This window comes from Peromyscus eremicus, chromosome 1, assembly GCF_949786415.1.
Source record: "Peromyscus eremicus chromosome 1, PerEre_H2_v1, whole genome shotgun sequence".
In the NCBI taxonomy this organism is placed as follows: Eukaryota; Metazoa; Chordata; class Mammalia; order Rodentia; family Cricetidae; genus Peromyscus; species Peromyscus eremicus.
The window spans coordinates 186,916,712-187,055,318 of record NC_081416.1 but is presented as its reverse complement, the minus strand read 5'-3'; the positions used below and the strand labels follow the sequence as shown (position 1 = coordinate 187,055,318).

The window sequence follows — 138,607 nt, the reverse complement described above, 5'->3', positions numbered from 1 at the left end:
GCTTTGCCAGCAGCCTTCACATGACCTTACAGTTCTAGGAAAGGTACCCAGTTGGGAGAAATTCCTGGTAAGTTTAAGATTGCTCTCTCTCTCTACCTTGCAACCAAAGTGTTTGGTGTCTTCAGCAACACCATGTACTTTTGGTGGCCAAGCAAGAGCACTGGTGATAACCTTTTTTGTTTATGATGCCTCTGGGAATTCCCTGACTAGGAATTCCTCGGCAGATGACCAGTACCTGGTACAATGAGTTTACTAGCAGTGGTGTCTGGGAGCAGCATTATTCACCCATTTGGAAAACATCTGTTCAAAGTTTTAAGCTTGTATTTATTATTAACCTGTAAGACAGTGGAATTTCATGAGGCTTCTTCATACATCCTTCCTTTTGGTTAACCTTCCCACTCTTCCTCCTTCCTGACTCATCCCCAGTTAAACATTTAGCACATATTATCCAATGCCCCATTCATTTATAGCACAGTGTTACTACACTCATATGTACATGCTTAACTGTAACTTAAACATACCTCCTAATAGTGTTACTCCCTGTGGTTAAGTATTCAAACACATGAGTCTATGTGGACCATTCCTATTAAAATAACCATACCCTTCCACACTTCCTCCTTTCTGCCCCATCCCAAGTTAAGTACTTAACATACATTATCCAATTCCCTATTTATTTTATATTGTTGGGAACAGGCAAAAGTACCTTGTCCTAAGTACTGTCATTTTGACTTCAGGGTCCATTTTACCTGTAGGGTGAAACAAAGTTCACATTCCCAAACACAAGGGAATCTGGGACTTTCCAAAAGCTGACCAACCCTCTTCCTTAAGCCATAGAAATTGTCTCTTATACATCTTTGGTTCTCTAAAATATTGACGCTGTTCCTAACAACACAAAGAACATATCAATCTAATTAGTTGGACTGAAAAGCTTACATTCTATGTCCATTGGATGTAGCATGAATTCTAATTGGTCTTAATAAAAACCCAGAGTCAGACATATGGATAAATGCTGAAAGATCAGAGAAGTAAAGGAGCTAGCCAAAGTCACCTCTTACCTCCATGACTTCTCAGACTGAAAATGGGGCCAAGCTCCTGTCTCTGCCCGCCTTATATTCCTCTCTCCGCCCAACCATATCACTTCTTGTCTCCTGTCTATACAGACCTACAGACCTCCATGGTTAACTCATAATCTTCAGGCAAGCTTTATTTGTTAGGGCACAAGCAAAATATCACATTTCCCACCTTTTTGTCTAAAATTTTAAAAGTTATAACTAATATAAGAAAAACTATATACAATAAGTACAATAACTATGTACAATATATACAGGCAATAAATACATCAACAATATCTAGTCATTTAACATTTGGCAAATTCAGAGAAAATACTCCATTATCTATCCTATCTTGGTGAGTCCAAAGTGTTGTAACTAATTCACTTTCTATTCTAACTTGAATTACCCAAACTATCTTTTATTGTGTCTCAACCCTATACACCTCACACTTCTTTAGTGAGTTTCTTTTCTGAATTTGTTAAGAAGGAAAACTATAACTACAAAGTCTTCAAATCCATCAGAGACCTGAGAAGGAAATAATATTACCCAAGTAAGCAGGAAGTACAAACAAGTGACTTCCAAAAAAATGTGAGAAATGACAGAAACACCTCGCTGCCTGGACAGTCACCCAAGGTTCTTCTGTAATGTTGGGGCATCCATCCTTGGCCTACAGGCCTAGCATATCTGACAGACTTTTCTGTGAAGCAGGGTATTCTGAAGGGCTGTCCTACCTTGTCTAGGCTAAATTCAGCAGTCACTTTCTTTTGTGTCCTGCTTGTCCAATTTGGACAGCATAGTGTCAGCAGTTGAGGCAAGGGCACTTTTTTGCCCAATGGCTAACTTTTGCCACAAAGAAAGTAAACTCCATATGGAGTTTCTTAGATACTCATCATCTCTGAATTAGATTAGTGCTCTCAGGAGCAGACAGGTCTCATTATCATAAAAAAATAAAATAAAAGCCTATGTTATTAAGATATCTTAAAGCCATATCCTGTAGGTCTCTGAAGTGTTTAAAGATGACCTGTCTATCTAAAATATATCTTTTTTTTTCAGAAAATATAGGGTTCCCACCACCACCCCCTCCAGTTCCTCCTGTTCTAAAATATATCTTTGTTTGACCTTGAAAACATACCTAATATAATTACAAGTTTGATTGTACTGACTAATTACTAAGTTGTATTTCTTTATATCATAATTAGTTAGAAATAATAGCTTTCAAGGACTAGAAATTTCCATTACATTGCTAAATTAGTTGTATAGGTACAATACCTTAAACAAGAGTAAAAATGCATGTAGAGTATGTTCGAACAAAAATAATCTCAAATTTGTATCAATATACAAAGATCCATATTAATGTAAAATATTTAAAACAAGTAATTGGTTTTTAAAAGTAGATTCAATAATCTACCCTTTTATCCAATTTATAGCCCCCCTTTTTCTTTTCAGAGTAGATTCAATAATCTACACTTTATGTCATTTCTATATCTCCCTTTTTTCTTTTTTCTTTCTTTTTTTAAACAAGAACTCTGAATCTAACCTCCTTTGTTCACCTTTTTTTTTAACCATTACCAGTAATAACTTATAACTTGTAACCAACCACCCTAAACAATGACAAATATCTATAACCCATGGAAAGATGAAAAACCACTCACCCCACCTCTTGGGAATGTGTGTGTAGTGTTCTTAAAATTACTTCCTGTTATCTAGAGGGGATGGCATTTTTAGGGGATCCTGAAAAGAAAAATTTGGGTTAATTGTCAAGTCTTGGGAGAGCTAGCTGTATTATTTGTTGTCCAGTCTCTGCATAATGGGAAAGTGCAGGACTTATCTCAAATCCTAGCTAGAGTAGTCTGTGGGGCTGGATCATCTCAGCTAGCCCCCTCGAAATTGTTCTGAGCAGTTTGTAGTCCTTAGTGGCAGTATTATAGCTGGAAGTTTCTCCAGTCGAATCTCTCCCATCCACAGTTCCACAGCCATTTATGAAATAATCACTCAGAGGCTTAATATTAATTACAAACTGTATGACCTATGGCTCAGGTTTCTTGCTAGCTAGCTCTCACAACAGCCTATTCCTATTAATCTGTTTCACCACATGGCTTTGTGGCATTACCTGTTCTCTCACATCTTGCTTCTGGTGGCAGCTCAGTGTCTGCCATGACTCCACCTTTCTTCTCTCTATATCTCTCTTGGATTTCCCACCTAGCTCCATCCTGCTTTGCCATAGGCCAATGCAGCTTTATTTATTAACCAATAGGAGGAATACATATTCACAGCATACAGAAAGACATTCCACAGCACATTAACATAGTGCAGGTAGAGTCGTCATTGTGAGGCCCCATCCTTCTTTTGGAGACTTCAAGGGTCACTGTTAGGCATGGTCATGGTTCACTGCAGAAAACTTAAACATGTTATGTCACATGCAGCAGATCTCAAAGAGGTTAAAGAACAATAACTTGCTATGTACATCCAGAGTACGAAAATTTAATTTCCAGTTACTTGATAGAGACTTGAACATGAAATCATGTATAGGAAGCTAGATGAAATCTATTTCTAGAATTAGTACTATATATGACCATTATCAATTATATATATATATATCTTATAAATTTTAGATAATATTCATACCTTAAAAAAACTTTTAAAAGAGTCAAAATAAAATCAAAGATTTATGAGATTAGTAGCAATAGAATAGTCCCTAATTTTGGTTTTTCTTCTGTCCCATATCAGGTAGCTCTTCTGGCATGAGACAGAGATTTTGGATTTTACTTTAACAAGCATGCTTGGGTTTAGAGAAGGAGAAAGCCACACTCCTACTCCAAAGCCAGCTTTAAATTTTAATTGAACTGGGACTATAAAAAGACCATTTGCATTTTATATCTATAGAGAGTAGCAGAAACAAACATTTGAGAAGATTTATGAAATTTTATCTGTTTGGAGATGTGATATACCAATAGGACAATTTACTCTTTTTCCTGGGACATTTTCTCTGGGTGATTCATTCTTTTCTTCAGATGTCTCATTTGTCCAGTGGTTTTCAGATTCCTTAGCTGGTACCTTCATTCTCCTGGAAGACAAAAACAAAAGCCTTCCCAAACCCTAATTTTGGGGAGGTTCCTTCTCGGCAAGTTATATCTGATCAAATTAAAAGCATTTGTTAGATTTATAAGTTAGTTTAGATTGAACGGCCACACTGTTTGATGAACTATCCTCTCTTCTAATTAAGAGGTCTCTCTTGTTCAAATTGAACCTTTATCAATTTTGATGGTATCCACAGCTTATTTTCTCCTGTAGAAACAAAAGCAAAACCTTGTTCCCAATGTAACACATGTCCTGGTTTCCATTCTGAGATCAGCCCATCTTTAAAGTATACAGGCTGATTTAATTCTGTAGGGTTTTTTTTCTATTATCCAATGTCTTTCTGCAGCTGTTGTTCCATTCTCATTAGCATTTATAAAATTCAAAGTTAATAAAGCATTATGTAATCTATTTCTAAGGGTCTTTATTACCCCTTTCTGTTAATTTAACATATCCTTTAGAGTTCAATTTGATCTTTCTATAACTGCTTACTCTGTAGGATTGTGTGGTATACCTGTAATATGCTTTATATTGTACTAAGCCAAAAACTGTTTCATTTTACTAGAGACATGCTGGAGCATTGTCAGTCTTAATTTACACAAGTATACCCATGATGACCATAACTTCTAACATGTGTGATTACAGAATCAGCCTTTTCAGAACTCAAAGCAGTTGCCCATTGAAATTCTGAATATGTATCTATGGTATGGTATACATATTTTCATATTCCAAATTCTGCAAAATTAAACACATCCATCTGCCAGATTTCATTTCTTTAAGTACCCATTGGGTTACTTCCTGCAGGTAGTGGAGTTTTGGTTGTATAAAGAACAAGTAGGACATTTCCTTATAATTTCCTTGGCTTCTTGCCAAGTAATAGAAAAATAATTTTTCAAACCCTTGCTATTGACATGATTTTTTTAATGAAACTAAGGCATCTAGCACATTTCCTATCAATAGTTATCAATTTCATTATTACCTTGTGCTAGAGGGCCTGATAGGCCCATAAGGGACCGGATGTGTCTTATATATAAGTGATGATTTCTATTTCTGAATATTTCTTGTATTCATGTGAATAAATCACAAAGTTAATTCTGACTCATCAGGAATAAATTCAGCAGTTTCAATGTGTAAAATAACTCTGCATACTGAGAGTCAGTAACTATATTAAGACTTTCTATAAAATATATTAGTACCATTAGAATACCATATAATTCTGACTTTTGGACAGTATCATAAGGAATTTGAGCCACTTTACTTAAAGTTCCTGATTTATAACCTGTCTTTCCTGATTTGTTTACATCAGTATAAAACATAGATGCTCCAAATATTGGTGTTCCCCATAAAATATGAGGAAGGATCCAGTCAGTTTTCTTTATAAATTCAATACTCTTGCTTTTGGGTTATTTGTTGTTAATCTCACCCCCTGAAAAAAAATTACTGCAAGCTCTTTGCCAGTGTTCACTTTCTGCTCATAATTTGTCAATTTCATCATTAGTAAAAGGTACTACAATGTCTGCTGGGTCTATTCCTGCTAATTGAAGAAGTCTCAATTTTCCTTTTAGAATCAACTCAGGTATTTCCACAAAAGTTTTTAATTTTTTACTCTATTTATGTGGTAAAAAATATATATATATATCCATTCTAAGATAATATATTCCCTCTGCATTAATATTCCTGTAGGAGAATGCATTGAGAGTAAAATAACCTGAATGCAATCAAGCTCTGAATCCAAATGATCCACATGTGCATTCTATAATTTCTTTTCCACCAAAGCCAATTCTCTCTCAGCATGAGCTGATAATTCTCTTAGACTAGTTAAGTCCTTGTAACCTTTGAAGGTTTAAAACAAATTAATCAGTTCTTGATTTTTTTACTCCAGTAGTGGGCCATAGATGGGCAATGTCTCCCAGCAATCTTTGAAAGTCATTAAGAGTCCACAATTGATCTCTCCTAATTTGCATCTTTTAGGGTCTAATTTTTTTGTAGACATATTTTATATCCCAAGTAATTAATAGAATCTCCTCTTTGTATTTTTTCAGGAGCAATTTTTAATCTCCAACAAGGCAATTTTTTTTTTTACTTCTTCAAACATTCTTTCTAAGGTATCTACATTTGAAGCAACTAGTAAAGTGTCATCCACATAATTAGGTAAACTATAGATTGAGGAAATTGCTTATGTATCATTTCCAATGGCTGTCATACAAAGTACTGGCACAGGGTTGGGCTATTTAACATTCCCTGTGGGAAAACCTTCCATTGATATAACTTAACAGGCTGAGAATTGTAAATAGACACCGTGAAAGCAAATTTTTCCTCTGTATTTTTCTTATAAAGGTATAATGAAGAAACAATCTTTTTTTTAATTATTTTTATTTCGTAAGGAGATTTCAAGGTAGTGAAACTACTCTGTATGCTGATATAATGATGAATACATTTCATTACACACTTAGGCAAATGAAGAGTGAAAGCCACCAACAGTGAACACTCTTGTAAACTATGGAGTCTGATGATAATAATGTGTCAATTTGCTTCATCAATTATAACAATTGTGCCACTCAGGTAGGTTATTGATATGGGTGAGTCTATGCATGTCTAGTGGCAGAAGATGTATAGGAAACATCTGTACTTTCTTCTTAGGTTCACTGTGAACCTAAAAGGGCTCTAAAAAATAAAGTGTTAGAAAAAAATGTGCTCATTCTAAGAGATTACTTTCATCACAGCTGTAATCAGATAATGAAATCATGCAAGCAAACTTCCCATGGTTTATGTCAACAAAGATATATCATCCTTGAAACTCTGATTGCCAAACGGACTGCATTTTGATTATCAAAAAGGTATTCTTAAGTTAGCAGTATAAAAATAGACACAATCCCTGGATAAATGAAATATACATGGATAAATTTAAATTACAGAACAGAAAACTGTAACAGGATTGTCTTTAGTGGCCACACTGACCTGTCTATACACTGGACAGAGTGGGAAGCACTGTTAAGAAATCACTTTACATCTTCAGACTCTGTACTCTCTCAAAGCTGTGATTCATAAAATCAACTTTATTGAGAAGTTTTTTCTCCAATTGCAACACTCTAAACAATCAGATCTTTTAATACACTACCCTATGGTGCACTTTTCCCATTCTTTTCTACAGCTTTATGGCATTTTCTGGAAAGCAGGGACCTTGTGTGTGTGTGTGTGTGTGTGTGTGTGTGTGTGCGTGTGTGTGTGTGTGTTTTCTTCATAGCCTTGTGGCAAAGAACACATTAAGTATTCTATAAATACCTGAATAAATTAAGAGAGCAATTGGGTCCTAATAAGTGGTTACTAGAAATAGCATAATAAGACTTGTGACAAGGCAGCAATGGAAACAACTGGAGGACAATTTCTTTTGTCCTACAAAATGAAAAGAAACAATCTTTTAAATCAATAAATATAAGAGGCCATCTTTTAGGTAATAGAGAAGACAAAGGAATTCCAGACTGTGGAAAGCCCATTGGCTGAATCACCTTATTAACAGCTCTTAGATCTGTTACCATTCTCCATTTTCTAGATTTCTTTTTAATAATTAATACAGGAGAATTTCAAGGGCTGGTTGGTCCTTAAATATGCTGAGCATTTAACTGCTTCTGTACCAGGTGTTCTAAGGCCTTCAGTTTCTCTGATGTTAAAGGTCATTGCTAACCCATACAGGTTTGTGTGTCAGCCATTTTAAAGGTAGGGCTGTTGGTGCCTTTGAAAGAACAGCAGCTGTTGTACTCTGCTCTTGTACAATTTGAATGGTCAGTGACTATTCTTTATAATACTTTCTAATATTTTTCCCAGAAACATATCAATTTATGTGTTGTTTCTGAAATTGGAGAAATGTTAATTTGAGTGGTCCATCAGTGTGACAAATCACATCCTCATAAATTCATTGCTATGTTAGCCACATATGGCTTTAATTTTCCTCTCTGTCCTTCTGTCCCTATACATTTGACCCATCTCACACTCTGTTTTACCTGACATAACATTCCAATACTTGAAAGCTGAACATTTACCTCCTGAAGAGGTCAGGTTGGATGCCAAGATTCTACTGCAATTATTGTTACATCCACACCTGTGTCTACAAGACCGTCAATAACAATGTCATTTATTCATATTTTAAATTTTTGTCTTTGTTTGTTTATAGAAGTTTGCCAAAATATTTGCTTTACAGTTTCTCCTGAACTTTTTGTTTTCTCTTCTGTAGCTGTTCTATCATCCAGAGTGGTATGTTTTTTTTACAATAGACATTAGGTTCTTTAATTGCTCTGGGAAGGAGTTTTCTCCACAATGACAGAAAAGTACTGAACCAAATTTGACATGAGGTCCTGCAAGATGCCCCTCAAGGTATTTCTTGATGGCAAACAATTACCTTGACTGTCTCTTGTTGAACTACATTCATTAGTCCATTGTCTGCCTTTGCCACACCTTCTGAATACTCCAGAGGTTGGGGGCATTGTGTTAGGATTATTCTTGGAAAAAACATTGTTTCTAGGAATGCCCTATTTACAATCTTTTTTTTTTTTTTTTTTGGTTTTTTGCCACGGACTGGCCCACTGGGGGTATCACGACCATAGGAGAACCAGGGCTTGGGTAGTCAGGAAGGCAAGGATTTGGCGAATGACAGACAAACACACTCAGAAGTGGTTTGAATCTGCTGCAATTTTACTTCTACAAATCAGTAGTTTATATACAGAAAAGAAAACTATCAAGTCATACAAGGAACAACAAGAGCTTGGCAATAATTCAATTACATCATCTTTTAAAAAACAGCAAGCACACAATTATTAATCGGTGCTAGACATATCCCTTCACCCACAGAACTTTATGACCCAAAGAGCAGTCTGGGTTTTTTAAACTTAGTATAGTCCCTAGACTTGTGTAGACTTTTTGAGGTTGCAGCTGTGTCCTTTATCTTATCTCAGTAGTTTTCTAGTTTATTGTTCACTTCTACTTTTCTGGTTCTCATGACCCACTTAGCCAATTTGGATGCTGCAGACCCTCTCTAAGTCTTTCTTCGGTTCTCCACCACATATCTCTTTTAATATAAAACCTTTTTACCTGCTGGAATATGGACTCTTGTACTTTTTCACCTGTAAGGGGAAGGGATTCTGCTGTAGTTCTTAAGTTTGCCATGCTGAACTTCCTCAACAGAGGGGTCCACCATCTGCCTCCTATGAGACAACGTTTTCTACCATAAATTACTTTAGTTGGGATTCCTAAAGGATTCCTAGTGGGTGACTGTTCATTCCCTAGAAGTGCCTGAACTATTATACTTTCTTTATCTAGTGGCTTGGGGTCTTTAAAAAATAGCTCATTCTGCTATATTTAATTAAGATCCATGTCCATATTCCCCTCTCCTCCGTAGTTCACAACCCAAGCATTCATTTATTTTGGCTGTGCTTCATAGATTAATTAGAACATTATCAGAAAAGCAGTTATACAGAACCCATAGCCCAGGGAGCTCATGATCCGTGAAGCACATCTTCTTTGAGAGGGAAGCATAACGCAGGCACTCTGCCAGGGACCTCCAGGGAGCTTAGTCCCGTGGGACACGTATCTCCTGTCTGCTATTATTGACATAATTGTTCATGTCACACGGACGACACTGGAGTTGGTGTGGCAGTTTTTCAAGACATAGTTTCTCTGTGTAGCTTTGCACCTTTCCTGGATCTTGCTCTGTAGACCAGGCTGGCCTCAAACTCACAAAGATCTGCCTGGCTCTGCCTCCCAAATGCTGGGATTAAAGGCGTGCACCTCACCACCCGGCTTTACAGTCTCTTTTTAAATGACCTCATTTAATGCAATTGAAACACCTGACATTTTGATTTTTCTTCAAACCTCTAAAAATAATCTCTCCTATCCAAACATCTTCATGGTTATGAGATTTAATATTGACTCTGTATCTTGGATCAATTCTGGCATAGAGCCAGAGTGTGGTCATCATATAGGGATTGACTTTGTACATTAGCATAACCTCCCTCTCCAAGAAGTTGTTCTTGGAAGATTTCCATACCTCTAGACCTACTTCATTGTTCAATGGTCTTAGTCTCATCTTTCCATCAGGTCCTCCACTGTAATTGAGTATCAGGCTCCAAGGCTGCTGTAACCAAGTCTCTCCAGTCTTGAGGGATAGTTCTATTACAAGATGGCCAGGAGTTTAACACCTGCTTCAAAAAAGGTGAATGCATGCCATATGAGACTATCATTTCTTTGAATCTCCTCATGATAGACCCCAGACCCAGGGTACTACCTTCTCAAGTGGGCGCCCCAAGAACCCAGACTCTGGTCCAGTTGATGCAAACAGCAAGAGGTTTATTGAAGCGACTGTACAGTTGGGCTACTCCTGTCCTGAGAGCAAGAGTCGCATCCTACTGCAGCCACATAGGTACTTTTAAAGGACAAACCCACAAAAGCCACAAGATTACAATTCCCATACAATTTCGTTTCGATTGATTTATGTCTAGAGGCTAATTTCACAAGATCATGGCCTGATCACAGGGTGGGTACAGTCACATCCACATGCACATTCTTCTCAAAAACCTCAAGGGAGGTATCAGGGTGGGAGTGAGAGTTACACAAAGGTCACAGTGGTCTTTCCTGGAACACTTGCAGTTATCCTAGTCACAGTTGAGCGCATCTCTTAATAGAAATCTCTTTACATTGTTACATTGTGGCAGGGGTGGTTGGGTAATGGCTGAGTCAGTTTGCCCTTGGAACTAGCTTTTTAGTTCCTCATTTTCCTGGGGCTTGGGGGGGGGGTAAGCCTGAAGGGTTAGGGTCTTTCACTCAAATCTAACATTTCCACAGGAGTCCATTCAGCTCTTACACAGCCTTGGGGATATCTATCATTTGGCAATTCCTGTAAGATTACTGGATAAATTAAAGTTGGTTGTTTGAAAACCTTAGGCTGTTCCTCTCTAACCTTATAATCCTTATAATGCTGAGATTGGTTCTCTTTTAAATTTGTCTGTCTGGATCTGAATATCTCTATGATCTGCTTTAATAAGTTTTTCTAAAACTTTTATCTTAGCATTCATATTAACCAAATTTTTAGTGATAAAACAAAAATGATAAAACCAGTAATGTTTATACTAGACATTACATAAATCCCATCTAAATTAATCATCATCTTATTTAATTGTTTCATTTCAAACTCTCCAGTATATTATACCGAGACCTAACTCCCTCCATTGTAATAGTGTTTCCCATTTTTTAATGTGGGAAAAACTCTTTTTTAACTAATTCCCCCGTTTAAGAATTCCCAATTGTTTTTACCAAATCTGGAGACAATGATGGTGAAAATGTGAGGCTGACTACTTCTTCATAGAACATTAGAAGCCTGAGCAGGATTTCAAGCCAGCTACCTAGTTTGGCAGCAGCTTGAGGAGGGGGTCCAGAGAAAGCCTCCAACCCACTGGGAGAGGGAACACACTGTCTGAAAAATGCACACAATGGATCATCTTCAGGAAGAACAGTGAGGAGGAAGGTGCCTAAAAGCATAGATAGCTGGTTATGAGGGGCTAACTCCAACAGTGTTTGGAGCCCAAATACCTGTGGAGTTTGCTGTCCAGAGGCTGCAACAGAAAATTCCCAAACTCACTCAGGGAGCTTTGGAAGAGAAAGGAAAAGCTAGCAGGGAGGTAGTGACTGGTTGAGTGCAGCTCCGACTTGTACCAGTGGCTGCAAGCCACGGGCAAGCAGTTTTTCCATGAATTGATGCCCCAAAAGCTGGACGCCAGATATAGCATGAGTTCTAATTGTTCTTAATAATAAAAACCTGGAGTCAGATATACGGGTAAATGCTGAACGATCAGAAAAGTAATGGAGCTAGCCAAAGTCACCTCTTAACTCCACAACTTCTCCGACTGAAAACGGGGCTGAGCTCCTGTCTCCACCTACCTTATATTCCTCTCTCGGACCAGCCATATCACTTCTTGTCTCCTGTCTCTACAGACCTCCATACGTCTATGGTTAGCTAATGGCTAGCTCCACCCTCTCATCTTCAGCACAAGCAAAATATTACCACAGCTGACCGTGATGGAACACATAGGAAAAGCCACTAAATTCTACATCCTGATGGGTGTAAATTTAATTATAATTTGGCACAGATGTTGTGGTTTTGTGATTAAATACTTGATGAATGAACGTTCAGGGACACAGTCAGCTCCAGGGTCTGTACTGCTGTCCCTGACCAGTCAGCTTTTGCTGCTCAATTCAAAAATTGCTTTATGTGGACTCTTGTACCTGCTTATGTAGCTTCAGACTCTCAGAACCAACAACAATATGTGTTCTATTATATTCTAAAATTATTTTAGTTCCTACATCATAACTATAATTTTGCTACTATTATGAATCATAACATAATATCTAATATCTAATATGCCAGATGTCTGATATGAGATCCCAAAGGGGTCCTGATACAAGAGTTGATTGTCACTCTTGTGAAATATTTCATCCTGCAGAGAAGCTCCCAAAGCTCAGAAATACACAAATTAATAGCTTCGGGAAGTCACAGAAACTGGCAAGATTCGCTAGTACCCTCCTCCCTCAAGCATACATAATCAGTAAGGGCTGCTGACACTGTCAGACAAGCTGAGCTGCACAAAAGCAGCTCAGACCAGCCATGAAGCAGACACAGCCAAGCTGACTGGGACAGACAAGATAGACAAGCTACCTAGAGGAGGTAGTGGGTGACTTAAAAGACACTTCCAATCACTCTTGAGCTGCCTGCAAGCTGTGCAGGGATTTCTATGTTTTCAGCTTTATTAGCCATCACCCTCACAGGATGATGCAGCTGTCATTGAGTCTTTTGTGCTACTATAAGTAACACCTCACCACCACTCTTGTAACTCAGCCCAATAAAACTCACTAGTTGATTTGACTTTAGAGATGACTCAGTGGTTGAGAGCACTGTGTGCTCTTTCAGAAGACTCACTTTGAATTCCCAGCACCCTCACATGGGCACTCAATCTATAACCTCAACTCCAGGGCATCCAATGCTCTCCTCTGGCCACATTGAGCACCAGGGAAACACATGGAACACAGACATACATGGAGACAAAACAACTCTAATTAAGAAAACAAACAGAAGCTTCATTAGTTCACCAACTTAGACTTTGTTGGTTCCCAGCTTTGGTTTGTCACTGGCCCCTCAACTGTGATAAGTAGATGTTGTCATTGTCTCCATAGGAATAGTGTCACACATCAGTGCTTTGTGTCACACTGTAGTTTTCTTTCTTTCACTTATTCACTATTGGTGGCATATCTAGACTGATTTCAAAAGTTGATTTCTAGTTCTCCTGACAACAACAGTGTGTGACCTCCTTTCCCCACATGTATGCTAACATCAGTTATCATTTCTATTCCTGATGATTGACATTGTATCGAGGGCGTTATGGAAGTTTAATGGAGTCCTAGTCTGCATTTCCCTGATAGGTATATAACATTTTTTATTACTCTTGGTTTTAGTTTGGGTTTGTGGTTGTGTTCATTTCCTTTCTTTTTGTTTTTCTTTTTTTTTTACATTTTTAATTGGAATTGTTATATTATTAGAACATTTCTCCATTCACTTTCCTCCAGACAGATCCCCCCATATACCCTTGCTGCTAACTTTCAAATTCATGACATCTTTTTCATTAAATGTTATTGCATACATATATGTCATGTGTATACATACATATTTGTAAATAAACAACTCAACACATATGTTACTTGTATGCATGTTTTCAATGCTGACTATTTAGTACTGAATAATCAGTTGGTGTGATCTTCCCTGGGGGAGACTAGTTCTCCTGCTCCCACCATCCTCCAGTTGTCTGTAGTTCTCTGTGTGGGGTTGAGGCAGTGTGGGCTTTTCCCCATCTACTTTGGCATGCCCATTGTTCTTGTCTTTGTCCAGCTCACATTTGGGAGGTTGTGTTGGTGAGATTTTTATAGACAAAGCTTTGAGCATTGCTAGGTGGGATGGTTATTCTTGGTTGTCAACTTGACTACATCTGCAATGAATTACAATGCAGAAATGAAGGGCACACCAGTGAAATTATTTTTGCTTGTTTTGAAAGGACTGAATCCACTTCTAGTCTGGAACTTGGACATAGGAAGACAAGTGTCATTAATCCACATCTTGAGGCCGAAGGACACACACACCTTTGATCAGGATAGAGAGGCTGAGCCACACCTTCTGCAGGAAGACTATATAAGGACATAGAAATAGGAAACATTTTGCTCATTGCCTGTTTTTTTGGCTCATTTTCTTGCTAACACATCCATTCCTTCACCAGCATTGGAGTCTACTTCTTTGGGATTCTAACATATACTGAAAACCAGCCAAGACATCCAGCTTTGTGGATTAAGCAACTACAGGATTTTTAGACTTTCTGTTACAACCAGCCATTGTTGGATTAACTGGAAAGCAGCCTGTAAGTCATTCCAATAAATCCCCATTTATATATATATATATTCATTCTATAAGTTCTGTTACAGTAGAGAACCCTGACTAATACACTAGAAGACACACCTCACAGCCAACTCCTTGGTCCTTTGCCTCTTTTAATCTTTATACCCCCACTTCAAAAATGATGCTTGAACCTTAGTTACAGGAGTGTTTTACAGAGGTACCCTGTGGGCCTGGGTTCCACAACTCTGCATCTTCATTATTTCTGGATTTTTGCTGTGGTCTCTATTGAAAAGAGATATTACCTTGATGAGGAATGAAAACTAAGCTTACCTGTGGGTATAAGGAGAGATTGTGGTGCTTTAGTAAAGTGGTGGTTGTTTCTTATCCTCCAAGATCCAAGTCTTTGCCAGCACCTGTAGGTAGCTAGATTTCCAGTATCACTCATTATTTCTCTTTTGTTAAGAGGATCTTAAGTCTAATGAAACAAATGTTGGTTACCACCAAGGTGTGCTTGCCACTACTGCATTCTTAGGGTACTGTTCAAGATGACAGTTGATGTGGTTCATAGGCATCATAGATGGCTAGGACTGTTGGTTGGATCCCTCTTTTGGAAGCTTGCCTGGTGCTTCTGGTATCATGAAAGCAATTCCTCAGGGAGCAATTTAATTTATTTTGAGACAAGATCTCTGTATCTCCAGCTGTCTGAGACTCACTATGTAGAGCTTGCTGGCCTTGAACTCAGAGTTCCCCTTGCCCATGCCTCTTGAATGCTGGGCTAAAAGGCTTGCCTGACATTGGCCAACTATACATAATAACTTTTCATTATCAGTCTTTTTGTTTGTTTGTTTGTTCTTTGGAGACAGGATTTTGCTGTGTAGCCTTTGCTGACCTGGATCTCACTCTGTAGACCAGGCTGGCCTTGAACTCACAGAGATCTGCTTGCCTCTACCTCCTGAGTGCTGGAATTAAAGGTGTGTGCTGCTACCACCTGACCTGTTATCATGTCTTGACAATTAATTACCCAAGGTAACTGCACAGCCTACATGGAAGAAATGAGTGATCAAGTGGATCTCTTGTTAACTGACATTAAAGACATTGGTTATACTAAATTAGAACGCTAATTGAAATAGATGAATATAACATACCAGGTTAATATAACATACCAAATTTAAACAACATGAAATAAATAAGGTAAACAGAGCTACAAGTAGCAATAAAACTAAAGCAAGTGTAAAATGCCATCCTTAAAACAACCCCATGACCAGACTGACAGGATTCTGTCAGAACTCCAGAAAAAAGACTAACAGCAAAGCTGATACTTAAAATACTTCTTGACACAAAAAAAGGAAGACTTCCTGACTCAGTATTACCTGAGGTTATATCAGACAATGAGCTGAGCATGGTAGCACACACCACGTTCTAGAGGAAGAGGTAGGTGGATCTCAGTGAGTTTGAGGCCAGCCTGGTCTTCAAAGTGAGTTCCAGACAAGCCAGGGCTGTTACACAGAGAAACCCTGTCTTGAGGGAAAAAAAGCTAGGGAATATATATATATATATATATATATATATATATATATATGGAACCACCAGATAATAATACAACCAAAAAAGAAACTACAGATTGATGCATTCAAAAAATTTTTTGGCAAATGCCTTTAATTCCACCACTCCTGAGGAAGAGGCTGGCTGATCCCTGGAACTTCAAGGCCAGCCTGGTTTACTCTTTAAAAAAGCTGGGTCCAAGACTGCCTTGGTTACACAGAGAAACTCTATTGCAGAAAAAAATCTATTATTAGCTATTTCACACTCACACAGATACACACACACACACACACACAAACACAGAGTCTGTGTGTGTTTGTGCATGCAGCTCAAATACTGCCCACTCTCTCTCCTACCTCTCCACTATCATGGTCCACAATTCCAACAAATTTCTCTATTATGTTCTTCTCTATTCATTTTGCTTGGGACCCACTGAGACTGACCAGAGCCATGTGTGAAACAGTGGGTTTGGACCTATATGTTGGAGCCTGGTGGGCTCAGCAGTGGACTGCAGCTAAAGGCAGTGATTCTTCTCCTACAGTGCAACATTACCAACATTTGAGAGGTAAAGGGTGTGCCCTGTGAGCCTTTCCCTTTCCTAGTGTAATTGTGGTCTAGTGTGAGGTCCATGCAGGTCAGTACAGTTGATGTTGGTTACTGATTACAACAGCTGTGTGGAGTCTAGAGAATGGCATGTCTTAGCCTTCCTCCTCTTTCCCTTCTTATTCCCTCTCCTCCTCTTCCTTCGTGTTCCCAGACACATAGATGGGAGGTAACTGAGCTTTTTCGACCTGCGACCACATTCCTCCCTTATTTTCTGCATCTGGGACAGCAAGAGTCTCTGCATTTACCATTGCATTAAAAAAAAATTCTATATTTTATCTAAAAACCACCTTTAGCGTGAGTCACAGGCGACTAACTTGTTTCTGAGTTAGTAAAATGACGAGACCACCATCTAGTGGCGAAAGAAGTACAGCGCAAGACGAACTCTGCCCTGGGCTGTTAGTTATAGAGTGCCCACTGACTTCTGGAGAATCCTTTGTCTTTTCAAAACCCAAGTTCCTGAAATGTCTCTCCCCAAGTCACAGCTGCAGTATTTGGTTTGGACTTGTCATGTTTGTGTTAGCGATGGGACGCTGGCATCTGCATTTACCCTGTTATCCTTTGGTGTAAGTATGTAGACCAGGAGGCTGGTAGTCAAGTCGAGGTTAGGCTGCTGTCTTTTATCCGAAGGGTTCAGACTCACTGTGGGGGTCAGATACCGGGTGCAGCGTCCTCCTAGATGCAGTTCTGGTCCAGGCTGGCAGCGAGCATGTGGGGAGGCTGTGCAGAGCGGGTCCAGGGCAGCCTGACAGCTGGAGCTGTGTGGAAGGCAGCCTGAGACCGAGTGGGAGGGAAGGTTCAGTGGGGCGGGGATATTCACCCGGAAAGAGCAATTGGGAGGGTGTTGGATCTTAGGTGGGTGGAAGTGGGAGGATTTAGAGGAGTGACGAAAACGGAAGCTGTGAAACCTAGTGAGAGAGGACTAGGAAGTGGACAGAAGAGCCAAAGCCAGAAGTGGCAATTGCCGGCTCCCTGTGGTTGCTCCGGGTCCTGCACGGTGAGGAATCGTATGGTGCAGACCTGGGTGCGTAGGACACGGCGGGGTGTCACGGGGACCCGAAACCTCCCCGGAGCCGCAGTCTCCGCGGGGCGGCCTGGGAAAGTCACCAGTCAGCAGCGCAGTGGCGGGAACCGCAGCCCGGCGGCCCTGGAACCTCCCAGGTCAGAGGAGCTGCGGGGCTGGGACACGGGAGGGGAGGGACCGGGGTGCGAGCAGTTTCTCTGCTGTTTATAAGGAAGCCGGCTCCGAAATTCTGCTGTGGGTGTCTTTCCCTTGGCGATAAATTTCAGATAATGTTAACTGGAACAGTCCTGATGGTTTTTTCATTGATCTTCTGATTGCCAAAATATTCTCAGAAAAACAACCCACTAGAATATCTGAATTTATGTGTTGATATTTGTAAACACGGTTCTCTTTTTGTATGATGGAAAAGACAAATTTACATTCATCCACGCCAGCTATCGTGTTAAACCACTTCTCTGTTCAAGAGAATGGCACACAGAACTAGGGATTTGGCATTCTCAGAGCTTTTATGTATTTGTCATGAAATGAACGCCTGCAAATTAAATTGAATTCAAAATTATATTCTTGCGAGTTCCATAGATATGGTTGTAAACATTAACATTTAAAAGTAAACTTTTTGTCTGCCATTAAATTTTCATCTGACACGTATACACTTTGTGATGTAAATAGAGCATTTTGAAAAGTGTCTTTGACAGGCTTGGTGGCACACACCTTTAATCCCACCACTGGGGAGGCAGAGGCAGGTGGACCTCAGTGTGTTAGAGGCCAGCCTGGGCTACCTAACAAGTTCCAGGAGAGCCAGAGCTTCATGGTAAGATCCTGTCTCAAAAAAAGAAAGGAAAGAAAACAGCAATGTGTATGTATTTTTGTGCTGAGTTGTTAATGTGCAACTTAGAGCCTGGAAAAGCACAGTATACTTTCTTGCCGTATTAGGTCACAGTATTTTCACAGTTAGAAAAGTCGTTATAAACCACATGGTGATGGTGGCACACTCCTTTAATCCCAGCATTTGGGAGGCAGCGGCAGGTGGATCTGGGAGTTCCTTGGCAGCCTGGCCTACAGAGCGAGTTTAAGGAGAGCTGGATCTACACAGTGAAACTCTGTCTCAGGGAGAAAAAAAAGTACAAAGAAATGGAAAGGTATTATAGTATAGGATAATGTTAGAAAGCAACTTTTGAATAATTACAATAACTTATCTACATCAGAAAAAATGTCTAGAGGAATCTTTTCTCTCCTTGGTTAAAGAAAAGCACTCTCTCCATGGACACATGACCAAACTGTTATTTTTTGGTTCTTGTGTTTACTGTGTTTGAGTCCTGAATTCATTGTGTTACTGTCTCTGGATCAAAACTAACTTTGTAGTCCAGGCTGGACTCGAACTTACCCGGTTCCACCCACATCTGTCTCCCCAGTGTTCAAACTGCTGTGTTTCATTTTGTGGTCTGTGGACAGCCAGTGGTGTGACTGTGAACTTCTCCCAGGAGGAGGGGCAATGCCCTGACCCTGCCCTGAGGGCTTTGTACAGAGACTGGATGTTACAGAGTTAGAGCAGTCTGGTTTCTGTGGGTGAGAACAGTTTGCCTGCAGTCTCCCTTGCTCCTCCTCAGAGTTTCTTGGCAAATTACTCTGCAAGTGTCTGTCTGTTTGAGAGGTGTGAGGCTTCTATCATAGTGGGTCTGTTATAAATTCAGAGTGTCGGTAGTGTATGATATTCTCATCCCAATCATTCAGTTCCATGTCTGTCCCTGAGATTTGACTGAGCTGTAATTGGAAGTGGCATTCAAGTTACACTAACTGAAAATACTTTCTAAATATTTTCAGTATTCTGACCCTGCATGACAATTGAGGAATTACTTGTATAATCCTGTATTTTTTTTCTCTTTACTGAGCACAGTACTGTGTTAGAAATCCAGGTGCTTCCTGAACAATCTCTTTCCCATGTGCAGGGCTCACTGGTCACCCAGATCTGGTCACCTGTGCTGCAGAACAAAGTGGCCTGGAAGGAAAGAGGAGACAGGAGCTAAGGATCCAGGTATGGTGGAGAGATTGGTGAAGGAGTGGAAAGGGGATCAAGTGAATGTGGAAGTGGGACATGAAATTAGTTTTGCCACATTCTGTTTCACTAGAAATAATTCTGGAGATTTCCACTGAGAAAGAGCTCAGAAAGATATCCTGCTGTAGGTATGAAAACAGGTTCTACAGAAGCATTGATTCTAGAGGGCAAGTAAAATTGTATTTGAGTATGTTTGTGAGTGATGCTGTCCTTATTCACATCAGTGACCATGTTTTCATAACAATATTCATTGATTTTATTTTTTATGATTTTAGTGTATTTAAAATAATCAAAATTAATATCTCTACGTTTATTTATTGTTTTCATAATCTTGTAGCTTTTGAAATTCTAGCACATTCTGTACCTTTTACTGTTAATGTCTCCATTTCTGAAAATAATGCCAATATAGTTTATAAAAAATCAGGAACTATATTTACAGACTGTTAAACTCCTTCTTTGATGTCTTCCCATGGATATCTCCTGTTGTCTGTGGTCATGACAATTCCAAGCGGTTTCCATTGCTGTAATTGTAACACACTGTGAGGGCACCTCTAGGTTTGATCCTCTTCGTATTTTCCATCTCTTTGCTGTTCCTTGGTACTTTCAGGATTACTTTCTGTAAAACATGCAAATAGGATTGTGGTAAGAATTGCTTGGAGTCTTAGAGAAGACCATCTTCCTTCGAGGTTGTCTTCTTGTGTTTGATAAGAACATGAAGCAATGTGCCACTTTTCACATGTTTTGTATGTTCTTCTGTTTTCTGTCCGCTATGGATGTCTGTGTTCTGAGTTTTGTGACATGCACCCGTGTTGATCAAGGAATTTTCTAATAGACCATGTTATCCTTTGTTATTACTCTTTATTTTGTACTTTGATATTTTTGTTTTGATTTCTCTGTCACTATTCTAATTATGATCATCAGTCCTCTGTACTGCACTCCATAGTCACAGCATTTAAAAAAAATTCCTTCTTTCTCAGTATTTTGTATTTTTAGATGTGCAGTAATTCTTTTCATAGAAAACATATATTTTAATATCAGCTGTCAGTTTTCTTGAATTCTATGGTTTGTTTATATCTTTTACTTGTGGAATACTGTCTATTTACATTTCAAGAAATTACTGGAAAAATGCATTAATTATTGTTTAGGGACTTGAGTGTGAACACTGACTAGGCAGAGTTAAAATCTCTGTATATTAAATTGATATTATCTTATGATCTACACTGTAGAGTGTAGCAAGAATCCTAATTGGTCCTAATAAAAATAGAGTCAGATATCAGGGTGAAAGCTGAAAGATCAGAGAAGCAGAACAGCAGCCCCTAGAAAGACTTCTTCCCTCTGCTCAATCCTGAGCCTGAAAGGGGGTAGGAGCTTCTTTCTCCTCACGCCTTATATTCCTCTCTCCGCCCACCCATACAGCTTCCTGTCTCAACCTCGCTAGTGCTGGGATTAAAGGCTTGTGTGCCTCCCAAGTACTGGGCGCAAAGGTATGAGATCCCAAGTGCTGGGATTAAAGGTGTGTGCCACCACTGCCTGGCCTCTATGGCTAACTAGTGGCTTAGCTCTGCACTCTGATCTTCAGGCAAGCTTTATTTGTTAGATCACAAATAAAATATCACCACAGTAGAGCTTTTAAATATGTACATATTGGCCCTTAAAACTGCTGTTGCACACAGTCTGTTCGATCCATTTGCTTATTTATCGATTATATTATCATTTGCTTCCTTTGTATTTTTGATAGGTTCTGTATTATCCATTGTAGTATAAATAGATAGCTATATAGACTGTCTCTTCATACTTTTAATTATTACCATTTACCTGGATGTCTTTTACTTTACCCAGTACTATTTGTCTGGTTCTGCTCGTTTCAAGTGTTTCCCTTTGTATTACTCTGCAGGATTCACTGTTTCAGATCATACATGAAGATTGATGATTCATTATATGGTAGGAGAGATTTGAACCCAGGTTCATGTTTTTATATTGGTATACTTTTCCCAGTGCCACTATTTGAAGAGGGTATCTAGTCTGCAACACATGTTTGTGGTATTTTGGTGACGTTCACCTGGATATTGCTATTGGGCATGTTCTGGATCTGTTGCTGTATTGCATTGCTCTGATCTGGAATCACACTGGGATAGCTTGAGCATTGTAACATCTTCCTGGGGCTGCTCTGTACCCAGGGAATTTATGTCAATATAAATTCTAGGTTTCTCTGTACTATTTCTGTGAAGGTTATTGTGGGAAGTTTAAATGTCATGAGGTTTGAACTGATGATATAAACCATCTACCTCTAGGAGGCAACCATGGATAACAGCAATAGCCTAAAATGTTTTGAGAGTCTCTTGGACAGCTGTGACCAACAACTTCAAAACAGGCTTCTTACACTGGTGTTGGTCATTTTGTTAGAAAATCTGTGGCTCTTGTGGGGAGCATTATCAGGCCAGATGGGAAATTTTCATTTATACTCTAAATATATATGCATAGTCAGACTTATATGTATTGTAGGCATTTTTCCTAGATGGATAATATTTAAGGAATAGTTGGATTCCTTATGACTGTTTAGAAATCCTTACACTCCTTCTTCTGTGTTTATATCTGTCCCTTCTCCATAATTAAATCCCTCCCTGTATTTCCATTTCCCCCTTCAGATCTCTTGTTCTCTATTACTCCTGTCTCTATTACTCACCCACACTCCACAATACTCTCTTCTTACTTTTCTGGTTACTGCAGTTACTCCAGGTTGTAGACTCACATCTGAACATTTGGAGATAGGAACTTCCTATGACAGAGATAATGAATGCATTGTCTGTCTTTCTGTGTCTGGGTTACCTCACTCATATGATCTTTTCGAGGTCCATCCATTTAGCTGCAAAACTCGTGATTTCAATGTTCTTTGCAGGTGAATAATATTGCATAGTGTATATGAACCCCATTTTCATTATCCATCTGTCAGTTAGGGACATATAGGTCGTTTCCCTTTTGTAGCTATTGTGAGTAGAGCAGCAGTGAACATGGCTGAGCAAGTGTCTGTGAAGCGGGATGTTGAATTCATTCAGCATGTGCCAAGGAGTGGAACAGTGGGTCATGTGCTATATTAACTGGAGGATTTATTTATTGAGTTGAGGATTTTCTATATTGATTTTGAGAGTGGCTAGATATTTTCTGATGGAGTTCTTACTCCCTGTGTTTTTGCTTTTGATGTTACTGCTGGTTGGATTATTGGGAATATTCCTCTTCCTTCTCTGTGAGAATTATTGCTTTGCTGTCTTGCCTATGGATGATTACTTCCCAGTTTTCCTATATTTATCTATTCCTTACATGAAATTTATTATTTCCCATGTTCTCATGGATAATTCCTCTGATTTTCCTGTATTTGCCTTTGATATATTGTCTGCTGTCCTGCTTTGTTGAAATGAATTGTCTTGCTTCATAAATATCTTGAACTACACTTACGTCTTCATCAATTCTAATATAGATGTAACAATATGGTTGATAGTGATTTTTTTTTTTCTCCAAGCTTCAAATGTTGTTCCATACTCTTCTGGCTTTGGGATCATTAACCAGACACCTGGTGTATTCTGTTCCTTGGGTCTTTTCATATGGTTTGACATCGTTCTGTAAGCTTTCAGTATTAACTTTTGCTTTTTCTTTTTGACCCTTTATATGAAAGAGCAGCAAGCCATCTATTCATTGTTCCTGAAAGAAAAACTCAAAGAAGAGAAACAGAAAGAAATGGCTGATTCTCCAGTAAGCATGTCCCAGGTCAGTGGTCATATCCACTCTTTTTGTAGAAATGTTATATATTCAGACATTGCAAGCCTTTAATTTTCTGCTTCTCATAATTTTTTTAATGTTATTATGAAAAGTATTTAAACAACAAAAACAAAATCACACACTGAAATTAACCAGACCTAAAGACTATACAACTCAAGGTACTTTTTAAAAAATAATTTATTTAACTTTATGTGCATTGGTGTGAAGGTGTTATATCTCTTGAAACAGGAGTTACAGTTGTGAGTTGCCATGTGGGTGCTGGAAATTGAACCTGGGTCCTCTGGATGAGCAGCCAGTGCTCCTAACCCCTGAGCCATCTCTTCAGCCCTCTCAATGTACAGTAAGAGTAGTCATTGGGAACAGAAGCTCTGGAGCCTCACATGGGATTTTATATTTATATTTTAGCTATTAAATATATGTTTATGAACTTATCTGCTACAAAAAAGAAAAAAACTGTGACAGAATTAGAACTAGAAAAGCACTTAGCTTTATATCCTTTTTTATAACTGGTGTCCATTACCTGACAGTATGAAATGCTGTTATACTCATTGTTATTGTTATAGCCAAAATTCGTTGCCTATAAAGCCAGTCATGAATTCTACCTTCCATATCTACTCCTTTCTCTTTATGGAATGGCACTGTACCTAGAGTTTAAACATCCCAACTGAGCCTGTTAGAATAGTCATGTAAGGCCCAAGTACACACAGGATTGATTTGTGTCAGTGTTTTAGCATGATCTACAGGTACAGCATTTAAAGCACATTTTCTCATCATGAATTTTCCTTCTGAGACATGTCTGCTGTGATCCTCTGTAACATAAACATTGCATCCGTAACAGATAGATAACTGTGTCCAGACCGTAAATGTCTGTTGTTTTGTGTATATATTTGTAAGACTATTATGTCCATCTGTTTTCACAGAGTTGAAAAATCCATTATACAATATGACTATATTAGAAATCTTTTTTTTTTTTTTTTTTTTTTTTTTAGTAATTATCTTCACTCATCTACATCTCTCCGGGAAAGCACTCTGTCCTGTACCACATAATCAAACTGTACTTTTTTTGTTTTAGGGTCTGTTGACATTCAGGGATGTGACTGTGGACTTCCCCCAGGAGGAGTGGGAATGCCTGGACTCTGCTCAGAGGGCTTTGTATATTGATGTGATGTTGGAGAATTACAGCAACCTGATCTCTGTGGGTGAGAACATTTTGCTTGTAGAATTCCTAACTCAGGCTTTGTATGTACTGGCATTATAGATTGTAAACTCTCTGTTAAGCTGTCTTAGAAACAGCAGGAGACTCCAGAAAGTTTGTTAGTAGAAAAGAACTTTTTCATGGAATTTAATTTTTTGTTAACACTTTCTATGTTAGAGTTATCATACACCCCTCATTTTGGTTCCACAATGCACTCATAAACTTAGTATCCTATAATGTTTACACCCATATATTAGAGCTCCATGTCCACCGTTGTACCTGACATGGTTTTAATTGTGAAAAATACTCAAAATGTGCAAACTGAAAATTCTTCCTATATATGCTGAAGATTCGACAGGAAATAGCAATTGGGAAATCATTCCTCTACTTTGGGTTCTCTTCATGTACTGAGCTCAGTACTGTGTTAGATGTCTGTCTTCTTTCTAAAAATTCTAGCATGGGTCATGGGCTACCTTAGAGAACACATGGATTATTGTGTGCAAGGTTTGCCTGGTCATCTGTCCGGAGCAAATGAGATTGCCCTGGAATGTGGAGAGGAGAGAGTAAGCACAAGCAGGGTGGGCTAGTGAATGAGCAGGACAACAGTGACGGCTTCCAGTGAAAGAGAAAGCAAGAGCTGAGAATGTTCTTGTGATATTCGGTTCCACTTGAAAGGATTCTTGATCATTTAACTTAGTGTAGTGTCCTGGCCCCAGGAAGCATCCTGTCTGTTGTAACTGTTAGAACACGTTGTGTCTTATGTACCTGAATTATGATGACAATACTAGTACAAAATGCAAATTTATTTGACTATGCTGACATCAGATTGGAATAATTTTACAAATGTTAAGTCCAACATGAGTCCATGAAGAATGATTATTTTATAAACTGAGTCACCCACACAACACAATACTTTCTTTTTACTTTTCTGGTTACTGCAGTTACTCCAGGTTGTGGACTCACATCTGAACATTTGGAGATAGGAACTTCCTATGAGAGAGATAATGAATGCATTGTCTGTCTTTCTGTGTCTGGGTTATCTCACTCATATGATCTTTTCAAGGTCCATCCATTTAGCTGCAAAACTCATGATTTCTCACCCATGCCTTCCTTGTATACGTATCTTTATATTACATCCTTAATTTTTTTCCTAGTGGAAAACACACAGACACCTTTCTGGGAAATAATCTCAGGAGTCCATGTACAGAGTGGACTTGAGAATAACCCTGTGAGGAAAGTTAAGAAACACAGCAGTGTGTGGAGCTCAGACAGTGGAGGATAGAAATCAGCAATAGGTGCCCATGACAGCCCTGCCTCAAATGATCTAGAGCCTCTGGTGTCTGGCAGAATTCTGTCTTTGCGTCCATTACTTTCAAAGATCTAATGGGTTTTTCTGGAGAAAAATAAACGGTGATGTGTTTTTAAGTAAGACTTTAACCTTTAAAGGAATTAGGTCTTCTGTATAGTGCTCCTCATTACCTGTCACTTAGCATGTACAAATACTGTGAACCTGGGATTGGATTAAACTCCTCTTCATCAATGAGAAGAAATATTTAAACATAGAAACATGTATTCTCAATATAATCAGTCAGTGAGCTCCATCCCAAAGCTAATTGCTAATTTTTCAATTTCCTGATCCATCTTGTGCCATTAGACATTTTCAATAAGGATGAGATATCTGTCATATAACAGACCCTTGAAGGCTGTCAGGCTGTGTTTGTGAGAATATATTGAAATACAGTGAAAGAAAAATGTCTAGGTAGTTGCTGGTTGACTTATCTTAAGAGAGAACTTGCAACAAGTCCTATTAATCTGAACTGTACCCATTTTCAGAGAGCTATTGCAAATGTGATCCTGTCCATCAACATGTGAAGACTGAAAAGGAGTCTTGTCAGTGTTATGAGCTTGGCAAAATGGTTCATCAGTCCTCCAAATGTGCACTTTATAGAACAAGTGAAACTACAGAAAACTCTAATAACTACACATGCAGTAATCACAGGGATGCCTGTGTTGACTCATCAAACCCAGACAGATATGAAAGCATGCACACTGGAGAAGAACCTTGCAAATCTAAAGACTGTGAGAAATCCTTAAATTTCTGTTCAAACATTACTCAAGATCAGAGACTCTACACTGCAAAGAAAGAGCACAGGCAGGGAGAATATGATGACTATTTTGCCTCTGCGTATAGTCTTTTGCAACAACCAATTTACATTGGAGAGAAACCATACCAGTGTGGTAAATGCAGGAAATGTTTCAGTACCACCTCACGCCTAATTGTACATCAGAGAATTCATACTGGAAAGAAACCCTACAAGTGCAGCCTTTGTGGCAAATCCTATAACCAGTGTGCAAATCTTAGAATACATCAAAGACTTCATACTGGGGAGAAACCTTACAAATGCAAAGAATGTGGAAAGTCATTTCGACAGTCCTCAGCTCTTAAAAGCCATCAGAAAATCCATACTGGAGAGAAGCCTTACAAATGTAAGGACTGTGACAAATCCTTTGCCCACCATTCCAGTTTCAGGACACATCAGAAAATCCATACTGCTGAGGAACATTGTAGTTGCCAAGAATGTGGCAAGGTCTTTCATCAGCTTTCACACTTTAGAAGACATTATAGACTCCATAGTGGAGAGAAACCTTACAAATGCAATGAGTGTGACAGATCCTTTACGCACTACTCATCACTTAGATGGCATCAGAAAACTCATTCTCTAGAAATTTTTTACAAATGCAAAGAATGTGGTAAGTCCTTCCTTGAATTATCACATCTTAAAAGGCATTACAGGATCCACACTGGTGAGAAGCCTTACAAATGTGAGGTCTGTGACAAATCCTTTACTGTGAACTCAACTCTTAAAGCACATCAAAAAATTCATACTGGGGAGAAACCTTACAAATGTGTGAAATGTGACAAATCTTTTACCAAGTGCTCACATCTTAGAAGACATCAGAGTGTTCATACTGGAGAGAGACCTTATAAATGTAAGGAATGTGACAAGTCTTTTCCCGAGTGCTCAACTCTTAGAGAACATCAGAAAATTCATACTGGAGAGAAACCTTATAAATGTGGAGTATGTGACAAATCCTTCATCCAGCAATCAAATCTTAGAACACATCATAGAGTTCATACTGGAGAGAGACCTTACATATGTAAGGAATGTGGCAAATCTTTAACTACGAGCTCAACACTTAGAGCACATCAGAAAATTCATACTGGAGAGAAACTTTACAAATGTAGGGAATGTGACAAATCCTTTACCCATAACTCACATCTGAGAAGACATCAGAGAATTCATACTGGAGAGAGACCTTACAGTTGTAAGGAATGTGACAAATCTTTTACTACATGCACATATCTTAGAGCACATCAGAAAATTCATACTGGAGAGAAACTCTACAAATGCAAAGACTGTGACATGTCCTTTCTCCGGATTTCTAGTCTTAAAATACATCAGAAGATTCATACTGGAGAGAAACCTTACAAATGCAAAGATTGTGACAAATCCTTTAATCAGGTTTCAAATCTTAGAAGACATCAGAAACTTCATACTGGAGAGAGACCTTACAAATGTCTGCAGTGTGACAAATCCTTTACCCACAAGTCAAATCTTAGAACACATCAGAGAGTTCACACTGGAGAGAGACCTTACAGTTGTAAGGAATGTGACAAATCTTTTACAAGGTGCTCTTATCTCAGAGCACATCAGAAAATTCATACTGGAGAGAAACTTCACAAATGCAAAGACTGTGACATGTCCTATATCCACCTTTCAAATCTTAGAAGACATCAGAGAGTTCACACTGGAGAGAAAAATAACATTGTAAATAATATGACATAGCATTTTTTTTTGGTATTCTCTGCTTATAAATCCTAACAGTATACATAATGGAAGCATAAAGAAACTTGTGAAAGCCCTTAATGAAGTTTTAAATCTCAGAAAATATCACAGAATTTATACTAAATAAAAATCTGCAATAGTAGCTATGTGAATTTTTTTGTAAATGTGTATGGGTGCTTTGTTTGCAGGTGTTTCTGTGTACTAAATGTATGCCTGTTCCCTGTGGGGGCCAGAAGAGGGCATAAGAGTCTCTGAAGCTGGAATTCCAGACAGCTGTAAGCGCCTATGTGTGTGTGTTGTGAATTGAGCTCCAGTCCTCCAGAAGAGCAGTCCCATTTATCCAGCCACTGGGAAAGGTGTAATAAAATCATTTCTCTTTGCCAGGTGGTGGCTTTAATCCCAGCATTGGGGAGGCAGAGGCAGGTGCATACATGTGAGTTTGAGGCCATCCTAGTCTACATAGCTAGTTACAGGACAGCCAAGGCTACTACATAATGAAATCCCATCCTCAAAAACAAACAAACAAAACAACCTAAAAACAGTTTATCAGGGCTGGAGAGATGGCTCAGCAGTTAAGAGCACTGACTGCTCTCCCAGAGGTCCTGAGTTCAATTCCCAGCAACCACATGGTGGCTCACAACCATCTGTAATGAGATATGGCACCCTCTTCTGGCCTGCAGGCATACATGCAGACAGAACACTGTACATAATAAATAAATAAATCTTTAAAAAGAACAGTTTATCTTGTTCAGCATTCAAGAATTCATAATAATGCCAGGCTAGGTAGTGCATGCCTTTAATCCCAGCACTTAGTTAGTCTGGGGTCATCCTGGGCCACATAGTGAGTTCCAGGACTGCCAGGAGTGCATAGACCATGTCTCTAAATAAATAAATAAACAAACAAATAAATAAGGACAAAATGTAGTAACATAAAACAATGTGACAAAGACCTCTGATTGTACTGTTCATCACAAAATGTATGCTTCAGAGAAAGCATAGAAAGGTATACCATATATAATCTCCATGTCTTGCTGTTCATTGGAAATCACATGAACCAAATGCATTGAAATTGACAAATCCTTGACCTAATGCTGAAATTACCAATGTAAAGGCAAATTCAATATGAAACAAAAGACAAGAAAATGCTCTAATAGAGTCTCATCTTTTGTTTTCTTTGAAAATCTAGAGTCAAGCCTTAAAATATCAAGAAGGTGAGAAACGGTAAAGAGATAAACTGTACACATGACAACACAGGCATATCACAAAGAGAATCCACAAGGGCTTTGGGCTTGGTGGATCTCTGTGAGTTCAGCCTGGTCCGCAGTGCAAATTCTAAGACAGCCAGAGCTATACAGAGAAACCCCATTTAGAAAAAACAAATCTTAAAAAAAAAAATCCTTGAGGACATGCAGAAATTCATTTTGAACTACTGAAGAAATATGTATATTTATTCCACACTGTTAAAAAATTATATAGCTTCCATTAACTGCTAGTAGACCCTCATGAAGATAAAGGAGACTCATAGGACCCACCCTGAGCCATGAAGAAATGGTAATTGCCCCGATCTTACACAGTCGTCTGTTCTTAGTACTTTCTGAACAGTTATGAGTCTACCTACTTGAAGAGGAGTCTTCTTTCACCAAGGTTGAGAGTAGTACAAATTGATAATTATAAACATGAATATTTAGATGACTCTTGAACAACATGATCTTGAACAAAACATCAATAAGTTCTACCACTGGACCTATACTTCCCAAGCCTTGGTTTGTGACCATGGCATGAATTCCTCTCTATGGAGCAGGACTCAAAACCTATGAAGAGAGAAGTTGGTTATGCCCATAAGCAGTCATGCCAGTATTGCACAAGTGCACAAATCTTGCCCAGGAGGTTGCTATTGTAAGATGTAGGATCCAGGGGTAAGTAAGACCATTGATACCATTTCTCTGCCAGCAGCCTATGAGAGGTAACCAGGAAGGAGAGTTCCCTGGTAAGTTCAAGATTGCTCTCTATCTTGCAACCAAAGTGTTTGGTGTCTTCAGCAACACCATGTACTTAGGGTGTCTAACCAAGAGCACTGGCAATGACCTATTTTGTTTGGGGTGCATCTGGGACCTTCCTGACCAAGTAAGTCCTAGGTGGATAACCAGTTCCTGGTACAGAGAGTTCCATTTAATAGCCCTGTTGTCTGGGAGCAGCATTATTTACCCATGTGGAACACATCTGTTCAAAGTTTGAAAATTATGTTTACTATTAACCTCTAAGACAGTGGGATTTCATGAGGCTTCTTCATACATCCTTTTGGTCAACCCACCCATTCTTCCTCCTTTCTTCCTGCCCCATGCCCAGTTAAACATTTAGCACACATTAACATTTATAGCACATATGTTCTACCATCCTCTATTATTGTATTATTTACTTCGGTTGCAAAATGATAGGTTCCCATGTAGTTTTCTCATGGACATCTCGCTCAAGTTGACCTTTCAGCAGCCCCCACTCTTGCCACCACTCCACTAAATACGAACCATTCTGCCCCCATAATACCCACTCTCTAATTTCATATCACCTATATTCTACTATGCATCCTCTCTTTTTGCATCTCCCTACTAATCATGCATTTATAGCTTCCTGGATTCTACATGTAGTCTTACTAAAGTAAAACACTCACGTGTGCACACGTGTGCGCGCACACGCACACACATACATACACACAAAGTTTGAAGCTATGACCCACATTTGGAAGAGAACATGTCAGGTTTGACCTTTGGGGACTAAGTGGCAGCACTCATCATATTGTCTTGTTGCCTACATTTAAATCTAGATTTCACACTCTGATTTTTATTTACAGCTAAGTAATGGACATTTGTAGATGTCTATCACATTTTCATTTACCCATGATCAGTTGATGGACATCTGGGGTGATTGCATATCTAGATACTGTCAGTAAAGCAGCAATGAACATGATGGGCAAATGCTCACTGGTAAGATGGCAGTCCTTAGAGTTCATGCTCAGGAGTGGTTACAGTTTTTTCTGAGATTAAACACATCCATCTTGGAAAAAACTCCTTAAAACACTGGATATTAACAGAGAGGTAAAAGAACGGGATTCTCTATGGGATGTGATACAATCAGTAAAACAGGGAATCTCCCAAAGCTTAGAAATAGACAAAAGATTGAGGAAGTTGCACAAACCGGCAAGATTCACTAGGGAGGTCCTGACTCAAGCATATATAATCAGTAAGGACTGCTGACACTGTCAGACAAGCTGAGCTGCACAGAAGATGCTCAGACCAGCCATAGAGCAGACAGTCCAGCTGCCTGGACCAGACAAGACAAGCTGCCTGGAGGAAATAGTGAGTGGCTTGAAAGACACTTCCAACCTCCCTTGAGGTGCCTGCAACTCTGCAGTGATCCCAGGTTTCCAGCTTCATTAGCCATCACCTGCACAGGGTGATGCAGCTGTCATTGAGTCCTTTGTGCTTCTATAAATAACCCATCACTTTTGTAAGTTACCCCAATAAAACTCACTGGTCAACTTGACTTTAGAGAAGACACTGTAAGACGAATTGCTAAGTGGTCTTATTAATTAAAAAAAAAAAAAAACAACTGGAGCCAGATATTGGGGTGAAAAGCCGAGAGATCAGAGGAATAGGGAAAGCCACAGCCAACCTCACCTCATCGGCACCTCAGTCTCCAAAGAGACCTACTTCCTGTATACCCATGCCTATATGCCTTTCTGTTCTGCCATATTATTTCTTCTCTCTGCCCAGCTACATTACTTGCTCTTCCTGCCCAGCTCTGTCATTTCTTGTCTGTCTGTACATACCTACAGATCGTTATAGTTAACTAGTGTTGAAATTTTAGGCATGTGCCACCACACCTGGCTCTGTTCCTAGTGTGGCTTTGAACTTACAGAGATCCAGATAACTCTCTGTCTCCCAAATGCTAGGATTAAAGGTATGAGCTACCACTACCTGACCCTATGTTTACTATAGTGGCTGACTTTTTCCTCTGATCCTCAGATAAGCTTTATTTGTTAAAAGCACAAATAAAGTATCACCACAGAACACTGTGTGCTCTTTCAGAAGACTCACTTTGAATTCCCAGCACCCTTACATGGGGACTCAATCTGTAACCTCAACTCCAGGGCATCCAATGCCCTCTTCTGGGTCGGCTAGCACTAGGAACACACACGGCACACTGGCATACATGCAGACAAAACACGCCTAAAAGAAAAAAAAAACCCATAAACCTCATTGGTTCACCAAGTTAGACTTCGTTGGTTCCCAGCTTTGGTTTGTCATTGGTTCCTTATCTGCGATAAGTAGATGTTGTCATTGTTTCCACTGGAATAGTGTCACACATCAGTGCTTTGTGTCACAATATAGTTTTCTTTCTTTCATTTCTTCATTTATCAGTGGGGGACTTCTGGACTAATTTCAAATGTTCATTCCCTAATTCTCACTCCCACAGCAATGTATGACCTTTCCCCACATTTATGTCAACATTAGTTATCTATTCCTGATGATTGACATTTTATCTAGAGCATCATGCAATCTTAAAGGAGTCCTAGTCTGCATATCCCTGATAGATATATAACATTTTTTGTTTCTTTTTGTTTTAGTTTAGGTTTGTTATTGTTGTATGTTCATTTGTTTTCTTCATTTTTCTTTTTTTCACATTTTTAATTTGAATTTGTTATATTATTAGAACATTTCTCCATTCACTTTCCTTCAGACAGATCCTCCCATATACCTTCCCTGCTAACTTTCAAATTCATGGCATCTTTTTCATTAAGTGTGATTGCATACATATATGTCTATATGTATACATACATATTTGTAAATAACCTACTCAACACATATGTTACTTATGTGAATGTTTTCAAGGCTGACTATTTAGTACTGAATAACCAGTTAGTGTGCTCTTCCCTGGGGGAGACTAGTTCTCCTGCTCCCACCATCCCCCAGTTGTCTGTAGTTCTCTGTGTGGGGTTGAGGCAGTGTGGGCTTTTCCCCATCCACTTTGGGAATGCCCATTGTTCTTGTCTTTTTCCAGCTCACATTTGGGAGGTTGTGTTAGTGAGATTTTATAGACAAAGCTTCGAGCATTGCTAGGTGTGATGGTTATTCTTGGTTGCCAACTTGACTACATCTGGAATGAACTACAATGCAGAAATGGAGGGCACACCAGTGAGATTATTTTTGCTTGTTTTAAAGTGACTGAATCCACTTCTATTCTGGAACTTTGAGATAGGAAGACAAATGATGCCATCAATCCTCATCTTGAGGCTGAAGGACACACACCTTTGATCAGGATAGAGACGCTGCAAGATAACACCTTTAATTTGGACCACACCTTCTGCCAGAAGCCTATGTAAGAACATGGAAATAGGAATCATTTTGCTCATTGCCTGTTTGTTGGCTCATTTTCTTGCTAACACATCCATTCCTTTACTGCGTTACAGCCTACTTTTTTGGGGATTCCAGCATATACTGAAGACCAGCCAACATATTCAGCTTTGTGGACTAAGCGACTCCTGGATTTTTAGACTTTCTGTTTCAGCCAGCCATTGTTGGATTAGCTGGACAGCAGCCTGTAAGTCATTCCAATAAATCTCGATTATATATATTCATTCCATAAGTTCTGTTACACTAGAAAACCCTGACTAGTACACTAGGAGACACAATCTCACAACAAACTCCCTGGTCCTCTGCCTCTTTTAATCTTTATATCCACTCTTCAAAAATGATACTTGAGCCTTAGGTGCAGGAGGGTTTTACAGATGTATCCAGTGGGCCTGGTCTCCACAACTCTGCATTTTGATTAGTTGTGGATTTTTGTAGTGTTCTCTGTTGAAAAGAGAAGTTTCCTTGATGAGGGGTGAAGACTAACTTACCTGTGGGTGTAAGAGAAAATGTTCAGTTATTTGCTGGGGATTGTGATGGTCTAGTAAAGTGGTGCTTGTTTCTTGTCCTCTAAAATTTTTGTCTTCACCAGCACCTATAGGTAGCTAGATTTCTAGTACTACTCACAGTTTCTCTTTTGTTAAGAGGATCTGAAGTCCAGTGAAAGAGATGTTGGTTACCACCAAGGTATGCTTGCCACTACTACATTCTTAGGGCTACTGTTCCAGGATGGCAGTTGATGTGATGTGTAGACATCATAGCTGGCTAGGACTGTTTGTTGGCCCCCTCCTCTGGAAGCTTGCATGTTGCTTCTGGTACCATGAAAGCTGTTACTCAGGGAGCAATTTACATTGTTTTAAGACAATGTCTCTGTGTATCTCCAGCTGTCAGAGACTCACTGTGTAGAGCTTGCTGGCCTTGTACTCAGAGTTCCCCTTGCCCGTCCCTTCTGAGTGCTGAGTTAAAAGGCTTGCATGACCTTGCCCAACTATACATAACTTTTGTTATTATATTTTTTGTTATTTCCTGTGTACCCTTTGCTGACCTGGAACTCACTCTGTAGGCCAGGCTGAGCTTAAACTCAACAGAGATCTGCCTGCCTTTGCCTCCTGGGTGCTGGGATTAAAGGTGTGTGCCACTACCTTTATGTCTTGACAGTTACCCAAGATAACTGCACTGCCTACATGATAGAAATGAGTGATCAACTGGATCTCTTGTTAACTGACATTAAAGACTTCTGTTACACTAAATTGGAAACTAAGTGAAATGGATGAATATAACATACCAAATTTAAAGCAACATAAAATAGATATGTTTACAGAACATCAATAGCAATGTGACTAAAGCAGTTATAAAATGTCACCCTTCAAAGAACCCTATGACCAGACTGACAGAATCCTGTCAGAACTCCAGCCAGGCGGTGGTGGTGCACGCCTTTAATCCCAGCACTCGAGAGGCAGAGGCAGGCGGATCTCTGTGAGTTCCAGACTAGCCTGGTCTACAAAGCAAGTTCCAGGAAAGGTGCAAAGCTACACAGAGAAACCCTGTCTCAGGGGAAAAAAAAAGAGAGAAAAACTAGCAGCAAAGATATTTAAAATACTAATTGACACAAAAAAGGAAGACTTCATGGCTCTTAGGATTACCTGTTATTTTTATCTGGTAATGAGCTGAACATGGTAGCATATACCTTTAAAGCCAGCATTTCAGAGGCCAAGGTAGGTGGATCTCAGTGAGTTCAAGGCCAGCCTGGTCTACAAAGTGAGTAATATACAAGTCATGGCTATTAAACAGAAAAACCCTGTCTTGAAAAAACAATAAACAAACAAATAAGTAAACAAACCACCAGATAATGAACAGCCAAAAAGAAACTACAGACTGGTATATTCATTTAAAAAACTTCTGAGCTCCGGACGGTGGCACATGCCTTTAATCCCAGCACTCCTGAAGAAGAAGCTGGCTGATCTCTGGGACTTCAAGGCAAGCCCAATCTACTCTAAAAAATCGAGTTCCAGGATGGCCAGGGTCACACATAGAAACTCTGTACCAAAACAAACAAACAAAAAAAAAACAACAACAAAGTCTATTATTAGATATTTCACATTCACACACATCTATATGTATATACACACACTCTGTGTGTGTTTGTGTGCGTGCACCTCAAATACTGCCCACTCTAACCTCGTACCTCTACTATCGTGGTCCACAATCCCAACAAATCTTCACTATGTTCCTCTCTGTTCATTTTGCTTTGGGACCCACTGAGATTACCCAGAGCCATCTGTGAGACTGTGGGTTTGGAGCTATGTGTTGGAGCCTGGTGGGCTCAGCAGAGGACTGCAGCTAAAGGCAGTGATTCCTCTCCTACAATCGATCCATTGCCAACATTTGAGATTTAAAGTGTGTGCCCTGTGAGCCTTTCCCTTTCCTAGACTGATTGTGGTCTAGTGTGAGGTCCATGCAGGTCAGTACAGCTGCTGTTGGTTACTGATTACAACAGCTGTGTGGAGTCTAGAGAATGGCATGTCTTAGCCCTTCCTCCTCACTCCCTTCTTATTCCCTTTCCTCCACCTCCACCTCAATTTTCCCCAGAGCCACTGACTTTAGTGGGAGGGACAGGTGTTGGGGAGGGGAGGGTGTTGGACCTTAGGTGAGTGTAGGTGGAGGATAGAGAAGCCAAAGGAGAAGTTAGAGGAGTGACATAACAGGAAGCTTCCTTATTTACTGCATCTGGGACAGCAAGCGTCTCTGCATTCACCATTGCATTAAAAAATTGTATATTTTATCTGAAAAGCGCCTTTAGCATGAGAACTTGTTTCTGAGTTAGTAAAATGACAAGACCACCATCTAGTGGTGAGAGCGGTACAGCGCGGGATGAACTCAGCCCTGGGCTGATAGCGGTGGACTAACCACTGACTTCTGGAAACACCTAATTCTTTCCAAAATCCAGGTTCCTGATGTGTCTCTCACAAGTCACAACTGCAGTATTTGGTTTTGGCTTCTCATGTTTGTGTTAGCGATGGGACGCTGGCATCTGAATTTACCCTGTTATCGTTTCTCTAAGTTGTAGCCCAGGGGGCTGGTAGTTATCGAGGTTAGGTTGCTTGTTATTTATCTAGAAGTATCAGACTCACTGTGGGGGTCAGATACCGGGGTGCAGCGTCCTCCTAGATCCAGTTCTGGTCCAGGCTGGCAGCAAGCATGTGGGGAGGCTGTGCAGAGCGGGTCCAGGGCAGCCTGACAGCTGGAGCTGTGTGGAAGGCAGCCTGAGATCGATGGGCGGGGACGGTCCCTGATGGGGCGGGGACACCCGGAAACAGCTGATGGGAGGCTGTTGGAGTTTACGTCAGTGTAGATGAAGGGAGGGGAGTGGGAGGGGATAGAAGAGTGACGTAAACGGAAGCTGGGAAACCTCTAGATAAAGAGCTGAAGCCAAAAGTGTCAAGTGCCCATTCCCTGTTATTGCTCCGGGCCTGCACGGTGGGGAACCGCGTGGTGCAGACCTGGGTGCGGAGGACCCAGCGGGGTGTCGCGGGGACCCGAAACCTCCCCGGAGCCGCAGTCTCCGCGCGGGGCGGCCTGGGAAAGTCACCAGTCAGCAGCGCAGTGGCGGGAACCGCAGCCCGGCGGCCCTGGAACCTCCCAGGTCAGAGGAGCTGCGGGGCTGGGACACGGGAGGGGAGGGACCGGGGGAGCCAGCAGTTTCTCGGTTGTTCAGAATAAAGCTGGATCCGAAATTCTGCTGTGGATATCTTACCCTTCTCGTCCAGGAACTCACTCTGTAGACCAGGCTGGCCTAGAACTCAGATGCATCCAATTGTGCCTCCCCACCACCGCCCGACTGCCATAATATCCTGTAAGGGCACCCTAATAGAATATTTCAATTTATCTGTCGATATTTGCAAACATGATTCTCTTTGCTTCGGTGGAAAGGAAAAAGCTCTTGAAATCTACATTCATCCACGCTAAATCCTGTGTTATTGGTGGGTATGTGAGGACTTGGCATCCCTGGAAAAATCTTAGAAAAAGAAGTAAGGTTTTTTCAGAGCAAGGGCATCTTTGCAGTCGGGAGACAAGAAATAACAAACACAAAGTCACTCCAGGCAACAACGCTCACACAGATTTATTGGAGACACAGAACAGTGGTTGCCCCTGTAAGGAATGAGACATCAGAGGGCTGAGTGGAGGGTCGGCTTTTATAGTGTCTTTGTAGTGTGTGCTGTGACCTAGTGGAAAAGTACATTGGGGCCGGAAGTATTGCTTGGCGATGAAGGCTGAAACATTGGCCATTAACAGGGACTCAGGGTGGAATTTCCAAGACTCTTGAGTCTCTGGGCAGGCCAGGGACAGAGGATTTTCCACTGGCCGACTGTTACCCTGCAGAAATGCCTGCAGATTGAAGTGAATCAGGTGTGTGTGTGTGTGTGTGTGTGTGTGTGTGTGTGTGTGTTGCCAGTTCCCCTTGTATGGTTGTAAACATTAACATTTAAATCTAAACTTTTTACTCACCATTAATTTTCTGTCTGAGATATATGCACAGAGAAACCCATCTCAAAACAAAACAAAATAAAAAGACAAAAACAAAAAAGAAAAAACATTATAGAGTAGGATGTTATTAGAAAGTGTCTTTTGAATACTTATAACAACTCATCTACATCAGAAAAATGTCCACAATAGTCTTGTGTCTCCTCAGTTCAAGAAAAGCACTCCTGTCCATGGACACATGACCAAACTGTTATTTTTTTGGTTCTTGTGTTTGCTGTGTTTGAGACCTGAACTCACAGTGTTGCTCTGTCTGGCCCAAACTCATCCATGTAGACCAGGCTGGTCTGGAACTCACAGAGTTCCACCCACCTGTTTCTGCCAAGTGCTAGGATTTAAAAGTGTGCACCAACACAACCTTTCTTTTTTGTGATCTGTTGACAGCCAGTGGTGTGACTGTGGACTTCTCCCGGGAGGAGGGGCAATGCCTGACCCTTCCCTAGGGGCTTTGTGCAGAGACTGAATGTTGCAGAATTTCAGCATTTTGATTTCTGTGGTTGAGAATAGTTTTCTTATAGTCTCCCTTGCTCTTGCTCAGGGTTCCTGGGAAAACTGTTGTGTTGACCTGTGTAACATCTCACAGAGTAAAGTCCTCAGGGGAACAATTTCATGTTCATTTCAGAAAAATTTCATGAAATGTTCTCTTCTTGTGAGTCCTTTTCAGAAGTGTAGGGCTTCTATCATATCTGGCCCTGATAAATTCAGAACCTCACTAGTGTATGATATTCTCATCCCAATCATTCAGTTCCATTTCTGCCCCTGAGATTTGAATGAACTGTGATTAGAAGTGGCATTCAAGTTACACTAACTGAAAATGCCTTCTAAATATTTTCAGTATTCTGACCCTGCATGACAATTGGGAATCACTTGTAGATTCCTCTTCATCTACTGAGCACAATATTGTGTTAGAAATCCAGGTGCTCTCTGAAGAATCTCACTGATCACCCAGACCTGCTCACAGCAGAACAAAGAGGCCTGGAAGATGGAGAAAGAGGAGACAGTAGCTAAGGCTCTAGGTATTTGGAGGGATTGGTGAAGATTGATTCCAAGGGGTTCAAATGAATGTGGTAGTGGGACATGAAATAGCTTAGAAATATTTCTAGAGACTTCCACTGAGAAAAATGTCACAATTATCGTATTGCAGGTATGACAACAGGTTCTACAGAAGAATTCATACTAGGAGGCAAACACAATTGTATTTGACTAAGCACGTGAGTGATGCTGCCTTTTTTCCATGCACATCACTGATCATGTCTTCAAACCAATATTAATTTGCTTTCATTTCTATGATTTTAATATATTATAAATGATGAAAATTAATACCAACAGAGTTTTGATAAGAATCAGGAAGTACGTTTACAGACTGTTAAACTCCATCTGTACTGTCTTCCCATGGATATCTCCTGTTGTCTGTTGTCATGATAGTTCCAAGTCATTTCCATTGCTGTAACTGGTTTTTTTGTTTTGTATTGGTTTTTTGGGTTTTTTTTGTTTTTGTTTTTGTTTTTGTTTTTTGGTTTTTCGAGACAGGGTTTCTCTGTGTAGCTTTGCGCCTTTCCTGGAACTCACTCGAGGTCCAGGCTGGCCTCGAACTCACAGAGATCTGCCTGGCTCTGCCTCCCGAGTGCTGGGATTAAAGGCGTGCGCCACCACCGCCCGGCAGTTTTTTGGTTTTTTGAGACAGGGTTTCTCTGTAGCTTTGGAGCCTGCCCTGGAACTCGCTCTATGGACCCGGCTGGCCTCAAACTCACAGAGATCCCCTGCCTCTGCCTCCCAAGTGCTAAGATTAAAGTCATTGCCACCACCACCACCACCGCCACCTGGCTTCCATTGCTGTAATTGTAACACACTATGAGATCACCTCTAGGTTTGATCCTCTTAGTATTTTTCATCTCTTTGCTGTTCCTTGGTACTTTCAGGATTACTTTCTGGAAAATAAGAAAATAAGATTGTAATGGGAGTTGCTTGGAGTCTTAGAGAAGACCAGCTCCTTCTAGGTTGTCTTCTCCTGTTTGAAAAGAACTTGAGGTAATGTGACAGTCTTCACATGATTTATGTATTCTCCTGTTTTATATCTGCTTTGGATATATGCATTCCAGGTTTTGTGACATGCATCCCTGCTGATCAAAGAACTTTCTATTAATGGGTCATTTTGTCATTTGCAATACTCTTTATTCTGTATTTTGATACCTTTCTCTTGATTTTTCTGTCATTATTGTAATTATGATTATCAGTCTTCTTTACTGCTGTCCATAGTCATGGCATTGTTTTTTATTTTATTATTTTTTTTAAGTCCTGGGCTGGAGAGATGGCACAGAGGTCAAGTGCACTGACTGATCTTCCAGAGGTCCTGAGTTCAATTCCCAACAACCACATGGTGACTCACAACCATCTGTACTGAGATCTGGTGCCCTCTTCTGGCCTGCAATCATACATGCTGTATACATAATAAATAAATAAATCTTGAAAAAAAAATCCTTCTCAGTATCTTGTGTGTTTAGATATGAAATGAATTTTTGGTAAAAAAAAAAAAAATGCTTTAATTTCAGCTATCGTTTTTTCTTTTTTTTTTTTAATGCTTTAGTGTGTTTACATCTTTTACATCTTTATGGAACATTATCCATTTGAATTTCAAGAAATTAATGAAAGAAATGCATCAGTTATTGTTTAGGAACTTGAGTGTGGACACTGACTAGACAGAGTTGGAATCTCTGTACATTAAATTTATATTATGATCTACACGCTAGAGCTTTTTATTATGTACATATTGGCCCAGTCTGTTCAATACATGCTGTGGGATGGTCTGTATGGTCTGTATGTCAAGTGTGTTGCTGATTGGTCAATAAATAAATCACTGATTGGCCAGTGGCCAGGCAGGAAGTATAGGCGGGACAAGGAGGAGAATAAAGCTGGGAAGAGGAAGGCTGAGTCAGAGACACTGCCAGCTGCCACGATGACAAACAGCATGTGAAGATGCCAGTAAGCCACGAGCTACGTGGCAAGGTACAGATTAATAGAAATTGATTAATTTAAGCTGTAAGAACAGTTAGCAAGAAGCCTGGGACGGCCATACAGTTTGTAAGCAATATAAGTCTCTGTGTTTACTTGGTTGGGTCTGAGAAGCTGTGGGACTGGTGGGTGAGAGAGATTTGCCCTGACCGTGGGCCAGGCAGGAAAACTCTAGCTACAAATACATTTTCTTATTTATTGATTATATCATTATTTGCTCCCTTTGTAAGTTTTCTTTGATAGATTCTGGGTTTTCATCCATCGTACTATAAATAGGTAGCTAATAAATGTATCTGCTGTGTAGGCTCTCTCTTCATACATTTAATTATTACCATTTCCCTGGACATTTTTAACTTTACACAGTACTATTTATCAGTTCCTGCTCTTCTAACAAGTGTTGCCCCTTTGTGTTGCTCTGCAGGCTTCACTGTTTCAGATCATAGATGAATGTCTGTGATTCATTGTATGGTAGGAGAGTTTGAATCCAGGTTCATGTTTTTATATGCAGATGATACTTTTCCCAATGTCACTGTTTGAAGAGACTATAGATAGCTTCTGCAACACGTGTTTGTGGTATTTTGATGGCATTCACAGGGTCATTGCTATTGAGCACATTCTGGATCTGCTGCTGTAGTACATTGGGCTGTTTGTCTGTCTTCTCCTCTCCCATGATGCTGTTGGTTGTGTGGCCCTGCAGTGTCATCTGGAATCACACCAGGATGGTTCCAGCATTGTAACATTTCCCTAGGGCTGCTCTGTACCCAGGGAATTTGTGCATCAATACAATTTCTAGTTTCTCTTTACTATTTCTATGAGGTATGTTGTGGAATGTTCAAATATCATGCAGTTTGAACTGACTATATAAACCACTTTCAGAAATACTGCAAGTTTCACAATATTATGTCTTCTTCCACCTGTATAAATCATTTTTTCCATGTTCTAGTTATTTTCTTCTGTTTCTTCAGTGATTCAGTTTTCAATGTAGCGCTCTTTCATCTCTTTGGTTAGTTCATTCAAGGGAATTTTATTTTGTACTCTCTGTCTCTCTTATTTTTATTTACTATTCATTTTTCTAAAGATAGATTTGTATATTTTATGTATATGAGTGTTTGTTTCCTGAATGGCTATATATCATGTGCATCCTAAAGTTGGAGTTTGGGTTTGTAAAAGAACAACAGGAGCTTGTAACCCTTGAACCATCTCTCTATTCTGATATTAAGTTTATCATGTGCACAGAAATAATAGAAAATGTTAGATTCTATTGTTTATTTCTTTACACGTGATCCAAAATCTTGACTTTACAGAGGCATTTATTTTTCTTTAACTGCTGTTGTATATTCGTGTGTATCTGTAAACATAAAAATACAACCTACTCAGTCTGTATGTTTTCAGGGATGAACATTTGGTAATGGATAAACACATGCTGCATTCTTCTCTGGGAAAGATTATTTCACCAGATCTCAGAATCCTTTAGTGTTTAACTAGGGTTGAGGCCTAGTTTCTCCCTTCCATGTCAGCATGTCTCTTGGTGTTGTCCTTGTTCAGCTCATGTTTAGGCAGCCATGTTTGTATGATTTCATGTGTGTAGCTTCTCTGACATTTCTAGGAAACAATGTCACAGCAAACATCCTGTTCCTCTGGCTCTTCCACTATTCCCACCCCTCTTTCTCAGTTTTCCCTGAGCCTGAGGTGAAGGAGTTGTGTTCCTTATATGTTAGTTGAGACAGAGCATCACAACTTTACAAAATCTCCATGTATTGCTAAAAGAATTTTTCTTGATGAGGTGTGAGAACTACATTTATCTGTGTGAATAAGGAAAATACTCAGAATGCAGTTAGGGATTATGCTGACTTGGTAAAATAGTGATTATAGGTTCTCCTCCAAGATCCACGCCTTCACTAGCCCTAGGGAAACTAGTTAGGTTTCCAATACCAGGCATGATTTCCCTCTTGTTAAGAGGGTCTTAATGCAATAAGAAGCTGTTGGTTACCACCAAGGTCTGTGTGCCACTCTTGCACCCTTAGGGCTATCATGCAGTGCAGATCATTGCTGTGGTTCATGGGTGTCCTAGCTGGATAAGACTGTTGCCTGGCTCCCTCCTTTGGAAGCTTGAATGTTGCCTTCTAGTACCATGAAAACTAGTCACCAGGAAGGAGTCTTTAAGGTCATAACCATCTCTAGTCCTTTGGGATCTTTGAAGTTCATGACTTCAACAAGAGACTCACCTTCTACCTCTGTGAGGCAAACATGAGCAACATCAATAAGCTACAATGTTTTGGGAGTCTCTTGGACAGCTGTGACTATCAGCTTCAAGCAGGCTTCTGATGCCTGGAGTTCTGGTTACTGCAGTCACTCTGGGTTGTGAACTCACATCTGAAGATTTGAAGCTGGGAACTTTCTATGAGAGAGACCATGCAATGTCTGTCTTTCTGGGTCTAGGTTATCTCACTCAATATGATCTTTTCTAAGTCCATCCATTTAGCTGAAAAGCTCATGATTTTAATTTCTCTTTTTTGTTTTGTTTTGTTTTATTTTGTCTTGTTTTTTTCTTTTTTTTTCTTTTCTTTTCTTTTCTTTTTTTTTTTTTTTTTTTTTTTTTTTTTGGTTTTTCGAGACAGGGTTTCTCTGTGTAGCTTTGCGCCTTTTCCTGGAACTCACTTGGTAGCCCAGGCTGGCCTCGAACTCACAGAGATCCGCCTGGCTCTGCCTCCCGAGTGCTGGGATTAAAGGCGTGCGCCACCACCGCCCGGCTTTGTTTTTTTCAAGACAGGGTTTCTCTGCGTAGTTTTGGTGCCTGTCCTGGATCTCGCTCTGTAGACGAGGCTGGCCTCAAACTCACATAGATCTGCCTGGCTCTGACTCCTGAGTGCTGGGACTAAAGGCATGCGCCACCACCAACCAGCAATTTCAATTTTTTTTAACAGCTGAATCACATTCCATAGTGTATATCAACCACATTTTCATTATCCATTTGTCAGTAGAAGGACATTAAGGTTGTTTCCCTTTTGTAGCTATTGGGAATAGAGCAGCAATGAACAAGGGTGAGCAAATATCTGTGGAGTTCGATGTGGAGTCCTTTGAGGGTATACCAAGGAATGAAACAGCTGGATCATGTGCTAGACTTACTTAAGATGAGGATTTGTTTAGTTAATTGAGGGATTCTCTCTATGGATTTCCAGAGTGGCTAGATATTTTTGTTTGTTTTTGGTTTTCTAGACAGGGTTACTCTGTGTAGTCCTGACTATCCTGGAATAGCTCTGTAGACCAGGCTGGTCTTGAACTCAGAGATCTGCCTACCTCTGCCTCCCAAATGCTGGGATTAAAGACATGTGCTACTGGTGGCTAAATATTTTGATAGGGTTTTCATTCCTTACGTTTTGGTTTTTGATGTTGCTGGTTGGATTAATGGTTGGATTCATTCTTCCTTCTTTTTGAGAATTTGTAATTTGCTGTCTTGCCTATGGATGATTACTTTCCAGTTCTCCTGTATTTATCTATTCTTGACATGAAATTTATTATTTCCTAGCCTGGCAGTGGTGGTGCACACCTTTGATCCCAACACTCGGGAGGCAGAGGCAGGCGGATTTCTGTGAGTTTGAGGCCAGCCTGGTCTTCAGAGTGAGTTCCAGGACAGCCAGGACTGTTTCACAGAGAAACCCTGTCTCCAAAAAACAAACAAATAAAAAATTATTGTTTCCCATGTTCTCAAGGATGATTCCTCTGACTCTCCTGTGTATCTTCTGTTTCTAATTTATTATCTGCAGTGCTGCTTTAGTGAAATCAGTTGTGTTAACTCAGGACTGTCTTGAAATGCACTTATGTCTCCATCAATTAAAAAGACTATTTTCCTGGAGGCAACACTATGTTTAATAGTTTTCTCTCCAAGCTTCCTGTGTCAGTCCATGATTTCCTGGATTTGGGGTCATGGACTGGACACCTGGCTGTAATCTGTTGTTTGGGTCTTTTCATTGTTCTTTCACAGCTTTCAGTATTAATTTTTGCTTTTCCTTTTTGACTCCTTGTATGAAAGGGCAGCAAGCCATCATTCATTATTCCTGGAAGAGAAACTCAAAGAAGAGAAACGGAAAGAAAAGGTTGATTCTCCAGTAAACATGTCCCAGGTCAGTGGTCATGTCCACTATTGTTCTAGAAATGTTATATTTTGAGACATTGAAAGACTCTATTTTTTGTTTCTGATAATTTTTTTAACTTTATTATAAAAAACGTTGCAAAGAAACAACAAAAATTTCACATACTGAAATTAACCAGACGAAAAGATTATACAACTCAATGAACTTTGTGGTGTTTGTTTTGTTTTGTTTTGAAAACAGAGTTTTTCAGTGTATCTCTGGCTGTCCTATAAGTCACCTTGTAAACTAGGCTGGCCTTGAATTCAGCTCTGGAGTCTCACATTTAATTTTATGTTTTCACAATTGAATATATTTTGATGTAGTCATCCACCAACAAAACCAAAAAGCCTATGACAGTATTAGAAGAAAAGCAATACCCTTTATATCCTTTTTCATAACTGGTGTTCATTACCTGCATTCAGTCCTACCTCAAGCCCTGATAATTGTTAACCTTTCTTGTTCTCTTTTTTCCAGATTCTGCTATGCCCACATGTATGTTGTTTCCCATATATTTTAATAGCAAAGTTATTCATATGAGGGAAAATGTGATTTCTTCTCTCTGATACTGTATGACTGCACTTAATATTATATATTTTGAGTCATCTATTTTCCTGCAGATTTTTATTACACATTTCTCTTCAGCTGGATAATATTCTATTTTATATGTATAGCACTTTTTATTATCCATTCATCTGTTGATAGACAATTAGGTTCATTCCAATACTTTGCTATGTTGAATACGGCAGCTATAAACATGGGGTGTAAATATTCCTACAGTGGGGTATGTCCCTAGGAGCAACATTGCTGAGTCTTATAATAGTTCTATCTTCATTTTTTCAATAACCTCCAAACTGGTTCCCACAATGGCTGTATTAATTTACACTCTCACACACACACCAACAGTTAATGATGGTTCTTTTCTCTCCACATCATCTCTATCATTTATTGTCAGATTGGTTGATGACAGCCATGCTCTGCCTGGGGTGAGGCAGTATTTCAAAGTAGATTTAGTTTGTTTTTCCATGATGGCATTTTAGGGATCCTGAACACTCTTTGCAACATTTATTGGCCATTGTATTTCTCTCTTCACAAAGTTCTATTCAGATCATTTACCCATTTCTTGAATAGCAGTTTTATTTCCTTGGTAATTAATTTGTATAAATCTCAGTAAATGGTAGATATCAGCCCCTCCCCCCCATTTTGTTTTGTTTTGAGGGTACACATCCCATATTTACTTATGACCTGTAATTTTGAAAATATTTCCTCTGTGACACATGAACAACAACAAAAAATGTTGGGGCCTGGTGGTCATGCTTCACACCTTTAATGCCAGCACTTTGTAAGCAGAAGCAGGCAGATCTCTATGAATTCAAGGCTAGCCTCTTCTACAGAGCTAGTTCCAGGATATCCAAATTCTGTCTCAAGGGAAAAATAAAATTGAAGCCCAGTTGCTACAACGAATGTACTATATCCTTATATCTTGTTGAGTGAGGCCTCATGTAGTATATAGGCTCCATTTATGGAATCTGTGCAATGTCCTTGAATCGTGCTTATAAAAAATGCACTCTGAAATGCAAGGACTGGTTGCTGCAACATCTTAGAAATGTGTGTAATTAAGAGAGACAGGAGGATAGATATACAGGAAGATAACAGAATTGGATAGAGAATCCAGAAAGAAAAACAGTAAGTTATGTCCACTTAATAGATAGCAAAGTAGGCAAAAAATCTTGGTTCTTAATACTAAATAACACTTGGTTAAGCACACTAGAAAGTGTGGAACATGGCTAGCATATGTGTCTTGATCATGCCATGAAATTGGTGTTCTAGAGCGTAATATCAGCTTGTAGTCTACTTGTATTTCTCTTTGGTGTTTCCTATCACAGCATTGTTGATTCGTCCATGTGTTTGTTGACACCTGATATCTATTTGTCTCAGAAGAATTGCTGCTCACATCACTCCCTTGGTTAGGATGCTCAGTGGTAACTTCCCAAGCAGTAGATATCAGTGTGTTATCCATGGCCCAGGCCCATCTCACTGTCCCAAACAGGATCCCACTGTGCAGCCCTTTCTGACTGGGAAACTTTACGTAGCACTATGTTGAATGCATCATGAATGTCTTGGGGGCATTGTCTTATAGATGTGCATAAACCATCACATTTCATGCAGAATGAACATTCCTCATGATTGCCTTGCTCTAGTCAGTCCCTGTGAGAGTCGTGACTCTACTCCTATACCCTGAAGCTGCAGTGTTTTAAAGTGGAGATTTGAGGAATAGGCTCTGACAGCCAGGTTTGAATTTCTATCCCTGCCTCATGGCTCAGACAGAATATGTCACCACTTTCCATTTCCAGACAAATAAAGGAAGAATCATAAACACTACTGACCTAAAATCTGTTAGACAATACAGCATAAGTAGTAAAAAGGAACACATTGAGGACTACACATTCAGACACAGTAGCTCAGATTTTCTCCTGAGCCATCCTTCTGTGCTCTTTCATATTTGCAAAGCACTGAAAGGTGGCTATAATTCCCACACACTTTAATATATCCATTTACTCACAGGAAATTTCTGTCACTTCTGAATGGATCCACAGTTACTACACTTACATATACATGCTTACTTGCAACTTAAACATTATTTGGTATGTTTTTGGACTTCCATAAATTTTTACAACTCTTGGGGGGTGAAATATTATTGAAAACTTCTGACATTGTTATTTGTCTAATTCGCCTTATTCCTATATTTTAGTTAAATTTTAGATTATATCAATGTGGCTGATGCAGATTTTTCTATCTGCTTGGTAGTGGCCCAAATAGCCTCATAAAATTAATTACATGAACTATCTATCTCATATATTAATTTCGGCAGCATGCAGTGTTGTTATGCTCCTTGTTACTGAGGAAAAAAGTCCAAAACTTCTACCTATAATGTCAGTTATAATGTCTGCCTACCATACCTACCCATTTGCTATTTAATGGTGTGGCATTGTACCTAGAGTTTAAACATCCCAACTGAGCCTGTTAGAATAGTCATGTAAGACCCAAGTACATACAGGATTGATATGTGTCAGTGTTTTAGCATGATCTACAGGTACAGCATTTAAAACACATTTTGTCATCATGAATTTTCCCCCTAAGACATGTCTGCTGTGATCCTATGTGACATAAACACAGCATCCATAACAGATAGATAACCATGTCCAGACCTTAAATATATTTCTTGTTTCTTATATACTGCTTGTAAGACTATTGTTTCATCCTGTTTTCACAGAGTTAGAAAATCCATTACAGAATGTGACTATGTGAAAGATCATCCTTTTGAATAATTGTTTGCGCTCATTTACATCACTAATTTCCTTAAGTTTCCTTATATCTAGAAAAGTACTCTGTCTGGTACCACTTGGTCATCTGTACTTTTTTGTTTGTTTATTTTCTTTTGGGGACAGGGTTTCTCTGTGTAACAGCCCTAGCTGTCCTGCAATCCACTTTGTAGACCAGGCTGGCCTCCAACTCACAGAGATCTGCCTGCCTCTGCTTCTTGAATGCTGGGATTAAAAGCATGCACCACCACACCCAGTTAAACTGTTTTTTTAATTTCAGGGTCTGTTGACATTCAAGGATGTGACTGTGGACTTCTCCCAGGAGGAGTGGGAATGCCTGGACTCTGCTCAGAGGGCTTTGTACATTGATGTGATGTTGGAGAATTACAGCAACCTGGTCTCCGTGGGTGAGAACATTTTGCTTGTAGAATTCCTAACCCATCTTTTGTTTGTTCTGACTCTTTACACTATAAAATAAGCTCTGATTAGCTGTCTTGGAAACAACAGGAGACTAGGGAAAGCTTGTTAGTAGAAAAAAACTTTATGGTATCTGAAAACAAAAATAAACCCTTTGATTTCTTTTAAGTAAGTCTTTAATCTTAAAAGGAATTGGGTCTTCTGAACTGTACCCTTTCTTGCTGAATAAAAGCTAATTACTGATTCCACAATTAATTGTTTGATCAACCTTGAGGAATTTCATTCTGTTTCTCTGAGAATCCAAGTATCATGAATGAAAATTGTTGACTACTGAGAGCTCTGATTTAGTCGTTGCTCGTTGACCTAAGAGAGAACATAGAGAGACTGTCATTTATCAAATGTTTAATCTTGGGACAAGCCCTATTCATATGACTTGTACTCATTTTCAGAGAACGATTGCATATGTGATCCTGTCCACCAACATGTGAAGACTGAAAAGGAGTCTTGTTAGTGTAATGAGCTTGGCAAAGTGCTTCATGACCTCTCCAAATATGCAATTTATAGAACAAGTGAAACTACAGAAAACTCTAATAACTACAGATGCAGTAACCACAGGGGTGCCTCTATTGACTCATCAAACCCAGACAGACATGAAAGCATGCACACTGGAGATGAACCTTGCAAATCTAAAGACTGTGAAAAATCTTTAAATTTGTGTTCCAACATGACTCAAGATCAGAGACTCTATACTACAAAGAAAGAGCACAGGCAGGGAGAATATCATGACTATTTTACCTCTGTATACAGTCTGTTGCAAAAAACAATCTACCTTGGAGAGACACCACACCAGTGTGGGAAATTCCGGAAATGCTTCAGTACTGCCTTAAGCCTCAGTGTACCCCAGAGAATTTCTCCTGGAGAGAAGCCGCACAAGTGCAACATTTGCAACAAATCCTTTAACCAGTGTGCAAATCTCAAAACATGTCAAAGACTCCATACTGGAGAGAAGCAGTACACATGCAGTGAGTGTGGCAGATCCTTTACTCACTATTCATCGTTTAGGAGGCATCAGAAAATTCATTCTCTAGATATAGTGTATGAGTGTAAGAAATGCAGTAAGTCGTTCCATGAATTATCACATCTTAAAACACATCAGAGAATCCACACTGGTGAGAAGCCTTACAAATGTGAGGTCTGTGACAGATCCTTTACCCAGCGTTCAAGTCTGAAAACACATCAGAGACTTCACACTGGCGAGAAACCTTACAAATGCAAGGAGTGTGGAAAGTCATTTCCTCAGCTGTCAGCATTTCATAGCCATCAGAAAAGGCATACAGGAGAGAAGCCTTACAAATGTAAGGACTGTGACAAGTCCTTTGCCCACTATTGCAATTTCAGGAGACATCAGAAAATGCATACTGCTGAGGAACATTGTAGTTGTCAAGAATGTGGCAAAGTCTTTCATCAGCTTTCACACTTTAGAAGGCATTACAGACTCCATACTGGAGAGAAGCCCTACAAATGTGAGGTATGTGACAAATCCTTTACCCAGGACTCAACCCTTAGAAGACATCGGAAAATTCATAGTGGGGAGAAACCTTACAAATGTATAGAATGTGACAAATCCTTTACCCAGTACTCAACACTTAGAAGACATCAGAAAATTCATACTGGGGAGAAACCTTACAAATGTAAAGAATGTGACAAATTCTTTACTCGGGATACAAATCTTAAAAAGCATCAGGAAGTTCATACTGGAGAGAGACCTTACAGATGTAAGAAATGTGACAAATCTTTTACTAAGTGCTCAACTCTTAGAAACCATCAGAAAATTCATACTGAAGAGAAAAATGCTGTTTTAAATAATGTGACGTAGCATTTATCCAGTATTCCACTTACAAATCACAGCAGTATACATAATAGAAACATATAGCCAGGAGTGGTGGCATACAACTTTAATCCCAGCACTCAGGAAGCTGAGGCAGGAAGTTTTGAGTTTTGTGTTTGAGGCCAGCCTAGTCTTCAGAGCAAGCAAGTTTCAAGTAGCCAGAGCTACACCAAGAAACCCTGTCTCAAAAAACCATAAATAAAGAGTCATAAAGATAAACTTGTGAACCTCTTTAAGAAATATTTAAATCTTAGAGTATCACAAAGTTTATGTTGAAATAAAATTTTGCAAATGAAATAGTGTCTTTTTTATTCTTTCATTTCGTTTGTTTTTGTTTTTTTTCTTTTTATGTTTATGGTTGCTTTACCTGATTGTATTACTGTACATTACATGTATGCCTGTTGCTTTTAGATGTCAGAAGAGGGCATCACATTCCCTGTTGCTATAGCTACAAACAGTTGTGCACGTAAATGTGTCTTGGGAAATGAACCCTGGTCCTCTAGAAGAGAGAACAATGCTACTAACCAGTAAGCCAATGCTTCAACCCCTGGGAAATGCTATAATAAAAATATTTATCTTGTTCAACATCCAAAAATTCATAATAATGCCAGGTGTGGTGATGCATGCCTTCAATCCATGCACTTTGGAGGTAGAGGCCAGTGGAACTCTGTGAGTTCAAGATCAGCCTTATCTACAGACCAAATCCAGAATAGCCAGGGCTACACAAAGAATTCCCAAAAATCTTTTAGAACCAACCAAAACCTTGGGGGTTGGAGAGAGAGGAAAGGAAGGAAGGAAGGAAGGAAGGAAGGAAGGAAGGAAGGAAGGAAGGAAGGAAGGAAGGAAGGAAGGAATAGAAAAGAAAAAAGAAATCCCTGAAAGTATGTGTGAATTCATTTTGAACTACTGAGAAAAGTATGTGGAAGTATTTACTCCAAACTAAATAAAAATGGTACAGCTCCCATTAACTGCCAGTAGACCTTTAAGAAGGAAAGGACTCTTGGGACTCTCCCTCAGCCATGATGAAATGGCAATTACCCAATCTTACATGGCTGCTGTTGTCAGTACTGTACTACCCATTACCAACTACAAGAGGATGCTTCTTTCACCAAGGCTGAGAGTAGTATAAATTGATAATTATAAACACAAATATTTAGATGGCAGATAACAAGATCATTAACAAAACATCTATAGGTTCTGCCTTTGGATTTTTAATTCCCAAGCCATGTTTTTTGACCCTGTTACAGTACTAGGCATGAGTTCCCCTCTATGGAGCAGAGCTCAAATCCAATCAGGAGAGAGGTTGGTTGTGTCCATAAGCAGTAATGCCAGTGTTGCACCAGTGCACACATCCTGGCTTGTTGGTTGGTACTGTAGGATGCAGGGTCCAGGGATAGGTTAGACCATTGACATCTTTTCTTTGCAGGCCTGTGAAACCTGGCCGGCAGGACAGTCCCTGGTAAGTTCTAGATTGCTCTCTCTCTATCATACAACCAAAGTATTTGGTGTCTTCAGCTACACCCTGTACTTATGGTGGCCAAGCAAGAGCACTGGCAATGACCTGTTTTGTTTAGAATGCCTCTGGGGCCTCCCTGACCAGGAAGGCCTAGACAGATAACCAGTACCTGGTACAATGATTTCTGTTTAATACCCATGGTGTCTGGGAACAGCATTATTTACCCATGTATGACCCCTCTGTTCAAAGTTTTAAAAATTGTATTTCCTATTAACTTGTAAGACAGTGGGATTTCATAAGTTTCAGACGTCCTTCCTCTTGGTTGACCATCCCATTCTTCCTCCTTTCTTCCTGTTCCATGTCCAGTTAAACATTTAGTACACATTATCCAGTGCTCATTATTTTATACCACAAGTGTTCTACTATCCTCTATTATTATAATACAAAAATATCCACTTATATTATCTACTTGGGTTGTAAAATGGGTTCCCATGTAGTTTCTTCATGGACATCTCACTTGAGTTGACCTTTTAGCAGCCCCTCTCTTACCACTCCACTACACACTTGAACCATTCTGCCCCCTGAATACCCGCTCTCTCATTTCATATCACCTATATTCTACCTACCACCCTCTCTTCCTGCTTCCTGGCTTCTTGTGTAGTATACTACTTGAACACAAAACAAAAAGGAGTGGTTACTATGTATAAGCTTCCTCTGAGATTCAACTCTTTCATCTTGGAGGAAGGCCCTGAAAAGTCGGGATATTAAAAGAAAGGTAAAGGAATGGGATGCTCTAGTGAGAGGTAAAATACTTCATTCTGCAGAGAAAATCACGAAGCTTAGAAATAGACAACTTAATAGCTTCTGGAAGTTGCAGAACTTGGCAAGATTCACTAGTGCTCCCCTACCTCATAAGCATATATATAATCAGTAAGGACTGCTGACACTGTCAGACAAGCTGAGCTGTACAGAAGATGCTCAGAACAACCATGGAGCAGACACAGTCAAGCTGCCTGGACCCGACAAGACAGGACAATCTGACTGGAGGAGGTAGTGAGTGGCTTGAAAGACACTTCCGACCTCCCTTGAGCTGCCTGCAAGCTGTGCAGAGATCCCCAGGTTTCCAGCTTCATTAGTCATCACCCACAGAGTGTCATAATGCAGCTGTCATAAGTCCTTTATGTTTCTCTAAGTAACCCCTCACCCACACTCCTGCAAGTTACCCAAAAAAAAAACTCACGGTTCGCTGTGCTTAGGGATGACTCAGTGGTTAAGAGCACTGTCTGCTCTTTCAGAAGATTCACTTAGAATCCCAGCACTCTTACACAGGCACTCAATCTGTAACCTCAAATCCAGGGCATCCAGCATACTCTTCTGGCCTCTGTGGGCACCAGAAACACACATGGTGCACAGACATGCATGCAGACAAAACACCTCTATAAAGATAAAGGAGCCTCACTATTTATCACGTTGGACTCCATTGGTTTCCCAATTTTGGTTTGTCATTGGTTCCTTATCTGTGATAAGTAGATGTTCATCATTGTTTCCACAGGAGGAGTGTCACACATCTGTTCTGTAATTAGGGTCACAGCAGTTTTCTTACTTTCATTTTTTCTTTTTTTTTTCTTTTTTGAGATCATCTAGACTGATTTTAAAAGTTCATCTTCTACTTCTCAGTCCCAGACCAGTGTATGACCTCCTTTCCCCACATTTATGCCTATGTTAGTTATCATTTCTATTCCTGATTTGGCCATTCTAACTAAGGTGACATGGGAGCTTAAAGGAGCCCTACTCTGTATTTTCTGATAGATATAAAACCTTTTTCTTTAGTTTGGGTTTGTTGTTTGTTCCTTTGTTTTATCTTTGCTTTTGTTTTTACTGTTTCAGTTTTGAGATTATTATATAATTATATTACTTTATCTTTTGATTTCCTCCCACAAATCCTCCCATATACCCCTCTCTGATCTCTTTCAAATTCATGGCCTCTTTTTTCATTAATTGTTATTGCACACTGATATATACATGTAGATACATATATATTTCTCAATAACCTACTCTCCTCATACGATGTTACTTCCATGTATGTTTTCAATGCTTACCATTTGGTATTAGATAATCAGTTGGTTTGCCCTTCTCTGAGAGACACCATTTCTCCTGCTCCCAGCATTCCCCAGTTGCCTGTAGTTCCCTGTGTGTGGTTGAGGGCTTGTGGGCTTCCCCCATCCACTTTGGCATGTCCATTGTTGTTGTCCTTGATCAGTTCCCGTTGGGCAGTCATGTTGGAAAGATTTTATGGGTGTTGATTCTGGTCTTACTAGGAAACACAACTCCACAGCAAACTCCTTGATCTTCTGGCTCTTACAATCTTTCTACCCCCTCTTCAAAAATATTCCTTTAGCCTTAGTTACAGGAGTGTTTTGTAGATGTAATCCAATGAGTGGCGTCCACAACTCTGCATTTGATTAGTTGTGAGGTTTTTTTGTTTGTTTGTTTGTTTGTTTGTTTGTTTGTTTGTTTTTGTAGTGGCCTCTGTCTGTTGCAAAGAGAAGGTTCCTGATGAGGGGTGAAGACTATGCTTATTTGTGGTCACAGGGAAAAATATTTAGATTCTTGTTAGGGATTACGCTGGTTTAATAAAGTGGTGGTTGCAGGTTCTCCTCCAAGATTCACCACTTCACCAGCACCAGTCATCCAACTAGAGAGCTGTTTCTTACCACGAAGTTATGCTTGCCACTGCTGCACCCTTAGGGCAGTTGTGCCAGGATGATCATTGATGTGGTTCATAGGCATCATAGCTGGTTAGGACTGTTGTTTAGCTCCCTCCTCTGGGAGTTTATATGGTGCTTCTGGTGCCATGAAAGCTATTTCTCGGGAAGGACTTGACTTTATTTTAAGACAGGGTCTCTCTGTGTATTGCCAGCTGTCCTAGACTCAATATGCACACCAGGCTGCCACTGAATTCAGAGTTCCCCTTGCCCCTGCCTCCTGTGTGCTGGGGTTCAAAGGCTTGCATGACCTTGCCCAACTATATATAACTTGTTGTTATCCATTTCATAACTTTTTTATGAACATCATAACTTTTTGTTACCCATGTGATAACAATTACCAAGTTAACTGCACAGCCTACTTGAAATGAGTTAAAAAGTGGATCTTGGAGTTGGGGATTTAGCTCAGTGGTAGAGCATTTGCCTAGCAAGCACAAAGCCCTGGGTTCGGTCCTCAGCTCCGACAAAAAAAAAAAAAAAAGTGGATCTTATGTCTACTAACATTAAGACTTCTATTCTACTGAGTTGGAAACTAATGGAAACTATTTCTAATGGAAATAGATGAGTTTCCAGGTGCATACAACATACCTACCAAATGTCAACAACATGATATAAATAATGTAAACAGAAGTACAAGTAGCCATGAGACTGAAGCAGGAATAAAATGCCCCCTTAAGACAACCTCATGACCAGATTGACAGGATTCCATCAGAACTACAAAGAAGAACAGCAAAGCTACTTAAAATACTTCTTGACACATAAAGGAAGACTTCCTGATCTTAGTATTACCTGATATTAAACCAGGCACTGATACAACCAAAAAGAAATTACAGACTGAGCTGGTCATTTAAAAAAAAATATTATTAGTTCTGTGTGTGTGTGTCTCAAACACTGCCCACTCTCACCTCCTACCTCCCTACTATCCTGGTTCACAATTCCAACAAATCTCTGTTGTGTTCATCTCCATTCAGTTTGCTTTGGGCCCCACTGAGATTAACCAGGGCCATCTGTGAGACTGTGGGTTTACAGATATGTGTCAGAAACTGGTTGGCTCAGCAGAGGACTGCAGCTAAAGGCAGTGATTCTTCTACAATGCATCTATTGCCAACATTTGAGAGGTAAAGGGTGTGCCCTGTGAGCCTTTCCCTTTCCTAGACTGATTGTGGTCTAGTGTGAGGTCCATGCAGGTCAGTACAGCTGCTGTTGGTTACTGATTACAACAGCTGTGTGGAGTCTAGAGAAGGGCATGTCTTAGCCCTTCCTCCTCTTTCTCTTCTTATTTATTTTCCACCTCTTCATACTCAACACTCCCAGAGCCACAGATGGGACGGTGTAACTGACATTTTTAGGACTGGGACCACAAACCTTATTTTCTTCAACAAGAACAGCTAACAGTCTGTGCAATCAGCATTACATTTTTCCGCCAAAGAAATTTTTTCAGTTGTATCTCAAAGCACCTTTAGCGTGAGTTACAGAAGACAAACTTGTTTCTGAGTTAATAAAATGGCAAGGCTACTATCTAGTAGGGAGAGCAGTACAGCGCGGGATGTACTTAGCCCTGGGCTGTTAGCAATGGACTAATCACTGATTTCTTGAGACACCTAATTCTTTTCAAAATCCAAGTTCCTGAAAGGTCTCTCCCCAAGGCTCTATTGCAGTATTTGGTTTTGGCTTGTCATGTTTGTGTTGGCGATGGGACGCTGGCATCTGCATTTAGCGGGTTATATTTTCTGTAAATTGAAGCCCAGGAGTCATGTAGTCAAGTCGAGGTTCGGCGGCCTGTGTTTCATCTGAAGGGCTCGGAACTCACTGTAGGGGTCAGATATCGGGGTGCAGCGTCCTCCTAGATGCAGTCCTGGTCCAGGCTGGCAGCGAGCATGTGGGGAGGCTGTGCAGAGCGGGTCCAGGGCAGCCTGACAGCTGGAGCTGGGTGGAAGGCAGCCTGAGACCGAGTGGGAGGGACCGGGCTCACAGAGGCGGGGACACTCACCCGGAAATAGCGGTTGGAGGAGGTTATTGGCCGTTGATGAGGCAGTGGAGGGGTGTATAGAGGAGTAACATAACGGAAGCTGGGAAGGGGCGCTACTGAGGCAGGTTAATTGGGCGGAGGAGCCGAAGCCAGAAGTGCCAAGTGCCGGTTCCCTGTCGCTGCTCCAGGTCCTGCACGGTGGGAAACCGCGTGGTGCAGACCTGGGTGCGGAGGACACGGCGGGGTGTCGCGGGGACCCGAAACCTCCCCGGAGCCGCAGTCTCCGCGGGGCGGCCTGGGAAAGTCACCAGTCAGCAGCGCAGTAGCGGGAACCGCAGCCCGGCGGCCCTGGAACCTCCCAGGTCAGAGGAGCTGCGGGGCTGGGACACGGGAGGGGAGGGACCGGGGTGCGAGCAGTTTCTCTGCTGTTCATGAGGAAGCCGGCTCTGAAGTTCTGCTGTGGTTGTCTTTCCCTTGGTGTATGGAATAAGCCTGGTTTTGTTTTTTTTTTAATTGATCTTCTGATTACCAAAATAGTCTTGTAAGAATAATATAATCGAATTTTTGAATTTATCTTTTGAGATTTGCAAACACGATTCTCTTTGCTTTGCTGGAAAGGAAAAAGCTCTTGAAATCTACATTCATCCACGCTAAATCCCGTGTATTAGTCATGAAAAGAAGCAAGGTTTTTTTTTCAGAGCAAGGGCATCTTTGCAGTCGGGAGACAAGAAATAACAAACACAAAGTCACTCCAGGCAACAACGCTCACACAGATTTATTGGAGACACAGAACAGTGGTTGCCCCTGTAAGGAATGAGACATCAGAGGGCTGAGTGGAGGGTCGGCTTTTATAGTGTCTTTGTAGTGTGTGCTGTGACCTAGTGGAAAAGTACATTGGAGCCGGAAGTATTGCTTGGCGATGAAGGCTGAAACATTGGCCATTAACAGGGACTCAGGGTGGAATTTCCAAGACTCTTGAGTCTCTGGGCAGGCCAGGGACAGAGGATTTTCCACTGGCCGACTGTTACCCTGCAGAAATGCCTGCAGATTGAAGTGAATCAGGTGTGTGTGGTGTGTGTGTGTGTGTGTGTGTGTGTGGTGTGTGTGTGTGTGTGTTGCCAGTTCCCCTTGTATGGTTGTAAACTAAACTTTTTACTCACCATTAATTTTCTGTCTGAGATATATGCACAGAGAAACCTATCTCAAAACAAAACAAAATAAAAAGACAAAAACAAAAAAGAAAAAACATTATAGAGTAGGATGTTATTAGAAAGTGTCTTTTGAATACTTATAACAACTCATCTACATCAGAAAAATGTCTACAATAGTCTTTTGTCTCCTCAGTTCAAGAAAAGCACTCCTGTCCATGGACACATAACCAAACTGTTATTTTTGGTTCTTGTGTTTGCTGTGTTTGAGACCTGAACTCACAGTGTTGCTCTGTCTGGCCCAAACTCATCCATGTAGACCAGGCTGGTCTGGAACTCACAGAGTTCCACCCACCTGTTTCTGCCAAGTGCTAGGATTTAAAAGTGTGCACCAACACAACCTTTCTTTTTTGTGATCTGTTGACAGCCAGTGGTGTGACTGTGGACTTCTCCCAGGAGGAGGGGCAATGCCTGACCCTTCCCTAGGGGCTTTGTGCAGAGACTGAATGTTGCAGAATTTCAGCATTTTGATTTCTGTGGTTGAGAATAGTTTTCTTATAGTCTCCCTTGCTCTTGCTCAGGGTTCCTGGGAAAACTGTTGTGTTGACCTGTGTAACATCTCACAGAGTAAAGTCCTCAGGGGAACAATTTCATGTTCATTTCAGAAAAATTTCATGAAATGTTCTCTTCTTGTGAGTCCTTTTCAGAAGTGTAGGGCTTCTATCATATCTGGCCCTGATAAATTCAGAACCTCACTAGTGTATGATATTCTCATCCCAATCATTCAGTTCCATTTCTGCCCCTGAGATTTGAATGAACTGTGATTAGAAGTGGCATTCAAGTTACACTAACTGAAAATGCCTTCTAAATATTTTCAGTATTCTGACCCTGCATGACAATTGGGAATCACTTGTAGATTCCTCTTCATCTACTGAGCACAATATTGTGTTAGAAATCCAGGTGCTCTCTGAAGAATCTCACTGATCACCCAGACCTGCTCACAGCAGAACAAAGAGGCCTGGAAGATGGAGAAAGAGGAGACAGTAGCTAAGGCTCTAGGTATTTGGAGGGATTGGTGAAGATTGATTCCAAGGGGTTCAAATGAATGTGGTAGTGGGACATGAAATAGCTTAGAAATATTTCTAGAGACTTCCACTGAGAAAAATGTCACAATTATCGTATTGCAGGTATGACAACAGGTTCTACAGAAGAATTCATACTAGGAGGCAAATACAATTGTATTTGACTAAGCACGTGAGTGATGCTGCCTTTTTTCCATGCATATCACTGATCATGTCTTCAAACCAATATTAATTTGCTTTCATTTCTATGATTTTAATATATTATAAATGATGAAAATTAATACCTCTAGGTTTATTTATTATTTTAAGAAATTTTGTATTTTGATATTCTAGCACATTCTCTACCTTTTAGTGTTAATGTTTCCATTTCTGAAAATAATGCCAGCATAGATTTATAAGAAATCAGGAAGTGTATTTACAGACTGTTAAACTCGGTCTATACTGTCTCCCCGTGGAGATCTCCTGTTGTCTGTTGTCATGACAGTTCTAAGTGGTTTCCATTGCTGTAACTGTAACAGACGGTGAGATCACCTCAAAGTTGGATCCTCTTAGCATTTCCTGTCTCTTTGCTGTTCCTTTGTACTTTCACGACTGCTTTCCGTATAATATGCAAATAGAATTGTAATGGGAATTGCTTTGAGTTGTAAGAAAACCGACCTCTGTTGTTTGAATCTTAGATGGTGTTTTAATTCAAAAAAAAAAAGAAAGGAAAAAAAAAAACCCATAGCGAGATATCAGGGTGAAAGCTGAGAGATCAGAGAATCCGAGCAGCCAGCCACTACTTGTTGCCTCTATGAATTCCTCAGCCTAAGAGAGTTCCCGTTTCCTCACACCTTCTATACCTTTCTCTGCCCTGCCGTATTACTTCCTGGGATTAAAGGCATGTGTGCTTCCCAAACAAAGACATGAGATCTCAAGTGCTGAGATTAAAGGTGTGTGCCACCACTGCCTTGCTCTGTTTCTAATCTAGTGGCTGGCTCTGTCCTCTGAATCCCAGGCATGTTTATTACGGTACACAATATATCACCATAGACCTCCTTCTAGGTTGTCTTCTTGTGTTTGAAGAGAACTTGAGGCAGTGTGACAGTTTTCACATGTTTTCTGTCTCCTGTGGATGTCTGCATCCAGGTTTTGTGACATGCACCTCCTGTTGACAAAAGAACATTCTATCTAATGGGCCATCTCAACATTTGCTAATTATTTGTTCTGTATTTTGATGCTTTTGTCTTGATTTTTCTGTCACTATTATAGTTATGATCATCAGTCTTCTTTACTGCTGTCCATAGTCATGGCATTGTTTTAAAACACTCCTTCTTTCTCAGTATCTTGTGTTTATAGATATGAAATGAATTTTTGGTATAAAATATATGCTTTAATCTCAGCTGTTATTTTTCTTTCTTTTTTTGAATGCTGTAGTATGTTTACATCTATTGCTTATGGAACATTATTGAAAGACCCCCTGAAGGCAGTCTTCCCTCAGGAGAGACCCTCGCCCAAGGAACACACCGACACAGTCTCTCAAGAAGCTCAAGGGACTGGCGCGCCCAGGGGCTGGAGCAGAGGGTTTTTATAGGGTCGGGCATGGGTATAGAAGCAAGAAGCCCGGTTACAGGGTTTTGATTGGATGATGCAAATGAGGCCAGTTCTGATTGGATGATTCATATGAGGCCAGGTTCAAACCCAGGTCAGCTCGTGGTTTCTCCCCGAGCTCGCCCACGCCTAGCTTCTGTCTAGGGTACAGGGTGTTTTCCTGACCTTTTTCTGACCTTTTAGTTCCTCGCTCTGGGGCCAGGTGGCTAACTGAACTCCTCGGTACCTCTCAGGCTTTATTCAAAAGCAGCTGAGCTAAGCTATGTTAGGCGGGGAGGCTGGGGGTCTTTCAATTATCAGTTTGAATTTCAAGAAATTACTGAAAGAAATGCATTTGTTATTGTTTAGGAACAGGAGTGTGGACACTGACTAGGCAGAGCTGGAATCTCTGTACATTAAGTTTATATTATCTTATGATCTACACTCTAGAGCTTTTTATTATATTATTTATTATACATATTGGCCCAGTCTGTTCAATCCATTTCCTTCTTTATTGATTGTATTATTATTTGCTTCCTTTGTAAGTTTTCTTTGATAGATTCTGGGTTTTCATCCATCGTACTATAAATAGGTAGCTAATAAATCTATCTGCTGTGTAGGCTCTCTCTTCATACATTTAATTATTACCATTTCCCTGGACATTTTTAACTTTACACAGTACTATTTATCAGTTCCTGCTCTTCTAACAAGTGTTGCCCCTTTGTGTTGCTCTGCAGGCTTCACTGTTTCAGATCACAGATGAAGGTCTGACATTCATTGTATGGTAGGAGAGTTTGAATCCAGGTTCATGTTTTTATATGCAGATGATACTTTTCCCAATGTCACTGTTTGAAGAGACTATAGATAGCTTCTGCAACACGTGTTTGTTGTATTTTGATGGCATTCACGGGGTCATTGCTATTGAGCACGTTCTGGATCTGCTGCTGTAGTACATTGGGCTGTTTGTCTGTCTTCTCCACTCCCATGATGCTGTTAGTTATGTGGCCCTGCAGTGTCATCTGGAATCACACCAGGATGGTTCCAGCATTGTAACATTTCCCTAGGGCTGCTCTGTACCCAGGGAATTTGTGCATCAATACAATTTCTAGTTTCTCTTTACTATTTCTATGAAGTATGTTGTGGAATGTTCAAATATCATGCAGTTTGAACTGACTATATAAACCACTTTCAGAAATACTGCAAGCTTCATAATATTATGTCCTCTTCCATCTGTATAAGTCATTTTTCCATGTTCTAGTTATCATTTTCTTCTGTTTCTTCAGTGAATCAGTTTTCATTATAGAGCTCTTCCATCTCTTTGGTTAATTCATTCAGGGGAATTTTATTTTGTACTCTCTCTCTCTCTCTCTCTCTCTCTTATTTTACTATTCAGTTTTCTAAAGATAGATTTGTATATTTTATGTTTATGAGTGTTTGTTTCCTGAATGGCTATATATCATGTGCATCCTAAAGTTGGAGTTTGGGTTTGTAAAAGAACAACAGGAGCTTGTAACCCTTGAACCATCTCTCTATTCTAATATTAAGTTTATCATGTGCATAGCAATAATAGAAAATGTTAGATTCTATTGTTTATATTTATGCACATGATCCAAAATCTTGACTTTACTGAAGCATTTATTTTTCTTTAACTGCTGTTGTATATTTGTGTGTATCCATAAACATAAAAATACAACATACTCAGTCTGTATGTTTTCAGGGATGTACAGTTGGTATTGGATAAACACATGCTGCATTCTTCTGGGAAAGATTATTTCACCAGATCTCAGAATCCTTTAGTGTTTAACTAGGGTTGAGGCCTAGTTTCTCCCTTCCATGTCAGCATGTCTCTTGGTGTTGTCCTTGTTCAGCTCATGTTTAGGCAGCCATATTTGTATGATTTCATGTGTGTAGCTTCTCTGGCATTTCTAGGAAACACAATGTCACAGCAAACATCCTGTTCCTCTGGCTCTTCCACTATTCCCACCCCTCTTTCTCAGTTTTCCCTGAGCCTGAGGTGAAGGAGTTCTGTTCCTTATATGTTAGTTGAGACAGAGCATCACAACTCTGCATTTTCAGTGATTGTGGTTTTCTGTAATAATCTTTATGTGTTGCTAAAAGAATTTTTCTTGATGAGGTGTGAGAACTTCATTTATCTGTGTGAATAAGGAAAATACTCAGAATGCAGTTAGGGATTATGCTGATTTAGTAAAATAGTGATTGTAGGTTCTCCTCCAAGATCCATGCCTTTACTAGCTCTAGGGAAACTAGCTAGGTTTCCAATACCAGGCACATTTTCCCTCTTGTTAAGAGGGTCTTAATGCAATAAGAAGCTGTTGGTTACCACCAAGGTCTGTGTGCCACTCTTACACCCTTAGGGCTATCATGCAGTGCAGATCATTGGTGTGGTTCATGGGTGTCCTAGCTGGGTAGGACGGTTGACTGGCTCCCTCCTTTGGAAGCTTGAATGTTGCCTTCTAGTACCATGAAAGCTAGTCCCCAGGAAGGAGGCTTTAAGGTCATAACCATCTCTAGTCCTTTGGGATCTGTGTCTGAAGTGCATGGCTTCTTCAACAATAGGGACTCAACATCTACTTCTGGGAAGCAGCCATGAACATCGTCAATAGGCTACAATGTTTTGGGAGTCTCTTGGACAGCTGTGACTATCAGCTTCAAGCAGGCTTCTGATGCCTGGAGTTCTGGTTACTGCAGTCACTCCAGGTTGTATACTCATATCTGAAGATTTGGAGCTGGGAACTTCCTATGAGAGAGACCATGCAATGTCTGTCTTTCTGGGTCTGGGTTGCCTCACTCAATATGGTCTTTTCTAAGTCCATCCATTTAGCTGCAAAGCTCATGATTTCAATTTTCTTAACAGCTGAATCACATTCCATAGTGTATATCAGCCACATTTTCATTATCCATTTGTCAGGGGAAGGACATTTAAGTTGTTTCCATTTTATAGCTATTGTGAGTAGAGCACAGTGAACATGAGCAAGTATCTGTGGAGTTCGATGTGGAGTCCTTTGAGGGTATACCAAGGAATGAAACAGCTGGATCATGTGCTAGACTTACTTAAGATGAGGATTTGTTTAGTTAATTGAGGGATTCTCTCTATGGATTTCCAGAGTGGCTAGATATTTTTGTTTGTTTGTTTTGGGTTTTCTAGACAGGGTTTCTCTGTCCTGGCTGTCCTGGAATAGCTCTGTAGACCATGCTGGTCTTGAACTCAGAGATCTGCCTGCCTCTGCCTCCAAAATGCTGGGATTAAAGACATGTGCTACTGGTGGCTAAATATTTTGTTGATAGGGTTTTTATCCCCTATGTTTTGGTTTTTGATGTTGCTGGTTGGATTAATGGTAGTATTTTTCTTCCTTCTTTTTGAGAATTTGTGATTTGCTGTCTTGCCTATGGATGATTACTTTCCAGTTCTCCTGTATTTATCTATTCTTGACATGAAATTTATTATTTCCTAGCCAGGTGGTGGTGGCACACGCCTTTGATCCCAGCATTTGGGGGGCAGAGGCAGGCGGATTTCTGTGAGTTCGAGGCCAACCTGGTCTACAGAGTGAGTTCCAGGACAGCCACGATTGTTTCACAGAGAAACCCTGTGTCCAAAAAAACAAAACAAACAAACAAAGAAAAAAGTGTTATTTCCCATGTTCTCAAGGACGATTCCTCTGACTCTCCTGTGTATCTTCTGTTTCTAATTTATTATCTGCGGTACTGCTTTAGTGAAATCAGTTGTGTTAACTCAGGACTGTCTTGAATTGCACTTATGTCTCCATCAATTAAAAAGACTATTTTTCTGGAGGCAACAATATGTTTAATGGTTTTCTCTCCAAGCTTCCTGTGTCAGTCCATGATTTCCTGGATTTGGGATCATGGACTGGACACCTGTAATCTGTTGTTTGGGTCTTTTCATTGTTCTTTCACAGCTTTCAGTATTAATTTTTGCTTTTCCTTTTTGACTCCTTGTATGAAAGGGCAGCAAGCCATCATTCATTATTCCTGGAAGAGAAACTCAAAGAAGAGAAACGGAAGGAAATGGCTGATTCTCCAGTAAACATGTCCCAGGTCAGTGGTCATGTCCACTATTGTTCTAGAAATGTTATATTTTGAGACATTGAAAGACTCTGTTTTTTGTTTCTGATAATTCTTTTTAACTTTATTATAAAAAAAAAAAAAGTTAGTTGCACTGTTGATAACTGCTGAGCCGTCTCTCCAGCCCTACCTGCACCCAGCTTTGACTCATGATTTTTAACCATGTTGTTTGTTTTGTTTATTTCCACAATAAAATCCTTCTTTTAACTATTAAAAAAAAGTTGCAAAAAAAAACAACAAAAAATTCTCATATTGAAATTAACCAATTATACAACTCAATGAACTTTGTGGTTGTTTTTTTGTTTTCAAGACTGGGTTTCTCTGTGTATCTCTGGCCTTCCTGAAACTGACCTTGTAGACTAGGCAAGCCTTGAACTCACAAAAATCCACCTGCCTCTGCCTCCCAAGTCCTGGGATTAAATGTGTGTGTCACCACACCCGGAAACTCGAAGAACTTTTATGCCATTACAGTAGTCATTGGGAACAATAGCTCTGAAGCTTCACATTTTATTTTATATGTTCACAATCGAATGTACTCATCCACCAACAAAAACCAAAAAGCCTGTGACAGAATTAGAAGAAGAAAAGCAATTTTCTGCATATCCTTTTTCATAACTGATGTTCATTACCTGCATTCAGTCCTACCTCAAGCCCTGATAACTGTTAACCTTTCTTGTTCTCTTTTTTCCAGATTCTGCTATGCCCATATGTATGTTGTTTCCCATATATATAAAATATAGCAAAGTTATTCATATGAGGGAAAAATGTGGTTTCTTCTCTCTGATACTGTATGACTGCACTTAATATTACATATTTTGAGTCCATCCATTTTCCTGCAATTTTTTTACTACATGTTTCTCTTCAGCTGATTAGTATTCCATTTTATGGGTATACCATTTTTATTACCCATTCATCTGTTGATAGACAATTAGGTTTATTCTAATACTTGGCTATGTTGAATACAGCAGCTGTAAACATGGGGTGTAAATATTTCTAGTGGGGTATGGTGTTCTCTGGTTATATTCCTAGGAGTGACATTCCTTCGCTGGGTCCTTCAATAGTTCTATTTTCATTTTTTTCAATAACCTCCAAACTGTTTAATTTACACTCTCACACACTCACACCAACAGTTAATGATGTTTCTTTTCTCTCCACATCATCTCTATCATTTATTGTTAGATTGGTTGATGACAGCCATGCTCTTCCTGGGGTGAGGCAGTATTTCAAAGTAGATTTAGTTTGTTTTTCCATGATGGCATTTTAGGGATCCTGAACACTCCTTGCAACATTTATTGGCCATTTGTACTTCTCTCTTCACAAAGTATCTATTCAGATCATTTACCCATTGGTTGAATAGCAGTTTTATTTCTTTGGTATTTAATTTCTGTAATTCTCAGTAAATTCTAGATATCAGCCCCTATCCAAAGTGTCCCTGGTCAGACTCTCTCCCATTCTGTGGTGGGTCTGTGTGCTCTGCTGATTGTTGCTGTTGATGCCCATCTGTTCGTACTTGGGTTTGTAGCATGAATCTTAGAGAGTCTTATTAATAAAAATCAAACCCGAGGCCAGTTATTGGGGTGAATGCTGGTAGATCAGATGCCAGAACAAGCCACAGCTACCTCACCTCGCCGGATCCTCAGCTGGTCTTGCTTCCTCAGACTGGAGGCTTCTGTGTCCTCATCCCAATGGCTCTCAGCTGAACTGCTGCTAGAAGCCTGAAAGCTTAACCAGCCAAAGGCTTAACCAGCCAAATGCTTCTAGTTTCTGGTCTGCACACCTTATATATTTTTCTGCCTTCTACCATCACTCCTTGGGATTAAATGCTTGCTTTCTGGGATTAAAGGCGTGTGTCACCATGCCTGGCCATTTTCAATGTGGCCTTGAACTCATAGAGATCCAGAGGGATTTCTACTTCTGGAATGCTAGGATTAAAGGTGTGAGTGCCACCATTTTCTAGCGTCTGTATCTAGTGGCTGTCTGTTCTCTGACCCCAGATAAATTTATTAGGGTTCACAATATTTTGGGGAACACAATACCACCACATGGGTTAGTTCTGCTGTTGGGGTTCATTCTAATGTATAAGTTTTGCCCATCCCAATAGCCTCATGGGGATTCCCTATGTTTTCTGGTTTCTGTGTTTCAGGTTTTTAAATAAGGTCTTTGATTCATTTTTAATGGATTTTTGTATAAGGTGAGAGATACAAATCTAATTTTATCCTCCTGTTGGATCCAATTTGGCCAGCACCATTTGTTGAAGAGGATATATTTTTGTAATGTACTTTTTGCCTCCTTTGTCAAATATTAAGTGAGCATCGCTTTCTGGTTCTCTTTCTGGATTCTCTATCCAGTTCTGTTAGCCTCTTGTCTAATCTTATGCCTGTACCAGGCTGTCTTCATGATTACAGCTTTACAATACATCTCCTGTGGCACTTTTCTCAGTTCTGCCCCCACCCTCCCCCTGCTCCCATTTTGTTTTGTTTTGAGGTACACATTGCTATGGGATGTCTTTCTGTACACTGTGAATATATGTTGCTCTCATTGGCTAATAAATAAGCTATTTTGGCCTATGGAAAGGCAGCTTAGAAACAGGCAGGCAATCCAAGCACAGATACAGTGAGGAGAAGGGCAGAGTCAGGAGACTCAAGCACACCACCCAAGGAGCAACAAGATGCCAGAAGACCAGTAATGCCATGGCCACGTATAGGAATAGGAATAGATGAATAGGAATGGGTTGAGTTAAGTTATAAGAGCTAACTAGCAAGAAGCCTGAGCCATAGGCCATACAGTCTGTCGTTAATATAACCCTCTATGTATTTACTTGGGACCGAGTGGCGGGGGGACTGGGTATTTACTTGGGACCGAGTGGCGGGGGGACTGGGTGGGACACAGGAAAAACTTCTGTCTACAAATGGTGCCCAACACGGGGCTTGAACCCATGACCCTAATGCTTCCCAGAATTGGAGAGGTAAGTGTGACTTGGTGCCTGGCCATGTTGAAAAGCCGAGGGGGCAGAGCCAGCAGGCAGTGCTGCCACTTTCTTCCTAGCCACACAGTTTAACATTTTTAAATCTCTCCTGGTAAGGCAAAGATTGCAAATATGCAATAAGAACACATTCTGGAAGAAACTCTAAATGGGTACAGTATGTTTAAAAATATACATAGCTTTGGGAGAGTAAAGAAAAGGTATAGATAGTCATAAAAAACAGAAATACATTGTTTTAAAATAATAAAGTTCTCAGAAAAGGGAATAAAATAATATAATGGGCCACATTAGGATGGAAGATACACAGAAAGTCTGGATTATGTGTATTATTATGTTGTCTTTAAAGTTTTGACTGCTATGAGATATTTGATTATAAAAGCTGCTGGATTAAACCAATCTACATATTTTAAAAATATCTTGATTCCAAAATTTAAGTCAAAAAATATGCCACTTTGAGAGAGAGTTTATGCTTTTATTTCCACAGAAAATAAGAGGCTCTGGATTCATTCTATGTTAAAAAAAAAAAATCAGATTTGATCGATGAAGACCCCTTGACATCCTGGCTACAGACATGGAAAACTTTTAGGTTCACCTAAAGTTACTACAAGACAGATGATGTCTATTTTATCCGTTCAAACACATAACAAGAAATCATCATTGGATGACATGTACAATGCACAGTCTTAATGCAGATATGATATGTAAGTTACCTTTAAAAGTTTAGGTATTTTCAGGATGAGAGGACTAGACACCAATGAAAACAAATGGCCCAGATGATGTAGCATCTCAAAATGTCTCTCAGCAGCTCAGAATGCCTCTGTTGCAGTTTTCTCTGAGTTCTGCACTCAAAACAGGTTCAAGGCTGCTGGCTGAGATGATCCTGCCTCACAGACTACTCTAGTAAGGACTTGACCATAATCTAAATTTTCTCAGGGTCTCCCAAAGATTACCAGTGCCCCCAATTAGCAGGAAATAGCCTAGAAAACTATGCCCACATTCCAAATAAATGAATTATGGATGTCTTTGTTTAGGGGGTTGGTTACAAATTGTTATTGGTCATAATCTCCTATTAAAAGAAGGAAGGGGGATATGATATAAAAATGTATGATATATAAATAATAGGATAAAAGGGTAGATTATTGAATCTACTTTAATCCAAAAAAACATCTGTTAATCTTACATATTTTACATTAGTATGGATTTGGTTTATTGATACAAATTTAAAGTTAATTTTACTATACTGTATACATATTTCTACTCTTGTTTAAGGTATTATGTTTATGCAACTCATTTTAAATTATAATATATAATTAAGAAATACAGATTAATAATTAATCATCTATGATGATCAAACATAGTCATGTTAATTAAGTTTTCTAAATATACATAAATGTATTTCAGTTAGGTAGATAATCTTCAAACACTTCAAAGACCTACAGAATATGGCATTTAAAATGTTTTTTAAAACTTAAACTTTTCTGGACAGTGAGACATGTTTGCTCCTGGCAGCACCAATTTACTTCAAAGAGAAAGATAGGCATCAAAGACACTCCATATGGAGTTTATCTTCTTCTAGGCAAAACTGGCCGTTTAGACAAGAAACTGCTCTTGCCTGAACTGCTTGACAATATGGTATATAAACTGGACATGCAGCACCCATGGAAAAATGACCTCTAAATTTTGCCAAAACAAGGTCTGATGGTCCTTTTGGGTTCCTGCTTCACAGAAAATACTACCAAACATTCTGCAGGACACAGAGGAAAGTGACTGATATAATCTGCCAATAGGTGAGTCAATCCTTCAAATTTCCTGCTTCACAAAAAGTCTGCCAGAGACTCTAGGTCTGTACACTAAAGAGGGATGCCCCAAAATTACAGAGGAACTTTGGGTGACTGTCAAGGCAACCAGATGTCTCTCTCATTTCTAGACTATTGGAAATTGCTTACAATGCACTTTCTGTTTACCTAGGTAATTATATCCTTGTGGGGTCTTTGATGGAATTAAAGACTGGATAATTATATTTTCCTTGGTTACAATAAAAGATAAATTAGATTTGAAACTTAAGACAAATATAACGTAGATAATAAAATATTTTCATAAATTTTGCTAAATACTAAATAACTAATTCTTGCTTGATAACTATTTTCTTATATATAATTTTACTATTCTAAAATTAAAATCTTCCTTTTTGATTAGACAGAAAAGGGGAAGAGCTATGGGATGTTCTTCTGTATGCTGTGAATGTATGTTGCTCTCATTGGCTAAAATAAGCTACTTTGGCCTATGGAAAGGCAGCTTAGAGGGAGGCAGGCAATCCAAGCAGAGATAGAGAGGGAAGAAGAGTGGAGTTGGGAGAGATGCCAGCCCACCACCCAAGGAGCAACAAGATGCCAGCAGACTAGTAACACCATGGCCACAGGGCAACACATAGATTAATAGGAATGGGTTAAGTTATAAGAGCTAGCTAGCAAGAATCCTGAGCAATAGCCCATACAGTTTGTAATTAATGTAAGTCTCCATATGTTTACTTGGGAATAAGCAGCTATGGGACTGGATGGGATTCAGGAAAACTATCTACAACACATCCCATATCTACCTATGACCTGTAATTTGGAAAGTATTTCCTCTGTGACACATTAACAACAACAACAACAAAAATGTTGGGGCCTGGTGGCTATTGCCTCATGCCTTTAATCCCAGTACTTTCTTGGAAGAAGCAGGCAATTCTCTCTGAGCTCAAAGGTAGCCTCTTCTACAGAGCTAGATCCAGGATATCCAAATTCTGTCTCAGGGGAAAAATAAAATGGAAGCCCAATTGCTACAGCGAATGGACTATATCCTTATATCTTGTTGAGTGAGGCCTCATGTGCTGTGTAGGCTCCATTTGCGGGATCTGTGCCATGCCCTTGAATCATGCTTATAAAAATGTATATTGAAACGCAAGGACTAGTTGCTGCAAATCTTAGAAAAGTGTGCGATTTAGAGAGACAGGAGGATAGATAGACAGGAGGATAACAGAATTGGATAGAGAATCCAGAAAGAAAAACAGAAAGCTATGCCCACTTAATAGTTAGCAAAGGAGGCAAAAAATCTTGGTTCTTAATACTAAATAATACTTGGTTAAGCACACTAGAAAGTGTAAAACCTGGCTGGCACATCTGTCTTGATCGTGCCATGAAATTGGTGTTCTAGAGCATAATATCAGCTTGTAGTCTACTTGTATTTCTCTTTGGTGTTTCCTATCACAGCATTGTTGATTCGTCCATGTGTTTGTTGACACCTGATATCTATTTGTCTCAGAAGAATTGCTGCTCACATCACTCCCTTGGTTAGGATGCTCAGTGGTAACTTCCCAAGCAGGAGATGTCAGTGTGTCATCCATGGCCCAGGCCCATCTCACTGTCCCAAACAGGATCCCACTGTGCAGCCCTTTCTGGCTGGGACTCATTACATAACATTATGTGGAATGCATCAGGAATAATGTCTTGAGGACATTGACTGACGTGTATAAACCATCATATTTGATTCAGAAAGAACATTCCTCATGATTGCCTTCCTCTAGTCAGTTCCTGTGAGAGTCATGGCTCGACTCCTATACCCTGAAGCTGCAGTGTTTTAAAGTGGAGATTTGGGGAATAGGCTCTGACCCGCAGGTTTGAATTTCTATCCCTGCCTCATGGCTCAGACAGAATATGTCACCACTTTCCATTTCCAGACAAATAAAGGAAGAATCATAAACACTACTAACCTAAAATCTGTTAGACTATACAGCATAAGTAGTAAAAAGGAATACATTGAGGACTACAAATTCAGACACAGTAGCTCAGATTTCTCCTGAGCCATCCTTCTGTGCTCTTTCATATTTGCAAAGCACTGAAAGGTGGCTATAATTCCCACACACTTTAATATATTCATTTACTCACAGGAAATCTCTGTCACTTCTGAATGGATCCACAGTTAATACACTTACATATACATGCTTACTTGCAACTTAAACATTATTTGGTATGTTTTTGGACTTCCATAAATTTTTACAACTCTTGGGGGGTGAAATATTATTGAAAACTTCTGACATTGTTATTTGTCTAATTTGCCTTATGCCTATATTTTAGTTAAATTTTAGATTATATCAAATGTGGCTGATGCAGATTTTTCTATCTGCTTGGTAGTGGCCCAAATAGCCTCATAAAATTAATTACATGAACTATCTATCTCATATATTAATTTCGGCAGCATGCAGTGTTGTTATGCTCCTTGTTACTGAGGAAAAAAATCCAAAACCTCTACCTATAATGTCAGTCATGATGTCTGCCTTCCATACCTACCCATTTGCTATTTAATGGTGTGGCATTGTACCTAGAGTTTAAACATCCCAACTGAGCCTGTTAGAATAGTCATGTAAGACCCAAGTACATACAGGATTGATATGTGTCAGTGTTTTAGCATGATCTACAGGTACAGCATTTAAAACACATTTTGTCATCATGAATTTTCCCCCTAAGACATGTCTGCTGTGATCCTATGTGACATAAACACAGCATCCATAACAGATAGATAACCATGTCCAGACCTTAAATATATTTCTTGTTTCTTATACACTGCTTGTAAGACTATTGTTTCATCCTGTTTTCACAGAGTTAGAAAATCTATTATAGAATGTGACTATGTTAAAGATCATCCTTTTGAATAATTGTTTGCGCTCATTTACATCACTAATTTTCTTAAGTCTACTTATATCTAGAAAAGTACTCTGTCTGGTACCACTTGGTCATCTGTACTTTTTTGTTTGTTTATTTTCTTTTGGGGACAGGGTTTCTCTGTGTAACAGCCCTAGCTGTCCTGCAATCCACTTTGTAGACCAGGCTGGCCTCCAACTCACAGAGATCTGCCTGCCTCTGCTTCTTGAATGCTGGGATTAAAAGCATGCACCACCAAACCCAGTTAAACTGTTTTTTTTAATTGCAGGGTCTGTTGACATTCAGGGATGTGACTGTAGACTTCACCCAGGAGGAGTGGGAATGCCTGGACTCTGCTCAGAGGGCTTTGTACATTGATGTGATGTTGGAGAATTACAGCAACCTGGTCTCTGTGGGTGAGAACATTTTGCTTGTAGAATTCCTAACCCATCTTTTGTTTGTTCTGACTTTATAGACTATGAAAGCTCTGATTAGCTGTCTTGGAAACAACAGGAGACTAGATAAAGTTTTTTAATAGAAAAGAACTTTTCTATGGTATCTGAAAAAAATAAACCCTTTGATTCTTCAAAGTAAGCCTTTAATCTTGGAATTGGGTCTTCTGTACTCTTTCTTGCTGAATAAAAGCTAATTACGGACTCCATAATTATTTCATCTTCCTTGTAGGATTTCATTGTGTTTTTCTGAGAATCCATACAATTATATTGAGTGAAAATTGTGGGAGCTGTATTCTACATAGTTGCTGGTTGACCTAAGAGAGAACTTAGAGAGACAGTCATTTATCAAATGTTTAATATTGGGACAAGCCCTATTCATAAGACTTTTACTCATTTTCAGAGAAATATTGCATATGCGATCCTGTCCACCAACATGTGAAGACTGAAAAGGAGTCTTGTCAGTGTAATGAGCTTGGCAAAGTGCTTCATGACCTCTCTAAATATGCACTTTATAGAACAAGTGAAACTACAGAAAATGCCAGTAACTACAGATGCAGTAACCACAGGGGTGCCTCTATTGACTCATCAGTCCCAGATAGACATGAAAGCATGCACACTGGAGATGAACCTTGCAAATCTAAAGACTGTGAAAAATCTTTAAATTTGTGTTCCAGCATGACTCAAAATCAAAGACTCTACACTGCAAAGAAAGAGCACAGGCAGGGAGAATATGATGACTATCTCACCTTTGTATACAGTCTTTTGCAACAAACAATTGGAAAGTCACCACACCGGTGTGGGAAATGTGGAAGATGCTTCAGTACTGCCTTAAGCCTCAGTGTACCCCAAAGAATTCATACTGGAGAGAAGCCCCACAAGTGCAACATTTCTGACAAATCCTTCACCCGTTATACAAATCTTAAAAGACATCAAAGATTCCATGCTGGAGAGAAGCCTTACAAATGCAATGACTGTGACAGATTCTTTACCCACTATTCATCATTTAGAAGGCATCAGAAAATTCATTCTTTAGAGAAATTATACAAATGTAAAGAATGTGGTAAGTCCTATATTGAATTATCACATCTTAAAAGGCATTACAGGATCCACACTGGTGAGAAGCCTTACAAATGTGAGGTCTGTGACAGATCCTTTAACCAGTGCTCAAGTCTGAAAACACATCAGAGACTTCACACTGGCGAGAAACCTTACAAATGCAAAGATTGTGGAAAGTCATTTCCTCAGTTGTCAGCATTTAATAGCCATCAGAAAAGGCATACTGGAGAGAAACCTTACAAATGTAAGGACTGTGACAAATCCTTTGCCCACTGTTCCAGTTTTAGGAGACATCAGAAAACCCATACTGCTGAGGAACACTGCAGTTGTTCAGAATGTGGCAAGGTCTTTCATCAGCTTTCACACTTTAGAAGGCATTACAGACTCCATAGTGGAGAGAAACCTTACCAATGTGAGGTATGTGACAAATCCTTTACCCAGGACTCAACCCTTAGAAGACATCAGAAAATTCATAGTGGGGAGAAACCTTACAGATGTATGGAATGTGACAAATCCTTTACCCAGTACTCAACACTTAGAAGACATCAGAAAATTCATACTGGGGAGAAACCTTACAAATGTAAGGAATGTGACAAATTCTTTACTCGGGATTCAAATCTTAGAAAGCATCAGGAAGTTCATACTGGAGAGAGATTTTACAGATGTAAGAAATGTGACAAACCTTTTACTAAGTGCTCAACTCTTAGAAACCATCAGAAAATTCATACTGAAGAGAAAAATACTGTTTTAAATAATGTGACATAGCATTTATACAGTATTCTATGCTTACAAATCACAGCAGTATACATAATAGAAACATACATAGCCAGGAGTGGTGGCATACAACTTTAATCCCACCACACAGGAAGCAGAGGCAGGAAGATCTCTTGAGTTCTGAGTTTGAGGCCAGCCTAGTCTACAGAGCAAGCAAGTTCCAGGTAGCCAGGGCCACACTGAGAAACCCTGTCTCTAAAACCCAAAAATAAATAACATAGAAAAAAAGAAAGATAAAGATAAGAAACTTGTGAAAGCCTTTAAGGAAGATTTAAATCTTAGAAAATACCACAAAGTTATTTTAAAATAAAATTTTGCAAATGTAATTGTGTGAAGAAACTTTTTTTTCTCTTCATTGTTTTTAATGTTATGGTTGCTTTGCCTGCTTGTATTACTGTACAGTACATGTATGCCTGTTGCTTGTGGATGTCTGTAGATATAACCAACCGTCTTATTAAATAAGAAACACAGAGCCGATTCAGAGAAGAAAGCCAAGAGGTCAGAGCTAAGAGCTTTACCCTTCCTGCTTCAGTGATCCTCTTCAGCCAAGAGAGCTCTCTGAAAGGGACCTACTTCCTGTGTGTTTGTCTTTATATAGTCTTTCTGTTTTGCCTTCTCATTGGTTGTAAACCCAAACACATGACTGCCTCGTCACTGCCTGTCTGTAGAGACTTCCAGGTCTTCTATGGTTGGGCTTGAGATTAAAGGCCTGTGTCTCCAATGCTGGCTGTATCCTTTTACACACAGAGATCTACCTAGCTCTGTCTACCAAGTGCTTGGATTAAAGGCGTGCGCCACCACCGCCACACTCTTGCTATGGCTCTAATAGCTCTGACCCCCAGGCAACTTTATTTATTAACATACAATTAAAATCACATTTCAGTACAAATAAAATACCACCATAGATGTCAAATGACAGCATCACATCCCCTGATGCTGTAGCTACAGACAATTGTGCACACACATGTGTGTTGGGAAATGAACCCTGGTCCTCTAGTGTTGTATCCATTTTGTGAAACCCCCAGAGACCACCAAGGAGCCAATTTCCAATGCAAACACATAAGGGTTCTTTTATTGTCAGATTCAACCTTGGCCACCAAATGGCAGATGGAAGGAAATGTGGCAGCGGTGGTGAGCCAAGGTGTAGAGAGTTTTTAATAGGGAAAATCTGCAAGCCGGGAATTGGCAACTTGGGATTGGGTAGAAGGAATATGGGGCAAGATGATTTTTTTGAAACTATTGGTCTAGATTTTGGGTGTGAAACCACATTTGAAACCACTGGGTTAGACTTTTGGCAGGGAACCACAACCTGCTGAACAGAATTATCTAGATTGCTCAGCAGGATTATCTATATAGCTTTCAGGGCCATCAACCACAGACAGAATGTCCACAGGAGCATACTGTTCTGTATCGGTTGGAGTTGTCATGGCACTTTCCTGAGGTCCTTCCTGGAATTGAGCACAGCCAGTGGTCTAAGATGGTGGCCTTTTCCCTAAGATGGGGTCTGTATTGCCTTCACACTAGAAGAGAGGCCAGTGCTACTAACCAGTAAGCCAATGCTTCAGCCCCTGGGAAATGCTGTAATAAAAACATTTATCTTGTTCAACATCCAAAAATTCATAATACTGCCAGGTATGGTGCATGCCTTCAATCCATGCACTCTGGAGGTAGAGGCAGGTTGAACTCTGTGAGTTTAAGGCCAGCCTTATCTACAGACCAAATTCCAGAATAGCCAGGGCTACACAAAGAATTCCCCAAAATCTTCTAAAACCAACCAAAACCTTGGGGGGGGAGGAGGGAGGGAGGGAGGGAGAGAGGGAGGGAGGGAGGGAGGAAAGGAAGGAAGGAAGGAAGGAAGGAAGGAAGGAAGGAAGGAAGGAAGGAAGGAAGGAAGGAATAGAAAAGAAAACAGAAATCCCTGAAGGTATGTGTGAATTCATTTTGAACTACTGAGAAAAGTATGTGGAAGTATTTACTCCTAACTAAATAAAAATGGTATAGCTCCCATTAACTGCCAGTAGACCTTTAAGAAGGAAAGGACTCTTGGGACTCTCCCTCAGCCATGATGAAATGGCAATTACCCAATCTTACATGGCTGCTGTTGTCAGTACTGTACTACCCATTACCAACTACAAGAGGATGCTTCTTTCACCAAGGCTGAGAGTAGTATAAATTGATAATTATAAACATGAATATTTAGATGGCAGATAACAAGATCATTAACAAAACATCTATATGTTCTGCCTTTGGATTTTTAATTCCCAAGCCATGTTTTTGACCCTGTTACAGTACTAGGCATGAGTTCCCCTCTATGGAGCAGAGCTCAAATCCAATCAGGAGAGAGGTTGGTTGTGTCCATAAGCAGTAATGCCAGTGTTGCACCAGTGCACACATCCTGGCTTGTTGGTTGGTACTGTAGGATGCAGGGTCCAGGGATAGGTTAGACCATTGACATCTTTTCTCTGCAGGCCTGTGAAACCTGGCCGGCAGGACAGTCCCTGGTAAGTTCTAGTTCTATGCTCTCCCTCTATCATACAACCAAAGTATTTGATGTCTTCAGCTACACCCTGTTGCTGTGGGATGTTCTGTATAGCAAATGTGTTGCTAATTAGTCAATAAATAAAACACTGATTGGCCATTGGCTAGGCAGGAAGTGTAGGCAGGACAAGGAGGAGAATAAAGCTGGGAAGTGGAAGGCTGAGTCAGAGAGACACTGCCAGCCGCCATGATGAGAAGCAGCATGTGAAGATGCTGGTAAGCCACGAGCCATGTGGCAAGGCATAGATTAATGGAAATGGATTAATTTAAGCTGTAAGAACACTTAGCAAGAAGCCTGCCACGGCCATACAGTTTGTAAGCAATATAAGTCTCTGTGTTTGCTTGGTTGGGTTTGAGTGGCTGTGGGACTGGCGGGTGACAGAGATTTGTCCTGACTGTGGGCCAGGCAGGAAAACTCAAGCTACACCCTGTACTTATGGTGGCCAAGCAAGAGCACTGGCAATGACCTGTTTTGTTTGGAATGCCTCTGGGGCCTCCCTGACCAGGAAGGCCTAGACAGATAACCAGTACCTGGTACAGTGAGTTCTGTTTAATACCCATGGTGTCTGGAAGCAGCATTATTTACCCACATAGGACACCTGTGTTCAAAGTTTTGTTTTTTGGTTTGGTTTTTGTTTTGTTTTGTTTTTTTTGGGGGGGGGTTGGGGTTTTTTTTGTTTTTTTTTTTTTTTTTTTTTGGTTTTTCGAGACAGGGTTTTTCTGTGTAGCTTTGCACCTTTCCTGGAACTCACTTGGTAGCCCAGGCTGGCCTCGAACTCACAGAGATCCGCCTGGCTCTACCTCCCGAGTGCTGGGATTAAAGGCGTGCGCCACCACCGCCCAGCATGTGTTCAAAGTTTAAAAAAAAATTGTATTTCCTATTAACTTGTAAGACAGTGGGATTTCATAAGTTTCAGACGTCCTTCCTCTTGGTTGACCATCCCATTCTTCCTCCTTTCTTCCTATTCCATGTCCAGTTAAACATTTAGTATACATTATCCAGTGCTCATTATTTTATACCACAAGTGTTCTACTATCCTCTATTGTCATATTATTTACTTGGGTTTCCAAATGATAGTTTCCCATGTAGTTTCTTCATGGACATCTCTCTTGAGTTGACCTTTCAGCAGGCCCTCTCTTACCACCACGCTGTGGTGATATATTGTGTACCCTAATAAAATTTGCATGAAGATCAGAGAACAGAACAAGCTACTAGATTAAACATAGAGGCCAGGCAGTGGGGGCATACACCTTTAGTCCTATCACTCAGGAGGCAGAGATCTGTCTGGATCTCTATGAGTTCAAAGCCCCCCTGGAATACATGAGATTGATTCAGTCTAGGAGAGAAACAGCCAGGCAGGGAGTCACACATCTTCAACCCCAGTACTTGGGGAACACAGGCCTTTAATCCCATCACTAGGAAGGAAGTAACATGGCTGGGCAGAGAAAGGTATATAAGGCATGAGGAGACAGAAACTAAGTCTGTTTTCAGCTGGAGGCCTTTTTGGCTGGACCCCTTTTGGCTGATGACTCAGAGACAGTCAGAGGATTCATGGAGTTGGTGAGGTTAGAAGTAGCTGTGGCTTGTTCCTTTGTCTCTCTGATCTGTCCGCATTCACCCCAATATCTAGCTCTGGGTTTTTTTTAATTGTTAGACCATTTAAGTTTTGAGCAACACCACTCCACTACATACTTGAACCATTCTGCCCCCAGAATACCCACTCTCTAATTTCATATCACCTATAGTCTACTATCCACCCTCTCTTCCTGCTTCCTGGCTTCTACGTATAGTCTTACTTGAACACAAAACAAAAAGGAGTGGTTACTGTGTATCAGCTATCTCTGATATTTAACCCTTTCATCTTGGAGCAAGCCCCTCAAAAGTCTGGATATTAATAGAAAGGTAAAGGAATGGGATGCTCTAGTCAGAGGTGAATATTTCATCTTGCAGAGAAGGTTCCAAAGCTTAGAAGTAGACAACTTAATGGTTTCAGGAAGTTGCAGAAACTGGCAAGATTCACTAGTGCCCTCCTGCCTCCAGGATATATAATCGGTAAGGATGGCTGACACTGTCAGACAAGCTGACCTGTTGAGAAGATGCTCAGACCAGCCATGAAGCAGACCTGGACCAGACAAGACAAGTCAAGCTGCCTGGAGGAGGTAGTGAGTTACTTGAAAGACACTTCCAATCTACCTTTAGCTACCTGCAAGTTGTGCAGAGATCCCCAGGTTTCCATCATCATTAGCCATCATCCTCACAGAGTGATGCTGCTGTCATTGAGTCCTTGCTTCTGTAACATCTCACCCACACTCTTGTAAATCACCCCAATAAAACTCACTGGTCCACTTAGCTTTAGAGATAACTCAGTGGTTAAGAGCACTGTCTGCTCTTTCAGAAGACTCACTTTGAATTCCCAGCACCCTCACATGGGCACTCAATCTGTAACCTCAACTCCAGGGCATCCAGTATACTCTTCTGGCCTCTGGGGGCACCAGAAACACACATGGTGCGTAGACATACATGCAGACAAAACACCTCTATAGAGAAAAAAGAGCCTTATTGGTTTACCAATTTGGACAGCGCCAACTGGACCAAGATGTGAGTCTTTATTCTCCTAGCTGATCACCCCAGCCTCTAGGCTTTAGGCCCAGCGGCACAACTTGTGCTCCCATACCCCCACCCATTGCAGTCCCAGTTGCAGGCCAGCAGGCAGGACTCCTGCAGGCAAGCTGGACTACCACTATCCCCCACCAGACCCTTTTACCTACAAGCCCCACCCCACCTCCCAAACCCACTCATCCTCAGAGATCATAGCTGCTCCCTGAGACACAGACTGCCAGCTCCGATTGTACCAAGAGTTCCCATTGAACCAAGAATGCCAATTGGACTGAAAGAGGCTCCTTCAGATTCAGACACCATTTGCAACGATTGGAGGAAGAGATGAGTAGACACAAGTACAAAAATACATTCAACAATACAAAGAGCAATATGGCACCACCAGAACCTAGTGGTTCTACATCAGGAAGACCTGAACATCTCCAGGAATCCAAATGAAGAGAAAGAAGAGGGATTCTATGAGCAAGGGGCATCAAGATCATAATGGGGAAACATACAGAGACAACCAAACTAAACTAGTGGGAACTCATGAACTGTGGACCAATAGCTGTGGAGCTTCCATGGGACTGGACTAGGCCCTCTGCATAGGCAAGACAGTTGTTTTGCCTGACCTGCTTAAGGGACCCCCTGGCAGAGGGATCAGGATCTATCCCTGGTACATGAGCAGGCTTTTTGGAGCCCGGTGCCTATGGTGGAACACCTTACACAGCCTTGGTGCAGGGGAAGGGGTTTGGACCTGCCTCAACTGACTGTATCAGGCTCTGCTGACTCCCCATGGGAGGCCTTGTGTTCAAGGAGGTGGGAATGGGGGAGGCATGGAATGGGGAAAAAGGCTAGGGGTCGGTGGGAGGAGGAAGTAGAGGGGCATCTGTGGTTGGTATGTAAAATGAATAGACAATTTCTTAATAATAAAAAAAGAAAAAATAGTAACTATGGAGACTGGGGGTGGAACAAAGAACAGCAAAGATATCAGAGGCAGAACAATAAAGAGACATGGATAGAAAGAACATGGTGTGAGCAGATTCATTCCCCATCCCTCAAACCCTAGTTTCCTTTGCTGGCTGTAGAGCCTCCTTTGGACTCTGAGAGAAAATCTTTAAGGCTGGACCTTAAAGGCATTTGTTATCCTACCTCTATGATCCTCATCCATAATTTCAACAAATCTCTGTTGTGTTCATCTCCATTCAGTTTGCTTGGGACCCACTGAGATTAACCAGAGCCACATGTGAGACTGTGGGTTTGGAGCTATGTGTTGGAGCCTGGTGGGCTCTGCAGAGGACTGCAGCTAAAGGCAGTGATTCTTCTCCTACAATCCACCCATTGCCAACATTTGAGAGGTAAAGTGTGTGCCCTGTGAGCCTTTCCCTTTCCTAGACTGATTGTGGTCTAGTGTGAGGTCCATGCAGGTCAGTACAGCTGCTGTTGGTTACTGATTACAACAGCTGTGTGGAGTCTAGAGCATGGCATGTCTTAGTCCTTCCTCCTCTTTCCATTCTTATTCCCTTTCCTCCTCCTCTTCTTCAGTGTTCCAGGAGCCATAGATGGGAAGGTGTAACTGATGCTTTCACAACTGGGACCACATACCTTACTGCTTTTCTGCATCTAGGACAGCATGAGTCTCTGCATTCACCATTGCATTTTTTTTTCCAAATAATTTTTCTGTGTTTCATCTCAAATCATCTAAAGTCTTCTGAGTCACAGAAGACCAACTTGTTTCTGAGTTAGTAAAATGACAAGACCACCATCTAGTGGTGAGTAGTACAGTGCAGGATGAATTCTGTCCTTGGCTCTTAGCAATGGGCTAACCACTGACTTCTTGAGACATCTAATTCTTTTCAAAATCCAAGTTCCTGAAAGGTCTCTCCTCATGTCACAATTGCAGTATTTTGTTTTGGCTTGTCATGTTACCATGGGACGCTGGCATCTGAATTTAGCGTTTTATCGTTTGGTGTATGTTGTAGCCCAGGAGGCTGGTAGTCAAGTAGAAGCTAAGCTGCCTGTGTTTTATCTGAAGGGCTCAGACTCACTGTGGGGGTCAGATACCGGGTGCAGCGTCCTCCTAGATGCAGTTCTGGTCTAGGCTGGCAGCGAGCATGTGGGGAGGCTGTGCAGAGCGGGTCCAGGGCAGCCTGACAGCTGGAGCTGTGTGGAAGGCAGCCTGAGACCGAGTGGGAGGGGCGGGTCTCCAAGGAGGAGGGACATTGGTCTAGATCACAGGAGTTTTGGGGGAAAGAAAGCAGGCTGTGAAAGCCTGGCAAACTCAATTTGACCGAGAGCGTGAACGGGTGGGCCGGGCCAGAGGGCCTACGTAACCGGAAACTGTCTCTGATGGGCGGGTCCAGAGGCGGCTCCAAGAACCGCAGGCGGGAGGGGCCGGAAAACCCTCCATTCTCAAAGGGACTTCGTGGGTAGCGTTGTGTGCCGCTAGTGGTGGCGGACACCCGCCGGAATCTCACGGGGACGCGCAAACTCCCCGGAGCCGCAGTCGCCGCGGCCCTGGAACCTCCCAGGTCAGAAGAGCTGAGGGAAACAGGTAGGAACCGTACCAGGGATGTGATCAGCTTTTCTGATGCTCATAAGGATACCGCTTGCACAATTCTGTTGCAGGGGTATTACCCTTGAAGATAAGTTTTGAGATCGCATGAAATGGGGCAAAAGCGGATTTTATCATTTATCTGCGGTTTCCAAAATATTCTCATAGAATCTATCACATAGACTAATTGAATGTATGCTTTGATGTTTGCAAACGTGGTTCTTTTTGCTGTTGTGCAAAAAAAAAAAAAAAAACAAAAACAAAAAAAAACAGTTGGCATTTATTCAAACACTTTCTAACCCCCTGACCAACCTCTTCCCTTTTAAAGAGAGTGGCATTTGACTTGGAGACGTGATGGTCCCAGAGAGCTTAACTATCAGCCCTGTAAGAAATAACTGCAGATTTTGATTCAGTTAGAAACGTGTGTGTGTGTGTGTGTATATATATATATATAAACCAAGCTACACGGTTATGGCTGTAAACCTTACCGTTCATAACTAAACTTTTTACTCACTAATTTTCCGTTTGAAATGCATACACTCCGATGTAAATATAGCAAATGTGTGTTCTTATGCAGACGTTTTAAGGCACACCTCAAGAGTCCAGCAATGTATAATAGGCATGCTGAGTGTGAGGATATCAGTCCACGCTGTTTTTTCACAGTTAGAAAACAGAATATATATTAGGACAAATTTAGAAAGCATCTTTTCTGGTACAAGAAAAGCACTCTGAGTGTTGACAAATGGCCAACCTGTTACCTTTTACTTCAGGATTGTTTACATGCAGTGATGAAATTGTGGACTTCTATCAGGAAGAAGGGGAAATGCCTAGACCTGCTCATAGGGTTTTGTACTGATATTTGAATATTGCAGAATTGCAGCAGTCTGGTTTCTGTGGGTGAGAATAGTTTTCTTGCAGTCTCCCTTGCTCCTCCTCAGCGTTCCTAGGAAAATTACTCAGCATGTGTGTGAGCTGTGTGTTTGAATCTCACACCTCACAGAGTAAAGTGAAATCCTCAGAGGAAAAGACACAGTTTCATGAAATTTCATCTGTTTTTCATGTTTGTCCTTTCGAGAGGTGTAAAGCTTCTTCCATGATAAAATCAGACACTTGGTAGTGTATAATGTCACTCCAATAATACAGCTCCATTTCTGCCTTTGAGTTTTGATTGAGCTATGGTTAGAAGTAGGATTCAAGTTACAGAAATTCAAAATGCTCCCTAAATATTTTCAGTGTGCTAACCCTGTATGGGGAATCATTTGTAGAACCCTCTATTTCACTTTCTCTATTTCTGCTGAGCATAGTACTGTGTGCGAAATCCTGGTGCTTACTGAAGAATGTCTTTCTCATGTGCAGGTCTCACTCTGCTCAGCCAGACCTGCTCACCTGTGGAGGAGAACAAAGAGCCCTGGAAGGTAGAGAGAGAGGAAACAGTAGCAAAGGATCCAGGTATGGTGAAGGGATTGGCCAGGGGTTCAAGTGACAAGGAAGTAGGACATATAATCGGTTTGCTACATTCTGTGTCACCAGACATGATTCTGTAGACTTCTACTGAGGAAGATCTCAGGATATTCCCATTGTAGATTTTAGAAGCTTCTCTATGTAAGAATTAGTACTAGGAATGATTATAATTTTATTTGACTTTGCATTGTGAGTGATGCTGTTCCTCTTCCATTCACATTGCTGGTTGTGTCTTCATGTGAATATTAAAGGGTTTTTATTTCTATAATTTTAATGTAGTGCTTGATTAGGACACTCAGTGTCTTTAGGTTTTTCCTCATTCAAAGTTTTGAAGCTTTTTTGCATTTTCTTCGGTTCTGTATTTTGAAGGGTTAATTACTCCTGTTTCTAATATAATGTCAGCAGGGATTTGACAAGAATTGCTTAGTATCTCTCTGGTGTATTAAACTCCATCTAACTGTCTTCCCATTGCTGTCCCCTGCTGTCAGTCTTCATGACGGTACTCAACAGTTTGCATCACTATAATTTTAATATATTTTGAAATCACCTTAGGTTTGATCCTTCTCTCATAATTTTTAAAGTCTGTGGTTTCTCATAAGTTTGTGCATTTTAGGATCATTTTCTCTTTATAGTACACAGACCGTTTCTACATTGTCCTTCCATGTTTGAATGAGCAGATGCTAGCAATGAGTCATTATTCACTTGTCTTTTAATGTATTTTGTTTTCTACCTGCTGTTGGTATCTGTGTTCCAGGTTCTTTTTTTTTTTTTTTTTTAAGATGTATTTATTTATTATGTATACAGTGTTCTGCCTGCATACATGCAGAATACCAGAAGAGGGCACCAGATCTCATTACAGATGGTTGTGAGCCACCATGTGGTTGCTGGGAATTGAACTCAGGACCTCTGGAAGAGCAGCCAGTGCTCTTAACCTCTGAGCCATCTTGCCAGATTCTTAGAGAAGAGAGTTTTTAAAATATTGACATACTAATTTTTTAATTTTGCTATTTCTAGTTCATGAGTATGCTGGAGAGTATTTCTTGAAGTTAAAGAACTCTGCCTGGGAATCTCCTACTGTTGTGTGATTGATTTTCTGGATACCTACTAGGCATCACTGGATAGTGGATGCCGAAGCTTCCCTGCATCACTGTCTATTTTCTCCCTGTGTCTCATTAATTGATTCTTGTATTTGGAAACTCTATGTGATATGCATCCATATTGCATACAGTCCTGTTTGTCGGATTGTGCTTTTGTGTCCTGGTGATGTGTAGTTCTGTTCAGGGACAAATTCCCAACATCCACATATGGCGTATTTCTACTTTCTATTACTCTGCAAGTTTCACTGTTCCAGATCATCCGTGAAGGTCTGTGATTCATTGTACAGTGGCGGAGAATGGGACCCAGGTTCATATTTTCTGTGTGGGTAGATACTTTTCCCAACACCGTTGGTTGACGAGGCTGCCTATTGTGTAACACGTGTGTAGTATTTTGATGACATTGGCATGGTCGTTGCTGTTGTTCTGGTTCTCTGTCTGCTGCTGTATTGTGTTGGGCTGTGTGTCTATTCTTCTTCCATGCCCAAGGTGCTCTTGGTGTTTGGCTCTGCAGTCTCATCTAGAATCAAAGCTAGGACAGGAAAAGCTCTGTCCTGTGGGCTGCTCTGTGCTCTCAGGATCTCTGTGCTTCCCTGGAAAGTTGTAGGATTCTCTGTACTGTCTGTCTGTATGAAGTATATCATGAGGAGTTCCATTGTCATGAAGTTTGAATTAATCATACCAGTCTCTTTCATTGGTATGGTAATTTTCACAGTACTATGTCCCATTTGATGTGCATAGAAATTCTTTCCATCTTTCAGTGTTTTATTCAGTTCCTTCAACAAATTAAATAGTTCACTTTAGAGGTCTTTATTTTGCTTGTTTAGGTTTTTTTGTTTGGTTGGTTTTTGCGTATTCTCCATTAGAAAAATAAATTTTTAAGCCAGGTGTAGTGGCGCATGCCCTTGATCCCAGCACTCAAGAGGCAGAAGCAGCTGGATCTCTGTGAGTTCAAGGCCAGCCTAGTCTACAAAGAGGGTTTCAGGATAGCTAGGATTGTTACACAGAGAAATCCTGTCTCGAAAAATGGGGGGGGGGGGGGTTGTAGATGTAACCAACCGTCTTATTAAATAAGAAACACAGAGCCGATTCAGAGAAGAAAGCCAAGAGGTCAGAACTAAGAGCCTTACCTTTCCTGCTTCAGCTATCCTGCTTCAGCCAAGAGAGCTCTCCGAAAAAGAGCCTACTTCCTGTGTGTACGTCTTTAAATACTCTAGATGTTCTGCCTTCTCATTGGTTGTAAACTAAACACGTGACTGCCTTGTCATTGCCTGTATGTACCGCCCTCCAGGTCCTTAAAGGCATGCGCCACCACCGCCACGCACTTGCTATGGCTCTATAACTCTGACCCCCAGGCAACTTTATTTATTAACATACAATTAAAATCACATTTCAGTACAAGTAAAATACCACCACATTTCCCCTTTTCTATTTTAATAAAAAGAAAAAAAAGAAAAAGGTTATAACTAACAAAAGAAAAACTATATACAAAAGTACAATAACTATATACAATATATACAAATAATAAATGTCTAAACAATGTCTAGTTCATTTGTATTTGACAAATTCAGAGATGATAATTTCATTATCCTATTTTGTTAAGTCCAAAATGTATCTAATTCACTTTCTATCCTAAATAATCTTCAACTAACTAACCTTCAACTATAACTAACTAATCTTCAACTCCCTCAGAGACCCAAGAAGGAAATAATATTAGCTAACAAAATAAAAACAGAAAGTGCATGCAAGCAACTTCCAAAAAATTTGTGAGTTGACAGAAACAGCCAACTGCCTGGACAGTCACCTGAGGTTTCTCTGCAATGCTGGGGCATCATCTTCAGCCTATATAGGCTTAGCATATCTGACAGACTCATTTGTGAAGTAGGATGTACACAAGGTCAACAGTTCAACCTCACATTGGGTGAGAGCAGTCCATGCACCAGAAACACCTGAATTCCACTAATGTCATGTCATGATTCAGGATTTTAAATTCTGGAAAATGTTGATGGTTTTTTTTAGTTCAGCTCTCCATTCTTCTTGGCTGTGTACATATGGCTTCATCTCAGCATCCCGTTCTTCTCCACATCTCTCTATCAAATGCCAGTCTACTATTGAGAGGCGTGAGCTTAGTTACTCTTCAAGAATAACTGTTTCAGCTGCTGTTCCATAGCACATCAGAAGCCATCGGCCCACTGCCTGTTCAGCTGCCTTCGAAGAAAAGGGCACTGTACCTTTTCCGAGTTGTGAAGGCCACGTCAGGGATGGTGCCATATTGTCCTGGCCTCAGAAGATGCCTTTTGATAAAGCCATAACCACGCTTGTTTAGGCAAGAATCAGTAGTCCTTTGTTTCATGTCCTGTCTGTCCATTTTGTCATCAGTTGATTCGAGGATACTTTGTTGTCCAGTGGCTAACTTTTGCCACAATGAAAGCTAACTCCATACGCAGTTTCTTCAAAGCCCATATTTTCTCTGAAGTAGATTGGTACTGCCAGGAGCCGACATGTCTCATAGTCATAACAAAAAAGAAAAATTTTCTAAGTTATTAAAACATTTTAAATGCCATATTCTGTAGATCTCTGAAGGGTTTGAAGATGACCTATCTAAAATATATCTGCTCAATTTTTAAAACATATCTAATATGACTACAAGTTCTATTGTAATGTCTAACTACTAACTATCATTTCTTTATATCCTAATGGTAATAATAATATTCAAGGATCAGAAAATTGCATTGTTAAATGAACAATATAAGTACAATTAGAAATATACATATAGCATTTTCTAACAATATCAATTTCAATATATATAATTTGTATACAATATAAAACAATCCAATCCAATGTAAAGTATTTAAAACTAGTAATTGTCTTTTTCTTCTTCTTTCTTTCTCTCTTTTTTTTTTAAATAAGAACCTTAAATCTAATCTGCTTAGTCTTTTTCCTAACCCTTGACAACAACTTGTAACCAACCCCCCTAAACAATGAAAATTATCCCAGACCCAAAACCCATTAAAAAGACCAAAAAACCACCCACCCCACACCACCTCTTTGGGAATGTGGGCGTCGTATTCTTAAAATTGCTTCCTGCTGGGTATGGGCGAAGTTATCTTTATCCTGAAAGAAAAATTTTAGGTTAATTGTCAAATTCTAGGAAAGGTAACTATATCCTTCATTATCCATTCTGTGTATAATGCCAAAGTTCAGGGTTTATCTCAAGTCCTTATTCAAGTAGTCTTTGAGACTGGATCATCTCAGCTAGTCATCTCAAAATTGCTCTGAGCACCTTGTAGTTCAAAGCTGATCTGTAGATGATGTTTGTCAGCTTAGTGATGTTATTATTGTCCACGTGGAATTGTTGTTGTTGTGGGGCCCCAACTTCTTCCTGGAGACTTCAGTTGATGTTAGGCCTGGCCGTGAATTCCTGCAGAAAACTGATAAGAGACTCAAACACAAAGACATATATATGCAGCTAATTGAAGCCTTTTTTTTTTAGAATTAATCAGTACTCTATATGACCATTCATATCTTAGCGAAGTTTAAAATGTATATATATATATCTATATATCTATATATATTAATCTTGTAAGTTTTGATATAAAATTTATACTTTAAGAAAAGTTTAAAGAATCAGAATAGAATCAAAGAGTTGAGATTAGTGATAGAATAGTCCCTTAATTAATTTGGCTTTTCTCCTGTCTCATAGCAGAAGATGGCTCTTTTATTCTGGCATGATACAGGGAGTTTGCATTTTCCTTTTAACAACATGCTTGAGTTTAAAGAAGGAGAGAGCCATTCTCCAACTCCAAAGTCAGCTTTAAATTTTAATTGGACTGGGACTATTAGAAGACCAATAGTGTTAAATCTTTAGAGAAAAGCAGAAACAAACATTTAGGAAGACATACAATTTTTTAGATAATATATACCCATACGCCATTTCACTCTGCTTCCTGGGATAGATGATTTGTCCCTTTTCTTCAGTTGTCTTATTTGTCCAGTGTTCTTCAGATTCCTTAACCTTCATTCTCCTAAAAGACAAAAACAAAAACCTTTCCCCAAGACTAATTTTGGGGATGTTCCTTTTTGGCAAGTTATTATCTGATTAAATGAAAAGACATGTGTTACTGGTATAAGTTAGTTTAAATTGGATGTCCATGTTGGTTGATGAGCTATCACCTCCTCTAATTAAGAGGTTTCTCTTGTTCAAATCGAACCTTTATCAATTTTGATGGTACCCACAACTTATCTTCTCCTGTAGAAACAAAAGCAAAACCTCGTCCCCAATGTAACACATACCCTGGTTTCCATTCTGAGGTCAGCACATCCTTAAAATATATAGGCTGATTTAATTCTGTAGTTTTTTCTATTATCCAATGTCTTTCTGCAGCTGTTGTTCCCTTCTCATTGGCATTAAGAAAATTCAAAGTTAATAGAGCATTATGCAGTCTATTTCTGGGGGTTTTTGTTGCCCCTTTCTGTTTATTTAGCATATCCTTTAGAGTTCTGTTTGATCTTTCTATAACTGCTTGACCTGTAGGATTATATGGTATGCCTGTAATATGCTTTATATTGTAATAAGCAAAAAACTGTTTCATTTTAACAGAGACATATGATGGAGCATTGTCAGTTTTGATTTGTGCAGGTATACCCATGATGGCCATAACTTCTAGCAAATGAGTGATTACAGAATCAGCTTTTTCAGAACTCAAAGCAGTTGCCCACTGAAATCCTGAATAAGTATCGATAGTGTGGTGTACATATTTCAGTTTTCCAAATTCTGCAAAGTGAAACACGTCCATCTGCCAGATTTCATTCCTTTGAGTACCCTTTGGGTTACATCCTACTGGTAATGGCGTTTGATTGTAGAAGGAACAAGTAGGACATTTCTTTACTATTTCTTTGGCTTGTTGCCAGGTTATGGAAAAATCCTTTTTTAAACCTTTACTATTGACATGATGTTTTTTATGACATTCTGAGGCCTCCAGCACATTTCCTATTAATAACTTATCAATCTCATCATTGCCTTGTGCTAGAGGGCCTGGCAGACCAGTATGGGATCGAATGTGAGTTATATATAAAGGATGACTCCTTTTCCTGATTGTATCTTGTAATTGAATAAATAATGAAGTTAATTCTGAAGCATCAGGGATAAATTCTGCAGTCTCAATATGTAATACTACTCTTTCAGCATACTGAGAGTCAGTTACTATGTTGAGAGGTTCTGAAAAATCCATTAATACCAACAGAATAGCATATAATTCTGATTTTTGAACTGAATTATAAGGACTTTGAACCACTTTACTTAAATTTTCTGATTTGTAACCTGCCTTTCCTTGTTTGTTGGCATCTGTATAAAATGTACGAACTCCAGATATGGGCTTTACCCGTACAATTCGAGGCAAGATCCAATCAGCTCTCTTTATAAGATCAATTCTATCGCTTTTGGGATATTTGCTGTTAATTTCTCCCAAAAAATTACTGCAAGCTCTTTGCCAAGGTTCACTTTCTGTCCATAATTTTTCAATGTCCTCCTTAGTTAAAGGTACGACAATTTCTGCTGGGTCTATTCCTGCTAATTGACGAAGTCTCAATTTTCCTTTCCAAATCAAGTCAGAGATTTTTTCCACATAAGTTTTTAATTTTTTGTTTGGTTTATTTGGTAAAAATATCCACTCTAATATAATATCTTCCCTCTGCATTAATATTCCTGTAGGAGAATGCCTAGAAGGTAAAATAACCAAAATGCAATCCAGCTTTGGATCAATACGATCGATATGCCCTTCATGTACTTTCTTTTCTACCAAGGCCAATTCTTTCTCAGCTTCAGGTGATAACTCTCTTGGACTATTTAGGTCCTTGTCACCTTCTAAGGTTTTGAACAAATTATGCAGTTCATCATTTTTTACCCCAACAATAGTTCGTAGATGAGAAATATTTCCAAATAATCTTTGAAAGTCATTAAGAGTCTGTAGTCTATCTCTCCTAATTTGCACCTTTTGGGGTCTAATTTTTTGTAGCTCTATTTTATATCCTAAATAATTAATAGAATCTCCTCTTTGTATCTTTTCAGGAGCAATTTGTAATCCCCAGCAAGGCAAAATTTTCTTTACGTCTTCAAATATTCTTTCTAAAGTATCTGCATTTGAGTCAGCTAGTAAAATATCATCCATATAATGATAAATTATAGATTTAGGAAATTTTTTACGTATCACTTCCAGTGGCTGTTGTACAAAATATTGGCACAGAGTTGGGCTATTCAACATTCCCTGTGGGAGGACCCTCCATTGAAATCTTTTAACCGGTTGAGAATTATTATAAGTAGGCACTGTGAAAGCAAATCTTTCTCTGTCTTTTTCTTGTAACGGTATTGAAAAGAAACAGTCTTTTAAATCAATAACTATGAGAGGCCATCCTTTTGGTAACAGAGTAGGCAGAGGAATTCCAGATTGTAGAGAGCCCATTGGCTGAATTACTTTGTTAATTGCTCTAAGGTCTGTTACCATTCTCCATTTACCAGATTTCTTTTTAATAACAAATACAGGAGAATTCCAAGGGCTGGTTGATTCCTCAATATGCTGAGCATTTAACTGTTCTTCTACCAGCTCTTCTAAAGCCTGGAGTTTCTCTGTTGTTAAAGGCCATTGCTGGACCCATACAGGCTTGTCTGTTAACCATTTTAAAGGTAGAGCTGTTGGTGTCTTTGGAAGATCATCAGTTGTTGTGCCCTGTTCTTGTATAATATGGATGGCTGGTGACCACTCAGAATAATGCCTTCTAATATTTCTCTCAGAAACATGTGCTAATTTATGATTTGTTTCTGAGATTGGAGGGATGTTAATCTGAGTATTCCATTGTTGTAACAAGTCTCGACCCCACAAGTTCATAGCTATGTTAGCTACATATGGTTTCAATTTTCCTCTCTGTCCTTCTGGACCTATACACTCGAGCCATCTTGCACTCTGTTTCACCTGAGATAATGTCTCAATTCCTAACAGTTGAACATTTACCTCCTGAAGAGGCCAAGTTGGATGCCAAAATTCTGGTGCAATTATGGTAATGTCCGCACCTGTGTCTACCAGACCAGACAACAAAACACCATTTATTTTTATCGATAATTTTGGTCTTTGTTCATTAATAAAAGTTTGCCAAAAAATTTTCTTTATATTTGCTCCTGAATTTTCTATTCTGTCTGTTTCATCATCCTGACCAGCATGACTTATTCCAATAGGCATTTGGTTATTTAATTGCTCTGGGTAGGGGTTTCCTCTACGACTGCAGGAAAGGTTTGAACTGGATTTGCTATTGGGGCCTGCATGAGGCCCCTCTGGGAGTTTCCCGAAGACTGAGGCAAAGGATTACCCTGTCTGTCTCTTGTTGATCTACATTCGTTGGTCCAGTGTTTTCCCTTACCACACCTTCTGCATACTCCAGAAGGAAGGGGCTTTCTGTTGCCATTGTTCCTTGAAGAAACATTGTTTCTAGAAATGACCTGTTTACAATCCCTCTTCAAATGTCCTTGCTTTCCACATCCAAAACATCTAACATTCCTCAAACCTTTTGAAATTGCTTCTCCTACCCACGTATCATCATGCTCATGAGCTTCAACATTAACCGTATCTCTAATCCAATCTTCCAAAGGTGCAGATCTTGCCTTTAACGGCCTGATTATTGTTTTGCATGCTGCATTCGCATTCTCAAAGGCCAAAGATTCAATTATTATCTTACTAGCTTCTGAATCCGGGACCATTCTCTTTACTGCTGAAGCCAGTCTTTGTAAAAAAATCTGTGAAAGATTCTTTTGGGCCTTGTACAACCTTTGTAAATGACTCAGTTTTTTTTCCTGGTTCCTCAACTCTGTCCCATGCATTCAAGGCTGCTGTTCAACATAAAATTAGGGTTTGGACATCATATAAACATTGTGTTTGTGCTGAAGCATATTGACCTTCTCCAATAAGCTGATCCTGGCGGACTTGTATTCCTTTATCCCTCCACTGCTTTTCTATGTTTTTAGCTTCGTCCTTGAACCAAGTTAGCCACTGAAGCCTTTGACTGGGTTCAAGAACAGCTTGTGCCAGCTCCTGCCAGTCCTGTGGTACAATCCTATTATATGTTGACCAAGAGTTTAACATTTGCTTTATATATGGGGAATGCATACCATAAGATACTATTGCCTCCTTAAACCTTCGTAAATCTATCATTTCAATTGGAGCCCAAATATTTTGTGTAGTCATTTGATCAGGCGACTGATGTACGGTTACTGGACAAACTAAGGGTGACTGTGTGAAAATAGGCTTTCTTTCTGTAACCCTATGATCCAATCTTGAAGCAGCTTCACTGTTAGTTTCTTCTGTCTGAGTTTTTACAGGTTTAATAGGTTTTTCTAAAGCTGTCATCCTGGCACTTAAATTGACTATCTTTTTAAATAGTAAAATGAGGATAAACATAGTAATAAAATGCATAATTCGATCAACAGTAATCTTCTCATATAGCTGTTCCATTGTCAGACTGTCTAAAATTGCAAACAAATTTTCTTCCAATGTACACAGAAAACCCATTTTTTTTTTAATGTGGAAAAAAATTTTTTTCTTTTAAATAGTTTTCTTTAAAATATCTGATATGTTAAGTGACTTACCAAGTCCTTGTAGAACAGTACCAATCCGAGGGAATTTCAAACAGCCACCTAGTGTCCGAGGTGTGAGTCCAGAGAGAGAGAGAGAGAGAGAGAGAGAAAGAGAGAGAGCAAGCAAGCGTAGGCACAAGTTCTGCCTAAGAGCTTGAATCCAGTCACGTGTTCCCGCTTGAGCCTAGTCAAGCCTTGGCTCTGGCTACCTTAAGCTCCAACCACGTGCGTTGGTTTTACAGGCAGGGGCCCTGTTCGGCAGGGCAGGCCTGAGTTGTTTGTAGCACTGGCTTTAGGCAAGTAGCTCAAGGTTAGTCCGGCCTGAGGCCAAGCCGACCTGGGCCCGGGCTAGGGAGCCGGCCGCCCTGGCGGGAACCCGGACCTGCCGCCAAGCCAAGTTAAGCGGTTTTAATGGATTCTTATCACGTTGGGCGCCAAATGTAGATGTAACCAACCGTCTTATTAAATAAGAAACACAGAGCCGATTCAGAGAAGAAAGCCAAGAGGTCAGAACTAAGAGCCTTACCCTTCCTGCTTCAGCTATCCTGCTTCAGCCAAGAGAGCTCTCCGAAAAAGAGCCTACTTCCTGTGTGTACGTCTTTAAATACTCTAGATGTTCTGCCTTCTCATTGGTTGTAAACTAAACACGTGACTGCCTTGTCATTGCCTGTATGTACCGCCCTCCAGGTCCTTAAAGGCGTGCGCCACCACCGCCATGCACTTGCTATGGCTCTATAACTCTGACCCCCAGGCAACTTTATTTATTAACATACAATTAAAATCACATTTCAGTACAAGTAAAATACCACCACAGGGGGTGAATTTTATTTCTGCAGAAATGTGGTGATATTCTATTTGTGCTTCAATAAATAAAGCTTGCCTGGAGATCAGAGGAATAGGAACGCCATTATAAGTAAACAAAAAAGTCATGCAATGCTAGCACGTGCCTTTAATCCTGTCACTTGGCAGGCAGGATCTCTGTGTGCTCAAGGCCACACTGGAAACAGAGCCAGGTGTGGTGGCACAGGCCTTAAATTCCAAAACTAGTTAACCGTGGAGGTGTGGAGGTCTGTACAGACAGACAGAAAATGACAGAGCTGTGCAGGAAGAGGAAGTGATGTAGCTGGACAGAGAGCAAATCAGATGGCAGAACAGCAAGGCATATGTGTGTAAGTAGACAAGAAAGAAAGTGACTCACGTTTGGAAGCTACAGAGTTGGTGAGGTAAGGTTGGCTGGTGACTTTCCCTATTTCCCTGATCTAAGGCTTTCACCCCTATATTTGGTTCCATGTTTTTTATTTAATAAGACCATTGAGAAATTTGTCCACAAAAAGGTTTTATTTTGTTTTTTAAATTTTTCTCTTTAGTTTTAACTATGTAAATAGCAGTAAAAACAGTACAAAGCTTTTCTTTCTTTCTTTCTTTCTTTCTTTATTTATTTATTTATTTTTCATTTTTATTTTTTTTCCTATTTTCAGCTTGATACAGTACAAATTCTTATCCTAATAGTGAAATGTTTCACTGAGGCTTGCCCAGTGATTGAGTAATACCAAAACTTATTATAAACCACAGTCATCCTAGTGTCCCCTGCTATGTAGCCTCCCTGGTTCTGTGGGTTGCAGTCTGATTGTTCTTTGTTTTATATCTAATATCCACTTATGAGTGAGTACATACCATGTTTGTCCTTCTGGGTTTGAGTTACCTCACTCAGGATGATATTATCTAGTTCCATCCATTTGCCTGAAAATTTCATGCTGTCATTGTTTTTCTCTGCTGAGTAGTACTCCATTGTGCATATGTACCACATTTTCTTAATCCATTCTTCAGTTGAGGGGCATCTAGGTTGTTTCCAGGTTCTGGCTATTACAAATAGTGCTGCTATGAACATAGGTGAGCATGTATCTTTGTGGTATGATTGAGCATTTCTTGGGTAGCAGTAATAACAGTACAAAGCTTTTCTTTTCTTTTTACTATTTTTTAACTAATTAATTTTTTTCCATCCCAGTCACAGTCAGTTTCCCCTCCTTCCCTTCTCTTCTCCCAGTCCTTCCCCCCTGCCAGGCTTTTCTCTTCCCCTCTCCCCACAGTCCATTTCTCCTCCTTTCTCTTCAGAAAAGGGTGGGGCTCCCATATATATCAGCCAGTCATGGTATTGGTATATCAAGTTGCTGTGAGACTAGGCACTTCCTCTTCTATTAAGGCTAGATGAAGCAACCTAGTAGGAGGAATGGGTCCCTACAGCAGGCAACAGAATCAGAGATGGCCCTGCACTCACTGTTAGGAGTCCCACAAGAAGACCAAGCTACACAGCTACAGCTGTATGTGTAGAGGACCTAGGTCATTCCCATGCAAACTCTCTGGTTGGTGGTTCAGTTTCTGTGATCTCCACACACTTCTCTTATTGGATGGTTGTATAGAAGATTAAAATTCTGCCTCCAAATAGGCATTGGTATTTCCTATTCACTTATATTTTTGCAGATTTTTATAATGATTAATTTTGATATTTAATCGTTGCCTGCATGTATGTCTGTGTGAGGGTGTCAGATCCCCTGGAACTGGAGTCACAGACAGTTGAAAGCTGCCATGTGGGTGCTGGGAATTGAACCTGGGCCCTCTGGAAGAGCAGTCAGTGCTCTTAATTGCTCAGCCATCTCTCCAGCCCCTTGACGTTCCTATATGGGCCCCCTGTAAGTTTTTTTCTCTCCTTCATGGTCTGTATAACAGTTGATGCACTGTGTTGAGTTGGTGTGGAAGGAGTAGACACCTTTGTCTCTGTCCCTATTAGAGTAGGATGATTGCAGTTTTCCTCATTGAGTGTAATGTTAAACATAGGTTTGGGCTTCTAGTGTTTATGGCATTGAGGTATGTGTCTTCGGAGCTTTTATACTGAGCAAATTTGATGTTTTGTCACAGGCCTTTTTTAGCTCTATTGACATGATCATATTTCTTCTTTCACTGAGTGTAGATATTTGCTATTTTACATTGATTGTTTTGTGTGTGTTTCTGAAACAGTTGCATCCCTGGCATGAAACTAACCTGAACTCCATTTCTGTATAGTTCAGAGAGAGTCTCAGTGTCTATTTCTATGTAGACAACTGGTCAGTGATTCTGTTTTGCGGGTATTCGCTTGTCCTTATATGATATGTTGTTCCTTTAGAGAACTTATTGCTGAATCTGTCCAGTCCTGGAATTTTTTCTTTTCTTTTTCAAGACAGGGTTTCACTATGTAGCCCTGGCTGTCCTGGAACTCACTCTTGTAGACCAGACTGACCTCAAATCCACAGAGATCCACCTGCCTCTGCCTCCTGCATGCTGGGATTTAAAGCACCACCACCTGGATAGTCCTGGAATATTTTTAGAAGAAATCATTAGTGCTTAAATCCCAGTATTTGTGTCAGATCTTTTCTAGTTTCATAACAGACATGGTTGTTTCTAGGCATTCATCCTTTTCTTCTACATTTCCAGTTTATTTGGGATGACTTTCTACAGTACTCTCTGTGATAACACAGACATCATGGATATCCATTGCTATGCCCCCTTTCAGCTCTAATTCTATTACTTAGGGATTTACTCACTTAGTTTCAGATTACATAAGGAATGCTTTGTCAGTCCTTTTATTTCATCACAGAAGCAAGTGTGATGCATTGACTCCTGGTATTGTTCGTTGAGTCTCTATTACATTAGTTTCTACACAGCCTTTCTAATACCTTTCTGCATCCTATTTCAGATTGACTTGTTCTTTTGCTTATAAGCCCTCAGGCACATAATTATAGACAAATGTCTTTGACAACCAGCGCCTACTGTTGCCAAAACTCCTCAGTGTGTCTTTGTCACCCCACTTCTGTGTCACTGTGTTTCATGAGCTGGCACTCACCCTGACGCTCTTTCTTGTAACCATAGGCAGCAGATCTCAAACCCTCCTCACTGATAAGTAGATGTGATGTGGAAAGGACATGTTCCCACTCTTGAGTAGTTTATGACTATTAAACGGGAGTTGGCATCTGGAACACTTAAAATAAGTTGGATTAAGGGCTGCGTGTTAATTGTGTCCTAAGTCACACCCAACATACACTTCCCTGCTATTTGTATGTAAAATGCACTGAAACCAAACACCTCAAGTGACATTCTCACTGCCACACTCCAATGCTGTGGTTTGCATTTAATCTTCTAATCCTGAAGGTTGTGCCTGGTGCTCTCTGAGGAGAGTTGGCTGCATGTGGTGCTCTGCACTGGGGCTTTCGGTGTAGCTGCATTTCACCTTCATCCCTACACTGCCGTCAAATTCCGTGTTGCTGCTGTGAGTTCCACTGACCGCATGGAACCACCTGTAGAGAGGCCACATCCCATGTAATAGAGTATTTCTAGGGGAATAGAACTGATAGAATGAATCTATATAGATACGGATATAGAGATAGAGATAGAGATAGAAAGGGATTTTATTAGAGCAGGTTACAGGCTGTGGTCCAGCTTATCCGATGATGGAAAGTCCAAGAGTAAGGTAGGGATTCCACTTTTCCATTTCCTCAACTAGGTTTTGTAGTTGGAAGTTGTCCTGTGTCCTGGCCAGGCGGCAGTCAGGACAAATCTCCCACTCACGTCCCCTAGTAAGCACACAGCCTTCCTCTTCCCAGAATTCTCCTCATCTGCTTGCCTTGCCTATACTTCTTGTCTGGCTATGGGCCAATCAGCGTTTTAGTTATCAATCAATTAGAGCAACACATATTCACAGCATACAGAACGACATGCCACAACACCTCCCCTTTTCTGTCTAATCAAAAAGGAAGATTTTAACTTTAGCATAGTAAAATTACTTATAACAAAACAGTTATCAAGCAAGAATTACAGTTACAATATCTAATCTATTTGTATTTGACAAAATTAAAGAAAATATTCTATCTATCTTATATTTGTGAGTCTAAAGTTTCATATCTAATTTATCTTTTATCATAACCAAGGAAAATTATAACAATCTAGTCTTCAACTACATCAAAGACCCCAGAAGGATATAATATTACCTAAGTATACAGGAAATTCATTGTAAGCGGCTTCCAAAATTCTGCAAATGACAGAGACAGCTGGCTGCCTGGACAGTCATCCAAAGTTCCTCTGCAATGTTGGGGCATCCATCTTCAGCCTATAGGCCTAGAGTCTCTCAGTCGCTTCTCTCTGTGTCCTGTAGATTATCTGGCAGTCTCTTTTGCAAAGCAGAAACTTGAAGGACCATCTTGCCTTGCAAAGTTCAGTGGTCACCTTCCTATGGGTCCTGCATGTCCATTTTACACAACATACTGTCAAACAGTTGACTCAAGGGCACTTTTTTGCTGTGGCTAACTTTTACCACAAAGAAAGCAAATTCCATAATAAGTTTCTTCAATGCTCATTATCTTCTCTAAAGTAGATTGGTGCTGCCAGGAGCAGATAGGTCTCAATGTCCAGAAAGTCAGAGTTCTTAAAAACATTTTAAATGCCATATTCTGTAGGTCTTTGAAGTGTTTGAAGATCATCTACCTAATTGAAATGTATCTATGTATACTTAGAAAACTTAACTAACATGACTATAAATGTGATTGTCATAGATGTCTAATTATTAATCTTTATTTCTTAATTGTACATTACAATTTCAAGTGAGCTGTATAAACATACCTTAAACAAGAGTAGAAATATACATACAGTATAACAAAATTAACTTTAAATTTGTAATAAGCTAAAATTTACAGCAATGTAAAACATTTTAAACAAGTTGTTACTCTTTATCCTATCGTATCTATAATATCCCCTTTTCTTCTTTAGAAAGAGATTGCATTTATAATCAACCTGCTTTAAATAAACATTTATAAACAATATTTTGGGAATTTTGGACATAGCTTCTCCTACTACTTCCTGCTGAGAGCGGGTGCTGGTAATTTTATGGGGTTCCTGAGAAAATTAAGAATTATGGTCAAGTCCTGACTGGAGTAGTCTGTGAGGCTGCATTGTCTGAGCCAGTTGCCTTGAAGCTGATCTAGATGTTGGAACATCTGGAGACCTCTCTGGGGGTCTTCCTTGACCAAACCATATGAGCCTGGAAGCAATCCACAGCTTCTCCATCTTCTGTGGAAACAAAAGCAGAACCTCTTCCAAAGCAACGTATCCTTAGACATAAATTTTGAAGTCAAGATACCTTTAATATGTATATATTGATTTAACTCAGCAGCTTTTACAATCAAATGTCTCTCTGCAGTTAAAAATCCCAAAGATAATATAATCCAGACTCTCTGTGTGATTTCCATCTTTACGTGGCTTATTTTTTAATATTACTTTTACTTTCTCTTTAAAGACTTTATTTTTTGAAACTATCTATTTCTTTATCTAACTGTCTACATTCATTTTCCACTCTCTTCCAAGCCTACGTACAATTTTACACATACTGTAAACTGTTTAGGGTTTATCCCATCTGAATCTGTCTTATTGTGAATCTATTGCTTTAAACTGCAGCATGACTAGCACTGAAATGGCACACTGGCTGTGCCCACCTCAGCTTCCCAACATGGCATTTACCGCCAGCTCTAGGGGAACCAAGCTCATTGCTGACTCTCTGAAGCAATGGATCTATGCTTCCATCCAGCAGCATGTAGCCCAAAAACGTTTTCTTTCTTTCCTTTTTTTTTTTTTTTGTACTAGCAAAAGCTGTATCTACCATGCACCATGATGCGCGGCTTGCAGACACCACTGTGTACAGTGGCGGAATCCTCCATGCTGCACTCAAGCCCATACACCATGAACCTGCCATACTGTAGCTCAAGTCTGTAAGCCATGGCGTCTCTATATCTGCATGAGACATGAAGTAGAAAGCTGTTTTGGGCTCCATTATTGTGTGTTTAGAAGCCCTTTTTAAACTCTTTTAGGTCTTGTGGAAATTGGAGAGCCCTGTTTTGGTACGCCAAATGTAGTTGCGAGTTTTCCTGTGACCTGGCCAGCTGGCCGTCAGGACAAATCTCTCCCACTTGCATCCCCCAAGTAAGCACACAGAGGCTTATATTAATTATAAGTGCTGGGCCATTAGCTCAGACTTATTACTGACTACCTCTTACACTTAAATTAACCCATAATTCTTACCTGTGTTTAGCCATGTGGGTTGGTACCTTTTCTCAGTTCTGCCTTGACATCTTGCTTCTTCTGTGTCTGGCTGGTGACTCCTGACTCAGCCTTCCTCTTCCTAGATTTCTCCTCGATGGCTTACCCCACCTATAATTCCTGTCTGGCTATGGGCCAATCAGCATTTTAGTTATCAATCAATGAGAGAAACACATATTCACAGCATACAGAACAATATCTAACAGCAAGGTTTGTTGCCATTTTTTTTTCCTTTTTTTTTTTTTTTTTGAGACAGTCTCACTGTGTAGTTCTAGCTGGCCTGGAACTCACTGTGTAGACCAGACTGGCATTGAGTCACAGAAATCCACCTGCCTTTTAACCTGGAGTAATGGGAGTAAATGCGTACCCCCTAACTCCTCCACCTTAGCCATTCTGAATAGGGTGATAAGGAGTATCAGTTGGTTTTGAGTTTGTAATTACATCATGGCTAAGGGTCATAAACACTTAAAAAAAATGGGTGGCAGAAGAGATGGTTAAGTTAACAGTTAAGAACAGTCTTCTATATGCCCAGCAGTAGACGGCCAACAGAAAATGAACTCATTGGCATCTTTGGAGTGTCCTTTTCTCACAAGGTTGTGTCAGGGATTTTCCTTTTTTTTTTTTTTAACTTGGTCTTATTTTTATTTTTGTATCTCTCTTTTTACCCCATAGGTCTTTGTGTATATATAATGGCTTCCAGTTTAGTGGTTTTATGAGATCGCTGAGTGTGTGAACTAGCAGGTCTCTCTCTCTCTGTCTCTTATGCCTTCTCTTTATGGCTTCCTTTCCTTCAGTTTGTTTTATCCAATTCTGGTATGTTAGTTTTCATTTTATCTTAGTATGTTATATTTTTTAAATTATTATCCCTCAGAAGCCTGTGTGTTTTCTCATCAGAGACAGAAAGGGGATGGATCCAGAAGGGAGGGGAAGTGGGGAGAAACTGGGAGGAGGAGACGGAGGAGAAAAGCAAAATCAGGATATATTATGGGAAGAAAAAAAAATCTATTTCAACAAAAGGCAAAAACAAACAAATAACAAAAAAACACTTTTTACTCTTCTAAAGGGCCTGGATTTGTTTCCCAAAACCTACATGGTAGCTTGTAACTGTCTATATTTTCAGTTCCAGTGTATCAAATGTACTCTGATCTTCATGGGCACCAACACTTACATAATACACATTCACACATGCAGGGCAAACATTCATTCACATAAAATATAAATAATTCTGTTGTTGTTGTTGTTGTTGTTGTTGTTGTTGTTGTTTGAGAAAGGGTTTCGCTGTGCAACAGCTTTGGCTGTCCTGGAACTCACTTTGTAGACCAGGCTGGCCTCTAACATAGTTCTGCCTGCCTCTGCCTCTAGTACCATAGAAGAGGCCACCCTGCCCACCTTATAAATAATTCTAAATAGAACACCAGTAGCACAGACACTGAGAGAAACAATCAATCAATGGGACCTCTTGAAACTGAGAAGCTTTTGTAGGGCAAAGGATACGGTCAACAAAGCAAAGCGACAGCCTACAGAATGGGAAAAGATATTCACCAATCCCACATCTGACAGAGGACTGATATCCAGAATATATAAGGAACTCAAGAAATTAGATATCAAAATGCCCAACAGTCCAATTAAGAAATGGGCTATAGAACTAAACAGAGAATTCTCAACAGAGGAAACTCAAATGGCTGAAAGACATTTAAGGAATTGCTCAACATCCCTAATCATCAGGGAAATGCAAATCAAAACAACTCTGAGATACCACCTTACACCTGTCAGAATGGCTAAGATCAAAAACACTGAAGACACCTTATGCTGGAGAGGATGTGGAGCTAGGGGAACTCTCCTCCACTGCTGGTGGGAATACAAGCTTGTACAACCACTTTGGAAATCAATATGGCGCTTTCTTAGAAAATTGGGAATCCATCTCCCCCAAGATCCAGCTATACCACTCTTGGGCATATACCCAAGGAATGCTCAACCACACCACAAGAGCACTTGTTCAGCTATGTTCATATCAGCATTGTTTGTAATAGCCAGAACATGGAAACAACCTAGATGCCCTTCAACTGAAGAATGGGTAAACAAAATGTGGTACATATACACAATGGAATACTACTCAGCAGAGAAAAACAATGACATCATGAGGTTTGCAGACAAATGGATGGACCTAGAAAAAATCATCCTGAGTGAGGTATCCCAGACTCAGAAAGAAAAACATGGTATGTACTCACTCATAACAGGATACTAGATGTGGAACAAGGATGACTGGACTGCTACTCACATCACCAGGCAGGCTACCTGGAAAACAGGACCCCAAGAAAGACACAGGGATCGCCCAATGACAGAGAAATGGAATGAGATCTACATGAACAGCCTGGACATGAGTGGGGGTAGTGAAGGGGGAGGGTCGAGGGAAAGAGAGCTTGGGTGAGTGGGAGATCCCAGCTGGATCAACAACAGAGAGGGAGAACAAGGAATAGGAGACCATGGTAAATGAAGACCACATGAGAATAGGAAGAAACAAAGTGCTAGAGAGGCCCACAGAAATCCACAAAGATACCCCCACAACAGACTGCTGGCAATGGTCGAGAGACAGTCCGAACTGACCTACTCTGGTGATGGGATGGCCAAACACCCTAATTGTCGTGCTAGAAACCTCATCCAACTACTGAGGGATCTGGATGCAGAGATCCATGACTAGGCCCCAGGTGGATCTCTGGGAGTCCAATTAGCGAGAATGAGGAGGGTTTATATGAGAGAGAATTGTTGAGACCAAGGTCGGATAAAGCACAGAGACAAATAGCCAAACAAACGGAAACACATGAAATATGAACCAATGGCTGAGGGGTCACCAACTGGATCAGGCCCTCTGAGTGGGTGAGACAGTTGATTGGCCTGATCTGTTTGGGAGGCATCCAGGCAGTGGCACTGGGTCCTGTGCTCATTGCATGAGTTGGCTGTTTGAAACCTGGGGCCTATGCAGGGTCCCTTGGCTCGGCCTGGGAGGAGGGGACTGGACCTACCTGGACTGAGTCCACCAGGCTGATCTCAGTCTGTGGGGAAGGCTTTGCCCTGGAGGAGATTGGAATGGGGGGCGGGCTGGGGGGAAGGTGATGGGGGCGGGAGGGGGGAGAACAAGGGAATCTGTGCCTGTATGTAGAACTTAATTGTATTGCAAAATAAAAATTTAAAAAAAAAATAAAAATAAAAATAAAAAGGAAAGAAAGAAGGTCAAAAAAAATAATAATTCTTTAAAAAATTAAAAAATGAATACATATATACATTGGCTTTTTGTGGTTTTCCTTTTGATGACTATTCCTTTAATTTATTTTTACTTTTTTGGTTTTTTGAGACAGGGTTTCTCTGTGTGGCCCTGGAACTTGCTTTGTTTATTACCAGCACGTGGGGTCAAACACCTGTACAAAATGGCGACAATCCTGAGGGGAGCCTGCAGGCTCCTTTCAAGCACAGCTAGGGGAATTTCAGGACCAGTTAGGTCATCTCAAACATAATTTGTTAAGCAGGCAACAGTTATATTAGCACATTTTTGATAGGCTGAGGTTTTAGTTTTCTTATCTTGGGACATGTTTGGTCAAGTCTGGGCTTTTTTCAGAGGGTTACAGGAACTGTCCTTTTTTGGTCTTTGTCACGTAATACTGTAAAACGGGGTAAATTTAGACCTCTCAGCCTAGGATGGACACATGTACCTCGTTGAGCTAGGTTCCATTTATTCCTAGTTTTTTTGTTTTGTTTTTCAAGATAGAGTTTCTCTGTGTACCTTGGTTGACATAGAACTCACTCTGTCGACGATGCTGGCCTCTACCTCTCAGAGATCTTCCTGTCTCTGCCTCCAGAGTGTTGGGATTAAAGGCGTGTTTCAATACTGCCCATCCGTAGTTTGATTAGAAGTTTTTGTTGAACTTTGTCGGAGACATTTCCATGTTCTACTGACATTTTTATCATATGGTTTTTATTCCCTGTGATATTTTTGATGTGGCTGATTGGATTGTAGATAGTATTTCTGTTTCTTCCTTGTTAGAATTGGTAGTTTTCTGGTTCAGTGTGTTGGATAGACATAGTCAACTACTCTCTGGCTCTCTTTTATTCATCTATTCCTCAAATGAAATGTCTTATTTCCAGTGTTCTCGTGAATGTGTATATATATATATATATATATATATATATATATATATATATATACATATTTTTAACTGATCTCTGTAATTTTGCCTCTAATTATTATCTGTACTGATGCTTGAGTGAAATGGCATGTGTTAACTCATGACTACCTTTAAACACACTTCTCTGCCAATTTTAAGAGATAATTTTTCTGGCTGCAATAACATAGTTAACAGTTATTTTCTTTCAGGTATTTAAATATATTTTTCCATTCTCTCCTCACTTCAAGAATTGTTGACCAGACTTCTGGTATTTTTTTGGTATTTGGATCTTTTTATGTGGTTAGACATTGTTTCTTAACAGAGTTTAATATTAATTTTTGTTTTGCATTTTTGACACCTGATATGAAAGGGCAAGAAGGGGCCCAATCATTGTTACTGAAACAGAAACTCAGAGCAGAGCAACAAGAAGAAATGGCCGCTTCTCCAGTAAATACATCCCAGGTCAGTGTCATGTTCTTTTTTTTTTTTTTTAGAATTGTTATGTATTAAAATCTTGTATGGTGTTTTGAATAAGAATGGCCCCCATAGACTCATGTGTTCAAGTTCTTGGCCCATAGGGAGTGTCATTATTAGAAGGTGTGGCATTGTTGGAGTAGGTATGACCTTGTTGGAGGAAATGTATCACTATGGCAATGGGCTTCGAGGTCTCAGATGCTCAAGCTAGGCCTAGTGTCACTTTCGATTCTGCTGCCTGTGGATCAAGATGTAGAACTCTCAGCTCCTTCTCCCTGTCACCATGTCTGCCTGCATGTCGCTGTGTTTCCTGCCATTACAAAAATGGACTAAACCTCTGAAACTGTAAGCCAGCCCCAATGAAATGTTTTCCTTTACAAGAGTTGCCTTGCTTATGGTTTCTGTTCACAGCAATAGAAACCCTAATTAAGACACATTGCAAGCCTTTCATTCTCTGCTTCTGATAGTGTCATCTGAAGTGTTTGTCTCCCATGAATTCCTTTTTCTTCCGATAGTCAAGATGTACTCTTTAAATACATGTCTACTGTGTACCACGGCCTTTTCTCCATTCAGTCCTCTCCAGACTCTTTGTGTGAGGGCGAATATTCACAGTGAAAACAAGACCTGTGCTTCCATTGTGACAGGTGTTCAAACAAATGTGTTGTTGTTCACTTGCTACAAAGGGCGGATTTGTGTACTTATATATTAGTTATTAAGGCCTCGTGTGCCATGTAGGTTCAATTTGAGGGAGGTATCAGGTTTCCTTGAACTAGACTTATGAAAGTGCACATTCAAGGTGTTGAGCTCCTTGCTAGAATCTCTAATAATTTTTTGGAAAAGAATTCAAAGATTTGCTATTTGGATCCGTATTGGATCCTAATGCACTCTCGAGAGTACTGAAGATGGCAGGCATGTGTGCCTTGATCATCCATGAAATTGATGTTTCTATAAGGAGATGCACGTTGTCGTCTACTCTTTTTCTCTTTGGCATTTGATATCACAGTGATGATGTGCCAGTGTTTGTTGACACCTGACATCTGTTTGTCTCAGGAAAGTTCGTAATTGCTCACATCATTCTCTTGATTCCGACGCTCAGCGATAACTTCCCAAACTAGGGAAATGAGTCTTTTCTCTTTATCTTTTGTTTTTTCAGACAGTGACCTCTTGGGAGTCTTTATGTAACATCATATGGAATATAGCAGTAAGAATTTTCTTGAGAGTGTTGAGTAATGTACATAAGCCATCACATTTCATGCAGAAATAATTACTCATAATTACTTTGCTCTGATCTTTCCCTTTGGAGGAGGAAGGCTCTCCTATCACTTTCTTTTTCTCTTTTGCTGAGCTACTGTTTTTCATAGGTAGAGATTATGAAAAAAGGCTGTAATGGGCACATTTATTTCTTTTTTTTTTTTTTCTTGGAGGGAGGTTTGGGCTATGTTTTCACTGTATAGCCCTGGCTGTCCTGGAATTCACTCTGTAGACTAGGCTGGCCTCGAACTCACAGAAATCTACCTGCCACCACCACTGTCCAGCCCTGTTTTACTTTTTTTTTTCTTGGAAAATGTTTTACTTATTTAAGTTTTTATTTTGTTTTATGTACATGAGTGATTGCCTGTATATATATATATATATATATATATATATATATATATATATGTACCTGGTACCCACAAAGGCAAGAAGAGATCTCCAGATCACTAGAAACTAGAGTCAGGCTGTGTGCTGAGATCTGAACCAGTTTCCTCTGCAAGAAGAGCAAGTGTTCTTAACCAATAAGCCATCTCTCCAGCCCCCAGGTTTAAATTTCTATTTTACATTCATGGCAAAACCAATATATAACGTTGTATCTTGTATTTTCCGAAAAATGAAGGAAGAACATAAGTAGTACTTGGCTGTATAACTGACAGTACAGCTCAAATACATTATATAAACCAAAATTTGAAGTTTCTTTTGAACCTCTTTTATGAGCAATAACATAATTGAAAAGCAAGGAAGAGTTAGTATATTTTCACTTGATTTAATTCATTCCTTCCATTTCACAGAAAACCTTTAAACTTCTGAAATTATTATTTGTCTGTATTGGGTTGTATATGCATTTAGAAAAAAAATTATTTATGATATCAACTGTGGCTAATGCTGTTTTTTTTTTCTATTTACTTCATGATTGCCAGTATATCCAGGCAAAAATATTCTCACAGACTGTATAACTTCATGTGTTAATGTTGGGAATATTGGCAGTATTGACTGTTGTTACTCTTCACTGTGTAAAAAAATCAAAACACTAACTTCAAATTCACCCATGACTTCTGCTTTCCTTGTTCTTCCTCTTTGTTATACAAAGGGTGCAGTACTGAACCGGAACCATAGCATCCCAGCTGAGGGTGTTAAAATAGAGTCAGGTGAGGCCCACCTACAGACAAGATTGATTTAGTGTTGATATTATAGCACGATCAACAGTTGTAGCATTTAGAGACACCATTTTGCTCATCACAACCTTTCCATCTAAGATGTGACACTGTGATCCCATGTGACAGAAACCCCTATTTCATTAATGGTAGATTTCTATTTCTAAATCTTAAATTTTTATCTTATATTCCCTGAAAGTATATCATTTGTGAGACTATTGTGTCATCCTGTTTTCAGTGTTGTGTGACAGACTGGGGAGATGGACATGCACACATACACGTCTACACACCAGAAAAGGAGCCCATGATACATGGATACCACCAACTTGGTGAACCAATGAATATTATTGATTGAGGTTACTTACAGGAGTAGAAATGATTCAGACAGTTGCATCACCAAAGCCCATCCCTCAGCATGACTGACATCTCACAAATCCTGGAAACCTGGAGCACATTGCATTGCTGCCCGGCAGAGTAACAGGTTGGAGGGTGTCCTTTCCTGGTGGCTCATATGGTCTGAGCCTTTTCTAAGCAGCTCAGCTGGGGCTGTTAGGCTGGTCTCCGCTTCTTGCGAGGGCCCGTGCCTGTGCTCATCCGAGAGCCTTCTTTGCAGCTTGGCTTACAAAGTCAGAGAATGGCTTTCAGCGGTCTTGGGGAGGGAGGGACCTAAGAAATGTGGTCAATTTGAGTGACATTTGTGAGTTGTTTATTTCCTGTTTTAATGAGTTTTTCTGCAGGGCAGAATGTTTCAAACTCTCAGGAAACTGCTGTACAGCACACGGAGTTAGAATATACAATTAGCCGGGCGGTGGTGGCTCACGCCTTTAATCACAGCACTCGGGAGGCAGAGCCAGGTGGATCTCTGTGAGTTGGAGGCCAGCCTGGTCTACAGAGTGAGATCCAGGACAGGCACCAAAACTACACAGAGAAACACTGTCTCGAAAAAACAAAATATATATATATATATATATATATATATATATATATATATATATAAAATTAAATTTTATTTTTAGATGTATGGGTGTTTTAGCCTAAATGTATGTCTGTGTACTACTTGCATGCCTGGTGCCCTTAGAGGCCAGAAGAAGGCAGTGGATCATGTGGAACTAGAGCTACAGGTGATTATGAAATGCCATCTAGGACCTGGGAACCAAACCCAGGACATCTGGAAGAACAAGCATTATTTTTGACTGCTAAGCTATGTCTCCATCCCCTCTAAAAAACATCTTAAAGAATAATTTTCCGGACGCTGGAAAGATGGCTCAGAGGTTAAGAGCACTGGCTACTCTTCCAGAGATCCTGAGTTCAATTCCCGGCAACCACATGGTGGCTCACAACCATCTATAATGAGATCTAGTGCCCTCTGCTGGCATGCAGGTATGTATACATAATAAATAAATAAATCTAAAAAAAAAAAAGAATAATTTTTCTGCCTCACCTACATCACAAAAATATCCCTAGGTCCTTATACCTCTTTTATCTAGGAAAGCATTCTGCCCAGAAGCACATGATAAAACTCTTAAATTTCCATTATAGGGTCTGCTAACATTTGGGGACGTGGCTTTGGACTTCTCCCAGGAGGAGTGGGAATGCCTGGACTCTGCTCAGAGGGCTTTGTACATTGATGTGATGTTGGAGAATTACAGCAACCTGGTCTCTGTGGGTAAGAACAGTTTTCTAGCAAAATTCCTGCTTTTGTATTTACTTGGTTTATAGGTGTATAAATTCTCTGCAGCTGTCTAGAAGCTATAGGAAATTCTGGTTAAAAAAAATTTATGGAATTTTCCTAAGTCATCTGAAAAAAATGACAAATGCTCTTAATTACTGACCCATCTCTCCAAGCCTCTTACCAAGTTTTTAATGAAATATTTAAAGTTAAAAGAAAGTTAAATGTGTGTAGCAGAAATATGCATTGCAATACACTTAGTAAGTTGAATATTTTCATTTTAGTATTGCATTAAACTATACTTCAGCTGTTTCTCGGGGGTGGGTGGGAGAGATTTAAAAAGAGAAAAATATTTTAAACATAATCCTTCAGAGAGCTCTTTTCCCAAAGTTGTTTACTTTTTCGTCATCTGTTTGTCCCTTGTTCTGCAAGTAATGCAGTTTAGAGTGGAATGAGAGTTCTGTTATCAGTCCCCACAGCGTGATGGAGATCAAAATGAAGCTTCTGAACACTCATATAATGACCGTGAAAGTAAAAAGCCCTCCACTAAGAGCCCTATTCTAAATAATTATTACTTGTCTTAGAGAACTTAAGGTGACATCAGCTATTGAATCTGTGAACTCATGAGTCAATCCTCACTATCCCTAATTGTGCTCATTTCCCAGAGAACCATTGCATGTGTGGTAATTTCGAGAAGGTCTTGGATCAAGACTCTAACTACATTGTCCATCAGCTTGTGAATATCGAAGAGAAGTCTTACAAATACAATCAGCTTGGCAAACTGATTCATGAATCCTCCCAGTGTACACCTTATAACACAAGTGATACTGTAGAAAACTGCATCAACTACACATATAGTAACCACAGGGATGCCTCTACTGACTCATCCAACCTAAACAGACATAAAGGTGTGCACACTGGAGAAGACCTTTTCAAATATAAAGAGTGTAGCAAATGTTTAAACTTATGTTCCAGTATTAGTCTAAATCAGAGTATCCACACTCTGAAAATAGAGCACAAGCATACAGAGAGTGATAAACTTTTGGGCTCTGCACACAGACTTGTGCAGCAAAGACTTCATAGTGGAGAGAAAGCACACAACTGGGGGAAATGCTTGAGGAGCTGCTCAAACCTCAGTACCCATCAGAGACTTCATACTGGAGAGAAGCCATGGAAATGTAAAGAATGCGGTAAGTCCTTTAAGTGGTTGTCTCACCTTAAAACCCACTGCAGAATCCACACTGGAGAGAAACCTTACAAATGTAATGAATGTGATAAGGGCTTTTCTCGGTTATCTAGACTTAAAAGCCATTACAGAATCCACACTGGAGAGAAACCTTATAAATGTGAAGAATGTGGTAAGTGCTTTTCTCGATTATCGAGACTTAAAAGCCATTACAGGATCCATACTGGAGAGAAACCTTACAAATGTAAGGAATGTGGCAAAGCCTTTACCCACTGCACGGGTCTTAGTACACATCAGAAAATTCATACTGGGGAGAAGCCCCACAAATGCAAAGACTGTGGTAAAGCCTTTTATCTGTTGTCAACACTTAAGGAACATTACAGAGTCCACACTAGAGAGAAGCCTTACAAGTGCAAAGAATGTGGTAAGTTCTTTCATTGGTTGTCAGGCCTTAAAAGCCACTACAGGATTCACACTGGAGAGACGCCGTACAAATGTGGGGAATGTGACAAATCATTTTCTCAGTTGTCAAGACTTAAAAGCCATTACAGAACCCATACTGGCGAGAAATCTCGCCAATGTGTAAAGTGTGACAAATGCTTTACCCGCTGCACAGCTCTTAAAAGACATCAGAAAATTCATGCTGATGAAAAACCCTACAAATGTGAAGAGTGCAGCAAGTCTTTTTATGTGTTCTCACACCTTAAAAGCCATTGTAGAACCCACACTGGGGAGAAACCCTACAAATGTGAGGAATGTGGTAAGTGTTTTTCTCAGTTGTCCAAACTTAAAAACCATTACAGGATCCATACTGGAGAGAAACCTTACAAATGTAAGGAATGTGACAAGTCCTTTACCCACTGCACAGCTCTTAGCACACATCAGAAAATTCACACTGGGGAGAAACCTTACTCATGCAAAGACTGTGGTAAAGCCTTTTATTTGTTGTCAAGACTTAAGGAACATTACAGAGTCCACACTGGAGAGAAACCGTACAAGTGCAACGAATGTGGTAAGTTCTTTCATTGGTTGTCGAACCTTAAAAGACATTCCAGAATCCACACTGGAGAGAAACCTTACAAATGTGGAGAATGTGACAAGTCCTTTACCCACTGCTCGAGTCTTAAGGCTCATCAGAAAATTCATGCTGGGGTGAAGCCCTACAAATGTGAAGTATGTGGCAAGTGCTTTTATTGGCTGTCAAACCTGAAAACCCATGCCAGAATCCACACTGGAGAGAAACCATACAAATGTAATGAATGTGACAGATCCTTTACCCAGCGATCTCTTCTTACAAAGCACAACAGGATCCATACTGGAGAAAAACACGAACATAAGAAACTTGTGAGAGCTTTTAATGAATGATTAAATCATAGAAATCCCAAGAGTTTATACTGAAGAAAAATTCTTCAGCTGTAGCAATATTTAAAAATCATCCCTAAGAACATTTTACTTGTTCAACCTCAAAAAATTCATGAGGATAAATTGTAATCAGAAAATTAATACCAGAAAGAAACTACTTTTGTGAAATCCTCATGTCTTGTACATTAGGAATTTCATATCTTGTAATTCCATGCTAGAGAGCCCAAGAACTGCCCTGAATTTTTTGAAGTTTTTACCTGGTATTAAGATTATAGCTACATCTGAAAACTCATCCTGAAGGGAAAACCCAGAAAACTCGTAGCAAGAGCGTGAGAAACGTTAAAGACATGAATGTGACACATGTACATGCATATGCACAGCTAGGAAATCCCAAAAAGTATGCAGGAACACCATTTTTCAGTACTCAAGAAAGTTGGAGAAGTATTTACTCCAACTGAAAAGCACAGTGATTCACATAGAAACACTAAGACACAATCGACATTAGACAGACAAGCGTGTTACAAAGAAGAAAACCAAGTGCGTAAGTGAATTTGTCCTGTATTTGAGTGGAGGAAGATAGTTCTATTTGAGTAAATATAATATTATTCTTACTGACATTTTGGTAGTACTACTGTTGGGATTTGCTGAAATGTAAACACAGTGGTTTGTTTAAACTTGGATACGTCCATGCTCTCTTGCTTACAGATGGTTTTATGATAATGTGTATCATTTGTTGCTGCATCAGTGCTGATGAACCTGAGACAGGCGTCAGGGAAGTTAGATAGTTAGGGACTGGTCACTAACCATCTGTGGGCACAGATCAAATGGACCGACTCCTGAGGGCAAATCCAGAGGATCCTTGGGTCAAAGCTCTTCTTCGTGCAGATGCTGCACAGACCAAGGCCCCTCTGCTTGGTGACCTTTTGGTAACTACCCTGGTTCATGACAGTGTTCCGGTCCAAGGAGAATTCTGTCATTGTGTGCCTGGGAAGACTACTCCTTTTTTACCGCTTTCTCCTGACTGTTTGTTACTGGTTCACTGTTTAAAACAGCCTTCGCCACCCGAGCAGAGTCCTGTCTTGGAATCCCTTTGGTTTCAGGCGTTATTCTTCCCCTTTGTTTCTAACACATGGTGTTTACCCAGAGTTCAGTTCTCTTTGTGTGTGGGCAGGATTCTGAGGTCATAGGTGCAGCCACTGGAGCGTGCTGCCAGCTGCTCCCAGAAATCTACTGTGTGTTTTAGCTCCATGAAGAATTAGTAGCCTAAGCACACTTCATCACTATAACACAAATGGAGATGAGCTTTATTTGCAGGAGAAGGAGGAATACACTTACATATGAGGTAAGTATGCTGGGCAATAGGAAGAGAAAAGGGCTATCCTGGCATTCAGCAGGCAGAGGCAGAAGCATCTCAAAAGCATTTTACAGATCCCTGAAAAAAATTGGCAAATCCATGGAATTAGTGATTTCTATCTGGATGTCCTCAATGAAATGTATGTGGAAAAATAGAGATATCAGAGGAAAATAAAATCAAACATTAGAGAATGTATAGTTGTGTTGAACAGTGTACGCCATGAAACTCACATGTTTGCCTTCTTTGGAAATGGTGAATAATAACTAAGTTTCCATCCTTAGTAAAGTAACATTCCTCCTATTGTAATCTACATTTTTTTTTTTTTGTAAAACCACATGTAATTTTGTAATATTTTGCAACTCTGTGTAAGGTGATTTTTTAAATAAATAAAACATCTGTGTTTAATGGCTTTACATTGAAATTCAATGAGTAAATATGATCTAGCCTCCAGCCTGAACCTCTCACACCCTAGTTTAATGAATGAGGAATACAGAATAATTTGCAAGGCTTGATAAAGCATTGGAGAGCCCACAATCAAAATCTTTCCATAGCACATAAGCCTTATATGATTTCACATAACCTTGTCAAAGTTTGTATTTCATGTTGGAGGTGTTATGATGAATTTAACAGAAATTACTTGACAGTGAAATTAGAATCTTAATTCACAGTTATGGAAGTTTTACTTACAAAACTCCAGGCACTATTTTTTCTTTGTATCTAACTCTGGTCAACCACACTTGAACACAGAGATTAGGCTTTTCCTTTATATTTAAATAAATATCTTAGTATATTAGAGTTGAGTTTATTGATTTAGAATTTCATGTATGTGCATCATGCATTTGGATATACTCACCCCTGCAAGCCCTCCAATTTCTCCCCAACTTTCCCCCAACACCATACTATTTCTTCATATCTTCATGTGCTTTTTTTTTTTTTAAGTGCTTGAGTCCACTTAGTGCCAAATGTATGTACGTGAGTGTAAAATCAATCTGCCAGACCATGAATAACCTTTCGGGGGCCATATCTCCAAAGAAAACTAATTATACTCCACTCAAATTCAGGACAAATCCACTTACTCATTAGGTTTTCTTCTTTGCAACACACTTGTTTGGCTAATGTCTGTTGTGTCTTAATTTTTCTATATGAGTCACTGTGCTTTCAGTTGGAGTAAATACTTCTCCAACTTTCTTGAGTACTGAAAAATGGTTTTCCTGCATACTCTTTGGGATTTCCTAGCTGTGCATATGCATGTACATGTGTCACACCCACAGGTTATGACTTTAACATTTCTCATGCTCTTGCTATTTGTGGGGTTTGTCTCCATCTAGTGATGTAAAGAGCCCCTCTCCCTAGCCATGCTGGGATTTGAGCTGCATCAAACTTGCCATGTGGTCACAGGTGCCATTGTTCAGGTGTGCAATAACAGTGCCATGTGGGAGATGAGGAAAACATCCCATGCCTGGGATTTACTTTCTTAGAAACACAGAGACCCGCCGGGCGGTGGTGGCGCACGCCTTTAATCCCAGCACTCGGGAGCAGAGCCAGGCGGATCTCTGTGAGTTCGAGGCCAGCCTGGGCTACCAAGTGAGTTCCAGGAAAGGCGCAAAGCTACACAGAGAAACCCTGTCTCGAAAAACCAAAAAAAAAAAGAAAGAAAGAAACACAGAGACCCATGGGCTGAACACACAGTATATCTAACTTAGGTTTTATTTAGTATAGCTAGATCATGGTCAAATAGGTAAGAGCAATCCTCCAGTGACGGAGACTTCTCTCTTTTGACCATCCCATTAATTGCTTGGATCTTGTGGTCCTAGCCCTGTGAATGAAAATGGCAAAGGTGTAGAAGAACATGGCCAGACAGAGAAGTGTTTCTGAGTCAATATTCCTCCCAAAATTTTAATGTAGAAGTCATGGTATTGAGACTTCATAATGAGGATTATCTCCTTATACCCTAGCCTGACCTCTTAACATTAGTAATGTGAAATTTGTGATATTATTAATAGATTTACCATAATAATTAGACTTATTCTTAACCCTTAACAATGTGTGTGTGTGTGTGTGTGTGTGTGTGTGTGTGTGTTAATATTTCTCTTTAATGTCATGATTCTTTATAGGTTCTGAGATGAGTAAGTAATCACATGTTTTTTATGAAAGTCCATGTAATTAAAAGAGTTGTGGAGTGTTCTTCTACAGTCAAATCGAGCAGGATACTCAGGAGTCAGCTGATGAGAAGAAAGGACTCTGGCAGCTGGGGAACCTTGCTGTGGGATGTTCTGTATGGCAAATGTGTTGCTCTGATTGGTTAGTAAATAAAACACAGATTGGCCAGTAGTCAGGCAGGAGGAAGTATAGGCGGGACAAGGAGGAGAATAAAGCTGGGAAGTGGAAGGCTGAGTCAGAGACACTGCCAGCCGCCACGATGACAAACAGCATGTGAAGATGCCGGTAAGCCACGAGCCACGTGGCAAGGTATAGATTTATAGAAATGGATGAATTTAAGCTGTAAGAACAGTTAGCAAGAAGCCTGGTACGGCCATACAGTTTGTAAGCAATATAAGTCTCTGTGTTTACTTGGTTGGGTGTGAGCGGCTGTGGGACTGGCAGGTGAGAGTGATTTGCCCTGACCATGCCCTGACCTAGCTACAGAACCTCTTCTGGATAATGCAGATTCCCTCCATCATGAGAATGAGGTTTCAGAATGTGGAGAGATGACTCATTGGTTAAAAGCACTGTTTTTCCAGAGGACTGGAGTTCGAGTCCCAGCACTCACTTGGTAGCTTACAACCTGTAACTACAAATTTGAAGTTCCAAGGGATCTGACACCTCTGACTCCTGGGCCACCGGGCAAGAACATTGTGTACATACAAACATGTTGGCAAAACACTCATAGATAATGTAACAGAGTCACAGGCATGACTGATGAGAGAAAAGTATTAGCTGTCCCAAAGGTGTTAACACAGAAGCAGGAAAGTTTCTGTAGCTTAGATTCTGGATGAATGGTGGAATCACGGTTCTCACACATGTGTGGAACCTGCTGCTGGTACCAGGAGAGACAGGAAAACCGTGACCCAGAGCATGACTCCAATCAAGACATCAGGGGTTGATGGCATTCCTGCGTGGTGAGGCACTTTGCTGCTCCATAGAACAGTGTCCTAAGTCTGTTGACTTTGTGATATTATTGTTACTGCCTTTGCCCGTTTCATACACTGGGATGGTAACGTTTATCAGACCATGAACCATCAAGCACAGGAAGACAAAGGTGCTAGTACACTTGGTAGCCTTTATACTCCCCTGTGACCACCCTGGGGCTGTTGGTGGTGTCCTTAAAGATTACCAAGAAGCAAGTGCTAACAAACACAGCCCTGCACATCCTTTAACAGAGAAAAGGAGTTAGCATCAATTATTAGAATTTACATTTAAGAGAAATGCCATCAGTATAAATTAAAGGATATGTTACAGGACTGATACCAATTACTAAATTCTTACCTTTTTTTTTTTTTTCTTTTCTTTCTTTTTGAGGCAGGGTCTCACTGTGTACATCTGGCTGTCCTAGTGTCCTGGAACTCACTAAGTAGACCAGGCTGGCTTCGAACAGAGACCCACCTGCCTCTGACTCCTGAGTGCTGGGATTAAAAGTATTAAAAGTGTGTGCCGCCGTGCCTGGTTAAACTGATTTTTAATGGGTAAGAAATATGTATTTATGGGGCTAGAGAGATGACTCAGAGGTTAAGAGCACTGGCTGTTCTTGCAGAGGTCCTGAGTTCAATTCCCAGCAACCACATGGTGGCTCACAACCATCTGTAATGAGATCTGACACCCTATTCTGGCATGCAGGCAGAACACTGCATACATAATAAATAAATCTTAAAAAAAAAAAAAGATGTATTTATGAAGCACTGTGATATTTTTATCTATATATTACACTTTAAAAATACATTTTATGAGTATGAATGCCTTCCCTGAATGTGATGATTTGAATGAGAATGGCTCCTATAGTATTTGAATGCTTAGTCATCAGGGAGTTGCTCTACTGAAAAAGATTAGGATGTGTGGCCTTGTTGAAAGAGGTGTGTCACTGGGGGTGTGTTTGAGGTTTCAAAAGCGCACACCAGGTACAGTGTCTGTGTGTCTCTGTCTGTCTCCTTCCCTCCGTCTCTCTTTCTTTCTTGCTAGGTATGTGGATCAGGATGCAGCTGGGCTCCAGCCACACGATAATAGACTAACCGTCTGAAACTTTAAGCAAGCCCCCAATTAAATGCTTTCTTCTATAAGAGTTGCCTTGGTTGTGGTGTCTCTTCACAGCAGCAGAGCAGTGGTTAATATACTACATGTAGTAATGTGCAGCACCTGTGTGCCTGCTGCCCATTGGATTCTGAAGAGAATATCACTCTGAACTGGAGTTACGGATGGTTGTGAGTGCTGGAATCAGAGACTCTGGAACAGCAACAAGTGCTCTGAACCACTGAGGCATCTCTCTGGGCTCTCTGTATATACATTTTAAGTCTTTAATTCAATTAACACAACAGACACCTCATAAAATTGACATGATATTAAACTTTATAAACCAGAGAAGATATGAGATTCTTTGTAGACTGAAAAATACTGAGCTGGGCAGTGGTAGCACATACCTTTAATCTAGCATGGGATTATCCTACTTGGACATAGGATACCACAGAAGTGGCTGTGACTCTTTGCTGTCTCAGTGCATACCTCAGGAGGCAAGAGCAGGTGAATCTCTGAGTTGGAGGCCAGCCTGGTCTACAGAGTGAGTGCCAGGACTACACCAGAGAAACCCTGTCTCGTGGGCCGGTGGGAGGTGGCTCTTCCTTAAATGCTGCTCATGGAATTTTAGAAATGAAAGAGTCTTACCCAAAAGCAACTCAAATCATCAGAGTGGCATATTTATTCTCACAATTTGTTACTTGAGACAACAGGGTAAAAGATATTTCTATTCTCATTGAAATTTAGATACACTGATTCTGCACATTTTTATGTAGTCCTCGTTGATGTATCTTTATGTTTATTTCAAGTGTGGAGTCATACAGATCTCTACATGGACATAGGATACCACAGAAGTGGCTGTGACACTTTGCTGTCTCATCGCATACCTCAGGAATCACTCCTCTTTCCTAATCCTGGCATCATCCAGGATTAGGTTCAAAAATATGAAGCCCCTTACCCACAAGCTCATTTCCCCCACAGTCTTTGCATTCCTCTTAGAGATTCTACCTACCTTAGTAAAATATAAACACTTGGCTCTCCTGCTGTAGTTAGTGAGCTCAGGGCTCTTGTGCTCACAGGTTGTGTGAGGGTGCAAAGAACAGGCCCCTAGTTATGCCTTTGTGATTCTGAGATGTCACCTTCTCTCAGGGCTGTAATTGCCTGAGGTGGCAGTTTGGTCACCTCAGAAAACCTGAGAAACATTCCTCATTATCATCAAAAATCTCTTAGAGTCTCCACAGAGACTGCTTAATGTGGAATCTTTTCCTTTCTGTGTGTGGATGTGCAGGGGTGTACCTAGACAATAGTAGGAGTACTGTCTAATTCATCCATGAATTATTGATAAAAATGTAAGAGATCATCGAGTTCAATCCTTGAAGACTCTCCACTGACACTCATAGGAATTTATAGTAACACTTAGGGCAGATTCCAAAGTAAAGTATAGACACAAAGGAAAATACTCATCTCTCTGTTGTAGAATATTTTCCTTCCTGCAGATAAAATGTGGATCTCAGTGCACAATGGAGTAGTGCTTCTTAGGGGTGATGATAGTCTATCCATTAATAAAGAGTACAGTTTGCCGGGCGGTGGTGGTGCACGCCTTTAATCCCAACACTCGGGAGGCAGAGCCAGGTGGATCTCTGTGAGTTCGAGGCCAGCCTGGACTACCAAGTGAGTTCCAGGAAAGGCGCAAAGCTACACAGAGAAACCCTGTCTCGAGAAAAAAAAAAAAAAAAAAAAAAAAAAAAAAAGAGTACAGTTTAAGATCCATGTATTTTCTCAGCCTTTATGGCAGATCAGTACTATAACTTCTAAAAGCACACTATATAACAGTTTTGAGTGCTTCCCACCAATGTCAACAGTAATGCATAACAATGTACTATGAAACTGTTGGTGGCTTACTAAGATTCATTTGGGTTTGACCTGGGGGATCTTCCTCATCTTCCCATCCTCTTACATCCTATTTGTTCTATACAATATTTTAATACTATTCCCAAAGGAAAAATAACCATACACAAAGACACAATTGTATCTAGGCAAGTATATAGTTATACAACTAAAAACATGATAATACATGTTCAATGACCCAATTAAAAATCAATTAAATACTTTCTAGACATTTTACCAAAAGCAAATACAAATGACTACCAGATAAATAAGGTTCCACATATATAATGATTAGAAATATGGGATAAAATGAACAATGAGATAGTATGGTGACAATGGCTATAATCGTAAACATCACTAGGGCTGATGAGCGTGTTGGCCAATGTAGCATGCAAGTGCCCTGTCCATGGACAAGGGTATTAGGACAGCATTATGTAAAGGTAGTGGGAAGTAATACAAAAAGCCTAAAACCATCCTGGACATACTCAAAGGAAATAATTCCTTGTGGGCCTAGAGATATATATAGTCACCGTTAATTCACAGAACATGGAATCAGCCTTAATGTCCATCAACAAATGAGTCAATAAAATGTGTGGGGTGGCTACCCACCAACCCCACAGTTAGAGTTTTCTTGAGTGGGAGTAGCAGGAAACATTAGTTAGAAGGATTTAGAGTGTGGAGATAAACAGAGGCATCTGGAATAGGCCAGACTGAACTGGGCCATGAGGAGGGGGTGGAGCAAGAGAGGAAGAGAAAAGAGAGGGAAGAAGAGAGGGCAACTGGATGAAGAGATGCCCAGGAGCGGAGCCAAGAGCAGAACCAAGAGACAGCACAGCCAAAATGGCTGAGTGATATAGGGATCAGAAGCTGGAGGAAGGGAAGGGAAGCACAGGGACTAGAGAGGTTCAGGGTGGGGGGCGGGGTATGCCACCCAGGATGGCTCTGTAAAAGGTACCTGTGAGTGGAGACAGAGGGAGCCTAGAGGCCAGCTTACTTTGATATGCTAGTAGGCACCACAGTCATAGGTTAATGGAAGAGCCACATGTCCCTTTTGTCAGGGATATGGGAATGACTCTTTTTTAGCAAGTAAGAATTATCTTTTTACATTCCTGAGGGAATGCTGCCTTTTGTCTAAATGCCAGACTTTGGGAAAAGGAATTTCTTGGGACCCTAACAATACTGGTCAAAGTCTTCTCTACAGAGACGCCAAGGCCTCTGTGGTCAACTTATCAGAGGGGCCCTGGCTTAAAAGGCAAGAACCAAAATACTTTCCCCCCCCTTCACTCCCTTATCCTTGATGGATAGCTTTACCAGCTTTATAATATTAACCCTAAATAACATTAAGATTAAGGTTAAAAATAACTCACTTCCCCCAAACGGTTAATGCTTAACAAAGTTAGCAGAAACTTAAGTGATTATATTGATTAGACAAACAGTTTCTAAAGTCAGTTTAGTTATCATTATAGCTTAGGGATTTTAATAAATTTTAATAATTAAATATATATTAACCTTAAGTGTCATCCTTCAGAAATTCAGACATGACTTCATGCTAAAATTTTATGGTATTGTCCTCATTGTTCATTTCTTAAACTGTTAGGACAAAACTTATTTTAATATATATACGTCCCTATCTAAAATATTTTTGTAACCTTCCTCCCACCCTATGCTGTGGTCTCACAGATCCTGAGAAAGAAAGTTTTCATTTCACCATGAGCCTTGGAGATGTCAATGACTTGGAGAGGGAAACATTCCTGCCAATAAGGTATGGAAGCAAACACAGTTGAAACCGCCATCTTAACCCTGCAGGTTATGTTTTAGATGAAAAAAGACACTTTAAATGCCTTTTAATCTCGTCACCTATTATGAGGGTTTTTTTTTTTTTTTTTTTTTTAAGATGGGACATTTCTTGTCGAAAAATCCCTTTAATTTTTTTTGTTTGTTTGTTTTTGGTTTTTCAAGACAGGGTTTCTCTGTGTAGCTTTGCACCTTTCCTGGATCAAAGATCTGCCTGGCTCTGCCTCCCAAGTGCTGGGATTAAAGGCATGTGCCACCACCGCCCGGCCTTGTTTTCGTTTTAAGACGGAGTCTTACTATGCAGCCTTGGCTGCCCTGTAACTCTCTCTGCAGACCAAGGAGCCTGGAACTCACAGAGATCTACCTGCCTCTTCCAACTGAGTGCTGGGATTAAAGACATGTACCAGGCCCAGCTTATCATTTTTCTAGAATTTTTTTGTGGGGGAGGAGAATTTTACTTTTTGAGGTTTTTCTGTTTCATAGTTTGGACTTTGAGTTCCTGGAACCATGTCTACATCACTAGTCTGATTTCTGATTGTTAACAATATAATTTCCAAGTCCTTTTATGTTGTTGTTGCATATTAAGAACTTTTAATGCCCCTCGAGGCTCAAATCACCCTGAATGAAGGCCACTGTTCCACAGAATGTCTGGAGTCTCTCTGGAGTTATCATATCATGAATATCCTCCGTTAAAGCTTTTTCATCATATATTTTAAAGTATTAAAATTGCTGTTAGCCATCTGTTGCCACTGATGCACAGGAGGGAAGGTTTCAGAAAGTTGGATTGGTTTTATTCTTTTGTACCAAAACACGGCCACTTTCCTCCCAGATATTCCTCAGGTGCTTCTTGGCATGTGGCAGGATCATGTAAGCCTGAACCCATCCTAAATTCTCAGTGAGGGGCCGGGAATCCCAGAGGTAGAAGGAACTTTTTAGCCCTTTGAGGGCCATAGTGGCCCGCCTCAAGGAGGACACACTCACTTGCTGCAGCCCACTTATGACCTTAGTCCAAAGCTGAGCCCAAGTGTAGTTAAACAGCTTTACAGCTTTTTTTTTTTTTTTGGTTTTTCGAGACAGGGTTTCTCTGTGTAGCTTTGCACCTTTCCTGGAACTCACTTGGTAGTCCAGGCTGGCCTCGAACTCACAGAGATCCGCCTGGCTCTGCCTCCCGAGTGCTGGGATTAAAGGCGTGCGCCACCACCGCCCGGCTAGTTAAACAGCTTTTTACACCCCTGTTGTTCCCTTGTCCTATATATATATTTCCCTGTCGTGTATATGTGTGTGTGTGTGTGTATGTATGTGTGTATACATATATATATATATATATATATATATATATATATATGTCTCATATATATCATGAGAGGAAAATGCATATACACAAGTATAAACACATATGTGTACACAGAGACATACATATAGAGAGTAGTTTTTTTTGTTTTTTTTTTTCAAACAGAATTTCTCTGTGTAGCCCTGGCTGTACTGGAACTCCCTCTGTAGACCAGGCTAGCCTTGAACTCAGGCATCCACCTGCCTCTGCCTCCCAAGGGCTGGGATTAAAGGCCTGCGCCACCACTCATGGCGAGAATGACACCTGTATTTTGGTTGTCTCCGTTAAGCTTGCTGAACAGAGCCAGCTAACCTGCCCGAGGAGCACAAATCTTTCCCGAAGCCACAGAATTTCCCACAAGCCATTGCCAGTGCAGAGGGCCACAGTGGAACTGGGAATGTCTCCGACTTCAAGGGCTCTGCCCAGGGGACACCTGCACGGCTGGACCGGTTTGGGAAACCGAACGGAAAGAGGAAGTAGGTGGGCGGGGATGGGTGACTGAGCAAACTGCGTAGTGGGCGGGGCCGGGCTAGGCTGGGGCCCCAAAGGCAGGAGGCGCAGCAAACTCGCCAGTCCCTAAGGAATTTCGGGAGACAGTGCACAACCCGGGTGCGGAGGACACGGCGGGGTGTCGCGGGGATCCGAAACCTCCCCGGAGCCGCTGTCGCCGCGCGGGGCGGCCTGGGAAAGTCACCAGTCAGCAGCGCAGTGGCGGGAACCGCAGCCCGGCGGCCCTGGAACCTCCCAGGTCAGAGGAGCTGCGGGGCTGGGACACGGGAGGGGAGGGACCGGGGTGCGAGCAGTTTCTCTGCTGTTCAAAAGGACCCTGCTCTCACAAAAAAATTTACTGTTGGTAAATTTTAGACTGCATGAACTAGACTGATTTTTTTCTTTTAAGATTTTTAAAATAGTGTCTTATAAATATTGTTGCAAAATTGAATTTATATATTGAGGTTTTTAAACGGTGTTCTATTTGTTACTTCCGAAACAACAAAGCTCTTAAATTTTAAATTATCCATACTTTTCAACTAACGTGTTCCACCACTTCCCTGCTCAGGAGAGTGGCATTTAGAGCTTGTGAATTGTCAACCTAAAAAGCTTGTTAGATATTAATCACATAAGGATCAACTGTAGATTTGTTTGAATCACAAATATATTTTAGCAGATTCCACAGTTATGGTCGTAAGCATTGACATTACTATGTAGAATTTTACCACTAATTTTCCATCTGAGATGTATGCGTTCTATGGTGTAAATACAGTGCTCAAAATTTTGTACTCTTATGTGAGTGTGTTACATAGTGTTACATCTTATAGTCTAGAAAGACACCTTATGCATGCTGAGAGTGAGGCTGTCAGGGTACAGTATGGAACAGCACTTCAGTAGAAAGGACTTTTGAATAATTGTGACCACTCACCTACATCAGAAGAGTCTCAGATTTTCTTTTGTCTTCTTGGTTCAAGAATAGCACATGGCCACTTGGCCAAACTCTTGATTTTTGGGTGTGTGGGAGGTTGAAACAGGGTTTCTCAGTGTAACAACAGTCCTGGGTGTCCTAGAACTAGATCAGGCTGGCCTCAAACTCAAAGATCCACCAGCCCCTGCCTCCTGAGTGCTGGGATTAAAGGAGTTTATCACCACCACCCTACTCAAACCATGGTTTTTTATTTCAGGGTTTGTTGACATTCAGTGATGTTGTTGTGGACCTTTCCCAGGAGGAAGGGGAATGCTCAGAGGGTTTTGTACAGAGACTGGAGTTGGAGAATTGAAGTAGAATAAGGTGGAAAAGACCATTTATTAGATACTGAATTACTGATTTATTTAATTTACTTAAAGCTCTGCTTTTACAGCTAATCTTGCTGCCTGGACTTCATCTTGCTGCTTGGAACAGAATGACCTGGAGAAATTGCTGAAACAATTAGCAACCTTACCACGTGCACTTAACATGCATTTGAAAAGCCCCCAAGCTGCCTTTGGGAAGTCCTGCTTACTTTTCTCCTGGCCCCACCTTGTAGTTGTAGATGATAAAATGCGAATACACACTGACCTGGAGACGGAGCTATTCCAGCTTCAGTCCACTGGTGACATCTCTTCTTTCTCACCTCCAGTGGTTTAAGATTGCTTATTCCAGAGAGATTTCCACAACAGAATTACAGCAGTTTGGTTACTGTGGATGAGAATAGTTTTCTCGTATTATTCTTTCTCATCTTCAGGTTCCTTCTCAAACTGTGCTGCATGTGTGTGAGCTTTGTGTGGATGAACCTCACATCTCATATTACAGTGAAAAATTTTCAAAGCAGGAAAGAACATTTTCGTGAAGTTTTCTCTATTCTTCATGTTTTTCATTTGGGGAAGTATTAGGTTTCTTTCATTTGTGTTCCGAGAGACTCAGTAGTATATAATATTGCCACCTCAATCATGAAGTTTCATTTCCACTCTTGAGGTTTTGTTTTGTTTTGTTTTGAATTTGCTCATATGTGTTTGCCGGCCTGTATGTCTGTACCACTTTCATACCTGGTGCCTACAGAGGCCAGGAGAAGGGGTCAGATCCCCTGGAGTTGGAATTGCAGATGATTGTGAGCCACTGTATGGATGCCGAGACTCGATTCTTGGTTCTCTCTAAAAGAGCAGCAACCAGTACTTGTGATATATTTGTGGGGTTTTTGTTGTTGTTGTTGTTGTTTTGGTTTTTCGAGACAGGGTTTCTCTGTGTAGCTTTGCGCTTTTCCTGGAACTCACACTGTAGCCCAGGCTGGCCTTGAACTCACAGAGATCCACCTGGCTCTGCCTCCCAAGTGCTGAGATTAAAGGCATGCGCCACCACCGCCCACCCCATGGGGCTAGAGAGATGGCTCATAGGTTAAGAGCACTGGCTGCTCTTCAAGAGGTCATGAGTTCAATTCCCAGCATCCACATGGTGGCTCACAACCATCTATATTAAGATCTGGTGCCCTCTTCTGGCAGGTGGGCATACATGTAGACAGAACACTGTATACAAAATAAACAAATAAATAGATATATTTGTAATCTAAGAAATATAAACCTTGCCTGAAGATCAGAGGACAAAGCCAACCACAGAGTTAGCCACAGAGGTGGCACACACCTTTAATCCTAGCACTTGGGAGGCGGAGATCTGTCTGGATCTGTGTGAGTTCAAAGCTACCCTGCACTACACGAGATTAATCCAGTTTAAAAGAGAAACAGCCAGGCAGTGGTGGCACACACCTTTAATTCTAGCACTTGGGACCACACATCTTTAATCCCAGTATTTGGAAAGCTGAGACAGGAAGTGATATGTCTGGGCAGAGGAAGGAATATAAGGCAGGAGGATACATGAATTAGTCCTTTTTGTCTGAGGACTCAGACATTCAGTCAGAGATTTCATGGAGTTGGCGAGGTGAGAAAAGGCTGTGACTTGTTCTTTTCTCTCTCTGATCTTTCAGCATTCCCCCTAGTATCTGTCTCCAGGTTTTTATTATAAGACCATTTAGGATTCACACAACAGGTACTCTGAACCATTGAGCCATCTTTCCAGCCCTACCCCTTTACCTTTAGCTGAGCTGTGACTGGAAGTGGGACTCACGTTATGCAGATTGAAAATGGCCTCTAAATATTTTCGGTGTTCTGACACTACGTGACAGTTGGGGAACCATCTGTAGAATCCTCTGGTTCATATTCTCTTTATCTACTGCGCACAGTACTGTGTTAGAACAATCTCTTTCCCGTGTCCAGGACTCACTGATCACCCAGACCTGCTCACCTGTGCAGCAGAACAAAGAGCCCTGGATGGTGAAGAGAGAGGATCAGTAGCAAAGGACCCAGGTGTGTTGGGTTGAGTGAGGCAAGGATTGGTGAGCGGCTCAAGTGGCAGCGGAAACTGGCATGAAATCAGTTTTGCCACATTCTGTTTCATTATAAATGATTCTGGAGAACTCTACTGAGAATAATCTTCTCAAGATTATCCTGTTAGAGGTGTTAGAAGACTTTCTATGTAAGAATTAATAGTAAAGCCAGGAGGTGGTGGCACACGCCTTTAATCTCCGCATGCGGGAGGCAGAGGCAGGTGGATCTCTGTGAGTTCGAGGCCAGCCTGGTCTACAGAGCGAGTTCCAGGATAAGCTCCAAAGCTACACAGAGAAACCTTGTCTTGAAAAACAAACAAACAAACAATCAAAAAGAATTAATAGTAAAAAGCAAATGTAATTTTATTTGATTATGCATGTGATGGATGGTATTCCTCTTGAATGCATATCACTGATAGTTTCTTCATATCAATATTAAATTGTTTTCATTACTATAATTTTAATTTATAAAATTAGGAAAATTGACGCTCTCGGTTTTTCTCTGCTCTCCAAAATTTTGCAGTTTTTTGCAGTTCTTCAAATTCTATATCTAATATTAGGGTTAATTTCTCCACATCCTAAAACAATGCCAGTAGGATTTTGATAAAAATTGTTTAGTATCTCTCTAGAGTATTAAGCTCCATGTACATTGTCCTCTCAATGATATCTCCTGTCTGTCTTGAGGTCAACACTCAGTGGTTTTGTTGCTATGATTTTAACAGAGTTTCAAATCGCCTCTGGGTTTGATCTTCCTTTGAAAAATTTTTGAAATGTTTGTGGTTTCCCACAATTTAATATCACTTTAGGATTACTTTCTCTATTTCTACAAAAATGCCAGGAAGATTTTGATAGGAATTTTCTTGGAAACTTTAGAGAAGGCAACCTTCTACATGGCCTTTTCGTTTGTGAATAAGAACATGCCAGCTGTCAGTTTTCACATCATGTATTCCTTCTGTTTTCCTGCTGTTAATATTTGCTTTCCAGCTCTGTCAGAAAAGAGAGTTTCTTTTCATTCTTTTTCTTTTCTTTCTTTCTTTTCTTTTTCTTGAGACAGGGTTTTGCTGTGTAGCTCTGGCTGTCCTGGAATTCACTCTGTAGATCAGGCTGACCTCAAACTCACAGATCCATCTGCCTCTGCTCCCTGAGTGCTAAGTCACCTTCTCCTGGTGACTTAATCTGTTTCTAAGATTTGACCACAGTAGAGCGTTTTGGTAAAATTACAGATGGTCTTAGCTGCTTGGGCTGGTTCTGGATCTGCTCTCCCTTGCCCTGGGCTGGGCCTACTCTTTTGCCTCTACCATGGTGCTGTTGGTCATGTGGCTCTGTATTATGGCCTGAGATCACAGCTTTAATAGATCAGTCTCTGCTGTTGTAATATGTACGTTTATACTGTATCTTGTGTCATTTTCCCTCATTGGTGTGCATGGAAATGCATTTCATTGTTTATTACCTTTTTCACCTTTTTTGAGTGCCTTAAATTTTTCATCATAGAAGTCAAAGTTAATTAGTTAATTAGCACCTTATTCTTTAGGAGTGTTCCTGGATGGGTTTTTAATCTGTCTGTCTGTCTGTCTGTCTATCATCTATCATCTATCTAACAATCTGTCATCTATCTATCTATCTCTTTTGAGAAGAGTCTTACTATGTAGCTCTAGCTGTTCTGGCCTTGAACTCACATAGATCCACCTGTTTCTGTTTCTTGAGCCCTGGCATCAGAGGCTTGTGTCACCATGCCTGTCTCCTGGGTGTATTTTTTTTTTTTTTTTTTTTTTTTTGGGTTTTTCGAGACAGGGTTTCTCTGTGTAGTTTTTGGTGTTGGTGCCTGTCCTGGAACTCACTTTGTAGCCCAGGCTGGCCTCGAACTCACAGAGATCCGCCTGGCTCTGCCTCCGAGTGCTGGGATTAAAGGCGTGCGCCACCACCGCCCGGCCTCCTGGGTGTATTTTAAGGTTATTTTAAGGTATTTATGGGTTAGTTTCTCCATTTGGTTTTTAACATCCTCATTATTGATATATGGAAAAAGTAGTGATTTTACATGTTAATTTTCCATTTTCAACATTACTTCAAGCATTTGACAAATCTAAGGGTTCCTCGTGTTGTCAGTAGGGAGGCTTTTTATGTTTTTTTTGGTTTTGTTTTGTTTTGTTTGTTTTTTTTAGGGGGTTTTTCAAGACAAGGTTTCTCTGTGTAACAGCCCTGGCTGTCCTGGAACTCATCTTGTAGACCAGGCTGGCCTCAAACTCACAGAAATCCGACTGCCTCTGCCTCCCCCGAGTGCTGGGATTAAAGTTGTGTGCCACCACACCCAGCTATCAGTAGGGAGTTTTACCTCTGTGATCACATCATTGTGGAAAAGAGCACTTTGGTGCCTTTATGTCCTCTTATCTCTTTTGCTTCTTTGTCTTTTCAAAGTTCTCTTGCTAGCTGTCATAGCTCCACATTAAATAGAACTGAAGAAGCCGGGCGGTGGTGGGAGGCAGAGCCAGGCGGATCTCTGTGAGTTCGAGGCCAGCCTGGACTACCAAGTGAGTCCCAGGAAAGGCGCAAAGCTACACAGAGAAACCCTGTCTCGAAAAACCAAAAAAAATAAAAAATAAAAAAAATAAAAAAATAAAACTGAAGAAGGTATGCGCCTTTGTCTTGTTACAGTGTTCCTGCCAATGAGGTTCGTTTTTCTCTCCGTACTGTACTGTTGGCCTAGGTTTGACAAACATGACCTTTATAGTATTGGGCCACGTTCCATTTCTTCATAGCTCCTTTAGGAATTCCATCATGAGATTTTGTTGAACTGAACTTTGTCAGGTGACATTTCATTTCTGTTTCTACCCAGACTTTGTTCATAGGATTTTTTTTCCCTATAATTTTGTTGGTTGTGTTGTAGGTGGTTGCATGATTCGTACTATTTTTTTTCCTTCTCTGTTACAGTGCTTTGCTGGTTGGCTATGTTGTACTTGACTTATTAATTCCCACCTCTCCTATATTCACTTATTCCTCACACATATCTCATTTCCTGTATCCTCTTAGATAATTCCTCTCCCTATTGGTTTTGTTTTGTTTTTATTTTATTTTATTTTATTTTATGTGTGTTTTGCTTGTGTGTATGTGGGTGCACTATGTGCAAGCCTGGTGCCTGAAAGGCCTGAGGGCATCATATCTCCCTGAGTTCAGACGATTGTAGTTTGCCATGTGATTTGAACCTGCATCCTCTGGAAGAGCAGCCGGTGCTCTTAAATGCTCAGTCCCCCCTCCCCCAACCTCTCTTTTCTCATTCTTGTGTGCATCGTCTGCTCTTCTTATTGTCTTCAGTGTGTTTGGGTGAAATGACCTGTTAACTCATGACTATCTCCAAATGCCCTTACCTCTCTGCCAATTGTTAGGGACATGTTGCCTGGGTGCAATGATATGGTTAATGGTTGTTTTCTATCGTGGCTTTAAACACACTGTTTCATAGTCTGCTGGCTGTGGGAATATTGACAAGACGTCTGGTAGTATTCTAGTGTGTGGATCTTTTTCTGTGGTATATGGCTTTGTTCCTAACCGCTTTTAATACAAATTTCAGGTTTATCTTTTTGATACCTTGGCACAAAAGTGCAAGAAGGAGAAAAATGGCTGGTTCTCCAGTAAACGCGTCCCAGGTCAGTGTCGTGCCCACTTCTCATCTGTGGAATTGTTATAGATGAAAACACTGCAGGCCTTTAATTATGTGTGTATGTTATCCAAAAGTTTGTTTTTCCTCTTCTTCTGACAGATAAGGTTAACTGATTAAATATACATGGCCTCTACTGTAGCACAGCCTTCTCTTCATCTGTCCTCCCCAGCTTCTATTTGTAAGGGTAAATGAATTCAAGACCTGTAATTCTGAAAATGTTTTCCACTGTGATTGAGAATCAGAGAAATGTGTTGATACCCGATTGCTACATAGGATGGGGGGAGGGGTGTCCTTATATATCAGTAAGGGGGGCCATGTTCAGCAGAGGCTCCATTTGAGCACTCTGTGAGATTTCCTTAAACTAGCTTTATGAAAGTGCACGTTCAGACTCAGACAGCCTTGCTGTTGTCACTGAACTGTTTATGAAAAAGTAGTCATAGACAAGATCGTACTGTCTGTGATCCTCATGCAGAATGTTTAAGCTCTCTAATGAGTGCAGAGTACTGCGATTCTGTGTCATCTTGGCCTAAAGCAGGGTTCTCAGCCTGTGGGTCATGACCCCTTTGGCAAACCTAGAGCTGTATTAAAAGGTCACAGCTTTAAGAAGGTTGAGAGCCACTGACCTAAAGTGATACTCTTGTTGGCAGATTCAGATTGTAGTTTCTTTGCTTCTCTCCTTTTTTTTTGTTTGTTTGTTTGTTTGGTTTTTCAAGACAAGGTTTCTCTATAGCCCTGACTGTTCTGGAACTCACTCTGTAGTTGCTGGCCTCGAACTCACAGAGATATGCCTGTCTCTGCCTCTCTAGTTCTGGGATCGAAGCCAGTTGCCACCACTGCCCAGCCCTGGTTTTTATATGTACTTCAGGGTTGCCAAAATATCTCATAAAATAATCTCATTATATAGTGAATGTTTGGAGCATTAGCGGTATGGATTGTTGCTGCTCCCTTCTTACTGTGAGAAAACCAGAACTCTCTGACAGACTGACCTGACTCACTCACTCACTTATTTATTTATTTATTTGTTTATTACATTGAGACAGTGTCTTACTTTGCACCTTTGGTCTGGAACTCACTATTGTAAACCCGGAATGCAAAGCTATTTGCCTACCTCTACCTCCTGAATGGGATTTAAGATGTGTTCCACTACAACCTGGTATTTGAAAACCCTTTGACATTAAATTCATCCATAGATTCTGCCTCCCAAGTTCTGCCTCTTTGCTCTAGAGAATTGTGGAGGCTAGAGCATTGATCCTAGATCCTTAGCTCACCAGAGCTTATTAGAATATAGTCCGGCCAGGCAGTGGTGGTGCACGCCTTTAATCTCAGCACTGGAGAGGCAGAGGCAGGCAGATCTCTGTGAGTTCGAGGCCAGCCTGGTCCTACAAAGTGAGTTCCAGGTCAGACTCCAAAGCTACACAGAGAAACCCTGTCTCGAAAAAAACAAAAACAAACAAACAAACAAACAAACAAAGAATACAGATCAGTAAGACCTAACTGTGGAAAAGATTGATCCAGTGTCTCTGTTTTAGCGAGGTCTACCATTTTTGGCATTTAGAAGCACAGTTTTGCTTATCACAAGTTTTCTGTCTAAGATGCCTATACTGTGACTCTATGTTACATGAAACACAGCCTTGATAAAAAAGGTTTATTTCTCTGTCCACACTATGAATTTATATCTATATGCCCTAAAAATATATTGTTTCTGGGAATATAATGTCATCCTATTTTCCCGTAGTTAGACAATGCAGTTTTGAGTGTGATTACTCCAGAAATCATCTTACTGAATAACTGTGCTCCTTCATTTACAAGCAGAAAAAATGGCTCAATTTCTCTTGTACTCTTTGTATCCAGGAAAGTACTCTACACATGGTAAATTTATTTTCATTTCAGGGTCTGTTGACATTCCGGGATGTGGCTGTGGACATCTCCCAGGAGGAGTGGGAATACCTGGATTCTGCTCAGAGGGCTTTGTACATTGATGTGATGTTGGAGAATTACAGCAACCCTGATCTCTGTGGGTGAGGATATTTTTTCTCAAAGAATTCGTAACTGATCCTTGGTATATACCTACTGTGTAGATGTGGATACTCTCTGGTTAGCTGTCTTAGAAACTATAGGGAACTAGGTAATGTTAACTAATACATCTTCCTGGTATTTGATGTTTTCCCTTTTGAAGGCATTTTGAAGGCTTCCTTTCAGGTCCACAATACATTCACAGACCCGCAGTAGTTGTTTCCACCCACATCTCAAAGTATCATTTTCCAGCATTGCATTGGATTCATTCAGAAACTGATCATATTCCTATCCACATCCTAATGTTCCATTTCCATTTGATATACTCCAAGAGAGATAATATTCCCACCAAATCCTGAAGTTCCATTTCCATCATTGCATTTGACTCAGTCTTAACAGGAAGCAAAACTCAGCCTGGAAACTGAAAATGCTCCCTAAATATTTCTTAAGCTTTATTTATTTTATTTTTATGCATGGGTGTTAGCCTGCATGTACATGAGTGCTCAGAGTGCCCAACTAAGCCAGCAGAAGGCAGCAAATGCCCTGAGGGATGTGAGCTTCCACAGGTACTAGGGACCAAAAATTGGGTCCTTTTCACCGTTGAACTATTTACTTAGGACTTCTATTATGTCATCTTTTTAGATATCTAGTACATTCTATAGAATCCAGCAAAATCATGTGCCACTTTCTAATACACAGGTATTATTGCATGCAAGGCAGACCTGGTCCCCTGTCTGGAGCAAATCCAAGTGCCCTGGAATGTGAAGAGAGAGGAGATGGTGGCCAGACCAGGTAGGGGTGAGTGAATGAACAGGACAGAAGTGAGAGATTCCAGTGAAAGAGGAAGGAAAAACAGAAAATGGTTTTGCCATGGTTCTGTCTCACTAGAGTTAATTCTTGATCACTTTACTTAGTGCAGTGCCCTCAAGATGCATTCTACTGTAAACGTTAGAAGACGTTCTTATTGCACAGGTATTATCTTGGAAGTTCTACTAGTAGTATGTAAATGAAATTTTATTTGACTATGAGGGAGGAGGCTTCTGTCTTAGTAACCATTCATGTCTTCAGTTATAAGACTTCAGGCCAATACTAAGTGATTTTCATTGCTATAATTTTTTTTTGTTTGTTGGTTTGTTTTTCCAGACAAGGTTTCTCTGAGTTGCCCTGGCTGTCTTGGAACTCACTTTATAGACTAGGCTAGCCTCAAGCTCTCAGAGATCTGCCTTCCTCTGCCCTCTTGAATGCTGGGATTTAAAGGCATGAGCCACAATGCCTGGTACATTCAATCATTTCTTTTTATGATGGTTCAATTAGTTAAGATAGGATTCATCCTGCAGCATGTTCTTTTAAGTTTGGGTAGACTGAGGTGTCCTTCTTCCATGTAGGTTAGTCTCAGGAGGGCCTGCTGGCAATAATCCATGTCTCATGCTGTTTGTGTGCTTCTTTCCAGACCTGACATTCTGTCTAATATCATCATCTATCATTACATGGTAGATATTGAAAGATTCTATAATCATGATGTATTTTTTCATCATGTATTATTTTTTCATTCCTGTCAATGATTGTTTCATGTATTAGGAAAATATGCTATGAAATGCATCCATACTGATAAAATCTTTTATAGGGAATGGACCATTTTATTCTTGGTTAGTATTCCTTTATTTTAATTTTGATGGTGTTGATTTGAATTGCCTGTTATTTTACTTGTATACTTCAGTTCTTTATTGCTACCTATAGTCATGTGATCCCTTTTCTCTTTTCTTTTCATTTTGTTTTGTTTTGTTTATTTCAAGACAGGTTTTCTTTGTTTAGCCTTGGCTATCCTAGGACTAGTTCTGTGTGAGCAGGCCTGGTCTCGAACCCACTTGAGAACCACCTGCCTCTTCCTGGGATTAAGGGCATGTACCACCACTGCCCAGAATTTGATTTTCTTATATTTTTGGTTGTGAGCCTAGCCTTTAACGGCTGAGCCATCTCTCCAGCCCTTGATTTTCTTAATATGGAATGCTTCATGAATTTGCATGTCACCCTTGTGCAGGGGCAATTCTAATCTGTATGTCATTCCAGTTTTAGTGTAAGCGCTGTCCATGAGCGCACCATTGGGTACAGTCTTAGTCACTACTGTTGTTAAGAGACACCATGACCAAGGGAACTCTTAGGAAAGAAAGCATTTAATTGGAGTTTGAGTATAGTTTCAAAGGATTAGTCAGTTATCATCATGGTGGGGTGCTGTGGGATGTTCTGTACGTTAAATGTGTTGCTCTGATTGGTTAATAAATAAAACACTGATTGGCCAATATCCAGGCAGGAAGTATAAGCAGGACAAGGAGAGAGGAGAATTCTGGGAAGTGGAAGGCTGAGTTAGAAAGGACGCTGCCAGCCCCTGCTGCCCATAACAAGTGAGATGTAAGGTACCCGTAAGCCACGAGCCACGTGGCAACTTATAGACTAATAGAAAGGGGTTAATTTAAGATAGAAGAACTAGATAGCTAGAAGCCTGAGCCATTAGGCCAAACAGTTTAAATAATATAAGTCTCTGTGTGTTTACTCGGTTGGGTCTGAGTGGCCTGCGGGACTGGCCGGTGAGAGAGATTTGTCCTGACCGTGGGCCAGGCAGGACTGGAGAAAACTTTAGCTACAGTGGGGAGCACGTGGGAAGCAGGATGGCATGGTGCTGGACCAGTAGTTGAGCACTTTACATCTTAATCCAAAGGCAGCAGACAGAGTGACACCTGGCCTGGTGTTAGCTTTTTAAACCTCAGAGTTCATGCCCAGCGACACTTTTCCAACAAGGGAACAATTTTCTAATCCTTTCTCAGTTCATCAGCTGAGGACTAAGCATGCAAATATATGAGCCTGTGAAATGCGTTCTCATTCAAACCACCACAGATATCAAAAATTTCTTCATTCAACATTTTGTGTCCTTAGATTTGAAGTAGATTTATGGCAGAAAATATATATTTTAATCTTATTTTTCTTTGTTTCAATTCTTTTTTCTTAAATTCATTTTAATTTTTATGTATCTATGTATGTAATTTTTTATTTTTTCGAGATAGGGTTTCTCTGTGTAGCTTTCAAGCCTGTCCTGGAACTCGCTGTGTAGACTAGGCTGGCCTCGAACTCACAGAGATCTGCCTGCCTGTGCCTCCTGAGTTCTGGGATTAAAGGCGTGTGCCACCACCACTCTGCTTTATGTATGTAATTTTTGTGTATGGAGGCTTTGTCTGCATGTATGTCTGTATACAACCCATGTACCTGGTACCCTTGGATGCCCTGGAGCTGAAGTTACCGAGGGCTGGAGTTGCCATGTGCATGTCACAGCCTGGGTCCTCTGGAAGAGCATCCACTGAGCCATCTCTCCAGCCGCTCTGTCTCAATTCTTGAAGCAATTTTGCATCTTCTACTCTGATATGATTTTAAGAAAATCACTGAAAGTAAAGAATATACTAACACTTTTTACAAAGTTTTCTGTATTTCTCATGACTATCTTAACGTCTTTACTCTTCATATTAATTTTTACTGTTTTCATTCTATTATAAAGTTCAGTCATGATCCTTTATAATTATTTTATTCTTGCATACTACAGGGCTTGCCAAAGCCAGCACCTGAAAATATGTCAACTGATTATATATAAAGTGATTTCATCTAAAAACACATCCACATCCTACACATTCTTTTTGTTTGTTTGTTTGTTTTGTTTTGTTTTTCGAGACAGGGTTTTCTTTGTGTAGTTTTGGTGCCTGTCCTGGATCTCACTCTGTAGACCAGGCTGTCCTCTAACTCACAGAGATCCACCTGGCTGGGATTAAAGGCATGCACCACCACTGCCCGGCTCCTACACATTTTTTGGGTTCCAGTGTCTGTGGCACTGACATTCTGATCAAGAAGAGCTGGAATCTCACTGTTACTATTTTATACTTTCAGAATTAGTCTTGTATATGTCCTTGAGACAATGGCAAAGAGGTTGTTTTGTCTGGTGAATCTCTCATAGTTCTGTGTTTAATTTTCTGAGCCCTGTTTCTGCTGCTGACTTGAAACCTGCCCTGTTCCAGTTTTCTCTCTCTCATCCGTCGCACATAGAATTTGTTGCTTTTCAACACTGGGCTTTCAATCTTGGCCTTCCACTAATTTTAGTGTTCTAATTAGAGGAAGAAAAAAATGTATGAATATCTAAGAAATGATTATCCTTGTTCCTTACTTAAATTTAATGTCTTATTCTACTGTGTAATGGCAAGCTCCTAGTTATTTTAGCAATCTTGCCAAACAATGTTGTCAGTGAATGTTGGTTTTGTTATGTACTATATGCTAGCATGAGAATATGAAATTTTCTATACTACCACCTTGCTAATGTCTTCAAGTTGGAATAATATTGTAGGTTATAATCTATCATGAATTCATGAAGTAGGATATCTCTGTAATTTCCTTTCTTGCAGCCATGTCTTCATATTACATGTATTGGCTTTCTCCATGGGAGAAAGACACAAAGATCCTTCCAGAAAATAACCTTAGAAATCAGTGAAAGTAGTGAGTGACCTTTATAATTTCTATTTAAGGAAAGACAGGGAACACAGGACTGAGTTTGTAGATGTCAGACAGTATAGAGTTTGAAATAAAGAATGCATAACAACTACCCATGACATCCCTGCCCCATTTGATCTACAGCTTTGGATATTTAGCAAAAGTATTTTCTTTACATCTATTACTTTCAATGATTTTAATGTGTCTTTAAGAAAAAGAAATCTCGGGGTTGGGGATTTAGCTCAGTGGTAGAGTGCTTGCCTAGCAAGCACAAGGCCCTGGGTTCGGTCCTTAGCTCCAGAAAATTAAAAAACAAAAACAAACAAACAAACAAAAAAATCTCTATCACGATTTTTGTTTGTTTTTGAGACAGGATCTCTCTATGTAGCTCTGGCTATTCTGGGACTCGATATGTAGCCCAGGCTGGAGTGGAATTCACAGAGACCTGCCTGCCTCTGTCTGATAAATTCTGGGATTAAAGTCATGCTGCACCACACCTAGCTCTATCAAGTTCATAAGAAAAAAACTTAAACTTAAAAGAAATTTGAATATTCTGAGGAAGGATGTGCAAGCAATACACTTATTAAGTGGAGATATTTTGGATTTAAATAGTTATATAATATTTCTGAGGGGGGAAATTTGGCAGAGTAACATTTTTCAAATGTAATCTATCAGAGAGCTCTGTTCCCAAAGTTTACTGTTTCTTCAACTATTTGTCCTACTTTTTTACAAATTCAGCTTAAATAAGGACTAAAAGGCTGTTATCTGTGATGGAGATCAGAGTGGAGGTTCTTCTGAGCATCCATGTAGTAGCTTCCACACAGTGATAGTGAAAGGAAAGTCTTTGCTGAGAGCTCTGTGTAGGCAGAGTTCTTCTGTGTCTCACTAGTCACTCCCAGATAACCATACAGATACTTATTATTGATTATAAATGCTCGGCCGATAGTTTAGGCTGGTTACTAGCTAACGCTTACATTTTAAATTAACCCATATTTCTTATCTCTGCCACGTGGTGGTACCTTGCTTCAGCACTGCATGTTTATCTCCTGCTTCCTCTATATCTCACTTGAGACTCCTCAGATTTTGCCCTTCTTCTCTTAGCATCCTCTGTGTCTTGCTATCCCCACTGTACCTCCTGCCTAGCTAATGGCCAGTAAGCTCTTTTATTAATCCAATCAGAAGGTGCCTTGGCAAAGACACATCTTTACAGTGTACAAAAAATTATTCCATAACAGCTCTTTTCTAGAGAATTGTATTTACTTAGAGAACTCAGATATTGAATCTGTTTCATCATGCATCAAACCTATTCACCCTAATTGTGCTCATTTTCTAGAGTACCAACAGATGTGTGGCGAATCTGAGAAGGTCTTTGATCAAAACTCAAAGTGTATTGTCTATGAGCATGTGGCTGTTCAACAGAAGTTGTGCGAATCCCCCAAATGGAC

General features: G+C 40.2%; 3 protein-coding genes, 3 long non-coding RNA genes, 1 other non-coding gene and 1 pseudogene across 8 annotated transcripts in view; 6 read left to right on the top strand and 2 right to left on the bottom strand.

Moving 5' to 3' along the window:
- Positions 1-23,348: 23,348 nt before the first annotated feature.
- On the top strand, positions 23,349-29,176 carry LOC131894206 (zinc finger protein 54-like). The gene is made up of 3 exons (XM_059244433.1): positions 23,349-23,528; positions 24,613-24,739; positions 26,569-29,176. Exons 1-3 carry the CDS (start codon positions 23,430-23,432, stop codon positions 28,581-28,583), a joined length of 2,241 nt encoding a protein of 746 aa, XP_059100416.1. The 5' UTR covers positions 23,349-23,429; the 3' UTR covers positions 28,584-29,176.
- Positions 29,177-37,388: 8,212 nt separating this feature from the next.
- On the top strand, positions 37,389-40,962 carry LOC131894198 (uncharacterized). Its single transcript, XR_009374870.1, has 4 exons — positions 37,389-37,631; positions 39,437-39,543; positions 40,447-40,555; positions 40,821-40,962. It is a non-coding gene; the product is annotated as an uncharacterized LOC131894198 (long non-coding RNA).
- Positions 40,963-45,568: 4,606 nt separating this feature from the next.
- On the top strand, positions 45,569-75,651 carry LOC131894185 (zinc finger protein 54-like; annotated as a pseudogene).
- On the bottom strand, positions 45,847-57,766 carry LOC131894194 (uncharacterized). Of its 2 annotated transcripts, none has more exons than XR_009374867.1 (3): positions 54,847-57,766; positions 53,374-53,495; positions 45,847-49,766 (listed from the first exon to the last, which is right to left on the bottom strand). It is a non-coding gene; the product is annotated as an uncharacterized LOC131894194 (long non-coding RNA). The 2 variants fall into 2 exon arrangements; XR_009374866.1 differs by lacking the exon at positions 54,847-57,766 and adding an exon at positions 53,656-54,828.
- Positions 57,474-61,223, top strand: LOC131894204 (uncharacterized). The gene is made up of 3 exons (XR_009374871.1): positions 57,474-57,843; positions 59,582-59,688; positions 61,128-61,223. It is a non-coding gene; the product is annotated as an uncharacterized LOC131894204 (long non-coding RNA).
- Positions 75,652-82,882: 7,231 nt separating the features above from the next.
- LOC131894167 (zinc finger protein 54-like) lies at positions 82,883-112,557 on the top strand. Its single transcript, XM_059244375.1, has 5 exons — positions 82,883-83,013; positions 84,370-84,462; positions 105,826-105,917; positions 109,877-110,003; positions 110,672-112,557. The coding sequence occupies exons 3-5, from the start codon at positions 105,888-105,890 to the stop codon at positions 112,555-112,557; spliced, it is 2,043 nt and encodes a 680-aa protein (XP_059100358.1). The 5' UTR covers positions 82,883-83,013; positions 84,370-84,462; positions 105,826-105,887.
- Positions 112,558-133,348: 20,791 nt separating this feature from the next.
- Positions 133,349-138,607, top strand: part of LOC131894177 (zinc finger protein 345-like) — a 7,851-nt gene continuing 2,592 nt past the window's right edge. The window contains exons 1-2 of the mRNA XM_059244386.1: positions 133,349-133,436; positions 138,496-138,607. The exon at positions 138,496-138,607 is cut by the window's right edge and continues 2,592 nt beyond it. Of these exons, the coding sequence (XP_059100369.1) occupies positions 133,421-133,436; positions 138,496-138,607 (128 nt within the window). The 5' untranslated portion in view covers positions 133,349-133,420. The remainder of the gene's footprint in view (positions 133,437-138,495) is intronic.
- Positions 134,638-134,739, bottom strand: LOC131902878 (U6 spliceosomal RNA). The gene has a single exon (XR_009377157.1). It is a non-coding gene; the product is annotated as a U6 spliceosomal RNA (small nuclear RNA).

What these genes read in the sequence shown, in the direction of transcription:
- LOC131894206 (XM_059244433.1), top strand. Translation starts at nt 23,430, where the DNA reads ATGAAAGAGCAGCAAGCCATCTATTCATTGTTCCTGAAAGAAAAACTC. An exon ending in CTCCAGTAAGCATGTCCCAG is followed by an intron (nt 23,529 to 24,612) that starts GTCAGTGGTCAT and finishes TTTTTGTTTTAG; the next exon opens with GGTCTGTTGACATTCAGGGA. An exon ending in CAGCAACCTGATCTCTGTGG is followed by an intron (nt 24,740 to 26,568) that starts GTGAGAACATTT and finishes ACCCATTTTCAG; the next exon opens with AGAGCTATTGCAAATGTGAT.
- LOC131894167 (XM_059244375.1), top strand. Translation starts at nt 105,888, where the DNA reads ATGGCCGCTTCTCCAGTAAATACATCCCAG. An exon ending in CTCCAGTAAATACATCCCAG is followed by an intron (nt 105,918 to 109,876) that starts GTCAGTGTCATG and finishes TTTCCATTATAG; the next exon opens with GGTCTGCTAACATTTGGGGA. An exon ending in CAGCAACCTGGTCTCTGTGG is followed by an intron (nt 110,004 to 110,671) that starts GTAAGAACAGTT and finishes CTCATTTCCCAG; the next exon opens with AGAACCATTGCATGTGTGGT.